The 126,905-nt window shown below is 37.3% G+C and overlaps 3 protein-coding genes across 4 annotated transcripts; 2 read left to right on the forward strand and 1 right to left on the reverse strand.

Moving 5' to 3' along the window:
* The first annotated feature begins 200 nt into the window (after window positions 1-200).
* On the forward strand, window positions 201-15,037 carry PP2D1 (protein phosphatase 2C like domain containing 1). The gene is made up of 3 exons (XM_019726023.2): window positions 201-220; window positions 3,029-4,089; window positions 14,223-15,037. The coding sequence occupies exons 1-3, from the start codon at window positions 201-203 to the stop codon at window positions 15,035-15,037; spliced, it is 1,896 nt and encodes a 631-aa protein (XP_019581582.2).
* Window positions 15,038-15,233: 196 nt separating this feature from the next.
* Window positions 15,234-44,551, reverse strand: RAB5A (RAB5A, member RAS oncogene family). 2 transcript variants are annotated; one of them, XM_019726022.2, is made up of 7 exons: window positions 44,160-44,546; window positions 43,821-44,047; window positions 40,880-41,135; window positions 21,967-22,118; window positions 21,523-21,645; window positions 19,938-20,031; window positions 15,234-16,665 (listed from the first exon to the last, which is right to left on the reverse strand). In XM_019726022.2, exons 3-7 carry the CDS (start codon window positions 41,040-41,042, stop codon window positions 16,550-16,552), a joined length of 648 nt encoding a protein of 215 aa, XP_019581581.1. In that variant the 5' UTR covers window positions 41,043-41,135; window positions 43,821-44,047; window positions 44,160-44,546; the 3' UTR covers window positions 15,234-16,549. The 2 variants fall into 2 exon arrangements, with proteins under 2 accessions (XP_019581581.1, XP_019581580.1); XM_019726021.2 differs by lacking the exon at window positions 43,821-44,047 and having other exon boundaries at window positions 44,160-44,551.
* A 1,935-nt stretch (window positions 44,552-46,486) lies between these two features.
* Window positions 46,487-86,429, forward strand: EFHB (EF-hand domain family member B). The gene is made up of 13 exons (XM_019726019.2): window positions 46,487-49,822; window positions 57,205-57,267; window positions 57,771-57,914; window positions 58,797-58,977; window positions 60,945-61,055; window positions 64,068-64,197; window positions 68,870-68,953; window positions 69,526-69,593; window positions 73,229-73,383; window positions 79,114-79,321; window positions 81,925-82,137; window positions 83,544-83,725; window positions 86,090-86,429. The coding sequence occupies exons 1-13, from the start codon at window positions 48,890-48,892 to the stop codon at window positions 86,261-86,263; spliced, it is 2,646 nt and encodes an 881-aa protein (XP_019581578.2). The 5' UTR covers window positions 46,487-48,889; the 3' UTR covers window positions 86,264-86,429.
* The last annotated feature ends 40,476 nt before the right edge of the window (window positions 86,430-126,905 follow it).

Below are 126,905 nucleotides of genomic sequence, written 5' to 3' on the forward strand. Positions count from 1 at the left end.
CACCAAGCACAGTAACTGGCCTGTTGTAGGTACTGCTGAAGTGAATGGATGCTGATCAACTTTGTTGAAGAAACTGAAGTATTTATGAGTGAAATTGATATAATTTTAGGATTTGCTTTAAAATTCTCCACTAAAAAAGAAACAGAATAAAATAAAGTGACTGAGGACACAGATGAAATAAGAGTGAAAAAATGTTGGTAATGGTTGAAGCTGGTGATGGGTAGGTATATGGGGGCTCAATAGACTCGTCTCTCTATTTTTGTGTAATTTGAAATTTTTCCATTAAAAGAAGAAATGAAAGTTTGTTGATGAGGCAAAAACCAAGAAGCCTCACTAATAGGCTAAAAGTTCTAGAAGCATTTATAAAATGGAAATTTGTAAATAAAATTCTTCTGCAGGGATTAGTAGCTGTAGCCAATACAGTCGTGCACTTCAGGGAATTAAACATTTTACAAAGAAAGAAAGCAGCAAAACACTTCCAACTTGTCAGAGCTTTGCTCGTTTCTTTGATTTTTAATTATATTGCCATGTGTAAACCATATATGAAAGTGGCAAAAGCCCTTCTGCCAACCACAAAGTGCAACATTTTATTTCTCATTCATCATAGAAGTCTTTCCTTCCCAGAAATAAGATTTTCACCTGGTTTATAGGGTGAAAATTCTACTGCCAAGAATCTTAAAGACGTCTGCCTATTTTCTATAGCCATTACATTATTTACGCATTCATTTTAAATTTAAATACACTTCTCAAAATTGTGCTGTTTTATTTGTCCAGTTTATTATTATTGGTTAAACTGTGTAACATCACTGTAACCAAGCAATGATGCATGCAATTTACTACAACATATTCATAGATGTGTATTACATAATTCTGAAACACTCAGATTAAAAAACAAATCCTCTCCCATTGATTTACTGATATTTTCTTAAATTTGTTTTAGATAGAACATATTTCTCTTTAAGCATTACCATTTCATGTCTTTATGTGTATGTTTTCATTTGGTACAGGTCATAGTGTCCTTGCCTTGGCACTTAGGGTAGCGGGAGCAGGCATTCTTTAAGTGTCCCCTATTGCCAATTGTTTCACCATGTGTTTCATTTGATGCTAAGAACAACCCTGTTCGCTTTACAGATAGGAAAGCAGATGCTCAGAGAAACTGAGTTATCTTGACTAAGACCATATTGTTAGTAAGTGAAGACGGTTTTTAAAAAAACATCCAAAGTCTATGGTGTTCACTGTATATTGTCTGTCAAACTTTCAACATTTGGACTTTCAATACTAGGCTTTGGTATAGTATTGAGTGAAAATGGCACATTCTAGGATGGTATGCAAGAGATGACCCCACTTATATTTCAGAAAGACTGTATACATATTATATTACATATATCCATATTTATGTAATTAATATATTAATATAATCTACATTATTATATTATTATATATCAATATATATTAGTAATATTATTTTGTTATATATTAATATATTATAACATGTTATATTAATATATTAATAGCTATTATATATACACGTATATATATATATGTATATATATTTAGAAAGATAGAAAACAAGCTCTTAATTACTATTGGACTGGGAGTTGGGAGTGGGGTGGAGAGACAAGGAGACTATTCATTTCTACTTTGTATCCTTCTGCATTGAACTTAAAAATTGATGATGCATTGATTTTATGCTAAAACATATATTATTATTTTATCATTATTATTAAATGGACTTATTTCTTATCTCAACAACCATCAACATATCTACTGAATACCTGTTATTCTGCCTGGGATGTTTTAAGTCCCGATGGGCTCCAGGCCCCATCCCGCATTACATCTAATACATTAAATATACCTATATCAAATACAATTTATGTATGAGTTAAGTTGAAGTTAACTCGTTTTAAAAATGTCACATTTCATTAGCACGTACAGCTACTAACTTTCATTGTTCAGGTTTAAAAATATTTTATAATCAAAGCAAAGATCCCATGACCTAGGAATTGTGCGTAAAATGAATAAAAATGTCCCCATGGGCTGAGTACTGTTCTAGATGCTGCTGGGAGGAAAGAATATAAGAAAGAGTGCCAGTACTCCAGAAATTTATTACCTAGCTCCCCATCTTTTCTTCCCTTTCCTCAGCCCATACCTCTTGCCCATTGTAGTCCTAAAATATTGTTCTTACTATCAATTCTTTTCATTAATTCTGCTTGGTTTTGGCATCTCCCAATCATTTTCTTGCAAGCCCTTTATTTAGGACAACAGTATTTCAAACAAGACAACATGGAGTACAAAAAAATAATTATGCTGGGCTGGCCCGGTGGCTCACGCAGTTAGAGCTCCATGCTCCTAACTCTGAAGGCTGCCGGTTCGATTCCCACATGGGCCAGCGGGCTCTCAACCACAAGGTTGCCAGTTCAACTCCTCGAGTCCCACAAGGGATGGTGGGCTGCGCCCCCTGCAACTAGAAAATGGCAACTGGACCTGGAGCTGAGCTGCGCCCTCCACAACTAAGACTGAAAGGACAACAACTTGAAGCTGAACGGCACCCTCCACAACTAAGATTGAAAGGACAATAACTTGACTTGGGGAAAAAAAAGGCCTGGGAGTACACACTGTTCCCCAATAAAGTCCTGTTCCCCTTCCCCAATAAAATCTTAAAAAAAAATAATAATAATTATGCTATTTGAAATCAAATTTCTAGGCCTCAAGTAGGTACCTCCACATGCCTGAAATAAAACACTGTACTGATTTCTCTGAGTATTTGTTCTTTAGACATTGAACTGATTTTGTGATTTTGCATAACTTCATCCAGGCATACACAGGTCAATCACCAATTTATTCAGTACTTACCATATGTTGTTTTTTTTTGGGGGGGGGGATCACAGAACGATGCATCAGAATATTCAAATCTTAGGCCTACATAAAATCCTGAGGATCCAAAGCAAATTGCAAAATTAAGGGCCCGCTTGAAGAGATTTTTCATGCATCATTCCTGGCATGTAAATATCTTTCATCCTGTTTGCAGAGCATTTTGGAAATCAAAGGAATGGAATGAGAAAAGACCGACAATTGGGTCAGATGGGGAAATTCCTCTTCCACGTAAAAGAAAGCATTTTAGAAGGAAGGAGGAGGAGAGACCACTAAGAGGTCATGAAGACTATCACCAGCAGAGCTGTGGTCAAGTTATCACATTTCCTTGTTCCATATGCCAGCATGAAATTGACCTGCCTGGCATTTTCCTCCATAAAAAGCAACACGTAGCTCTGGCCACACTGGGTTTTCAATGGATGGGTGAAAAAAAACCAAGGCCTTCCATGATTGCTGCTCAGAGACAGTTTATGATTACTAAACTATTGTCATCTTTCACATTCACTGAAAAAGTCCTACGAAGCCTTAATAATGCTTTTGAGCTACTTTGGAAGAAACAAATACCAGCATACTATAAGATTACTGATAACATTAACAGCAGTTCCGTATATTCTCAAACAATCTGCCATCTATTAATTAAAGGAGTAGCCATTTGTGAAGACAGGAATTCTACATGGAGAGTGGCCATGAATGATAAATTCACTGTAGTGAACAATTTTGGCAATAAACCCAACGTGTGTTTCTTTGGTTTGTTTGATGGGCATCATGGTGCTTCAGCGGCAAACTTGACATCAGTGGAACTACCTGTTTTACTTCTCCATCAGCTTTCCAGATTTGATTGTTCCTACCACATGACCCCTGATGAGAAAAAACTAATCAATTCCTTTCATACAGTGTTTCGGGAAGAATACAGAGCTGTAGAAAACCTCTTCTCTCGAAAGAAAAGAACAAAAGACTTGCAGTGTGAGCACGAGAACATACACAACGCCTTTGCAAAAGCATTTTGGAGAATGGATAGGCTTCTACGTCTTGGAAGGAATGAAGTATCCAGGGTTCGATGGAGTGGCTGTTCTGCGGTTACTTGTATATTGGAAGGCAAGATTAAAAGTCCCTTTGCCAAAGGGAGAAGACTCATTGAGCTTGGTGGCTGGGCGGAGAGGTTCCCTTCGCAGAAGATGCCACAGTTCATTTCTGGAGTCTTACATGTTGCAAATACTGGTATGTACACTGAACAGTACACCTCAGGGAGTGGGGCTTAGTTGCAGAGATGGCTCAGAATAAGAACCAGATAATCACAAAGATCATTACAATGTCAAGGTCCATGGAAGTCAGCCTGTTTCTGATCTAGCTCTGGTTTGGAGCCCCAAATAAGAACTCCAGGTTAAGCAATACCAAGAAAAAAGTGTAATGCCAATTTCCTCGAAGTCTTGGTCATTTCTCAGACTCTACCCTGAGGTTCCAAAGCACTTCTTTGTAGGTCTAGTTGACTGGACAGTTTTCACCATTCAGCCTAATCTGGGAATTAACCCATATTCTTGGACTTGGGTCCGCTATTTGAAAATATCATTAGATATCAGGGTTCTTGCAAAATTAAAGAAGATATTATGAGATTGTCAATAAGTAGATAAGATCATTAGATGTCTAGTTTTCTATGATTCACTATTTCCAGGTTCACTGCTGTTTGGTTGGTTCTTCTCTCCAGGTCAAACACTTGTTGGCTAATTTCCAGGCTTACGTAATTGTGTTAAACCGTTTTATTTAGGCATCCTTAGTCTTAATAGCAACAAAAATATCGGGGGAAAAAATCCAACTTGTGAAAGTGAGGTCATGATTTACACTACAAAAGTGGTCCTAAAAGAAAACAATTAAAATGGGCTATCGAAAAATAAATGTTCACACAAATTTATCAAGAGCATATTCTATATTAAAAAAAAAAAAGACCTATAGTTATAACAAGGGAATTCATTTTTTTTTTTGTTTTAAATTTGTGTCATCACAACTCTGGAATCAAAAACACAAAACAAATCTCACTTTATAATGAAACATGAGGGCAATGATGAAGCCATTGAAAAAATGCTGATTTTGTGCATGTGGAAAAAGAGACTTCCAAACTGACATTCTTGATTTTCTTGTTCTTAGCACTTCTCACTTATATTGCATTTTGTTGTGGTTCTTAATTTTTCTTGATGTTCTTAATTTACTTCAGTGATTCCTCATAGGATTAAAACACTAACAAATGTATTTATTTATACAGAATACATAATTACACTTTTTCCCTAACATCAAATAAACCATAGCTTTTACATTTCTAATTAAACACACATTCCTTATAAACATAAGGGATTCTAATTTGATCCCTGTAATCATTTTCCCCAGTGCTTTTATTTTTAATAGCTTTATTGAGATATAATTCACAAAGCACACAATTCACCCATGTCAAGTGTACAGTTCAATGGTTTTTAGTATATTCACAGATAAGTGCAACAATCACCAGTCAATTTTAGAACATTTTTGTCATCTCAAAAAGAAACCCAGTACTCTTTAGCAATCAGCTCCTCATCCTCTCATTGCTCCAGGTCTGAGCAACCACTAATCTACATTCTGTACCTATACATTTCCTCCTGTGGCCAGTTCAGATACATGGAATCACATAATATGGGTTCTTTTGTGACTGGCTTCTTTCACTTAGCATAATACTTGGAAGGTCAATCCACATTGTAACGTGCATCAGCACTTCTTTTTCATTGCTGAATAATATTCCATAGTACAGACATACCACATTTTGCTTATTTATTATTTGACAGACATTGAGTTATGTCCCTTTTTTGGCTATTATGAATACTACTGTTCATAAACATTTTGTACAAGTTTTTGTGTCAATATTATTTTCACTTCTCTTGGGTATACACCCAGGAGTGGATTTGCCGGGTCATAAGATAACTCTATGTTTAACCATTTGATGATTTGCCGCACTATTTTCCAAAGTGACTGCATCATTTCACTATCCTACCAGTAACGTATGATGGTTCTAATTTTTCCAAATTCTCCCAAGACTATCTTTTTTATTCTAGCCATCTTAGTGGGTATAAAGTGGTATCTCAGTGCAATTTCGATTTGGTGTCAAATATCCCTTCATGGGCTTATTAGTCACTTGAGTATCTCCCTTTGAGACATGTCCACCAAAATCTTTTGTCCATTTTGTAATTGGGTTGTCTATTGTTGAGTTGTAAAGGTTCTTTTTATATTCTGAATACAAGTCCTTTATCAGATATATGATTAGATAATATTTTCTTCAGTTCCATGGGTTGTTTTTACTCTTTCATGATTTGATGTTCTTTGAAGTAAAAAGATTTTAATTTTGATGAAATCCAATTTGTCAATTTTGTTGTGGTTGCTGCTTGTACTTTTGGTGTCAAATCTAAGAGACCATTTTCTAACCCAAGGTCACAAATATTTAGACCAGTGTTTTCTTCTAAGACATTTATAGTTTTATCCCTTACACACAGCTCTATGATTCAGTTTGAATTCATTTCATATATGTCATGGAGTAGGGGTCCAACTTCATTTTTTTGTGTGTACATGGATATATTTGTCCTAGCACTAACTGCTGAAATGATTATTCTTCTCCCATTGAATGGTACTATCAATCTTGTTGAAAATCAATTAACCAGTGTAAAGGTTTATAGCTGAAGTCTTAATTCTGTTCCATTGATCTATATGCCTATCCTTATGCCAATACCATACTGTCGTTAGAGCTTTGTAGTCGGTTTTAAATTGTAAAGTGTGAGTCTCTTTGTTTTCTTTTTCAAGATTGTTTTGCTTATTCCGGATCTCTTGCTTTTCCATTTAAAGATCAACTTGTCAATTTCTCAAAAAAATCTAGCTGGTATTTTGGTAGAGATTGTGTAGACTCTGCGACCAATCTGAAGAGTATTGTCACTGAACAAGATAAAATATATAACATATAATATATAATGTATAATTTTTGTTTGCTTAAGCATTCAATTATTTTAAGTAGTGTTCAGTAAGAAAAATTTATATATTTACCCATGCAGTTATCATTCCTGGTGCTCCTTATTCCTTTTTTGTAGATCTATATTTGGTATTATTTTACTTCTTGATTTGTAACATATGTCTTCTGGTGATGAATTCTTAGACTCTATTTACACTTTTGTTTTTGAAAGGTATGTTCATTTGGAATAGAATTCTAGGTTTACAATTTTCAATGTGTTAAAAATATTGCTCCACTGTCCTCTGACTTGGATTGTTTATGATGAGAAATCTGTCGTCTATTATCTGTTTCCATGTCTATAATACAGTCTCCCCCTACCTCCCCACCCCCCAGCCTAGTTCAAAGGTTTTTTTCATTGGTTTTAAGCAAAACTGATTGTGATATATCTCAATTTTTCCCCCTTCAGTGTCCTCCTCTCCTTAAGGCATTTCAATTATGTACTGTAGGCCAAATGAAATGGTTCCCAAACTCCACAATGCTCTTTTTATTTTTAAAAAATGTTTTCTATGCTGTTTTAGAGTTTCTATTCATGTCTTCAAAATCACTAATCTTTTCTTCTGCGATGTCTAATCCTCCATTAATCACATTCATTGTATTTTTCCCTTCTAACATTTCTTGTTATCAGAAGTTTGATTTAAATTATCTTCCATGTCTGTACCTAACTTTTAATTAAATTATTTCATTTATGTTTTTTTAAGGAGGGCACAGCTCACAGTGGCCCATGCAGGGATCGAACTGGCAACCTTGGTGATACCAGAACCACGCTCTAACTGAGCTAACCGGCCACCCTGTACCTAACTTTTTAAACAGAAGGAATGCAGTTATAGCTTTTACTGTTCTTGCATAATTCCAACATCAGTGTCAGTTTCCATTGATTGCCATTTCATATTATTGTGGGTAGTATTTTCCGGCCTGTTTGTATGCCTGGTATTCTAGTTTCCTATGGCTGCCATCACAAATTATCACAAACTTGGCAGCTTAATATCAAAAATCCATTCTCTCCCAGTTCTGGAGGCCAGCAGCCTGAAATCAAGGTGTTGGCAAGGCCATGCTTCCTCTGAAACATCTAAGAGAAAACACTTGCCTCTTGCAGCTTCTAGTGGCTCCAGGCACTCCTTGGCCTGCAGCTGCAAACTCTCATCTCAACCTCCATCACCACATGGCTTTCTACTCTTTTCCATGTCTCTTCTCTGACTCTTACAAGGATACTGCTCTGTGGATTCAGGACCAACTTGGATAATCCAGGATGATTTCATCTCAAGACTCTGTTACACATGCAAAGACCCTTTTTCAAAATAAGATCATATGCACAGGCGATAGGAGTTAGCATGTGGACTTTTTTTTTGCGGGGGGAAGTATATCTTCTTGAGCTTTGTTTTGGGATGAAGTTACTTAGAACTAGTTCGATCCTTTTAGATATAGCTTTTATGATTTATCAGGCAGGTCCAGAGCAATGCCGAACTTGGGCTGATTCTTTTCCACTACTGAGGCACTGCCTAAGTACACTACCCAAGGACCCATGGACTATGTTTTTCCAGTGTGACTGGTGGGCACATTGTTCCCGGCCCTAAGTGAGCCCTGGGCAGTGTTCTCTCTAATCCTTTTCAAACAGTTCTTTCCCGTGTTGGCGTTTCCTCACATGCACATTCATCAGTACTCTGCTGAACACTTGGGGAGGCTTCTCTGCAGATCGCTGGGATTCTCTCTGTAGTTCTCCTCTCTGGTATTCTAGCCTAGAACTCTAATTGCCTTGGTCTCCCCAGAAGCTCAGATCCGCTACCTCAACACAGAGGAAAGGATAAATTCAGTCACTTAATTTACCCGTAAGTTCCAGAAATTTCCTGGAACTTAGTATTTTGGGAAATTGAGGCCTGTGTCATCCAGAGTATGTATGTATTTACTGCTGCCTGATGTTTGCTTATTAAAACCATCAATCAGAATTAAAGGATCCATTTGAGGTTTTCCAGACTACAAATATAGCTCTACTTTAGAAATATTATGGGTTTGATTCCAAACCACCACAATAAAGCAAGTATCACAATAAAGTGAATCATAATCTTTTTGCTGGTAGAGGGTCTTACCTTCAATTTGTAAAAAAGGCAACATCTGTGAAGCAAAATAAAGCAAAGCGTAATAAGGTAGGCTTTACATGAAGGTGGGTGATTCCAAATTGTTTGTAATTTCCTTTGTTTTCTCCATTCCTCAGTATCAGTTTGAAATAGTCTTTTTTTCTGGCAGTCTGGGTGGTGGTGAGGGGCATGTTTATTTTTGGTTCATTGTTTTCACTGAGGGCCCGGTCCTTAGGGATTCTAGCTCTGTTGGGGAGACTCATTAGTCTTCCCCACCCTGGATAAGCCCCAGGTTTTGTCTCCTTCCATAAACCCTGTGAAAATTAAAAGCTCATTTATTCAGCTCAATAAATACTTTCAGGTAAAAGCTTGCTTTTGCTCTTGGCAAACTCTGGGATTCAGCCATTACTTTTACGACCTGAGAATTCTTTCCTTTCTTATAGCTCATCAATGCACAAGACTTTAAAGTGTGTGACTTAAAAATTATGTATGTATATAACTTCAGGGTATTTTCTGGTTCGCAGTGGTAGTCAATCCAAGACCCAGACTGCCACATTAAGGCTCCTTTGTAATATTTGAGTGTTTTAGTGTATCTGCTATTCCAGTATCTTTCTATCCAGATTGTGTATTTGTTCTTAATAATTCCTTGTAACAGGCCCCAGGAACTTTTGTTTCTTAGTGTCTCAGTTTTCTGTCCCATGAGCTCACTCCAAAGACGAAGATCCAAAGACCAAGCATGGCTTCACCCACTGCTTTTCTGTTATTCAGTTCCTAAATTGTTGTCTACCTCAAACCCCCTTCCTTCTCTTCTTCTCCAAGTTACCAAGCGACTCCTTTATCTCCTTCTCACAAACGTCAAGGTAGGGATAATCACGTTTTAGTAAATGAGAAGACTGAGGAGCACCAAAAAGTAACATAGAAGATTATATCACTATCTAATGAGTGATGAGCCAGGACTCATGTCCTTGACTCCAAGTCCCATTACTTCAAGTGAACACCACCAGCTGTCCTCTGTTATTAGGGTGTATCTTCATTCTTATGGAGCCTTCACCTTCACTCACAACTGATGCTGTATTTGCAGATCTCATTTCATTTTTGTGATTTTTCCTGTCAAGATTTGTTTTTATAGATGTAAATGTTTCTGCTCACTCATAGTGGTTTAGTAAGTTGCTTTTTAACATTATTTCCAGAAACATTCCTTTCCCTTAAAACCTAATTCAGCTCTAGAATCACCTTATTTTATGCAGGAAAGAAACTACATTCTTAAATAACACTGACCTTTTACATATCTTACCTCCCCCCGCCCCCTTTTTGGGGGGGATGTTGGTGGTGGACTCATATACAAACCTGATTCTGAGAACACATTCAATATTTGACAAAAAGTCAAGACTGATGTGTAAAGCATTGTTAGGCTTCAGATGTATGAGGTGTGATAAAAAAATACGGTACATGTTTTTTAAAAAATTGTTACAGGAAAAGACACATTGCCATTAATCCCCCTCAAAATACTCCCTCTCTCTTCGAACACACTCATCCCATCCTTCTTGCCATTTTCTGAAGCAGCTCTGGAAGTCCTCTTTTGTGAGTGTCTTTATTTCATCCTCTATCATGACAATGCTCCACATCACACATTGCTTCTGGTACTGCAACTTCTGTCAAATAAAAACATTACGGTGTGTCCTCATCCACCTATTCACGGGACCTGGCACCATGCGACCTCTGGCTCTTCCCCAAAGTCAAAATGACCATGAAAGGAAAACGTTTTGAATCGATTCAGGACATTGAGGCTGCCACGACAGCGCAACTAAAGACACTCAAGAAAGAGGAGTTCCAGAACTGCTTCAGAAAGTGTCAAGATGGGACTGTGTTTGAAACAAGAGGGAGCATTCTGAGGGGGATTAATGGCAATGTCTTTTCTGTAATACATTTTTTAAAATGTAAACATTCACTGTGTTTTGTGATCACACCTTGTACAATGGGGAACGTGTTTCATGCATACATCTTACAAAATGAACAAACCCATCTTTTGAACACCCATTGAAAACTTGCTCCACAGCAGTACAGATCTCATGCCTTCAGTAGGAAGAGTCATAAACCTGACATCCATGCATACAAAATTCAGTTTTTGCCAAAATGAGACTCTTGAAGATAAACTAGATATAGGTTGTTTCCCTAACATCATTTATTATACATGCATTTCTATTTTAGGTATACTTCTCGCATGTTTAAATTTCCTTAGTTTATATACTCCTTTTCAATTGCTTTTTCTTTACCCAACAACTATGTCTTCATTTCCCAAGTTTCAATTTACTGCTCCCTACTTCCTTAAGCCTATAATCCTACTTCATAAGGATTTTCTTACAATTTTTTACATACCGGTCTGAAATGAAACATAGCTTCCTTTCAACCTCTTTTGGATAGATAGCCTCTTTTCACCTGCTCCCCCCTCCATGGAACACAAAGAAAACTAATCTTTATCAAGTATCTACTTATCTTCTTAAATCCTCAGAATTTTGACAAAAACACAAATTGGTATGGAAGGTCAAGTGTGTCAAGTCTCTCCACTGCCCCGTGCTGCTTCTTCTAAATATACCATCTTTTTATCGTATGGCACTCATGCATCTCAGGTATGTTTCCTTTTCTTACCATCATGTAAAACTCTTCTTCCCCTTTCCTCTAGCTCTTTCTTAAAATTTTCCTGTTATCTTCAACAGTAAGCAGCCTTGCTGGCTTTATCTGAAAAAAATCTTGACTTTGCCCATTCAGATCTAGAATTTGCAGTAGGGAATTCTAAGGTCACTCTGAAGTTTACAGGTATATCTTCCTTTTCACAAGTTGGAAATAATCCAGCAAGTGCAGGAGGCAGTTATATCAGTACCCTCTGCTTATGGAACACTTTGCCTGACTATACATGTCATCCTAAAAAAGCCTAAGTAACATCTCAAAGCAGTTTTTAATTCCTGTGTGATTAATGTCCCTAAAATCTTCCTTCAATTTTCCATCTTCCTTGGGCTGGTTTTTCATTATTCTTTCAGCTTAACAGTCAACTACTTTCAACAACCCTATTTGCACCTGACAGCATATGCAACCTTAGGTCCAGGAAATAAAACTAATTACTCTGCACATCCAATTTTTCTTATCTGTTCCATTAATATTCTTCCGAAGCCCGAATCTTACCTATCCGTCTACTCTGGGCTATGATCGAATAGTTGAGAAATACCAGCTACCTCCCCTCTTTCAGTTTCTCTTTCCTTCATGCATTAGTTACACAGGTAAGGATAAGTTATTCAGAAGGCACTATCTCCCTCTTTATTAGGATGAATAATTGTCAAAAGAAATTAAGTAACTCACCTAGAGTCAGACAGCATGTCAATGGTAGGGCAAAAACTGCAACCAGGTTTTAATGTCCCTTCTTCTAGAAAATAGTATTACAAGAGCAAAATCAACCAAAATGGCATTTCCTACTCTCCAGCACAGCAATTAAAAAACTAAAAAGGCAAACAGCGCATAAGGCTATGTTTACCAAGCTCTCTAAAGAGGCAACAAAAATCAAAATACCAGTTTACCACCCTTGTATTGTTAACTAAATAATTGTATTAAATTCTTTTCAAATCAGAGTAGAGAAACAATGGCTGCTTCGTTTTGCTGAAGGGCTTCGGCTTAACATATACAAGTCAACATTGAGGAAGTCAGTGGATTTGACTATCCTGAGCCACATTTCGTCCCCCGTTTTCAGAGCTATGGTTGCCCTATTTATGTGTATGTACACACATGAGGAAGTTTAAATTTATCATGTGTCCTCCTTATAAAAATCAGTTTACCCAGTTGGCATGTTCAATACCATTCCATGCTGCTTTGCTGATACAGTAAATTACAACTAGCAAAAGTCAAGAATTACTGCTTTACCCTCTGCAGAGCGTAGTAGAATGACCAGCATAAATACAAAATATCAATAACCAAACTACAAAGAAATAAGAGATCTGTAGTTTTTAGGACTGTAATTTACACGGTTCTTAGGTTTCCAAACCATTTTCCACATACATCATCTTTTGGTCCCATCCAATGGCTCGGATATTTGAACAGTTCCCATTATGCGATGAACCAATAGGTTCAATCTATACTGGACACTAATACTTCACTCACTTTTGCTCTTTCAGTCCAATCATACGAGTTGTGCAGACTTCAACTTCCTGAACCCTAAATTCCTTTACCTAAAAAATTACGGGATTAGAATTGAACCCCGTCACAGCAACAAAATTCTGATTCTAGGTACAACACCATGTTTGAAACCAGAATATTATAATGTATATTTTCATTATTCTGGGAATTTTCATTCTCAAAAATATAATATTCAGACACTAACCTCATCTCAGAATAATTTAGATACTCTTATGATTCCGTATCAAGAAACACTACTGCCTATGCTTGACTATACAACTATGTTCCTAAAAAAACTGGGGAAAAGCAATTTTCCTAACAAATGAATCTTTTTATAAACCAAAAAAAGTATTGGTAATACAACCACCCTTCCAATTTATTCAGAGCATTATGTTTAGATTTTCTTAAGATTTCAATGAAGCAGATATAACAGGTTGTGAACCATGAACAAACCCACTTTCAAGATTTCAATTTTCAATCAAAGGGTTTACTCTCATGTTGGCCATTATAAATTTAATACATTAATATACATATTTTTCTTCACAGGGCTAAATGACTGAATTTCCTTTTAGCCACACATATCAGGGATCTAATAATACTGACATAAGTGGCATTCTAATTTTTTTCATCACATATACCTCTATGTTCTTGTTTTAACTTTTACCAGTTACAAAATTATTAAAATCCACTTAAAAAAATCAATTTGTGTTTTTAAATGAAAAGGCATGTATTTAAACATCTAAATATATCTGTTCTATGGAATATGTTGGTTACTAAAAAAAATTCAACTCTTGGCTTTACAAAATAAATTATTTGGAAGCTAGTTCATAAAAAATTTGATTATTTTTCATTATCTGTGATTTTAGTTATTTTAATACTAAATGTAGCATTTTAAACATTAAATTGCTTTAAAAAAAGGGATAAACTGGACTCCCAGTTTGAAATCTGAATCATTGTAAATCATCCAATGATACCAATAATTATAAATATTTAAAAATATTTTTAAATAATCTGTTATGCATTGAAACACAGAATTAATAAAGTTAACAGCATATTTTGATACAATTGGTTATTAAATCTCTGGGATCATTTTTTTCCTAATAATCTTTTAGGTAATGTGCAAGCAGTGTTATGCAGAAATGGAAAAAGCTTTTGCCTAACCAAAGAACACACTACGCAAAACATAAATGAAAAAAGAAGAGTACTTCAGAATGGAGCAATAATTAGTTCAAATGAACCATTCGGCCTCCTAGAACGGCAAATAAAAACCACAAGAGGACTTGGATTTCATGGAAATCCCAAACTGAAAAAATTCCTTATTCCAGCACCTGAAACTATTTCTGTTCCTATAGATGACTTATGTCAATTCCTTATCTTAGCTACTAATGGACTCTGGGAAGTTCTGGATAAAAAGGAAGTCACTTCACTTGCAATGACAATGTTTCAAGTGTATAAAGAAATATACTGTTCTATCATTCTAAACAAATCTTCATCACCCAAAAGGCCTCTCTTTTTCCCAATCAGTGAAACAAGCATTACTAAATCAGAAAGTAATATCCATGTCCTGTTTCAGTATAAATCTGCATCTACAGAATGTGTGTCAAGTGCAAATTCAAAAGACAATTTGTCTGATTCAAAATATTCTAAATATTTCACTTGTGATTCCAAAAATGCACAAACATTTCTACCAGAAATGACTAATCGTGATCCTAACAGTGAGAAAGAAGCTGACAGACCAACCAATGTAGATGGTGTGCCGAAAGAGTCAAGTGAAAAAGAAAAGATATGCACTAAGAGTTTCTATGAAGGTGCAGCTGAATATATCAGCCATGAACTTGTAAATGCTGCTTTAATGGCTGGCTCCAGAGACAACATTACAGTTATGGTAATACTTCTCAACGGAAGTGAGTATCAGTTTCTGATATAAAAGATAAAGTTCTGATTATCCAGAATACAAAAATATAGATAATTCTTCAACGAACCAGATATTAGGATAGTACATCATACCACGCAATTCATTTCTAAGAGGGTAGGAAAGAAAAATACAAAAGCAGATTTGGGTTATAGAATACCATTTATATATGTTCACTGTTCCATGCCAAAAAAAAAAGAAAAACCAGTACTTGCTTTTTATACCACTTTATTCCAACCTGAGCACCTCATTATAAAACTAAACACTGGTGAACTGTTTTCCTTACTAATTCTGAATTACTGTAAATTTACAAGTTCTGCTAGCAGTTCAACACTTAAATAGATTAAATCATCTCTGACACATGGTAGATTTCATAGAATGAAAATACCTAAAACAATTAGTGCAATATACTGAACTGATTGAAATAAAATGAACTTTGGAAAACAAGCCTGCAAGGTTGTTACTAACATATCGAAATACTTATGTTACAAATTACTGGTACATTGTTTATTATGGTTCTAGTCATGTAGGAACTGAAGCTCCTTCCTTTCAAAGGGAGTGAGGAGGAAAAAATTAGCTGTTTTAGTAACTGTACATTTTGTATACTTTTAAGCAACTCTTAAATATTACAGAAAAGTAATAAACATATGGAGACTACAATGCAGTACCCTATTTACAGTACAGCTGAAGATCGAATCTAAAATAATCAAGTTTGAATGTACATAATTGTTAGTGCATTGACTATTTTATGTCCAAGGGAACAAAAGCCCCCTCCCTGCCCCAAACAACAAAACCTATGTAATGGCCAGCAGTGATTACACAGAAATCACAGACACCTGGTTTGTTTCACTTTTGTTGAAGAGCTCACATATTTGAAGGGAACACTACCATTAAGATATGTTCATCTGTTTTCATATTCCTAAAACAAGATGCAGTTACATATTTTTTTTTACCCCATTTAAAAAATGGGGACTGGTACAATTTAGATGACATTAATGTTCATTTTTTTTCCACATGAAGATGTGGGATTACTTTTTCTTGTGGGTAATTTGCTAAAATGTGGAATGTACACTTTAAATATGGATACTAAGAGAAATTACTGGTTGCCTGAATACTGCAGCTAAGCATAAATATCTTTAGAACCTGCTTCTAAAAAAAGAATGTTTTTGAAAAGCTCAATTTATTAAGTTCCAAATCTTTTTCAGAGAACAGGCTGGCTAACCGAGGGTTCAGATAGTCATTTGTCTATATCCCTGGTGATAAGAAATGATTCCCCCTAACCTTCCAAGGAAGCAAGTGTACACACAGCTCTCATTTCCCCCTTCTACTGATGAAACATTAGTCAGAGGGTCACATGCATGTTATTAAAAATTAAGTTCAAAACACTTAAAATAATTCTGTATTAGAAACTTGACTCTGTCATAAGTCTCTTTTTTTTGGAAGTCATACTGAGCTGGTTAAACGCTCCAATTTCATTGTTAACATTTAGGAAGCAGAAGAATATTCCAGCTAGTTCAAACTGGAGGTTTAGTTACTACAACACTGACTCCTGGTTGGCTGCGTGGGTTCAGTAAGGTCTACTCCTCTTCCCCGGGCAGAATTTGCTCCTGGATTCTGTGGTTCATTCTTTGGCAACTTTTTAGCTGAGAGATAAATTATTAAAATAAACACAATTAGAATATTCATATTGGAATTACTTTCATCTGTTTACTTATAATCTTCATTTTCAGTTAGGTTACTCCAAAGTATCACATAACCATATGTTCATTCTTTTCAAATGTTTATTGAGTATCTATTAAATACCAAAACATTGGTCATAGTCCTTAGGGAGTTTCGTGGATTGAAAGAAAGGTAAAATGTGGGACCAGTTGCAGACACAAAATTAAAACTTAACTTGACTAGAGCTGTATTTAATTCTTTATATAGATTCACTTGATACCAGAAAAGTTGTGGTTTATTTAATAAACATGAATACTTCTATTATTTAAAGAAAATCTAAGTTAATAAAGATGATGCCCAGCCAATATGTTTATAAAGAAGCTCAGCTTGAATTAATGTCTTCTGGGCTGAGACAAACACTTTTTGGAACAAGTAGGAATATAAACAAATACCATCACCCCAGGAGAATTTGTCTTCTGTGCAACCTAATTATTACCCGTAATTAAGACAGATCACATCTCCTGTTTTCCTCCTGGCTTGCAGAGACTTTACCCTTCAAACATCTACCACTTCCCTCTCTTATACGGCTGATTAAGAACCCTAGTCTGATTCACCAGCAGCTCTACTTAAGTGCAACTGTTCCTGAGGCTCTCTCAAAAAACTAATTCCCAATTTTGAGTTAGATGAGCATTGCTTGCCACATCTGAACAAACTCCCTCAACCAGCAGCCATGGCTGTAGCTCTGCTAAGCTCTGCAGAACCACTGCTGTTTTTTGGAACACGGCTCCCACTGATGAAAAAATTTACCTGCTAATGTAGTTTGCCTGGATCCTTTAAGTCCTTGATGTGCTGGATTCATTAAACATTAAACATCTTTGAGTCCAGATTGTACGGGTGGTCGGACACACTGGGCTCTGTCAACCTTGGGGACAGACTCTAACTTAACCTTAGCCTTGGCTCCATTTACATAAAAGTTGAACACGCTCTACTTCAAAATCTGAATGCTTAGCTGTGGTTTGGATCTTCTATCGTTTTATTTGTTGTAAAGTTCCACATCAGCATTAATTATCTTTAGAATTCTGGATGCTGGGCAGGACAATGGATTCGGGAGCACTGATGTTTGGGAAGAGAAGTTATCACGTTGGGCTACTTCTCTAGGACTCGCTGGAGGGATGGTAGTGTAAACGTAATGAAATGGTAATTTCCAGTCAGCTGTATTCACAAAGACTCAAAGCACAAAGAGTAGGCTAGCATTGTAAACTTTATCGCAATGAGTACTACGTTAGGTTTTGGATTGAGTGATCATTTCTCCCTTTAGCATACTTCTCCAGGGCTTTCTGTAATTAGATATGAGTGAAATCAGGAGGCTGAAGAAAATAAACTGGAACGGAACTTTAGCTTCTATTGGTTAATTTTTACTATGTGAAGATAAACTAAATCACATTTTCGAGATCTCAAAAAACACCGTCTCCTGTCTCCTATCTTACTGTGATCAAAGTGAAGCTGGTGCTGTTTTGTATATGGATAACTGTAGCTTATCAATTTGTACCTAAATTGATCAGGATTGTGAGAAGCTAAAAATCCTAATCAAGTTAATGAAGATGTATAATGAAAAAAACCACTCAGACCTTATAAAATTAAAAGCATACAATAAATTTATTGTAGAATCTCTCCCACGAACTAAGTGTACTCCTTTTGGGAAGTCATCAAAAGTGAAAATATGAGTACAGTATGATTTATTTAAGTTGTTAATCTGGTAAAAAAAAAAAAAAAAGGAAAGGCCACAATTCAATTTACACTTGGGATTTCTTTCAAGAAACATTCTAATTTCAGAAAAATGACTGAAAGCCTTAATATGTAGGCTACTTTCTGAATGGAAAAATGACCTTACTAGCACATCTGAATAAAAAATACAAATTAAATAAGCCCATTTGGTAGTCTTAATACCATCAGAAAGTTTTAAAGTTCAGCCTGATTTGAGGGACCTATTGCTTTGTTTCCTATTAACTTTCTGGATGTGGTTCTGGGTGTAATCTGTCTCATTTATAAGAAGAGCATATTGTCACACAATCCTTCACAAGTGTACTAGTATTTCCCTACTAACTGTAAGCCTGAGTTTCTCAGGAAAATACCTTACGTAACAAACAGGCAAGTTTTCTCCTAAATGAGCCACCATTAAATTCTCCCACCTAGTTAAAGATATTGCGACAGTACTTGCAGTTTTTCCTGAGTATTCTTTAGCCTCTGAATCAGCTCTTAATTGGTTAATTTCTATGACTTCAATATAAAAGATATTTATTATTTGGGGATAGGAATGTAAACACCCACTTAATAATCACTGCTGTGTAATAAAAGATGTATGGGACAAGACCAGTGTTTACATATGAATAGTATGGAGGCAGAAAATTGAGAGCCACCTACTTGTAAGTAGACCCCTCCCATAGAATCTATACCTTAAAAGTGGAAGGAGGTTAGGGTCAATAGAAATACTTTTATTTTTGTTATAGATAAAACTTCCTTATTAGTATTCCAACTTCATTACCTATAATCAACAATTGTGGAATAATACCCATCATCAGTTAAAATTACCTTCAAGGAAAGGTAAGAGTGCTGCATACTATCAGATGACCACTGAGGTCATATACAGGATGGATACTGTTTTGTTTTCCCTCTTTCTGTGCCTCATGCTTTGAAACTTTCTCCATTACAATTATCTGCATTAAAATAATTTATACATCTGTATACATATATGTATCATGTACTTTTCTATGTTATATTTGTCAATGATTTAAAAAGAGTTTGAAAAACATAAATAGTATTCTGTTCAGAGCAAAGGAAGATGAAAATAATGATCAGTGAGAAAGAAATATTATACCTACATGTTGCACTGAAAAATACTGCTCTGAGTTTACTTTCCTTTTGTATAAAAAGTATAATCTAATAGAAAAACACACATTTATCCAAATTTCTCAGAGAGATCTTTAGAAAATCTGCTTGAACTATCAGCTTAAAGTCAAAGTTTCAACCCACTTAGAAGAAAGTAAACTGCAAGTATTACAACCTAATAGGTAATAATCTTTCAAATTTAAAAATATTATTAAGTAATGCTCGGTGGATGGGATCTAAAATAGTTGTAGAATCATTTTAAAAAAAGAAGGAAAATCCAAAAACTTTTTAAAAAGAAGAGTCAAACCAAATATGCCCCAGTACAACTTGTTTTGCCTGTATTTATTGTTTGAAAAAAAGTTAATCTTACCTATTGCCATGAATATTTCATTTACATTCATTGATGTTTTAGCTGATGTCTCCATGAATAATAAACTGTTGTCATCTGCATAGGACTGTGCTTCCTGTTTATAGAACAAAAAAAGAGACACATCCTTTGCACATACTATACCTGCCTTATTTTTGTTATAGAAAAAAAGAGGCTTTCTTATTACTACTTCAACTTAATCACCCATAACCAACAATTATTACTAAAGGTAAAACAAACGTTTGTGTAAGATATGTTTATAATTTTCTTTTTGCCTTAACTTCTTGCACTATCCCATCCTGATTGATCTGGTTTCACATTAAATCTGTTTTCAAATGATGAGTTCCAGAGGGGGGATAATTTATACTATTCTAAATATAAAACTCTCTTTGATCTCTATGGCAATTTTACTTATGCTCGTTACTTGCAATGACGTCAAAGGGAAACCAAATATCCAACACTGGCTTCAACCACTAAGTGGCACCCTCATAATTTAATTCTAAATGACTTCTACGAGGAACATTTAATTTTGAATGTAATGAATCATTCCTTTGAAAATTATATCACTACATTTTTGTCATGATTTACAGTTTACATGTATTATTGCCTTTGATCCTCACAGCTGTTGTGAAGAGCAACCAATTCTCTTTCCCATTTGACAAAGAAAAAAATGAGGTTCCTTTGAACTGTTATGTGACAAGGCCACTTTTGACTATAATTCAAGTGCTCTATCTACCACTTTATGCTGGGAAGGTAACTATCTTAGAAAGAGTAGTAATAGATGATCCTATACCCCACATGGTTGTCACCAGAATTAAATGAAACCACATGTGCAACATGCTTAGCTTACTACCTAATGGTGCAAAATCTATTAGTTCCCTTGCTCTCAGTCCATGTGCTCTATCGATAGCCACAACATCAGAAAGAAAATTCCTATCACTGATACACACACACACACACACAAAGTGGCTACAACTAAACTTCTCTGGTAAAGAACCTGAAGAATAAGAGAACAGGAGAAGTTTTAAAATGTCTAAAGACATTTGCTTTGTTTTAAATGATTGCACTTACTCTATTTTACAGCAGGCAACATTCCTAATTAGCTGTATTACATAACACACAAACTGGATTGTTTTAGCCTTTATTTTTGAAGGCCATTTTAAGAATAATCATACGCGTATACGTTTATGTGTACTACAAACGTGTAGGTATATATGGATGTGTGTGTTGATATATGCGCACACACACACACACACACACATAAAATTAGGTAAATAGAAAAAGGTTAGGAAAGGTAGGAGGCAATTAGCTTTTACTTATTTCTGCACTATTTGTAAACAATTATTTTGTAATCGGTTAGGTCAACAAAATCTGAATCAATTTGCATATAACTCGTAAAGATATTTAAAAATTTAGGTTCATCATGAGAAGCATTTTATTATACATAGTACATCACATTTGTTTAATAAATTTATTATTTTATATTATTTGCATGGTCTTAAAATTATAACTGCAGTTCAAGTGTGGATACAGAAGAAAAATTTAACAATAAATATGTGCCTCCAAGTGACAGTTAAATTAAACATACCTGGAAATCAACAGCTCTTTTATTTGCAAGGTCAGCTTTGTTTCCTGATAAAGCTATTACAATGTTAGGACTGGCTTGCCTCTGAAGTTCTTTAACCCAATTTTTGGCTCTGGCAAAGGACTCCTGGGAAACAAAGAAACAGCTATTTTGAGGCACAGGCTCAAAAAATGGTTAGGGTGCGTCTTTGTGAGACAAGGCTTTAAAGAGTGTCCAATGTGAACTCTTGGAAAGAAATTCTTAAGACTATTGTATTATTTAAAATACTTTCATCTTATTTTTTTTTTTTTAAGTCAGCTTTTCTAACTCATAAAAGCTTTGGCAGAAATACCATACTTGGGCTATCAAAAAAGATTTAAATTTTTAAAAAATCTTTTCTCTAATAAAAATTCTGAATACAAAACGTATATTCAAACTAGTGTCATTATAGTATGCACTTCTACTTACCTCATTTGTGATATCATATACAACTATGGCTGCTTGTGCTCCTCTGTAGTACATTGGTGCTAGGCTATGGTATCGTTCTTGACCAGCTGTATCCCATATTTCAAACTTTACTGTTGTGTCATCAAGACACACAGTTTGGGTTAGAAAAGCAGCTGAAAAAAGAAAATGTCTGTTTATTATTTCCTCCCTAATATTTTCATAATATAGAAAACACCTGGAAACTTAATATATTATTGCATACCCACAGTTAACAGTGGCTTTAAATACTTGCAACAGCTGTGCTTCAAAGCTGGATGTATTTGCTTACATATAAGACTTTAATTATAAAATCACAAAGTTTCTTATACATTCTTTAAAAGTTTGTTATATTTCTTTAAAACATTATGGCACTTTAATTTTTATAATCGTTATTACCCCAACCTAGACTTAATTTGTTAAACAGATTCAATATGAACTTCTAGCTCTTGCCTTGACATAAGTTTTTGGATTTGTACTTTTTCATCTCTTCTTAAGTGATCTATCTCTGAAGTGATAAAGCATCACTTAATAATGATATTTTTGCTTTTAAAGTTAAGAGGTTGCTGTCACATCTTGCAAAGTACTACTGTATCACTTATTTTCTTAATTGCTTCATGAGAACAGTATAAAGTAAAATCGAATAAATATAGTAACTCTCTTAGCTCAATAGAATAAACATCAGTAAAAACACTGAACTGGATACTTATGAAAAATAAATCGATTTATAAAAGGTAGGTTATAACCAAGTGAATTGAACTTTAAAATATCAAATATTAGAGTAAATGTCTAAGTATACCTAGGTGCACTAAAGATAATTATGAACAAGATCTACACACAGCCATTTTTAGTAGCATGCTTGCCAAAAGTAACCACACCTTAGTTCCTTTCCTTCATTAACTTTAGTAGTTAAACCCCTGATGCTCTATCATTCATCTTAAATTGGTATGTTCCTCTCTTTTACTTTCAGCTCAAGATGTGGTTAATTCAACTCCTCCCAAATTGGCATGGAATTAAGTTACTCTCTTCTACCATGCAAGAAAATTATAATCCACTTTTGTAAATTGTAGCAGTTTGCTATCTGATGGTGTCAATCTTTCATAAAGGATTCACTAGTTAATTTGAAATATGTTGAAAAACCTAAGACTAATTAGATACTACATCTTTTATATTAGGCATAACATTTATTTCTCATACTATTTTTACTAGGTTCACTGGTTGCTGGCTTTAAGATCAGCAACTATAATCTCAATTTTGCAAACATCATTGGAAATGTATTTTGAACTATATTCTAATGAATATTTCTGTGAATTCTCACAAGTGTAGTCGTATTTAAAATACATTCTAATTCATCAAACTTCTTTTACCATACAAAATTAGCAGAAATATCCATTTTCTAAAATCCTGATTAATGGTAAAGGATACCAAGAAAGCACTATGTCACTTTCATGAAACGCTTGCCTGTAGAATCAAAAAAATATTTTTAAACACTTAAAATTAAGCATCCAAGACAGTATTCCTTTTTCAATAAAAAGGAAAAAGGAATGGATTACAAAATATAAGCCTTTTCTCAACTATAGTTTGATGCAACTTGAAAAAATTGGGTTATATTGCAATTCAGACCTTGTTTTATCTTTTCTACCATCACAAAGTACACTGGCAGTACAAACATTCATTTACACTCCCATAAGTCAACTCTAGGCTCAGGGAAATAACTATTAATGTTGCCTTAAAGGAAATGTGATCTGATTCTCAAACCAGTTAAATATATCACAAAAGGTCACCAATCTCTTTTATAAATCATGTGCAAAAGTGACAAATAAAATACAGCCAACAAATACATTAAAAAAACAACAGCCCATGATCAAGTAGAGATTCTTCCTGAAATACAAAGCTATTATACCGGTAAGCTAAAAAAAGAAAAACCATGTATTATTTAAGTAAATTACAAGAGTATTAGGGTCAATATCCATTCCTATATACATATAAAATTTTTCCTTAAAACTTATCAAGTGTCCATTCCATCCTTAAGCCTGAAATCAGCACTTTGCTCAATAGCAAAGGTCTTAGGCAGCCTCTCTACATCTAGAAACCAAACAAGAATGTCCACCATCATCATTATTTAACATTATTTAGGATATCCATATAATAGTAAAAGAAATAAATTACTGGAAAGAGGTATTATTTGGAAGAGACAAGACTGACATGAAAATCCAAAGGCATCAACTAAAATAAAGCAGATAATCATGAGTTCTTTAAATTGGACGAACAGATCCAAGTCAACAGCCTTACCATATACACTGGCAATAACCAGGTTTTCAGTGTTATGCTGTGAGGAGATCCCAATCATATTAACAAAGAACAATCAATTCACTCAACTCTTCTTAGAAACCATCCTTCATCCCACCTTATTAGTAGCTCCTACCTTTGTGCCCCCAGACTTCTCTGCCGCAGTAACATGTTCCACACACTTATTAGTAGCTCTTTTTAAAAAGATTAATCAACAATATCTTTTTCTTCTAGACTACAAGTTCCTTGAAAAATTACAATCAGCTATTCTCCACACCCAATATCTACTGTGTTTCCCCGAAAATAAGACCTAGCTGGACAATCAGCTCTAATGCATCTTTTGGAACAAAAATTAATATAAGACCCAGTCTTATTTTACTATAAGATCGAGTATAATATAATATATAACATAGTATAAGACTGGGTCTTATATTAATTTTTGCTCCAAAAGATGCAGTAGAGCTGAACGTCCAGCTAGGTCTTATTTTCAAGGAAACAGGATAATATAAATCCCAGTTCATGTAAACGTTCAAATGTTTGCTAAATAAAGTTCATCTAAGACATATAGAACTATTTTGGGTCTATTTTAGACAACGTCTGAAGAGCCAGTTCCCAAATGGGGAAAAATAGACATTTCAAAAGGCCTCTAACTCAAGTTATTACATAACTAACACAATTACAAACAAAATACCATCAAAATCTTTTTAACTTGGTAGTATCCTACTGTTGTTCACGTGGTATGATAAAGAGTATAATTTTGAGGAAGAAAAAGACCAACATTAGAGGCCAAGGGAATTAGTTTTAGGGTACATCAAAAACAGATTAAAACAAAAGTGTTGTAGTGCCACAAGGACAAATATTATGGGAATAAGATAACCCAGTCATTATATATCGTAAAACCATCACGATTCCCCAAGTTCTCAAGTTTTCAAATACTACTCCAGCATTTAACTTCCCCGATAAAATTCAGCAAAGTATAGCTGACATCTTTAAATCCGTAGTGCTTCTAAAAATTTATTACTAGTCATTTATTTACAAAGTTATATAAATAATTCTGGCACTCAAAAATATAAACTACTACATAAATACTGTAGTAACATTAACCAACCACAAACTTACCTGAATCTGCAAAACCACTTTAATATATCCAAAACGTCTATTTTCTCGCTAAGAAACATCACTTTCTTAGACCTCTTCATTTTCTCTTCACTTCCATCACCAGCACTAGCAGTTGGTTCTCTTTTCGGGCCCATATTTCACAAAGAAACAGCTTTTATCACTTCGAGAGTTACTGTGTACGCGACGACAAGTAGAGAAAAACAAAGCTGTGTTGAGATGCGGGTGCTGGCCTGTCTAATAGGCTCCCTCTTTGAGCTACTCGATCAGTTTCTATTTGCAAGCCTGGCAGCAAGCAAATAACATTTCAGTTTCAGCAAAACTACAGATTACTGAATCACAGACCTTGAGGTCAGCTGTGAATACCTGAAACTGTAAATGTTAAATCTGCAAATACCAAAGACCTATAATGTATAAGATCTTAATAAATAACAAGCAAGGAGGAAACACTGCAGTACACTGAGCAGAGGAAAGAATATCCAAGTCAATAGCATCAACCAAAGGCTAACAACTCAGAAAAAAAAGTTAAAATTAACAACTAAAGTGATTCTACATGAACTAAACAGAAGGATGAAAAAGAGATAAAACAAGGAACTAATACCACCCCAACCCTCATCTTAATCAAATTTTATAAGAAGAGTTACTTCATTAAAATTGACCAAAAATCCTATGTCTATCAGGTTTGATTACATAAAAATTTGAGACTTAGGTTTGCAAAACATGTATCAAATACGGGGGAGAATATATTTAGGAAAATTTCTATAATGAATATCAAGAGATTAATTTTTAATATAAGGAAAGCTCATATAAATTATGAAAAATTCCAAAAGCATCAAGGATAAATGTGTAAAGAAAATTTACAAAAAGAATGTAACACAGAAAAAAAGGCAGGATCATTAGTCATCAACAAAGTCATCATCATAGCAAAAACAGTTAAATTTTATCTTCTAACTTACAAAATGAATAAAAAAACAGTGTGATTAAAACACCCACTGCTGGTGATACCGTATAATGGTTCTGGAAATAATTTTGTCAACTAGGCAAAGCCATGAAAATGCTGATACTCGTTAACCTACTATATCATGGAATCTTTAAAAGACAGTGTGTGTGTGTGTGTGTGTGTGTGTGTGTGTGTGTGTGGAACAGGAGAGTAGTGAGAATAAACCTTTGTGCTCCAAGAATTTTTATAATCGAGAACTAAATGTATAAATGAAAAGATACTGCTAACTTGGTAAATATGAAGTAGCAAATTAAAAATGGTTATAAAATGACCTATTTAATTGCGAAAAAGTAAAATATATATATAAATTCCTGGTAGAGATAAGGTACATCTATGTAAAAACCTGAGTAGAAAAGCATAGAAGAAATTAAAATAATAGAGAGTGTCCCATAGTTGAATCATGACTGAATATTCTCCCTTATGTAAAACTTTCAAAAGTGGAAGATTTGAAGTCTTGTTAAAACTGAAAGGTAAGAATATAAATTGCTAGAGAGGGGAAGGGCCTTGTTCAAGATCTCAGTAGATCAGTAGTTTGTGGTTATCAAATCCAAGCTCCAGGTTGTTTGGAAGTGATGTGCAGGGGAAGAAAAGGTTTTTATAGCCAAGGAATTCAATAAATGAGTTTAATGGATTTGGTCAAACTTCAAGATGATAATCTGATCAGAAAGAAGGATGGCAGGAATTGATCAAGCAGCATCAAGAACCAATACCAGTTATCAGTGAACGTAAAAGTTGGCTTTCTGGAAAAATCAACAGTGGAGTATCAACACTGGTAACCTAATATAATGAATTTTCTCAAACAGGTGAGCACTGACTTCAGATGATATAATTGTACACAGAGAAGACTGTACAATGATCTAGAGCTGACAACAGACAAAATAAAAACTAAGGCCATTTTTATTTCCCATTAAAAATTAAAATTGTATGTGTATAAAGGGGGGAGTACACAGTAGATTACGGCAGCAAAGAAGGCCACATATTCAGGGAAGTTACATTTCAATAAACATGAGGAAGAGAAGAAACGGTTTAGATTAGGGCAGAGAGAAAGCACACATATATGACTAAACCCAAAAAGAATATACTCCAAAAGCCTGGCAACAAGATAAACAAAAGAAACTACTATATAAATAATATATAAAAAGATGGCTATATTTCCAAAAGTAAATCCATCTTATGAGATGATCTATTAATATTAATCATATAGGATTCATTCTTAAAAATCAACAAGCATCTGATACAGGATTGATAAGAGAACATGTAAGAAACTCTTACAACTCAGCAACACAAAAACCCAAAGGACTTTAGTATACATTTCTCCAAAGATATACCAAATGATCAAGAAACACATGTAAAGACACTCAGCATTACTAAATCATTAGGAAAATGCAAATCAACACCACAATGAGATACCACGTCACACCTATCAGGATAGCTACTATCAAAACAATAGAAAACAAGAGTTGGCAACGATAGAGAAATTGGAACCCTTGTGCATTGATGGTGGGAATGTAAAATGGTGTAGTTCCTGTGCAAAATGGTAGAGATTCTTTAAACATATTAAACAGAATTACAATATAATCCAGCAATTCCATTTTTGGAAATATACCCCAAATATGTGAAAGCAGGGACTTGAACAGATTTTTGTACACCAATGTGCATAGCAGCATCATTCATGAGAGCCAAACAGTGGAAGAAACCTAATAGTCCGACAAAGGATAAGCAGAACGTGGTATATACATACAACAAAATATTATTTTGCCTTGAAAAGGAAATTCTGACACGTTATAATATGGATGAACCCTAGTGACAGGCTAAGTGCAATAGGCCAGCCACAAAAGGACAAATACTGCATAATTTCTATTACATGAGGTCTCCAGAGTAGCCAAATTCAAAGAAAGTAGAATGGTATTTGCCATGGGCAGGGGTGGGTAGAAATTGGGGAGCTATTATTGTTTGGGTAGAGTTTCAGTTGGTGAAGATGAAAAAGTTCTAGACAGTACTGATGGTTGCACAATGTAAATGTACTTAATGCTATAGAACTGTACACTTAAAAAGGTTAAAACCATACATTTCATATTATGCATATTTTATCAAAACAGAAATCATTAGCAACATCTTAAGGTAATTGATGCCAAATGAATGAAACCTTGGGAAATATTAATGATACATAGAAAAGAGTCTGCATGAAGTCAAGCAAAATGAGTTAAAGATTAAGAATCATTTCTTCTGGGAGTGGCCGGATGGCTCAGTTGGGTAGAGTGCGAGCTCTGAACAACAGGGCTGCCAGTTCAATTGCCACATGGGCCAGTGAGCTGTGCCCTCCACAACTAGACTGAAGACAACGAGCTGCCATTGAGCTTCTGGAGGGGTGGCCTGATGGCTCAGCCCACCGGTTCAATTCCCGCATGGGATGATGGGCTGCACCCACTACAACTAAAGATTGAAAACGGCAACTGGACACGGAGCTGAGCTGCACCCTGCACAACTAGATTGAAGGACAATGACTTGGAGCTGATGGGCCCAGGAGAAACACACTGTTCCCCAATAAAATTGATTAAAAAAAAATTTTCTCCAACACTGTAAGACTAATTCATGTAATTTTTAAAGGAAGTCAATGTTTTTTTTTTTTTACTATCAGAGTTTGACAGTTACTACAAAAGGAAACCCAAGGGAATTCACTAACCAGACATAAGTTAGTTACATGTCACCAATTGAACATTACCATACTAGTATTTCTGATAGTACATCAATACACATTGTTTTAAAATTAGTCTTAGAAGTATGGTTTAAAATTGGTCTTGAGTATGGTTAGTGCCCCAAATGTGATCGCCTTAGAATGAACTAATAAAACCGGTATTTGAAACTTCAAGGCTAAGAGCCTGTGTTTACCCCACCAAACGCACAATCCTTATAAAGTTTTTACTTACCAGATTGGATTTATCTAACAAGGATGTAACAAATACTGAATTGGGATGTAGAATGAAAGCACACATTACAAAGAGGAAAGGTGAAGAGAGCAGAGGGTGTTACAAGTTATTAACTAGTATCAGGCAAACACTCTCCAAAAAATATCAATAGAGGAAAAAGTAAATAAAATTAACTTAACTCTAAGGGATATATGTCTAAGAAAGACATTTTATCTATGGACAATAGATACTTTCTCAAGTAGCTTAAATATTATTAAATTCCTGCAATGTGCAAGGAAAATATAACTTCTGGTTTCTGGTTCCGCAAGTAAGTAGTTTAGAAGTCACCACTTCATCCTGATAAGTAAAAAGCTGAAAGAATTGAAAATCAACAACTCTTAAGTCTATCTGTAAGGAAGTGAGGTCACAGGGTAATCTGCTGCCTTTAAAATTGGAGACAGACAGGTGGATACAAAAAATCCTAACATCCCAACGCTGAAATCTGAGGTGCTCAGGTAGGAAAACCCAAATGACAATTGACAAATTGCTGGAGGTTAGGTGTGAACAAATTTGAGTTCAAAATTCCAGGGGAACCCAATCATAGGGGGCCATCATACTTTTCTGAGTTTTACCTCCAGAAACTTGACCAGGTTCTCACAGTAAACATCTGAGAAAAACCCCCTCGTGCTTCTGGCAGAAGGAGGAGGAAAAGGATCCATTTTGAAATAAACCAGACCACTCTGTTCTTCTTAACAGGCCTGCTCTCAAGAGAAACCAGTTAATCTGAGTGTAACCTGCTGTGGTGTTATCAAAGTCTTACTGACCTGGGGGAAATAATACCCAACTCCAGTCAGCTCTAGCCTTCCCTGTGGGAGAAGGGAACTATCTAACTCCAGTCTACTCTAGCTATCCTGTACCATCTAAGTGGGGGGGAGGAAAAAAAACCTGACAAACACTTGTGAAGTTCACTGTCTAGACACATGGGTTCACTAAAAGATAGATTAAAGACTTAATCATAGGACTACAGAATGTTTCTCCTTCCCCCCACAACTCTCGACTGCATTACTAAAGGCCTATTAACAGCAACTGCTTTTACCCACTACATTATATCCAGTTAGCAAGAAAAATTACAAGGCATACTAAAAGGCAAAAAGACAGTTTGAAAGGACAGGCAAGCTTCAGAACCAGACATAGCAGGGGTGTTGAAATTACCAGACTGGAAATTTCAAACAACTAGGATTAATGTAATAAGGGCTCCAATGGCTGAAGAAGACAGTATGCAAGAACAGATGGCAATGTCAGCACAGAGATGGAAATCCAAAGAAAAAAACAAAAAGAAATGTCAGAGTCAAAAACACTGTAGCAGAAATGAAGAATGCTTTTGATGGGCCTATTAGAAGACTGGGCATAGCTGAGGAAAGATTCTCAGACCTCGAGGATGTATCAATAGAAATCTCCAAAACTGAAAGACTGAAAAAAAAAAAAAGAACAGAAAAGCCCGTGGAACAACTACAAAAGGTGTAATATATTCATAACAGGAACACCAGAAAAAAGGAACAGAAGAAATATGTAAAACAGTAATGACTGAGAATTTCCCCAAATGTTTGGCACCAAACTACAGATCCAGGAAGCTCAGAGAACATCAAAGAAAAAAATGCTGAAATATCTACACTTAAGCATATCATTTTCAAGCCATAGAAAATCAAAGATAATGTGCAAAGATAGTGCCCAGGCTATTTTGCAAAGGAAGCTTCTTTCCCCCTTCTCCTTAGTGATACCCCTTCTCCTTCTGGTTCAAGAACCTAGCACTTAATGCTTCCCAGACCTTTAAAACATTACTGGGCTTGAAAGTGACTCTTTAATGCTTAGCAATAAGCTAAGTGAGCTTAACTTTTGAACTCCAATAAATGAGCATAAAAGTCCTAATATCTGAGAATTTTACAACATAGGAATGAAAAAGGGCAAGTTAAAGAAGAGACAGGGAAAACTCTAACCCCAGAGTGACAACAGTGAGAGGAAACCTGTAATCCCAGAATATCATTATCTATGCCAAGCAGTGCCTAAAAAATTGAGAGTAGCTCTAAGGGAGGAAAAAGGTGATGAAAAAACCGAAATCCTTTGATCCCACAATAATTAAATACATTACTTTTGGTTCAGTAACCACACCTAGAAATCGACCTTACAGAAATTAAGTCCGGAGGAAAAAGAATTCCAGGAAAATATCCACTATTAAATGATTACCTAAAACAGCAAACAAAAAACACAAACATTAAATGTCCAATAATAAGCGTACGATTAAAAAATAAGGTAAGGGCCCGCCCAGTGGCTCAGGTGGTTGGAGCTCCGTGCTCCTAACTCCGAAGGCTGCCGATTCAATTCCCACATGGGCCAGTGGGCTCTCAACCACAAGGTTGCCAGTTCAATTCCTCCAGTCCCACAAGGGATGGTGGGCTGCGCCCCCTGCAATTAAGGTTGAACATGGCAGCTTGAGCTGACCTGCCTCCCGGATGGCTCAGTTGGTTTCAGTGCGGGCTCTCAACTACAAGGTTGCCAGTTCGATTCCTCGACTCCCACAAAGGATGGTGGGCATCGCCCCCTGCGACTAAGATTGAACACAGCACCTTGAGCTGAGCTGCCACTGAGATCCCCGATGGCTCAGTTGGTTGGAGCGCGTCCTCTCAACCACAAGGTTGCCGGTTCGACTCCTGCAAGGGATGGTGGGCTGCACCCCCTGCAACTAGCAACGGCAACTGGACTTGGAGCTGAGCTGCACCCTCCACAGCTAAGATTGAAAGGACAACAACTTGACTGGAAAAAAGTCCTGGAAGTACATACTGTTCCCCAATAAAGTCCTGTTCCCCTCCCCCCTCCAAAAAATAAGGTAAGATTACCAGTTACTAAAATATATATGAACACAATCCAGAGATATTGAGAAATATCATTAATAAATGAAATGGAATACAATAGTACTACTACTATAAATGAATCTATATAAAATTTCATGAAGCTATAAATCACTGAGAAAGAAATTACAATGGGCTCTAAATATATGAAAAGATCCTTGACTTCGCTCATAATATGGGAAAAATGTACATAAAAAATGCAGAGACAATGCATATAAAAACAGCAAATATCTACAAGTATGATAATACCTTGAGTTAGTAAAGTAGGGCAATAGGCATTCTATTATTTGCTGGTTGGAGGGCAGTCTGGAAAAATTTATCAGAATTACAAATGTGTATAACCTCTGACAAAGCATCATAAAATGACACGGACAGATCTTTGGTAGATTCTATTTTCACGGATGGCTGCAACAAGATTTTCCCGTTAACACATTCTTCTTACATGACAGTGACATTCCTCCCTCGAATCTGTGGGAGCCTGTGACTAGAACGTAAGTAATGCTGTGACTTCTAGGGCTAGGTCATAAAAGGCCACCCAGCTTCCACCTAGTACTTTTGGGACACTCATTTTTGATCCCAGCCATCATACTGTGAGGAAACCCAAGCCAGGCGGTGAGGCCACCTGTAGGTGTTTTAGCTGACAGGTCCTACTGAGGTCACAACCAAAAGCCACCAGCATCAACAGCAGATATGCTGAGATGATTATAGCCCCAGCACTGACTGCAACCCATGGGAGATCAGAAAACCAGCTACTAAGCCCACTCAACTGCAGGGACCATGAGAGATAATAAATTGATTTTGTTTTAAATCACTAAATTTTGGGGTCATTTATTTCTGAGCAATAAACAACTGTAACTGTACTAAAGTGAAACATATAGGGTATATTATAGTAAGCCTGATATATATCAAATTGTGTAAAAGGAGAATACATAGATTTGAATGTAATAGTAACTTTGCAGAAATATACAACAAAGTAACATTGTCTCTTGGGAAAAGAACTGAGCCGGGTAGGAGTAGATGAGAGGGAGACTTCAATGTAAGCCTTTTAAATCTAAATTTTGACTCAAATTAACAAAATAAAAATTAAAAATATGATGTGGGTAGCATAAAATGAACATACTGGTGGTTAAGTGTGGAATATGTGTTATTTAAATTTTTATTTCAAAATACTTTCACATTATTTTCCTTATAAAGTGATATATAAGAGGGTCAGTATCTGTCAAGTACTATCCATTTCCTAACAGAATGCTTATGTTATCATACCCTAACTCTAACTTGGAACCAGATTTTCTAGTCTGATGGTTTCTTTAGCAATTCGGGAAAACAGAAGGAAAAAAAGATACACACACACTCAAAATCAATTTCAGAATACAGGTGGCACTGAATAAAGATTTGTCTTCAATCCCAGCAGTTCCTTAGCTGTAAAACCTTAGGCAAATCACTGTTGTAGACTAGTTTCCTCATCTATAAAATTAGTACAGTGGTACCTCGGTTTTTGAATGCAATCCAGGAGCTCTGAAACGTTCGAAAACAGCTGACAGCTAGGCCTCAGGATCTTGCACACAGCGGAAGCCGCGTGACATGTTCGACTTCTGAGTCGTGTTCGAAAACCAAGGCACCAATGTATTTCCTCATATAGCAATGGTAAGGTCAAGATGAGACTTGGAAAAATGCTGTGTAAGTTCTATGACTGCATTACATAACATATAAAATCTAAAAATCACCTTATGAACTATCTTGAAATTACTCTTTATTTCACAGAAATCACATTTCTAAAATTTACACATTACTTATGAATGCAACAGATTCGAGAAAGTTAGGATTCTCTAAATTCAAACCCTTTAATATTAAAGTAACTTATGTGTCCAAGACACAATCATGTTACAACTCAAATAAAATTGGTAGAAACTAAGTGGAACACCTTCTGGCTCTAGTTTTATGTAAAGATAACTGTTTTTGACTGAGAAATGGTGAAGGAGTAGAGTGACTAGACTGCCACATCACCCGATTACCCTTTTCTTTTTTAGTCCAGAGTATCTAGCTTCAACTGTGAAAAGACGCTAAAAAAAACCCCATGAATGACTGCTTCCTCACCCTGCTTCCACCCTGCCTCATCAGCTATATTACCTTGAAAAGAGGATGAATGCTGTTCATCAACACTTACTTAAAATACAGAAATAGCTGGGAGACACTGCAAGTTCGCTATACCACAATAAAGCAAGTATCACACACAATAAAGCAAGTCATAATCTGTGTGCTGATGGGGGAGGATCTTGCCTTCCATTTGGGAGACAAAAAAAACACACAACATCTGTGAAGTGCAAAAGCAAAGTGTAATAAAATGAGGTATGCCTGTATTGTTTTGCAACACTTGTAAAACCTAAGAATGATGTCTCATTTTCAAAATTCAATATGCGACTTCAGTAACACACTCATCTTGAGGAATTTAGTCATTTGGTAGCTAGAGTTCACGTGTACATCAAGATAGCCAATAATCAAAAAACCAAAAACCTCTGAAATTACTCCGGTTGTTTTTCTCACTCTTACAAATCCTTATTCTCTCCACTAAGAGGCTCGTTAACAAAAGGCTCCAAATGATGTTATCCTATGATAAAGTAATTCAGCATGCACCATAATCAAGCTTGCTTATAAGTAACATCAAATTATTACCGTGTTAGACCCAAAGGGGAAAAGGAGTATTTTTCAATAAGTTTCTTCCAGGAGCAGGGCTCTCACCAGAACTGATCTCAAACTTCCTGGCCTCCAGAACTGTGAGAAATAAACTTCTGTTCTTTAAGCCACCCCCCAAAAAAATAAAATAAAATAAAATTTCCTATATTTTTATGTCAGAATTCTTATTCTATTAAAAGCAAATTTTAAATAAAGCTTCCCACCCCACCACACCCCGACTATCATTCAAAACCACATGTCTTTCATGGGCCTCTCACTCTGTCTATGAAAAAGGTCAATGATCCAGAAACCTTAAATATTCAGAACAGACTCAAGAATAGAAAGGTAGCAATAGATTGAATGCACCAAAGTTAGATGTCATAAAGTCTATGTACCAAAGCTTATGCGACCTTATAGATTTCTTTAGTATGTAACTGATAATATACTTCCTTTTTATGTATATTCTCTCTGGGGATATACATACATACATATATATATATATATATATATATATATATACATATATATATATATATATATGTATACACACACACACACACAATAAATGAAAAAAGGAAGATCAGTTGGAAATGTAGGCTTAATTTAAAAAGTGGTGTTTCATACCTTATGTGTATTCAGTCTGTCTCCTATATTAAACCATGAGGTCATCTTTAGTTTCTAGGACTTAGCACAATTGTTAGGAGCTTGGTAAATTTGTTGAGTAAATGAATTTTAAAGAAGCTTAATAATCTTATTTCCCAGTACATAGCAGACTAAAAGCAGCAAATCAGTGAACTGACAGAGGCAGTTCACTATAGTTAGAACTAACTGGCAAAACCATTCTACCAAACAGCTTTGAACACTTTAACAGAACCAGAGGACATCAATGAATTAAGTATGACAGGACAAAAATTGATGTTCATGATACCAAAATGTGAAATAAATTTTAAGAGGGGAAAAAAAAAGGTTAAATTGTTATTGACTGTATTGTTTAATGTGGAGGAGAGTACACACTTAAAAAGAAGTTGGACCTAGAAGAATCCTTATTTAGTTCAATGTGCGCATTTTACAAATGTGTAAACAGGGCTAAGTATTTATAAAAGGGGACGAGGATTAGAACCAAGCTTACTGACTCCTAATTCACAGTAATGTTTAAGTGGCCACAAATGTTTTAACCAAGGATACTGGACAATTTAACTGATGTTAAGACTATTAAAAGATAATTTTTTAGGTCATAACTGGTACAAACCGATATGAAATATCAAAACCTATTTCAAATACTGAATATGTACTTTCTAGAAGGAAATAATATTATGCATAAAGATAATATTATTTCACTTGAAACCAAGTGATTAACTTCCACAAATTCTAACTCTTGCTGTATCACAAAGAACAATGAATATTTCAAAAACCATTTTTCTCATGAACCAAAAACCATACACTTGGTGGTCTGTCTCTAGGTCTTCTGTCTTTTCTCAAAAGTACTTTTAATTGAAAAAAAATGTGCAGATGCAAAAAGATAAAGACAAGTAAATAAATGCACAGTTTACACGTACACAAACAAGTCTTTCAGAAGGTTAACAAGGGCAGTAGTAGCAAGCCAACTGCTACAATAAAAACATGAATTATTCAGATTTAAATTTTCTGGCTGGCTTTTAGTTCTCAGTTTAAGAAGCAACTTTAATATATGCATATATGTAGTATTCTATTTAACTGTGTACTTTCTTCCTCTAAGAAAACTTCCACAAATAACTTAGTTGATGTGAATGGCATACATTTAATATAATATACACACGACTTTTGTGAAAACCAATAAATGGGGAGAAAATTAGTAAGAATATAGTACACAGAATTTTAAAAAACTTAGTTGTAAATGTTCATGTTATCTACTTGAATGAATTTACAAAAACTTTAGTTTCAGGAAAGTTCAAATTTAGGAAGTACTTGCTTAAGTTTTTTTTTTTTTTTTTAAATCTTATTCGTTCCTATGATTTTTAATGAAAAATTTTACCTTCTAAGAGAAGAAAATCTGGACATAAAATTTTTGAACATTGCCAAATTCTAAACCAAATGCCATGCACTAGGTAGAATAGTCACGATTCCAAAATAATGCTGTCATGACAATGTAGCAAAAGTATCATCAGTGATAAAAATGACTCAATAAAAAGTAATAGTGGTGATGGTAGTGGTAACAGCTAACATTAATAAGCATTTTACTCTGTGCTAGGCATTGTGCTAAGACATTTATATGCACTTTCATTTAATACTTACAAAAAAAATCTTTCACGTTAGATACTATTATTTCCATTTCTTGTAAAAGGAAAATGAAGCTGCATATGACTTGCCTATGATCATGTAGCTGTTATGCAGTAGAGCTAGAATTTAAAATCAAATAACGTGGATAGAACTCCCACTTTCTAAACTGTAATAGTTGACTTTTAAGGAAGTCCTGGTCATAAAATGTTCAAAGACCGTGTTAATAGTAACTTTGAAACCAGCCTTGTTTCTCTTAATTTTAACAATTTTTCTCCATTAAATGTTTGGGGTATAAACAGAAAAACAAGTCCTTCGAGCCCCTTAAAGGAAACTGGATGGATGTTAAATGCGTTAAATGTAGAAGTAGAATGAACTCTATTCTTCGAGTAAAAACAACCCTGAAATAATTACTTTAGACATTCTACTTAGGGTTAATAATTGCTGAAAATAGCTTTTAAAAAGAAGGCATTTATATCTTTTAAAATTAATTTAGCGCTTAATCAGTCATTGATTACTTGTGGAAACAAAGGGGAGCAGTACTGGTACATATGACTGAAAACTTGGGATACGCTAACTCCCTTAGTATAGACAAGGCAGAGAGAGCATCCTTGAGGGGACAGAGAAGGCCATGCTGTCTTAAAGAGGCCTACCAGGGCAACAGATTGTAGAAAGGGATTCCCATACAAAGAAATACAGGTAATATGTGATGTACCCAGTACAAAATAATTTTAATTTTCAAACTGGAAGTTGGATGAACAGTATTAAAAAAAAAAATCCTATAAAACCAGTTAAAAAAAAAAAAAGGAATTATTCCATTTGTGGCAGAACAACTTTAGTGTAAATGTAACATGACTACTCAGAACACAGAAAGTAGTGGTTCTCAAACTAGCATGCATCAGAATCATCTGGAAGACATGTTAAAACTTAAGATTGCTGACTCCACCCCAGTGTTTTGATTCAATATCAGAGTTTGCATTTTTAACAAGTTCCCAGGTAATGCAGATGCTTCTGGAACAGGTAACACTCTTTGAAAACTATTTCCCTAAACTAAAGCTCAAAAACTACAGTACCAGTGAGAGGAATGTTATCAATACTCTCCTGTATAGTTCTGTAACCTAAACTTTAGAGTATGTAAAACATTTCTTTGATGATTAGTACATACAAAATTAAACGGTGGTATCAAACATCTACCTCTCAAAAAAGAAAAGGGTTGAATGACTGCATGCTATTTCATTGTATATTCTGACTGAGGATTCATTTGTTTATAAGTATCATGTAAATGTCTTTTTAAAAAACAAATACTGTGTTTTTTTTGACACAAGGAGGAACTCACCAGAAATCTTTAAAAGTCTTCAAGTTTTCAAGGTGTTGATGAAAGATGCCACGCCCTACCATCCAACAAGTATTTACTGAAGTGTCATTGCACCTCCAGATGAGATAGCAAGTAAAGACAACCTAATGCTCCTTGCTAACTTGGGCCAGGCATACAATAAGAACATAAACGTCATGCAGACTTTAAACCCCTACAAGTAAAGCAGACATCTGTGAAAATGCTAAACACACCACCTACCTAGCTAATCTCATTCTGAGTGCTTAGGGTCAAGGGGCTGGGGGTTGGCATGTGGTGAGACTACATGGTTTCTTAAATCAAGCTATCATGTTTAGGACGAATCACACAAACTACAGAAAAACCCTGATATTCTTGATGAGTATAAGGTTCTAGAATACCCAAATTCAAAAGTGCAGATATGATTTCCACTTTAAAACAATAAAACAGAGAGGAAAATTTTAGGTGGTTCAGGCCATAATGTTACTAGATATATAAACAGGTAAAAGATCAGTGAAAAAGTGCCCAATAGCCAGTAATTAATAAAACGTAGACAATCTAATTGGTATTAAGCGGAAATTATATATACACACACACATTACCATAAGATATATATATTTATGATGCACTTATATGGGGTTAAATTTTTCTTTTAAATGTCACTGAGATGTAATTAGGAAAAAATACACTTAGAAGATAACTGAAGTATCCAAAACAAAACCAGAAACTATTCTGAAGCTCCTCAGGCTCAAGCAAACTTTCCAGTTTAAGTTCTTTACTACAGTACTTCAGTGTTTTTATTACTTTAATATATACTGTAAAATGGGAGAGGAAGGCATATAGCAAGTCCCAAACCTATTTGGCCCAGGTATTTAGCCTAGAATACAAATGTACTTTGGGAAATGCTGCCATTGACAACCACTTGCCAAGAAAACAGTTATAATAACTTTTTGCACCAGCTTAAGGTGGGTAAACATTACCTAGCAGTCTTTAAAACTCTTCCTACCATGTGGGCCAGCTAGCTTTGGCCCAATGTGCTTTCTGGAAGAAGCTAAACCTTGAGAGGTATTATTTCATCACAAAACCAGATACATACACACACACACACACGGTACCAAAAAAATGTATACACATTTTAAGAGGAAAAAACTATTCAAATTGTAATACTCAATATACACCGATTAACAAAAGATGATCCATGTGTGTACATTTTTTTTTTTGGCACCCCCGGTATATATGTGTATTAACAAAAAAAATCACAAAGTACGTATATTGCTCATTAAACTTTTAAAAAATACCAACATTTTTCTAATTCAAAATAACAGCTCCATGATATGGACTATATTTTTGACGCTCACTCATTATAAAAAACACAAAACACTAAAATGATATATAACACTATAACATGATTATACAAACATTAAGAGGGTGACAAATACTATTATATTTCCTACCTGTAGGGAAAAGCCAGGAGGTGGTAGTTCTGTAATTTATCTGACTGGAAGAGTCTGAGACTATGAATAAAATTTTTAAGTGTACTGACTTGAAAACGTACACTAAAGGCACTAAAAGCATAAACTTATGCTTCTGAAAGATGGATTCTAAGACGCTGCTACATGCCAGTGGATATCTGTCTAACATATTTCAAAAGTTTGACTTTTTTAATGAGGTTAAAATAAATTTATACCCCCCAAAATATGGTACTGCTTACCTGAATTCCCCTTGCAAAACATTCTGAATCTTAAAGCTGTTTTCTATCTCCAAAACTGAACTGTTAGTTGTCTTCTCCTTATCCTGCATCTTACTTTTCCCTCATATTCGTCCTACCACAACCACTGTATGAAGTGCTTACTCTGCTTCTTCCCTGCTCTTCTGTCATCTTTCTCCCCAGGTCCCACTCCCCTTTCATGTCTCTCTCCATTAATCACTTTTTCTCTTCCCTCACTCTAGAAGCACTCTTAAACAAGTTTAATAAAATTTAATTAATTTTATAAAGCAGTGCAATTTAGATAGTCAAATTATTTCAAATTAGACTTTAAGGTTAATTCTTTTACTATTTATTCTTACAAATGTCACCATTCTAATGCTAATATAATTCAGCACACACTTGCATTAATTTGAAGATGCTTCTAATCATTATCAAGAAATAAATACCAGATCAAATCTTATTATTTGGGACATGGATTCTACTCATGTTTGTGCCTGTATTTCAGCTTCCATATAACCATCTTGGGGATAACCAGGAAATCAAAATGTACAAAGATGCTATCTTAACAAAAATCAAGGTAAATTTAAAGTCTGATGTCTGCCGAACAGCTCTTTTCTTCACTTTGTGACCTAGGTAAGTATTCACCATCACAAAACTGGTACTGCAAAATCATTTTTGCCAACGTATGATTCAATTAAATGAAGGGAAAAAAGAAAATCTCACCCCCGATGGTACTCTCTTGAAATTCATGAAATTGGCCTTTCACAAAACGAAGCACTAGGCTTGATTTGCCAACAGCAGACTCTCCCAGAAGTACTAGTTTGAACTGGCATATTTTATTTCCAGTATTTGGTCCATTGGGTCTTGTTGCTCCTCGATTAGCCATGTCCAAATTTGAAAGAAGTCCTTAATTTCAATCTCTTAAATGAACTTCCAGGATGGAAGGTGTCAATTTTTTTCTTTCTGGAGATCAAGAAACCTGTAAAGAAAAAAATACAAAGTAATTAAATATATAAATCAGTAAAACAAAATACATCTAACAGTAATCAGTTTAGTAAATTCTGTCTGTAATATATTATTGTATGACAATTATAACCTCTACTGGACAATATATGTCATTTAGTTCAATTCACGATCTTTGTATGAAATAATGTAAAGGCATACGTACGAGCCTAAAATCATGCTGTTATTTTCAGGGCCTTAAAAAAATTATTTTTTTAAAGTTAACCTTTATTAAACACTCAACTTTGTGCCAGGTAGTTTTAAGTACTTAACATAACCACTCAACAATCTTACCAAGTTAGACTATTACAATCCTTAAAAATGAGGGAACAGGCATATTTTTCCCTCATTCAAGTTAAGCTCAATCAAGAGAGGTTAACTTGATTGAGGTCACATAGTTACTATGACAGAGCTGCGACCTAGCTGAGTTTCAAACTCAGGCAACCTGAGAGGTGACTCAAGAGTTCAGGTTCTGGAATCAGACTGACTGTATTAAAATGGTTTTAAGGAAAATTAAGTTAATAACTGGAAAGCTCTTAGAACATATCCTAGAACATAATAAGAGCTAAATAAATGTTGGCTATTATTATTTAAAGGTCTCTGTTAAATTGTACATGCTTTTTTGTTTAATTAACAGTAATTCTGGAGCAACAAATATTTTAAGGCTCCCAAGTTTGTATGTCTAATAGCTAAAAGACTTAAAACTATTTCCTCGTGCTCAAGTACATCATACATGGAAGTGTTAACAGTCGTTCTTTATGTGGTGAGGTTATTGGTATCTTATTTATACTTTTCTGTAGCTTTTGGGCTATCAATTAAATATGACTATTTTCTATTAAATACATTTAGAAAAAACTAGCCAGAATGGCAACGTTATGTCTTCTCTTATCATCTAATAATGCTAACTTTCAGTCTCAAAGGAATTAGCAAACATTTAAAGAACTCTTTTCCAAGCTAGTCGCAAAGCAATCCTAAGTTTTCTCCCATCTTTAATCAAAATCTGATCATGTGCTCACTAACAATATTAAATCTTTTGATGCCCTCCCTAAAATCAATTATTTTTCATTTAGGTACCTCCTAAGCAAACTGCCTTCCCCATGAAATGAGTTTACATAAGAACCTCTCTTGACAATAAACATATCAGAGACACTGCATTCAAGATAAAATCATCTCTTCCTTATATAACAGAAGCTTTGAAGAATCCTTACTTTTTAATAATACAGAAATATTTACAGATGAAATATGTCTGAACTGCTTCCAAATAATGGGCATGTAAATGAAACAAGATTGGTCATAAAAAATTGAAGCTAGATGATGGGTTCTCTTATACTGTTCTCTAGCACATCTGCCATCCCACCCCTTTTTAAAAAATACCAGATTTGAGGGTCTATTCTAGCTGGCTACACCAATTTCTGCCAGAGCAAGCTCTTCCATTTCCAACTCTCCATTTCCAGAGTACTTAACTTACACAGCTGCTGTGAGAATTAAATGAGAGGATATATAGATATACAGTGAGTAACACATAATAGATATTGAAAATTGGCAAAGAGGCCCTTTGCTGAAATAATGACCAAATATCAATAGAATGCCATGTAGCCTGTAAAATGGACCCACACACCTTCAGATATTATACACAATTGAAACACTTCCCAATTGTCAGATTACCTACAAAACAGCAAATTAAATTATTCATCAAGGACAATATGCTCCAAATTTTCATGGTACTTCCAAAATTTCAGGAAAAACACTGATTCCCCCCACAAAAAAGAGACTATGATTTAGCTTTGCCTTCTAAGTTTCAAAGCTATTGGATTATGGTTTACCATAAGCTCTCAAACAGTAAATAACTAAATTTAATTATAAATACACAACATAACATTAAGATTAAAAATTATGTACAGTCATTGTATTCACCACTGAATCTTTTTGCAAAACAAAGATTTTGTATAAAATGCATTTTAATCTTTTGGCAATAAGTGATATTGTATAGGTAATATGCTTCTGTGCTCTTTGATCAAAATTGTATTACTTACAGCAGCTAACATTTACTGGGCCTTATTTTGTGCCAAGCACTAGTCTATGAGTTTTACTTACAGCAACCCTATAAGCTCACATTATTATCCCCATTTTACATTAAAAATAAAGTTTCTGTCTGAGCTGTCCTGAATTAGCACAGTGGTATACACGTGATTTTCCCCTACTGGTTACATGAAAGGCAACAGATTCAACACTTCGACTCCATTTAACAGAAGACAAAAACCAAATATGTGAATTATGACGTTCAGAGCTTAAAAAGCCTAAAAGCCTCAGTGGTAAGGTAACCAACTTCCAGGGAAGAGAACAGCAGAGCAGGTTTTATGGCCTCTACCCATTGAGCTTGTTCAGCGGCCTAGCTGTTGAATTCTTTAAAGCTGCGGTTCACCACCCTCCTTAGACGAGACAAGAGTCTCCAGACAGCCTATCTGGACGAGCCTCCTCCTCCTCTCTCCATTACCCGTCTTGGGAAGTCGAAGGTAGGCGGAGCTCCCCAAATTCACACCTGCTCTAGGCCCCGGCCTTGGAGAGAACCTGAATAACTGATACCAAACTCTAGATCGCCCAAACCAGCGGGACCCACCAGGCGACTTGCCCACCTTTCCCGTGCTCCTCCCTTGAATCTGACCTGGCTTTGGCCGGGACATCCCCCTTTCCGAAGACTGCAGGACAGGGGCCAGACGGAACGGCGGCCTCCAGTACTCTTTCACGGCGCCATCTTGAGAAGGGAAGAGGGTGACACCCGTCGCTCCCTTAGCTAGTCCCCAAATCCTGGTCTCCAGAGCCTCTAGAAGGATGAGTCACCGGGGCAGGCAGGACGAGACGCCGGGTTCGACAGCTCTCTGATTCCGGGCACTGGCGCGCGTGAGGTAAAAGGGGCGACGGACTCAGTGCCGGACAGACCGGGGACCGCGGATAACCAGGGGTCCCGGACCGCTCCAGGCAGAGGGAGGGACGGTTTAGTTACCTGAGACTGCAGCACGCGGAGCTGCGCGGCTGAAGCTTCCTGGCAGCAGGTCCCAGGCGTAGCCCGACAAAAGGCTGAAGCTGTGGCTTTGGTGGCTGCGCCTCTTTCTCGTGCCGCTCCCCTCAGACTGGACGGTGCGGGGCTCGTGCCGTGGTGCCGCCCCCGTCGGGCTCCGTCTCCGCCTCTTTCCGCTCCGCCTTCCTCTTTTCTTTCCCCTCCTCCCCGGTTGCCGGCGCTCTAGTTCCTACTAATTCTTCCTCTTCCTCCCTCTTCTGCCTCCTCCCCTCAGGCTGGCCGCCGGCTTCTTCGCAAACCAAAACACAAACACTTAAGTCCCAGCGCGAGAGCCACTTCCGCCGCCCGGCGTCGGCCTCGCCGCCACGTCTCTTCACGTAGGAAACTACGCCCCTTCGTCACTTCCGGTAGCCGCCAGTCCGACCGCTCCATCCGCTCACCCGCCCCCTCTCAAAGCCCTGCCAATCTCAGCTGGTCCCGGGGCGGGGCGGGGTATGTCATGTGACCTCCCCAATTGCACTGCCTCCCACCCCCCAGGCGCGCGGGACCCCGCCCTCGCTGGCGCCATTGTTTTCAGGGCGGCGGTCTTGGGTTCCCAGCGGCGGGGAGGAGGAGAAACTCCATTACTGCCTGGTTTTCGGGAACCCGGGGAGAACCTGGGTTTGTGGTGCTCAGTCTTCGTGCAGAGACGAACTTCCCTCTGTGACGATTAGCTCACAGTCTTCTTTATCCTACCGCGCAACATCCCAGTCCTGGCCACCCAGCTGGGGGGCTTTTTTGAGGGACCCCCAGTGTGTCCCTGGGGTGGGGGAGTCGATAAAGACTGTAAGTGGTATTTACTCCAGGGAGGAAGTTAAGACCCTCCCAATCCTAAAAGTTGCCTTTAGGCAGGGAAATGTTAATAACTTTTATTAAGAGTTTACTGTTTTTGGTGGGGAGGGGCAAATCCTAAAATTATAGCGAGCTTTATTCAGTTTCCCTTCAGGAGTTACCTTGCTAAATGCTTTGCAGGAGTTACCTGAAGTGGTCCTCATTGCTGTCTGTCTAGTACAGTGCCTGGCAGCCAGGAGTCTTCAGTCATGTTTGTGGGATTAATGAATGAGGTGTGCCTGTTTTACAGTTAAATAATTTGAGGCACAGAGATTGTGTAACTTGTCCAAAATAACCGCGGAGTTGGTGATGAAAATGCCTTCTAACCTGCAGGCTGGCCCCAGAACCTGAGTTCTTAAGCACAATTCCAGTGAAAGACAATTCAAAACCAATTACCCTCCACTGCAGGTCTACGTAAGACAGGCTGCTTTGGTTACATCTCACCCAACAGACAGTATTTAGCCAGGCATCTGAGACAAAACAAATGTTGTAATTTGGTAGAATGTTAAATTGATTGTCCCTCAGGATAATGGCTACTTTGCAGTAGCTCTGTTGTGAGGACATCAATATTGATTGTTTACGATGTGTGCTTGGGGTAAGATAACCTGTGGATGATCTGTCAGCATTATGCAATGAAGATGATTTGCACCCTGGAACAGCCAGTCTTTCAGATGACTCCCTAGTTATTAACCAGAAGAGCATCATGTGTCATAATGTAAATGGTATCTGTGGCACTTTATCGCCAAGGAATTGTTCCAATATGGCATGTTAGTCATGGTGATACCTCTTGGACAATTCTGGGAAGAATCAGGAAACAGGATATGTCACATCAGTTTTGGCATGTCAACAGTCTGTCCATAACCAGTCCTGTACCAGCACAAACCTGCTTCTGCTTGATGGCTGGTATTAACAGCCTTCCAATCACCTGGGCTTGAAAGAGCAGAATCATCTTCAACCCTTCCTTCTTTCCCCGCATAAACCATTGTCCTTTCTATCACCAAAATTTTCCTACTCCCCAAATCTAAGCTCTAACCCCAATATCTGGGCCATGGTAGTATTTATATAAACTGGAATTAATGTACACGCTTGCCTTTTCAATCCTTTCTTTACACTTGAGTAAGTCACACTCAAAAATGTTCAGTGGTATCTCATTACTTGCTAAAATAGAGTCCAAAATTCTTCAACTTTAGACCCAGCCCACTTTCATTCTATTTCTATAGCCTACCTATCCGCAAACTGGCCCTAATCATACCAGTCTATTCTTTGTTCCTAGAATGTTTCCTGTGTGTTCTTATCTTGGCATCTTTTGAGCACTGTGCTTTCCACCTAGAACACGATTACCACCCATCACTGAAGGTCTTACCTTGGCCAGGATGCCAACTCGTCAGGACAGCAGCTGAGGATACTTCTACAGGTTTTAGTTATCTTTTTTTACTTTTTGCTGCTTTCATGATACTTTGTTTTACTTCTATAAGGGTTCCAATATCTGCCTTATTTTACAGTTAAAGAGTGCCTCAACTTTTCTTCTCAGGCTTTTATGTCTATTAGGATTTTAAAGTTCTTAAGGGCCAGAATCATAATTTTTTCATCATTTCAATTCCTCGCAGGGTACCTCTGATTGATAAAATAGAGACCCCCAAAATATTTGTGAACTTAATTACATTTTGAATGGTGAACATTTGATTTAAGAAGACCTTACAAATAACACATGGATGCTGACATTTACAAATTGCTAGGAACTCCCCATTTCATCAATTTCATTGTTCTAGGATATTGCTTCATTCATTTCTTTCTACCAATTTTGTTTTTTAATTCACCTTCAATAATACATTCCATAATATTTTATAGTTTAGTCATAATGTTTGTGTGGGAGAGTACTACTCCAGTGGCGAGCACTTCTAAGATCCAGTGATAATTTGGGAGAGATTAAAATGCCACAATAAAGCTTTGCTTTTATGTTGCCACTCTCAATATACCATTTTTTTTTTTTTTTTTTTTTGCTAACCCCAGATAACTGAGGAGGACTCATAATTGCATATTTTAGTGTCAATTGTGGAATCCTACTAGTTGATAGAATTTGTTAAAGAAGCTGCAAAATGGATGGGCCCTAAGTAAAGTCATAACGACTTGAACACTGCCCTTAGTGCTACCTTTGCCCTTTGCCCTGAAATCTCTAAACACCCACTTACAAATTCCTGGTATCTCTCTCAATCACCCGCAGTACCCCATGTCTTTTACCTTCTCTTCAACGGGATCTTTCCTCCATTGTGTAGTTGAAGAATAAGTTTTTGCATAGGTGGTAATGAATGGTAACATTTACTTTTAACTTAGACTGTCTGGAGAAAACCAAAAGGTAATTCTAACATACAGAATTGTAGACATGGTGGCAAGGCAGTGAGAAAAAGGCTGTGGAAACTTGAGTTAGTCATTTAAAAGATCTCTGCAGGGCATCATTCCAGCCTCAGCTCAAATGTTACCTACCAATTGCCGGGTTGACTTCAGTCGACTTCTAAGCCCACGGATGCTAAAGTAGCTTCCTTCCATATCAAAACATTCTATTTTCTTGATAACAGTTATCAGTATGTGAAATGATCTTATTTATTGATTTACTTGATACTTAGCTATGCCTACTAGGATATAAATTCTGTGAAATAGGGATTGGCTTATATTCCATGGTATCCCTAGCACTGACACAAAGTAGAGACTCAATAGATATTTGTAAAACAAAAGAACTGAATGAACACTTATACAAATAATACCTTGGTGTACACATTATCAAATCGTTTAAAGTGCTAACAGGGATGAGTATTTGTATTAACTATCTAGAAAATTACAGTACACAGTTTTTAGAAATGTTAAATATTAATAGTATTCCTTAATCACTTAATTTTAAAAAAAATTTTACAAATGTTTCGTAGAGTTCTCACAAAGACTGGCATCTTATAAATTCCATTCAAATTCTAAGCTAGATTTTCTATATCCCCATATGTGTAGAACAGGACAAACATTCACCAAATATGCTTTCATTAAAATCTGACAGTGTAACCCCAATATAAAGAAAATCCCATACTTGAAAACAAAGTTTGAGTTTGCCACAATATTTAAAAAATTCAATATGCACTATTTTGTAACATATCTCAAACTCTGGTATATTTCCTTTAAATGCTGTTTAAAGCCTAGTTATTAAAGTGTAAGTGTTCTCAAAGACTTTAAAATATTTCCATACTACAGCTGACAAATATAACTTTACAGAATTTAAAGTAGTTCTTTAGTGCTAAAAGAATTAAATGCAGTGTACATGTACTAGGAAGGACCTAAAATTAGTGGTCCCCACCAGAAAGAGGGTTACTTACTCCCTGATCACTGGTAAAATTAATAGACCAATGGCCAGGAGCAAATCTTGAAAGATAAAGATCTTTAATCTGGAAATGAAATACAAAAGATAGACTATTTCTAGGACCTTTTATAGAGAGCAGTAATTTAGGAGTCAACAGGGTATCATCCTCACAGGAAACAAAACCTTCTCTGGTAAGCATATGCTCTAGTGTCCGAGACCATTTCCTTTAAGTTTTCTTGCCCTCCAAATCTCGTAAAGAAAGGGGGAAAAGAGTAAGAGACTAAAGAAGGGAGGGAAAGACGAAGAGGGAGAGAGTAAGGATGAGAGAGAGAGAGAAACCGACCCAGGAGAAGGGGAGAGAGTTGGATGGGAATCCGCCAGAGAAAGAATTGCCCTCCGAGCCCCGCCCCTGTTTCCCAGGTAACCGGGTAAACAGACCTCCATCTCCTTTCCCCGTGGGAACTCCGCTAGGTGTTAAGTGGTAGGCTGGAAGCAGTGCAGAGTGGAGATGTGCTCTTTCGTGAGAGAGGTATCCCCCAAAGGGTTGGAGCCCCCCAAGAAATTGGGAACTTCCCTCCAGCCAGGTACAGCTTTCCCCTTAGAGATGAGCACCTGTGGAGGAATGAGGGTGTCTGAGAGAAATTCTCCCCTGAGCATGGAGGTGGGATTCACCCCTGAAGGAAAGGACTTAGGAGAGAGGAGAGTCTTCATGGGAACAAAATCTCCCCCAGAGTTGGGGCTCAGAGTGGGATTAGGAAAAGAAGATTTCCCATGGAGGGAGAGCCTCTTGGTTAGTAATAAACATGAGGAGAGGATGGCATCACCACAAACAAAATCTCCATTAAGCAAAGGGCTGGAAATGAGATTTAAAAGACAGAATATTTCTAGGAACCCTATGGAGAGGAGTAATTTAGGAGTCAACATGGTGTCATCCTCACAGGAAACAAAACCTTCTCTGGGTATGCTGCCAGGAAGAGTGGGTTTAGAAAATGAGTGTCTTCCGGCAGGGTGTTCTCCTGGAAGGATAATGCGGCCTCCCTTGGGCATGGTGTATGAAAGTTCACAGGCTCTAGGGAGCCGGAGAAGTCCTGTGGCTGGTGCCCCTGAAGGGTTAGGGGCTTCCATGGGGAAACAGCCGGTTCTGGGTGTGGAACTTAGGCAGGAACTGGAAAAAGAGTCGACCGGTGTGGTGATGAAGCCCAGTGCAGAGATGAAGCCTCCTGTGGAGGTGGACATTGGGCTCCCCCAACCAGAGGAGCCAGATGAAATGAAGAATGTAGAACCCAAAATGGGCTTGGTGATAGACCCTGAGTGCGAGTTTGCCCAACAACCTGAAGAGAAAAAGGAGGGTGAAAACATTGAGCCAGGACTGGAACCTCCAGATCACATCAGACCCATATATTCTGGGAAATTTTTTGATCGAATGCCTTGCTGGCCAAGTGTAAGTTTTTTTCTAGTACTTTCCCTAGGAGCTACCGTATGTATAGCCGTATCTTTATATAGATGATAAACTGATAAGACTGTTTGGATGTGTGGGGTCAAACTGCAGAGATTTCATTGGGATTCTGATATAGCTTATCTCATTGGACTCTTTCCAGCTGTTACTTTGTCTGATCTCCTCTGATTCTCTGCCTCCCTTCCTAGATGTCAGCTTTGTTTTCTGTGCACGCCAGTGGTTCTTCTTGATTTTTCCTTGTTTACTCCTGTGACCTTCATTTCATTCCTCAATCTGTATTTTCTCAATCCTCTCACGGAGATACATCTTGTATCCGAATATTCATGTTTATTTTTCCATTCATTGTTTATTCTGTGAGTTATTTATTCTTTCAGCAAAGATTTGTGGCCATTGTCTTGGGCACAGAGGAATATAAAGGGAAAAGCACATGATCCCTTTAGCTCTGTCTGAAGCAGATGGGAAAAGCTTTACAGAGCAGGTACCATTTGAGCTAATCTCACCTTACTGAAAGGTGTCAGTACTTGTCAGATGGAAAACAGTTTAGAGCATCTTGATCAAAGGCGTAGAGCATGACCAAAGATTCTTGTGTTTGGGAAATAAACATAAGCAATTCTGTTTAGTCAGCATAGTGTTAAGAGATGAAGATGGAGAAGAAACCTGTGGAATAAACGCAAAAGTCCAGAATGCCGGGGTAAAACATGAATACAGAAGCAATGGTGGATCTTAATAAGGAAAGAGAAATAAAATTTCCTTTCAGAAATATAATTCTGGTATTAGTAGTAATGATGGACCGGAAGGGGGAGATGTTGGGTGATAGGGGAAAAAAAAGGCTATTCCAGAGTAATGACAGCCTGAAATTAATGTAGAGTTGGAAAGAATAGAGACGAGAGTGCAATTTTGAGAGCTTTTGAGGAGATGATGTTGCTATGAATTGCCATTCAGCTGTGAACCTATATAGTGAAAGGGAATGATGTAATGATCACATTTTGGTTGCAAATAGTGTTGGCCATCCTGAGTTTGAGATAGCTACAGGATACCAGATGAAGGAGCCAAGGAGATAGTTGGTAATGTGAGACAGTTGGAACCATGGGTGGGGATGAGAGGAGCAGTCTCGGCAAGAACCTTAGGTAACACGTTTATGAGGTAGTCAGAGAAAGAAATGTCAACTAAGTGAGTTCTTGAGGACAAGGATTTTATCTTATTTATCATGTAGCTTCATGGCATATCGCAATGCCTGGCATATAGTGGTCGTTCAGTAAATATATATATTTGATAAATGGAAGGAAGACTAGGTGATTAAATGGGAGACAGAACAGTCAGAGAAGAAAGGGTCCAAAAGAATAGTATTGAGGAATATAAAGGAAGCATCTTTAAGGTATTCTGGGAATAAGAGATTTCATACACTGAGATTTAAGAATACAATTAAGCTGAAACAGTTACAGGGATTCTGCAGAATTTTGTCTGCATCTACAGACTTTTTTGTTCCTCTTACGACTCAGGGTGTTCTTTTGTCTTTGACCCACTTTGCTTTCTTGTTCCCTTATTGGATTTTTCCAGCCACTCTTCTCACTCGACCACACCTGCTTCTCCTTTCTGGATTGGTTATGCAGTCTATGGCGTCAGACCTGAACTCACACACAAGCAGAGAACAACTTCTGGTTTCCAGCACAGATAATTCTAAAACCTCTGCTTCCTCCTACCTCTCACATCCTCCTGTTAAATGTAATAGCACAGAGAACTGAGTCAAGGAGAAAGTGACTAGCAGTGTTAAAACATCTCTGATAGGATAAATAGGAAAAAGATTAATTAGCTTTGAACAGTAAGAAAATTAGCAACATTGTTAGAATGGGAGAATTCAGATTCCGATATACTGAAAAACAAACGGGAAATTAGAATTGGGGAAAGCTACTGGGAATTTTATTTTTTTCCTTAAGAAGTGTGACAGTGAATAAAAAAGGAGTAAAGATTTCATTTAGGAATCATTTATTTAGTGACTCAGTAGAGGAGTTTGACATACCACAGTGGTAATAATAATGGATGGAACCAGATCCTAGGTAAGCAGGAGGGGGTGGAATTAGGATCATAGGCAAGAAGAGAGATTAGCCTTGACTAGAAATAAGGCTCTTTAAAATATTTTTTTATATTAAAAAATATATTTTTACTCTAAAACAAAGATAATAACACTATAGAAAATTTAGAAAACACCCATAATCTTTTCCTAACACAATGCCTACTAGCACTGTGCTGAATTCACATTAACATCTATTATCAACTTACTATATCAATGTAATTATTTATGGAGCTTTGCAGGTATTACCTCATTTGCTCTTTTTTTTTTTAATTTATTTTTTAAATTTATTGGGGTGACAATTGTTAGTAAAATTACATAGATTTCAGGTGTACAATTCTGTATTACATCATCTATAAATCCCATTGTGTGTTCACCACCCAGAGTCAGTTCTCCTTCCATCACCATATATTTGATCCCCCTTACCCTCTTCTCCCATCCCCCACCCCCCTTATCCTCTGGTTCATTTGCTCTTACAACATGAGTCAGCTACTGTTACTGAATTCTGTTTTACAGGTGAGGAAACTGAGGCAAGCTAGCTAGGAAGTGGTAGCCCCAGGATTTGCAGTCACAACTCCTGACTCGAGTCTGAATTCCTGACTATACTACACTTCTCATAACACTTTTCTCCAAATGCATTTTTATGTAGCTGTTACATCAAGCATAAAAATTTGTCTTGATTTTCACTTATTTAATAAGCATTCAGTGTTATTACAGAGACTTCAAAAGATCTTTTAATGATAAAAACCAATATTTCTTTAAACCAACATATAATTTTTCAATTAACTCATTCCCTCTATTTCTGGGCATTAGATTTTTTTCAGGTTTTTCTATAAAAATAGTCTATGAACATCTATATGTCTTGGAATGTTTCCTTAGGATAGAGTTTCAGACGAAGCCAAAGGATGGATCTTTTTCTAGTTCCTATTGCCAAATCCCTTCCTGAAAGATTGTGCCACTAAATTTTAAAAATTGATAATGATTTGTTAGGCATTGTTTTAATTCACATTTATTTCATCGATAATGAAATTGAAAATTGCTCTAGATGTTCGTTTTCATTGCTTTTCTTATTCTTGCTAAACTCTTAATAGTCTTAATTGCTCATCATTATTTCTTTTGGATTTTCTAGGTAGACAATTATATTACACTTTTGTCTTTCCCTCTTTAGTGTATATACCTCTTATTTCTATTTTCTCATTGCATTGCCTATGATCAGTAATATGATACTGAAAGTAAGGTCACTTTTCTGACTTTAACGGGAATGAGTCCAATGCTTCACTACCGTGTTTCCCCGAAAATAAGACTTAGCTGGACAATCAGCTCTAATGCGTCTTTTGGAGCAAAAATTAATATAAGACCTGGTTTTCCTTTACTATAATATAAAACTGGGTAGAATAGAATAGAATAGTATAATATAATATAGTATAATATAATATAATGTAATGTAATGTAATGTAATATAATATACTACCAGGTCTTATATTAATTTTTGCTCCAAAAGATGCATTGGAGCTGATTGTCCGGCTACGTCTGATTTTCGGGGAAACACGGTGTTAACTATTATTTTTGATGAAAATTTCTGATATATCAAGTTAAGGACACCTGTATCCATTCCCAGTTTGCTAATAATGTTTAAAAATCAGGAATAGACCTTGAGCTATGAAAAGTTTTTCCATTTGTTGAAATATATATTTTCCAGATTAAAATGGTTAATTTTCTAATAGCGAACCACTTTCATATTTTTTGGCTAAGCCCTGTGTGGTTGTGATATTTATTATAATATGAATTGCCAGTATTTTTACTAAAAGTTTTACATTTATGATCCCATGAAAGAACAGACAGTTTTTCCTTTTTGTGCTATCTTCCTCTGAGTTTGGTATTAGGGTAATACTATTAGGTTGGTGCAAAAGTGCTGTTTCAAGGGTTAAAAATAATTGCAAAAACCACAATTACTTTTGCACCAACCTAGTAGCATCTGAAAAGAATTGGTAAGCCTTCCATCTTTTCAATTTTCTTTATGCTTGTAACAGTTTATAGATTATGTGTATTACCTACTACTTGTAGGCTTGATAGAACTCGCATAGCTGAAAGGGGAAGGACAGGAGATCCTCCAACATCCTGACCAACGGATGGGATAGTAAAGTATTTGATGCCATTGAGTTCAATCAATCTCAGAGGAGGAAGTGTGTTTGGATGGGGTCAAAGCCCAGTTTCAAGCATGACTGTGAGGAGAGTCAGATGGAAATTCCTGTTGTGAAGAGCCTGCTAAAATCAATTCATGTGGGCAATTGCTTTGCCTCAGGGTACATTCATAGAGTTGGGGAGCTCAGCTCAATGAGAGGCCTTTTCAGTGTTAGGAGAAAGGGAGCAGACATATCTTACTGTAAGGATACTCATCCTGTTGTTTGAAATCGCTGCCCAAAGTTGGTACTGGGCTGCAAGTGAAGGTCGGCTCTGATGGATTTACAAGTCCTTCTAGTAAAACAGTCATTGATTGGTATAGCAGCAAGGACCAGTATTCAGGAAAAGTTTCCAAGAAATAGTGGCCTGAAGAGAGATTTTTGGAGTGTCGTTCAAGAACAAAAACGATTGTGGCAGAAGATATTCTTTGTGTGTGAAAGCCTGGTATAGCCTTGGAAAGGGTTCTTGGCTCTTGGAAAGCACTCTGATGGAGAGTAAAGCACTCTGGTGGAGATTAAAATCTCTTTAATGGTCATTTCTTCAAGACATCCTAAGACTGTCCCTTGATCACCATTAATGCACTGGCTGTGGCAGAAATGCTGGGTTATTCAGACAACTGAACCTTACAAAGAATGTTGGTAAATGGTATTGAGCGTTGAAGTACAAAGAGGAAGAAGGAAGGAAAGGTTCAAAGATAGGTTACAAAAAATTATGTTTTCTGCAATGACTAGACAGTATGTTAAGCGCTGGGGCTATAAAGATGAAAAATGATAAAACAGTATCTGCTTTCAAGGAACTTAGAGTCTAGAGACTTGAGACCAATAAACAAATGATTTTATAATATGGTAAAAGTCATGCAAAGCGATGCCTTATTATTATTATTTTTCCTGTTCTACACTAAGAGAACCTGATAGCTATTTGGGGACTAGATAGAGCCAAAGGGGTCACTCATTTTCAAGTCTTGTGAGCACTTGTTAGTTATGCAAGCCCTGATATTGAAAAAAAAAAAGGTGCAAAATTTTACTTTGAATTTGCCAATCTCTACAGAATTCTGGGAAGTAAATGGTTTCATTTGTATAATGGGTTCAGGGCCTCCTGGGCAGAAAGAAAATAATGATATCACACCTAACTTTGTCTCTAAGATATTCAGAATTAGGGATATTATGTGTAAAACACAGAGATCTTGGCCAAAGGCCATTGGGAGAGATGGGGCCATTATTGTTGGCTCACACTGAGTTTGGAGATTAGAAAGTGGCATGATTGTGGGTGGGTGGGACTTCAGCAGCTAAAAATGGTGTTGTAAGTCATCTTGAATCCTGAGAACCAGTTGTGTGAGAAGTGAGAGAAGTACTTGGTTACTGAAAGCTCCAATATTGTGGGCTGATGAGGAGGTGGCCAAATGAAGTGGCACTGGTGAGGTTAGGAACTGCTCAAGGAAGTGGTCAGTGCAGTGGGAATTGGGTTACATACGGAGGGCCTGAGCAGATAAGTAAATATATTTAGAAGTCAGGTTTCTTACTGATAGAGAAAGAAGTTACAAATAGGAAAAGAAGGGTAGAAGGAATCCTGTCATGTTGGATTATAATTGAAGGTATTGGTGGAAACTCCCAGTATTAGTTTATTTCTATCTTTGGTTCTACCCTTACCTCTACCTCTACCGTTACCATGTCAGAATCCATGTCAAAATCCATATATATGTATCTACACACATTTAACTAAACAGAATATTTTAGAATTGGTATATGAGGTCTGATGATTAAGTTCGGGAATTTTTTGAAATGATGTTGCTAACCATTTTTGACATCAGTGGGATTATTCATTATGAATTTGTACCAACTGGACAGTTAACCAAGTTTACTATTTGGAAATGCTGAAAAGGCTGCAAGAAAAAGTTAGATGACCTGAACTTTTAACCAACATTTCATGACTCTTGCATCACAAAAATGCATCAGCTCACATGGCACTGTCTATGAGGGAGTTTTTAGCCAGTAAACAAATAACTGTGTTGGAATACCCTCCCTGCTCACCTGATCTGGCCCCCAATGACTTCTTTCTTTACCCGAAGATAAAGGAAATACTGAAAGGAAGACATTTGGATGACATTCAGGACATCAAGGGTAATCTGACGACAGCTCTGATGGCCATTCCAGAAAAAGAGTTCCAAAATTGCTTTGAAGGGTGGAGCAGGTGCAGGCATCAATGCATAGCTTCCCAAGGGGAGTACTTTGAAGGTGACCATAGTGATATTCAGCAATGCGGTATGTAGCACTTTTTCTAGGATGAGTTCACGAACCTAATTGTCTGACCTTGTAGATGCCAGTGTGGGGCCATGTAACTAACTCTTGTCTTCTAAGAGGACCCAGGAACAATGTTTATCTAGTAGCAATGAGAACCCCAAAACACAGGTCTTGATTACTAAATACCAGTGTCTATTAAAAGGAATCAGCACTCTTTGGAGCAATGTTTGACTAAGACTAGTACAGTACAATATGAACTTGGAACACCTTTGAGAGCCAAAAAGGAAATTCTCAAAGAATAATGCAGCTATATCAAAGAGACATAGAAACAAGCTTGAAGGGGCTCGCAGTGGTCCGAACTGTTATACTTGAAGCATTGAATAAAATAGAAATCCATGAGCCCATACTGATATAAATACATGAATGATTGAATAAATAGCAAGTAAAGAAAGTTTCCTCACAGTAATAATGCCAGTAATAATTTAGATGGTTAACATTTTAGCTGGAATTTAGCTTGAATGCAGCCATATTCCCATTGTACTGATAGGACAACCAATAATTAACCTGTGAACTATGACAAGATTATTTCTGAAAGTTGCATCCCTCAGCTTGTCACAGAGGTGGTGTAACTGGATTACAATGGGAGCACTGTGAAAACATGTACTTAGTATATATGCTACTTAGTACTTAATATTTATATTATGTATCAAGATTTTTTAGATTTGCAATTTCTTCTTACTTTTTCCCTTAATTGTGTTAAAGTAGTTGAAAGTAACTTTGTGGCATTAGGAGCTTAGGGGAAATTTGAAATAAAGTATTTTCTTTAAAATGCTCCCTCTCTACCTGACAATGATCAATTTGTGCTTTTTTTCCACCCTTAGGCAGGGAAAGTTATTCCAGTCGGATACAGAGTTGCAACCTGCTTGACTGAAAAACTTCCCAGGGTGAGCATTTTCAACATGCATTTGTGTTTATGTGCATTTGTATTTTTACCTTGCATGTGAACATCAGAAGATAGAAAACGTTCAACATGCCTTATGAGTTGTATAAATTTAATACATTGGATGTGGATTTGGATTCTTTACAATTTGGAGGTCTTCTATTGATTTTGTCCAAGGACGTGAAAATTCCAGATCTGCAATTTTCAGCTCTATAAAATCACTACAGCGGATTCCATTTATTTCAACAGGAAATAGTCATTTGTGGTATGCTTTCTAACCTGGGTACATCCTGCGTGTTTTCTCAGTACGTATAACTTTTAAAATACGTTGTTTATTTCCATTTAAAAAAACCCCAAATTTCAGGAAATTTCATTATTTGGAGCTTTAAGTCCCCATGTGCTTACTACACTCATGCAGTGAAGGGTGTTCATTGATTGGCATAGCTCAGTCCTAATATTTTAAAATCTTTACTTAGTAATTCTACGTTCTTGTCTCACTCTTTGTAGTTAATTACTCCACCTGAGGCAAAAAAGTTTTTCAACTTCAGATATCCACCTCCCGGAGCTGAAAGAGTATTTTATGGCAGAGCAAATGATCCTCAAATCGCACCTTATTGGACACATGGAATAAAATCTAAAACTTCAATACCGGTAACTTCCTTTGTTTTTTTCCCCTTGTACATTACGAACTTACCAAGGTGAAAATGCACAAATGAGATATTAGTGAAACCATTAGTTTCAATCTCCTTCCCACCCTTAATCTTTTTTAACAACATTTTCTTTATTATTATTATTATTATTAATTAATTAATTTATTTTTAAGGAGTGTGCAGCTCTTAGTGGCCCATGCGGGGATTCAACCAGCAACCGTGGTGTTACTATTAGCACCACACTCTAACCAACTGAGTTAACTGGCCAGCCCCCACCCTTAATCTTGAGCTGTGAAAAAAAATAAATCCAAGAAGTGGCAGCCAAAAGAGTGTAGGGAAATTAATATTTTAAGCCACAAACTAGATGTTTTCCCCTCAGATAATAAAAGCCAAATTCACTCCATTTGCCGTCAGTAAGGAGAAATGCTGTCAGGCTTTGTTAGGGAACAGAGCCGACCACAAAGGCTGGGTGATTATTGTTTGTGGGCACTACAGAGTGCTTAGGTCTATACACTGAGTGCAGGCGGGCCTGAATGTTCCCTGCTGTTCATTGAGGGAACAGTCTAGGTTCAGAAGAAAGCTTGTGGAAATCATGTGGTTCTTGCACTTGTCATTCCCACTTTTCTGGAATATTGCAGTCAATAACCTGGGAGCTCCTCTCATATGCCTGTTAGCCCCTTTGAAGCCTTTTAACCTCTTTGAAAGGTCACGTGTAGGCTGGTTTAAGCTTCATAGTCCCAATTCTTACAGTTCATATGAAGATGAGCAAAGCCAACATTTTTCTACAATTATATTTTCTTCTTTCCAGCTGTTGATTAAAGTTTCAGCTTTCAGATGCTTACTTTTTTTGGTCTTATATCTGTGCTTTGAATGATTTCTTTAGGCAAAGGTATTGATAAACCCACAGCCTATCACAGCATTTCAACAGAAAATTAAAGATAAAAAGGAATCAATATATTACAGCAATCAACGAGCACCATTAGGAACATCTCATGACCAAACGCCAGGATTACCTAAAGGCCTGGATGTACTCAGTACGACATTTGGGAGAACAGTCATCAGAGGTAGTAGAACAAATAAGGAGTGGGGAGCGGTGGTAAAATAAGTCTTCTTCGAAAATAGGATTAACTGTCCTGTTGGTATGGTGTTCGGTGGTGGTGCCAATGACAACTGCAGAATGAAGGGTGGGATCATAGCAAAAATGGTACTTTTAGACCCAGAATCCTTGGAGTTCGTATGTTCCAGGCAGTAAAAATTCAGGTTTTGGAGATTCTGTGAGCATAATAGAGATGATGTGAAGACTGGAAAACTCAGGAAAGTTGACACTGGGGCCAGCTGTGGAGGCTGCAATCCCTTCTCCCTGGACATTCGTTGGTGGGTTTTATTTCCACCAATGCTTCTGATGTGTTCATAACTCTTAACTCGTTATGAAACTGTTTCATAAAATAGACCTCAGAACAAATACGTTTGGTAAATGCTGCACACCGCCCTCCATTCATGCAGACCCTGTGTCCACCAAATATTAAACAGACATAGGCAGTGCATAGAGCAGACTTGTACTCTCATTTTGAGAGGAAGTGGAGCACATCTTTCAACAAACGACAACGTGTGATGGAATTGGTTACAGGCCATTGTTTCTTCTGAAGCCCAGCCTCCTGCCATGTTGTCAGGTGCTTTACTTTACACCTTTCTCATTGTCTCCTACTTTCCTTTTCAAGTCTCTACCCCATCTCTCGGGTTTTACAGGAGACCTCAAATTCCGTCTTTGTTTATCCTGGAGAGGAATTTGCTTTTCTATGTCTTTCTGCACCCATTAGTAAGGCTCTGCTCCCGGAACTTTATCTTTTTTTCACCAAAAGTCCATTAGATTATTTTTCTTAACATAGTAACATCCACCCTGGAGATAAATTGTATCTGTCTCTCTCTTGGAATGCAAAATCTGCAGTTGTATTTTATTTTATCAGATCTAAAGTTAAAATTTCAAATATGGAAAAATGTATTTTAGAACAGATAAAATATTTTTTTTATTTTTAATGGGATTAATAAATGTACTTATGTAAACATGGCATTACAGCATTATAGTAATTATATCATAAGTCCTCCTAGGATTAGTTCATTTAAGAAGGAAAATACTGCATAGGTATACTTCACTTAAATATATAATAGAAAGAATGTTCCAAAATGTGTGTCTGTGTATTAATAGGTATATTGGTTCATATACTAAAAAGAAGTACTGCTGTACAGGATTATTTTGAGTAGGACCATCTTCTGGTATCCTGTTTACAGACCTTAATTCTTGGCAGAAAGTCCAAAAGGAAGAAAACATGTTAGGTGGAAAGAGAAGTGTGAAATTATAAATGGAATTATGTTTAAAAATCATTATGTAAAACAGTGAAAACAATAACTCACTGTATACAAAACTGGGGACTACGAGTCCTGAAAAAACAGCTGTTAAACAAACATGTTATAGCTCTTGGTTTGGGACCAGTAGGAAGAAGAACTTCTTCCAGATTCCAGTGATTTTCCTGGCACTTTTGGCTACTTGAAGATGGATATTCAGATTAAAACAGTTCCAGTCTACAGCTGCCAAAATTTGCACCAAAGCTATTCCACAGGACATCAGGGTTTCTGAAACTGACTTGTGATTCAGATTTGCTTAGATCATCTTGAGAAGTCTAGAGCAAACTAAAATCAGAATTGTCTAGAGATTTTTCAGAATCAGGAATTTACCCGGGCTTGGTGTATGGCTCAGGACAACCTAAATGGTTAACTGATTCAGAGTTCTGATACTCTTCATAATTCTATGGAGTGAGCCAGGTCAAATGAAGGTCCTTAGAATAGTGACACCTGGACTATGTCCTCTCTTTCTTGATATATCTTCATTTATATAGGCTTTGTGTTCTCCTTGGGTGCTCGTGTGGCTTATGCGATCAGCTTACCTTGTTTGTCATTTGTTCTAGTCAATTTAAATGTTGTAGATAGATACAGATGAAAAATGCCTTAAAACTGATTTCATTAATTCTTTTTTCAGAAATATCTGCTGGAGATGTGGTGAATCCACCAAAAACCTATGAAGAAGTATTTAAAGAAGGAAAGGAAGGACATGATCTGTATATTGTTTCTCACAATGATTATTATGTGGGTAAGTGTCCTCCAGTGTAAAATAGGCCTGAGGATACGGGACTGTCAGATTTGTAAAGAGGAATAAAAGAGAATGTTCATAAAGTTAAGTGCCTGGCATATAATAGCTGATCAATAAATAACAACGTATTTTTTATAAGGTCATAAACCCTGGTAGCTGAGAACATGTACCCTTACACATTTTTTATAAAATGTAGAAATATATGTATCATTAAAATGAAAAAAAAAAAAAAACAGCTAAGAAAGATTAAATGTTAGTGTTATTTTGTTTTAGTAGTTATAGGCTTAAAAAATACTGTTGTTCAAATGTCAGGATTATTCTAAGTGCTTAGCTTTATATGAAGAATAGTGATTGGTCAAGTGAACAAATTTTGAATCAGGTATATCAAGTTCAAATCCTAGCTCGTTCATCTATCTTTTAGACCTTGGATATTTTACTTATCCTGTCATCATCTATTCTGATCTCTTAAATGGGGGTAATAATATTGTGAGGATTAAGTCAATGCTTGCAAAATGCTTTCCATAGTTCCTGGAATGTAGTAAGGGGTCAAAAACTATTATTATTATCAAGCGATGTTGACTAATAGTAGCCTATTACTAGAGTTTTTCTGTAGCACAACTAAAAGGCATGGGATTTTTATAGTGCTGTAAAATACAACTTAAGTGTTACTATTACATAGAATCTTGAAATAATAGACGATTGAGAATTAGACTCTGATGTATGTACTGAGAAAGCTGGTGAATTGTAAATGATTCATGAACTTAATCTTCATTAGCTGGAAGCAATACTTTCCCTTGACTGCAGCTCAAGGCACCGCTCTCCCTCGCTCCCTCTTTATTTCTTTACTTTTTCTCCTCCACCGCCCTGTCGCACTTTGCACTCTCTCTGTGCTCTTTCTCTTAACTTTTACTCATAGCTGGGGCTTGCTCTTATGCTCATGGCTCCACTGTCTGGAATCTGCCATTCTCTTCTTTCATTACCAGTCTCTGCTGGTTCCCTATGCTCTCTAACATGATCCCAGTACTCAGATTATCTCTACCCTCCCATTCTGCCTGCCACTGCTTCCACCCACTTGGTCTCCACGTTCCTTCTCACAACCTTGACTGCTCTCCATATCTCCACTCCCTCTACTTCCCTGACTCTCTCCCTCCCTTTCTTCTTTTCTTTCTTCTAGTCCTCTCTTGTAAAAATATATTTTTCATTTTTTTTGAAAAATTTTAGCATCTATTGCACAATGTAATCCAATACTTTTTAATTGTTTTAAAAAGAACCATATGAGTAAATATATACATATATGTATACACACACAACCTATATATATTAAGATATCTTATATGCATTTAACAATTGGAGGAAAACGAGTATACATTTTTTTTTTAAATATTTAGAAGAGCTGTAATGGACTATGTAACATGACTGAAATTACCTTCGTTTGCTAATTTTTACAAACATTTCATTAGCCTCTTGAAAAGTCATGGAATGCAATCTTTTAAACATTGTCTCTATTTTTTTCTCATAATGAAAGTACTTTATTTTTTATTATAAAACTATATAATAGTGGACAATTTAAATATGAACAAAATGAAGGAAAGGTAAATGTAACTTGAACTCCTATTCACCAGATATAACTACAGTTTATATATTGAGCACCTTGCTAACCCCCTATCTACTGAGCTATCTATCTTTATTTAAATGTGATGATATTCTCCATGCTTTTGGGTAACCTACTATATACATTTAAAATTTTTTATTTAAAATAATATGTCAAGGACACCATTCAATAACAATAAATATATATCTACAACCTCTCTTAAATGTGCTTAATCATTACTAAGGTAATAGATATTTCTTTTATAAAATGCAAGCTACATACAAATATATAAAATACAAAGAAAATTTCTCACAGTTCCCAGTCTTCCATAGATGATACTTTCATAGATGTTTTTCTTTGGTCATTCATATATGAGTATATATGTATTTTGCTCCCCACTGTATGTTTTTCTATTTGCTTCCCCCCATTGTATGAAATATTTTAGTTGTCTTTTCATGTATCAATATTGTATTTTTCAGTATTACAAAAATATATTGTTTATATATCCTTGTGAATGTGATTTATTTCCTTAGGGTACTTTTCTAGATTTCTGAGCATTTGAAATTTTCACTCTTAGAGTCAAACCGTCCACCTGAAGAGCTGCCCCAATTTGCTCTCACACCCACAGTGTATGAGAATTTCCATTTCCCCACATCCTCCCCAGTATTAAGATGTGCCAATCTTCTTTATTTTTACTTAACCGAGAGACAAATTATGATTTCACATAGTTGTTTTTATTTACATTATTTGGGTTACTAGTAATGCTGAATATATTTTCTCCATTATTCCTTCACCTTTTAGCTGATCTCTAGTTTCAGTCTTACTTTCTTATCTAGAAATAGAAAACTAATACCACATCATGACTTGAAAAGAAAAAATTACACTATTAGATCTTAAACATATAAAGACCTCCCTATTGGGTTCTTAGCACTCAATCAGCCTTTGAATGTTTCTAATGTGAGTTAAATGATTTTAATGAAATGTAAAGGTTACCATGTTCTGATGGTCTCACCAAATCTCAGTGAGAGCAAGTACAAAAGGTCAGTCTCTCAGATCTTAGCATAGCGGAAAAGGCTGCTGTGGTCCCAAAGCATTGCCGTTCCTCCCCATTCGGCAGGATTTCTGTAACATTAATTGGACTTGCATTTTTCATCATTCATACCTGTCTTTCTCCTCCATCATTTCCCTACTCACTTTCCAGGTTTTTAACACAAGAAACTCTTGTCCCACCAGTCTCCCACCTCACATGGGAGAATGCTTCTATCATCTGTAGCCAAATCTGTGCGGTTCCCTGCATTGTTACAGTGTCATTCTTTGTTCCACTCTCATTTTCAGTGTCAATGAGAACATAATGTGCTTCCTTCCAGATAAGGTTATTTGTGTTGCTTAAGTCCGAAGTCTTCACTTTTTTTCCCCCATAGGAGAAGCAAAGAACCGAAAGTATAACCCATCAAGTTTCCATAGGTTTAATCTGTATGGGGTTCCAACACCACATTTTAATGATGGACGCAACATGGCAAAATCTTTATATTGGCTCCATGAACTACAAATGTAAGTTTAATTATATTGTGCCCTGGGGCAAGGGTTAGATGTTTGACATACAGACTTAAAGAAAAATTGATTTTTTTAAATTTATTTTTTGAAGAGGTAATGTATTGACATTGTTCAAATATAAAATGCTTGGAAAAAGATATACAGCAATATGTCTTCCAAATTGTCAAGTTTCCCCAGAGATAATCATAATACTGTTTTATGTGTGTGTCTGTGTGCAGTGCATGTATCATTCTAAAGTTACTTTGTGCCTTTAGAAGCAAATATAAAGACATATATGCATGTTTTTAATCTATGGGATCAACCCTGGTTATGTTTCTTAAAAATGATGGGCTTTCAAGTATCTACAAAGATGTCATATATAATCGAACTGTCATTTATCATTCAGCTTTAACAGTTACTTGGGCACCTGAGTATCTGACTTAACTCTTATAAACTATGACCTTTTTACACCCTCATTCTGTATATGACTGCTTACCTAGGAAACTAAATTAAGATTCCTCAGTTTTTCATTACCTGTGTTATATTTTATATCTAAGCCAACACTTAAACAGTGGGAGATTACTCATAAAAATTCGTATTACCTACTATGCTTAAAAACTCAGAAGATTGGAAATACTGCTTTAGTAGGTTGAATAGTGGCCCTCAAAAGATATGTCCAGATAATTCCCAGAACCTATAAATGTTACCTCATGTGGGAAAAGGGTCTTTGTAAATGTAATTAAATTAAGGGTCTTGAGATGAAGAGATCATTCTGGATGGGCCCTAAATCCAATGACAAGTGTCCTTATAAGGGAAAGGCACAGGAAGATTTGAGACTGAAGGGAAGACACATAGAGTAGAAGGTAAAGTGAAGATGGGGAAGGGGATTGAAATGATGCTGCCTCAAGCTAAGGAAGGCCAAGAATGCTGCAGCCTCCAGTGTTGCAAGAAGCACTGAACACATTCTCCCCTAGAAACTTTGGAGAGAATGTGGCCTTGCTGACACCTTGATTTCAGACTTCTGGACTCCAGAAGGGTAAGAGGATACATTTCTGTTATATTAAGCCACCAATTTGTGGTAATTTGTTACATCAACCACAGGAAACTAATATACTGGGCACACATTTCTACACATCAGTGGTGGGAGGGGATTTGTTTTGTCCTCTGCTGTCTTTGAAGGAGACATTGGGCCTCCAGTTTCCAGGCTCCAGCATGCACACCAAGTTTTCATTCCCACAGGATGCAACCCAACTTGCCTCACTCAGTTGCCTCTCTGGTCTGTGTGATAAGAACAGCTCCCAGTTATAGAGACAAAGGGCTAAATATTTTATATATTATTACTTTAATCCTACCAACAACTCCACGAGGCAGGTGTACTATAATTTTTATCCTTGCCATTTTACAGATGAAGAAACTGAGGCACAGAGTGGTTAAATCATTTGCCCAAGATCGTGTAGCTAAGTAGTATTACGGGTAGGAAAGAAACCCAGGTAGTGTGTGGCTCCAGAGGCTGGCCTGCCACTATACCAGGTTTATAGGCACTACATTCTGTGATTACAGGCCTGAAACAATGATTTCCATCCCTCTTCCACTCCTTTATTATATGAATTTCTGATACTTGAATTATTCAAAACAACTATGGTAAAACACAAACACAAAATAAGTTCTGACAATATTATAGTAAACCCATATGAGATAATTTTCTTTCAGGTATAGAAGAAAAGCTCATATAACAAATATTCATTAATTTATCATTATTGTGGTTATACCACACACAAAAGAAAACATGAAGAAATGACTTAAATATTTATGCACTATTGCTATTTATAATTAAATGTAATATAGAAACTGATACTTAAAGGAAAATGACAAATGTTTAATTATGAAACTTAGAAATATAAACCTGTTATCAGTTTATAAAAGATGTGAAATTAACAGCAGCGTGGACATATTTATCAATGATTTGGGATAGTCATAGATAAATACACTGAGTAAACCTAAAACTAGTACATTGTTATGTGTTAATCATATTTCAATAAAAATCCACTGAATTTATAAAAGCAGGCAATATGCAAGGGTATGTTTCTCTCCAACATGTCTGGACCTCCAAGGAGTCACTTGTGGAAGTGTTTTATTTGATCATACTTTTTGTGTTTTGAAACTTAATTGGGAAATTACTGCTAAAATAATAGAGAGAGCATTTATACCTTGGCTTTGTTGGGTTTTAAAAAGAACTCACTACTTCATTTTTCGGTGTGATTTCTATTACAAACTTGGAGTTAAGCATGTTTGTTTATAGTTTAAAGCACCTCACTTTTATATGCTCTATTTTGACATAAATTTGGTTTACTCTTTTAAGGGGTATTTTCCTGTGTAAAACTCCCTCTGTCTATATTCTGTTTATGACTTTTGGTTTGAAGAAGCAGAATCTTCAAACAGTAGGCATGTGTGCGTCCGCATGCAAGTTTATGTATGAATGAAAAAAATTCACTGCGCCACAAAGGACTTTATTCTGAGTTGGTAAGTGAATGCTGTGCGGTTGTATAATGACTTTACAGTTACCGATATTCTAACATACATGGCCACTCATGTACTTCCTGATTCTCTCAGATACATAATCCAGGCATTATTAGACGGAAAAGAGTAGACTCCATGATTTTTCTTTTTTAACTTTAATTTATTCAAGTGTGTTTTTCCAGGACCCATCAGCTCCAAGTCAAGTAGTTGTTTCAATCTAGTTGTGGAGGGTGCAGCTCACAGTGGCCCATGTGGGGATCGAACGGGCAACCTTGTTGTTAAGAGCACTGCGCTCTAACCAACTGAGCTAACTGGCCACCCTAGGCTCCATGATTTATAATCCTTACCCTTACTTAATCATTCTTCCATGTTCTTAATTATGTCCTTTGGAGCTGGTTTTTAGATTGTTCACTTTGTTCAAATTATGGCCTGCAAACTGCCACTGGTTTATTCTGACCTTACCCATATTGTTCTTTTTATTTCTCCTTTTTGAAAACTAATGGAAAGTAAAAGAAGAAATGAGAGATGAATTACTTTGTATTTCATCTTTTGTTTCTCCACAGAGTGTCACTCTTCTCCAGAAATTTATTCAGCTTGCGATTTCGATAGTACAGGAAATAGTTTTAAAAGCAAATGCAGTTTAAGAATTTTATGTTCATTGTTTTCAGTCTTAGCAAAACAATAGAGAATTTATTAATTTTAGTGTTATTAAATAGTAGTGTTGTAATTTTACAGTTCTCAAAAGAAATCTTATTCATTTAATCACAATGATAGAAGTAACACAATTATATTACAGAAAATTAGCAAAATAAAATCACCCATAATCCTGTCACTTTAATGCAACCATTATTTTCTTTTTAATGTATTTCTTTCTAGTGTGGCTTCCTGTGTAGATTTTTGCATAGCTTTAATCAGAGTGCAATCCTATTTTATATCCTTTTTCACTTAACATAAAATAATTTTATATTGCTGTGTATTTTTAATAACCAACATTTAAAATGCAAGCAGTGTATTGTTGTTAATGTGACATAATATAAGCATCCTTCATGATTGAACATTTAAATTCTTTTCTTTTTTCCATTATAGTCAATGAGGCTACAAACATTTTTATAAATATAATTTTTTCATGTTTTTAATTGTTATGTGCATTATCTTTTTATGATTGGTTCCCAGATATTGATAAAAGGTAATGAACATTCGCATGCTTTTTGGATCATATTACCACATTTTTTCCAAAAGGATTCTAGCAATTTTCACAAGTGTTTTACCATACTTTTTGCCAATGTTAGATATTTTGTCTTGCTCTCTCTGTCTCTCTCTATATATTTGCTTATGTACTATGTTAAAAGTGGCACTTTGTTTTTTTGTTTGATTACTAGAGACATTATAATTTCTCCGTATGTTTGCTTACTAGATGCGAATTATTTGTTTGTATCACTTACTTATTTGATGCTTCATTTTCTTTTAGCAATTTGAAAAGTTAGACTTATAATAATTATATTAGCAATTTGGTTTTGTTTACTGAAAAACATATTTGAGTCCGCTTATCTTATTCTTTAATTAGAATTTTGTATTCTGTTGCAAACTTATCTTTGTAGTAGAATATAAATGATAGTAGAATGAGCACATCAAACTTTCTTTCTGCTGAGGGGAGGAGCGGCAAGAGCAGCACCATGGTAACTCAACAGAAGACCCTTGAAGACTGTGGGATTTGTAAATCTCCCAAATCAAGTCTACAGAAAATCAATGAAGAGAGGGTTTGAATTCATACTTATGGTTGCGGATGAATCTGGGCTGGGAAAATCAATTCATTGTTCCTCACAGATTTGTATTCTCCAGAGTATCTAGGGCCTTGCTATAGAATAATAATAATAATTAAAAAAAACTGTACAGGTGGAACAATCCAAAGTTTTAATCAAAGGAGGTAGTGTTCACTTTCTGCTCTACAACTGCATTTCTGTATTTTAAAAATTTATTTCGTATTGCAAAAATTTCACATAACAAACAATGTGATATTTATAAAAATGATTTCTTTTGATCATAGAATTCGTTTGAAACTGGATTTATTTTTTGATAGCCCAAATGATACTATGACATTTTTTACCATATGTATATTTGGCAGCAAGAATATTTTAGGTAATAGAGATAACCTGACAATTTTCTAATTTTGTAGGAGAAGAGGAGCTAAGGTTGTATCTAAGAGAGTTGATGATTTCAAAGAAAAGTTTCAACATAAACTTGGAAGAGTTTTAGATCCGTAAGTTAATGATTAACTTTGAATTGACAGTCTTTGGACTGAATTTAAAAAGTACTTTTGTGGTAAATGTTGGTTTGCGTTCTATTAGATCCTATTTATTAAATATGAAAGTCATTCTTCTGTGTTTATCAGACAACTGTAGTAATTTCTTTAGACCTTGGGGTTCCAGAAAAGTGCTGAGTCCTTCAAGATGGAGAAGGCATTTGGCGAAGAAGGGGGGAATTTTGTGTAAAGCTTTATTTTTGGGCTATCGGAAATTTAACTTACTGTATTGCATTTTTCTCTTTCCCTTCTCTCTCTGTCTCCCTATATATACCTCTGTAATTCTGCTTTGAACATGTTTTTTTTTTTTCTTTTTAAGTCCAGGCTACTAAAAGCCAATGAAAGCATTCAGCCATTGTTAATTTAAGTAGAAGATTAGACAAAGGTCTGTTGGAGGATTTCTGTTTGATCTTCATAGTTTGGTTATAGGAGAAAATATAGGCTATTAAAAACATATGGCAAGCATATTTTAAATTCCAGGGATGCCATGTGGTGGGTATTTTAACTAAACAATTTGTTTTCTTTGATAGCATTGCAGAAACAATGACTGTTCCCCCAGACCACACATTTGGAGCTTGTCTGCATCCTGAGGATTATGGTAAATATACAAACGTTCTCCTTAAAAAATAACAACAACAAAACCCCCACAAAGTTATACAGTTAAGTTCACTCACAGTCTCCTTCTCTCAAAACTTCTAATTTTAGAGACTTAAAAAATCACATGAACATTAATGAGAAAAATTACATAAATAAAGAAAAAATGTTTTCATATTATGTTTGAAATAGTTACAGTTTAAAGCCCTTGTAATGAATACCTTCAGTGTAGTTAAGGCTCAGAATTTTATTTAGAAAATAAATGTGGCCTGTACTAAACCAGTCAAAGTGAAGTGAAGCAGCCTTTTAATGAATTCAGATGTTGTAGTACTAGGCCCTTGCTATTCAAAATGTGGTCTGCATGCTGGCAGTGTTGGCATCCCCTGCAAGCTTCTTAGAAATGCAGAATCTCAGGCTCGCTCTACTCCAGACCTACTGAATCAGAAACTACATTTTTTTTTTAGAAACTACATTTTAATATTTCCAGATGAATTGTAGGCACATTCAAGTTTGAGAAAGACTTGTGCGCTACAATTATAAAATTAAGAGCCACTCTCTTCCTACCAGCCAATCGATCTATAAAGTAGCAGAAATCAATCTCTAAAAAAATAAATCTATAAAGTAGCAGAAGAAACTTAACAGGGTTTTGTTTTTATTTCTAAGCACTCTATACATCAGCCCTTCAAAGGGAAAGCTATGCTAAAGCTTGTCAAGATTGGGCTGTATATCAGTGGTTTTCAAAAAATACAGTCTGCAGTCGACCTGCATTAAAGTCACCCAGGGAGTTTATTAAACATGCAGGTTTCTGGGATCCATGCCCAGATATTCTGACTCAGTAGGTTTATGTACACTAAAGTTTTAGAACCACAACTGAAAATGTTTTAGCAAAAGTCCACTCACTGACAAAAGTAAATATTTATTTTTATGTGAGCTTATGCAACACAGTGTTTTGGAGCATCATTAATTGCCACATGAGGGAGATTGTATTTTGTTCTGTTTTTAGGCGAACTGTTATATGTTTAATGGACACCTATTTATCTTGGAGACTCTTTATACCTGTAGAAGTGCGTAAGGGATGATTTAGGAAACCAAGCAATCAGCTGAAAAACAAGCAGGTAATCATGGTAAACTCTGCCTACTTGAGGGCAGGCTTCAGGTGGCAGGTGCTTTGTCTTGCTGTCTGTTGGGTCCTCAGGATCTAGAGCACAGCACATTTTCCACGAGTATTTATAGAATGAATCAGTGAATCCAACGCATAGTTTGTAATTTGACAATTGACAACATCGACAAATTTCCTGGTAGTTGATCAATGCTATCCTTATAAATTGAATGATAAGATAGTGTTATAAAATGAAAAGCAGGGACCACTGACATTAATAATTTAAAAATATGTCAGTACCAGCTTTTGTGCTGCATAGTGTAACTGAAAGGGGACTGTATATCTTCTCTGGACTTTTTCTGGAGCTCATGGATAGACACAGATTAACTAGGTTCTAGCCTTTTGTGACTGCTATATTAATGAATAGCATTTATTCCATGCAAAGCTCCAGGGTCTGCCTGCTTCTGGGAACATGCTGGTTTCTTTACTGGGTCTGGATTTCTCCCTTACCCTTACTTAGGGAAACAAAGGCAGCTTTACAAAAAATGCCTCATCTATAGGGCCTGGAGTCATTGGTAAAGATGTCTCCAGGAAGAGTGCAAAGGCTGTGCCCAGCTACCAGAATGCACCAGGGCAAAGGTAGCATGTAAGAGAGTCCAGGGCAGGTGGACAGTGGTTCATGGTGGGAATTGTTTGCAGGCAGAGTACAACTGAGGAAGCTGTTCATCTTTTCTGACTACCATGTTGTGGTAGCTAGGTTATGGGTCTGTCTTAGGCCAGAGCTTGTACTCATGATTTTATCTCTTGGAGATGACTCTCAAGTAACCACAAGTAATTTGACATGAGCTTCATAAACTGGTTCAGGGCCAGGCCCAAAGAAGGTATCAATATATGTCTCACCCACCCGACAGTTAAACCTGCTGGGGTCGTGGTGGGAAATCCAGATAGAGTTGGAAAAACAACTCTCAATGGGTACTTTGGATGTTAACGGAAAGGAAAGGCCTCTGAAGATTAAAAAAAAAAAAAAAAAAAAGCAACCAAGAGGCATCTTATGGAAAAATGAGGACCTCCTTTGCACAGAATAGTTACCCAAAAGGTTTATATCTGGGGAAGGAGTATGGAGGAGGAAAGGCAGCCATGCTTATTTGTCAAAAATCACCCATAACCATCTTGATTTCCTCTCCCAGAGCCTCACTTGTGTTTTGCCCACTTTAGGATGGTCTGATGGTATCTGACCCCATTTCAGGTGGCCTTGGTCTGAGGCACTTGCCCACTTCCTGGAACCAGCATTAGTTGTGGGTTTCTCATCCATACTCAGGGTCTATCCTTAGAACAAGACTTATCAGAGTGTGCATGATTAACTCCTGATTTTATAAGAAATTTAGAGGTGCTATGAATACCTATTAAAAGAGATCCTTGACAGAACCTAATGTAGGGGCTTTTATTGAGTAGATGTAAATATGTTCCCTTGAACTGCAACCAATGTTGTGATTTAAATTAATGCATCCAGAGTATCACAGCCAACCAACAGCATGACCTTGCTCCAAGAAAGCAGGAAGGGAGGGGTATAGGTCAGAGGAAAATGAACAGAAGTACCTATTTTTGTAAATAGTTTTACATGCTCATTTGGTTTAAGTATTGTCTGTGGATGCTTTTGTACTATAAATGCACAGTGGTGCATCAGAGACTGACATGCACCCAGCCACCATATCTGAGGCAGCATGGTCAACTCTCGTCCAATTTCTGTCAACATTAATATCCAAAGGATATTTTCCAAAAGAGACTGGCAAGGGATGGGTTTATAGGCAGTGTATGTGTTTGTATTTTCTTTGTGTCATAATTCAGGGAAGTTCCTTTAAGCCATGAACGGTAAATGAAGGCAATGGCCTGGACTGGGGGGATGTAACAGGTGGATTGGAGAGGGCATTGCTTCCAGATAACTGAGGGGGTTGTGGGTCAGGACTCTGGGTTAATGGAGCTGTGGATGGGATGGTGGTGCCGGTAGTGGTACAATAGGAAGCCGGGCTGAGAAATGGGAACTTATCTACAGACTGAAGGTAGACTGGAAACTCGTACTAGGAAGGAGTAGGGAATTTGAGACCAGTTTTTACAAGGGCTCCCAGAGTTGCGGTCAACTCCGAGGCACATAGAGTAGCTCCCATGTGGAATTGGCCCCAGCTTACCAGGATCCTCGGCATTATAGACAAATGTCTGCTAAGAGGTGGTCAGGCCTTCACTGTCTTAGGAAAGGACTTGACAGCTGAGGGGGACTGATGATTCCCCCACAAATTTATTTTTTCAAAATTTTTCTCCCTGAGCCTGAAGCATCACATAAAACAGAAGTATTGATTTTTATCAATCACTTTATGTACTTTTTTATATACAAGATTTTCTTTCATGCTGCGTAATAATATTGGAGTTAGGTATGAGATTTTTCATTCACAGAAGTTGTTAGATCTCTCACTTTCTCTCTTTTGGGATGAGAATACTATTGACAAACTTTAAGTTCACATAAAAGACTTTTTGCCTCTCTTCATTAGGAGCTGGTGACCTCATCTATAACAGACTTCCGGGTGAATATCTTCGAGGCAAGGATCGGCAGCGAGGCCTGGTTGCAGCAGTTCGGCATCACTTGAAGAAAGTTAACTACGAAAACTTTGACACTTTGCTGGCAGCCTTCAGGCACTATGACAAGGCCAGTATCAGCAGAGCCTTTTGGTCTGTGCATGGGCTTACACATAGTGGCAGGTGGTGTAGATCAGGTGACAGCCAACTATGGCCTGTGAGTCAAATCCAGGTACCACCTATTTTTGTAAATAGTTTTGCATGCCCATTTGGTTTAAGTATTTTCTGTGGATGCTTTTGTACTATAAATGCACAGTGGTGCATCAGAGACTTGAATGGCCTACAAAACCTAAAATATTTACTTTTTGGCCATTGACAGAAAGAAGTGTGCTGTCCCTGGCAGTAGAACAGTGATTGTTAAAGTGTGGTTCTTGTACCACCATCAGTATCACTTGAGAACGTGTTTAGAATGCACGTTGTAATGCCCACCCCAGACCTACTGAATTAGGAACTCAGGGTTGGGTCCTAGCAATTGTGTTTTAACAAACCCTTCAAGTGATTCTGATGCGCATTCAAATGTGAGAACCACTATTGTAGATTATTAAACTGTAGTGTGCTGGGAGCAAGTGGAGGGGAGCACTGTGGATCCCTGGGGACGACTCCTGAGGTAGAGACAATTTATACCTAAATCTGAATATGTACACACAGTACTGTCAGTCTAAGTCCAAGTCAAGCTGAGAATGTTCCTCCCCTGGGGGAGCAGGGAAAATTACTGAGAATTATTTAATGCTGATGCAGTTTTGAGAAGGCAAGATCATTCAATTTTCAAGCTACTCTAAATTTCATCCTTTGATAAAATCAGATCAATCTAGAGCTGCATACTTACCTCGCAGCATTTGAGGCCATCACAGGATTGCTTTTACCAAGCTGCGTCACCTTTAGGTTACACTAAGGAGCACCATTATGCAAACGGCTTGTGCAACATGGCACTTTGTTTTTGTTAGCATGCCCATGAGGCTGTTATTTATTTTTGTCACATGCATACTGTTTATAAGGAAACCTAGTCTTTCTCCAGGAAATCACTGTGCTTCCTCTAAGTATCTGGTTTGTTTTTACATCATTGACAGCGTCAGTTTTATACTGATTGTGCATACTTTTTTGACTTGGCTGCCAGGAAGCTCAGAGTCAGTTCAATGAAACACATCTAGTTTGTGAACATGATCTTATAGCATACATTTTGATTTTTTTATTTAGGATTCATCATAATCTTTTCCATCCTCATATTCTCTTTGCCCTGATTTCCTCACTTTTGGGGATTCTGTTTAATTGTACTTATTTTTCTAGGCAGCCTCAGAACCATTTTAGAATGAGATTAAAATAAATACAGCTTATAAATAAATCTGTGATGATGCGATGCATCATGATCTTGATATGAGAAGAAAAAGAACAGTAATTTTAGTTTATCTCAAAAAGAAAATATAATGTTCTTTCCTCTCCTCCAGTGTTGAGTACAGCTTTGAAAAAGTTATACTTCACATTTTTTATCTTAAAAAAAATCTTGGTCACTCATTGGCTAATTTATTTTATTTGTTTTTAGATTAGGGCTTGTATACCTGTGTTGTACTAATGAGTAAAAGTGGGTTAATATTCTCATTTAAGTTTGTATTAATTATGTAGAGATATATACCAGTAAGTCATCAATTACATTACCCACAAAGTTGTGTTTAAAGAAAATGTAAGTACTCAACTGTTTGTCTGTTTTTAGTAGAGACCAATTGCTATTTATGAGTAATTTAAAAAGTGATTTTTCATTATTAAAATATGTAAGCTAAAAATAAGTACATTTTATACTTTACTCAAATCTAAGTATCTTACAAAGATGATACCCAGGGAAATTTACATAGCAGTGGGATGAATGAGAAAACCTACGTAATATATAATTCTCTGCTTTAAAAAAAATTCATTTTAAATGTAATTACAAGCAAGACGATCGTCTTAATAGCTGTTGATTATCTTAGTGAACCACCAGGCACATTCCTTATTATAAAATTAAATTAAGCAGAGAGAAAATTACTGAGAATTATTTAATGCTGATGTACCTTTTAAATAGTAAACTTTTAGTACGTACAATGTAGTTTCCAGTATCCTTGAGGAACTTTTTTGCTGAGAGGGTAATAACATGTGGGTCTTCCTTGGACAGCTGTAGGATAATTTTTGATTATTTGAATCTTACATTGTTGAATGCCCATTTTTAACTTAATGGAAAAACAATACAAAACAAACTATGATTTACTAAATGAGTCTTCTTGGCCTGAGGATTAAGTCTGTTATTTATTGAACACTCATAATACATGAAACATTATTCCATATAATGTGTAGATTTTCTATTTAGGGAACTTCAAATCTAGAGGCAAAAAAAATATATCATGTGCCAGAATGGTCCCCGCAGAGTCCCAAATTTGCCAAGTAAGTCTACATAATTCCCACTCCTTATATTCTAATTATTATCCAGGAAACAGCTGAGATGGGGTGACTCATTTTGGGGGACAGCTTCATGCACGAACCAAAGTGCTTTACTAAGATGTGAGCAGGAGCTGGTAAGCAAGGTAGACAGTTGTGGAGAAGGCTAATCCAAAGCTCAGTTCTACTGGATGGCCGCGGATGGTTGGGGCAGGAACGGTTCACTGAATACCTTGCCTAACAGCGCATTGTTGAGTAGCTTGTGCTATAAGGCACACCATGGTCAGACTGAAAATGGTCCAGAAAGCAAAACACATGACTCAGGTTACTTTCCTGGGCCATACTGTTGTAACTGGAGCTGGTTGATTGGACTGCAGTAGCAATTCTGTAACTTGCAAATGTGTCCGCAGTGGTGAGGCCCCACCAATAGCTCTGAAAAGGAACAAAGGTTTGATGTAGTCTGTCTGCCAGGAGCAAGGGGGCAATGCCTTGTGTGTGATGTGTCCTCTCCCACCATGAGACAAATGGGCCAATTTTTGGTAGGAGTCACAGTTTGGCACGCAGTGGTAGACTCTGCATCAGAAACATTGAGTGCTTTACTTTGTGCCCTGTCTATAATGGTGGGTGTGTTGCCATGTCCGGTTAAAAGATGGCAGCAGTGGTGGCAATCTGAATGGTTCAGGCCCAATCAGAAGCTTAATTCCAGTTATTCTCATCAGAGAATACACCCTTACCATGGTCATCTATATGAATTATCCAGATGGCTCAGTCAGTAGTCAGGATATGTTTCCGTAGTTTTCATACTCCAAAAGAAGTGTCTGTAATCTTCCAGTCTGCAGCTTTCCAAGTGGCAAACCAAATAGGCAAACCATTGGCAGCAATCCAAGAGTCAATAAAACTATAACAGGTTTATCAAGGGGAGGATTGGCCAGAGCCATGAGAATAACCCTGGGTTCTGCCCACTGTGTAAAGTGACTGTCTATTTTTGGTCCTTCATAGCTCTCTGAGGTTTAAAGCCATAGCAGCCCAGTGAAGGCCATTGGGTTTCAGGTTAGTGTACAAGGCCCAGGCAATTAGGGGAGCCTCTGTGAACTGAGGGTCCCATTGAGCCCAGTGGCTTTGCTTTACGTGGCGAAGGTGAATAAAATTTTCCCCAAAAGTGTTGCTGCCCCTTTTCGTGTAAAACATGTTACTAGTGCCGGGCAGGCTGCCTTCTTGAATATACCATTATAATCTCACAAATGAGGCTTGTTAAGCCCTTTCTACCAGAGTCCAAGTTGGCTCACCTCAAGATGCTTATCAGACTGGATGTCACAAGGCCTCCATGGGTCAATTGTTCAGTTTAAACAAGAGCTCCATAACTGACTAATAGCCACTTTTCAAAAGGTGTCTACCTGGTGATTGAGTTAGGTGGGCAGTGAGTCTTAAACCTCCAGGGGGCACCTGCAAATGGAGGTTGCCTCTGTTTTCCAGAGGTAAAAGTGACAAAATGATTCATCATGGAGACGTCGCTCGAAGGGGTTATTAGGGCTGTGTCTCCTCAAAGCTCCTGGCAGTTCTCTACATATGGCTTTCTTGATCATAAATGTCCCCTGGCACTTAAGGACATTCACAATACAGGCCTGTAAAGTGTCAATACCAATGATTCATTTAGCAGTGGACGCCACAGAAGTACCTTCTCCATTTCAGACAAACCCTATCCAGCTCCACTAGCTGCATCCATACCTCCCCTACCCCTGCAGACTGAGTAGGATGATGAATTTGGCACACATACCCAAAGAAGCCATAAAAAGTTCCAGTCTCCCTTCCTCTGAAGTCCCACAGCACACTTGGACCAATGCATGTGGCCTTTGATCTTCCTCGGGGACGGGGAGACATTAGTCCCACATCTAGTCATCATCTTTGAACCGCTGAGGTTGGGGTATGTGGGAGGGAGACATCAAGGGTGCAGAGGGAGAGAGTGGCTTTGCACCTGGTGAGCTAGAAACATTTACTTTGAATTTTGTCTGGTATGGTGGTGGCGTGCAGCCCAAAGAAATAAACCACAAAAGTTTTCAGTCCACACAAAGCCCTATTTCAGGCAGCAAAGTCATCGTTTATTGACGCCGTCTATTTCAGTTGTGAAGACCTGTTGATTTAACACCCACAGCCCCCATTGCTTTGTAGCTAGGGCTGTGGAGTGTGCATTTGCAGTTGACTTGGGCTTGCAGCAGAGGCTTTTATAAAGGAGTCTACTTTAATCCAGGGTATTTGTAGCTGCCTTGTCAAGATAACATATTTTAAATTCTCAATCTATTTCAATGTGAGGGTTAGGGACATTTTCCAGGCCTACGGATCTGACTGCAGGAATTTATCTAGAATTCATTGGGTCAGCTTTCATTCTCCAGTGATCACTTTTCATCAGCACTGTAGATCCAGTCCTGGGCCTAAGAGCTGAATAGTCAATGAGGCATTTATGGTTTCCTTTGGGAGTCAGTCTGTCTTAGAGCAGTTGCTCTGAGAGGGCCAAAGCTCCCTGATAGCAGCTGGAACCCACTGTAAAAACACTCAGATCTCTTACTATCATCTCATAATGGATTTAAGGTCGGCTTGATAGACTGCAGGAGGGGCTGAGTGGTAAGGCATCCCAAGCTCTTGCCATTCTTAACAAGCATTATGTGCTCTGTCCCCTCATCTCCCAAGTGATCAAACCCGTTTCTGCCCAGAGCCTTCATAAATTTCCGTCCTGTCACACTTAGTGTAGGTGCTCCTGTTTTTAACTGTTGTCTTAAAGGGAGTGGCAACTTACCCTTCTCCCCCTTCCAGGATGAATCTTAGGGCTGATTGTTACAATGGGGGCCAACCGGCAAACTGGTAGCAGGTCCCTCTTGCCCATATGAGTAATGACAACACACAGGCAACTGTCTTTGAACCTACCTCCCTATTCTTGGCCAGCAGCTCCTTCCCCAGTTTCTCCTCCTTACCAGGCAATGAAGTTGAGGACCAGTTACCACGGCCCAGGTGGAACACCAGACCACTTTGAAAGTATGGAACATCGCAGAAGCTGTCAAAGTTACACAACACTGGTCACGTGAAATGTCAACCACGAATCATGGTCACAGCTGCTCTACCACAATATGAATAGCACGATTTAAAGAAAAAAAAAAAAAGGTTCAAATAGAATGAACAAAGATTTTGAACCACACCCTGCTCCAATCAGGGTTGAAATTACTGTGCATGTATCAGGTTGACACCATGAGGACCAATCTCACTTAATAGTTGACTCCTCTGACGTGAAAAATAAGACACATTCTTTGAATTGATGCGACATTATTCTTAAACAAAATAATAGATGTTGCATACCCTGCTTTCCATGACACGACTCACTTTTTTTTTTTTTTTTAAATTTCATGTCTAACAGAAGGGAGATGGGGTGATAGATAAAGCTGAGCTTCGGGAAGCTTGTGACCAGGCCAACCTGCATGTAGATGAGAAGCTCCTGGACCAGCTATTTGACTATTGTGATGTGGATAATGATGGGCTGATTAACTACCTAGAATTTGCCAATTTTCTTAACTGGAAAGATAAAATGCCTCTTAAAGAGTATGAAGAGAGGGTCATCATTAAAGGTATTTAATTTTTGAAAATTTGCAAAATTCTTAAATGGACTTTTATACTATTTTCATTTTTCTAGGAGTACATGTCTTCTTACTTCAATATTATATATTTTAAAATGTGCACATATATGCCTATTTATTTGCTTGTTTATGCATAGACTGTCTGTAGAAAGATAGGAAAGAATTTGGTAACATTTGTTGTTTCTGGGGAGAGGGAACTGAGGGATAGGGTATCAGCAAAACTCCCTTTTCTTTTTCTGTCTTTTTATATCTTCGATTTTGGAACCATGTATTACTCATTCAGGAGAAAAAAAATTAAAAATAACACAATTTACACAGAAATCCAAAATATGAAAGATAGTTCCTCAGAAAGTTGTGTGAAAACCATTGTCTTCGAGTAATTAGCTCCCTTCCTCTAGGGAAATTCACTAGTAAAATAGAATTTTACATAGGAAAATTTGATTTTTAAATTTAGTAAAAAGGAAAAACATAATTGTTACCTTTATTCAAATATTTTTATGTTTACGTATTAGATTCCTGTATCACTAATCATATATAGATATACATACATACCTATCTGTATGTGTGTATGCATATATTTTAAACAGCCTAAATCATAGCAACTGTACCATTTTTATTTGTTTTTTTTTTAAATTTAACTTTCACATTTCTATGGAATGAAGAGATGCTTTTATGTTTTCTTTAAACTTCATTGTTTGTTCCCTCATGCTGATGTATTATGAATTACTAAACCATTTCCTCATTCTTTGAAATTTAGGTTATATCTAGACATTTTTAAAGTAATATGGGTAACGCTATAACGATTATTATCTCTCAAAAAGCTTTCTGTTTCTAATTATATCTCATTTCTTATGAATGTTATTATTATCCCAGAAGTAACTCTCTTTACATATTTTCATTTTGCTTTTCTAAATGATTTTACCAATTTGCAGCTTCATCAGCCAAGGCTGTGATAAGGTTTTACTCCAACTGTGTTACCATTGAGTGTTATTTCAAACATTCTTGTAATTTAGTTGGTATATAATGATGCATCATTTGCTTTAATTTTCAAATCTTGATTATTAGGGAGGATTGACTATTTAAAAAGGTTGTTTGCATTTTTGTTCCTCTTGGAATATCTCTCTTCTAAAAAGTAAAGATACTACTGTTTTTATTTTTATTCGTCGGTCATGCCTTTCTACAAGGCCAAAACCAAATTTGGGGCTTTTATTGATGATGTGACACTTTCCAAGTTTGTGGGACAGCCTTGCTAGTCTATCTACTGGGAAAACGGGAGACTCTTTTGTACTTAATGAAGTTTTTTTTTTTATAGAAAACAACTCTACCCCGATCTTCTCAAAAATAAAGAAGGGGGTGGTTTTTCCTTCTTGGCACAGCTCATGTAGGAGTAGGGTAAATGCAGACGCCTGTTTTTAAACCAGGCAGTTCTTTTTATTGTTCCTGGTTTTGGGGTCCTGACTTCATCAACCATTTTTAATGGAGTTCTTGAGGTTTATCATCTTCTACGATAGTGACCAGTGGGTCAGAAGGGACTCAGGAATTTTTTTTTATATCAAATTCTATCTTACTGTTGACTTCTGGAGGAAAGGGTGTGTCCTCTAAGACAGTGGCTTTCAAACCGTTTTCTGAGGAACTGTTTTTCATACTTTGAATAGATTTCTGCTTTTTGGGGGGAGGGGGCACGAGGAGGGGATTAGAGGATCTGAAACACTGGGCCTGTATGCTTTCAAGGTAACAGTTGGCATGTGCTGAATGGAGGTGGTGCAGACTTCAGAGAGGCATGGCATGCCTTTCTGATTTGCCGGGATTCCCACCCCACTCTAATACTGGGGCACCATTTGCCTTTACAACCCTTACTTGGGGTTTCCCAGAAGGTAAGACTTCTAGAGCTTGAAAGACCACTGCGCCCCCTGATGTTATCTGTGGAATTACCAGCTCTGTGAAAAAGAATGTGTCAGGAATTGAGTGAAATTTCAGAATTATCTCAGCAAAGTGAATCTGCAAAAGCGCTCAGAGTCATGCAATTTCAGTTCTACCTCAGGGTTTTCTTTTAAGCACTGATTTGAAGGGAGTTATTTATATTCCTGAGCTCACAGTTGATTTCTCATCCTTTCTCAAAATGTTACAATAAATGGGGCTCCCTGCCATGGTCAGGTATGTGTGGAATTTACAACTCTAAATGTATGTTTTCCTGTATCTCTCTAGGGCGCAGTACTGGGGATAACTCTGGTAATCCTGTAGTTCAAGTTCAATATGAAAATAAGCTCTAATTTAAAAACGAGGAAAGAAAAAAAAAAAGGTTTTATGTTTTCATTTGGTCTTTCAGATTTAAAAGTTTTAATCTAAAGAGAGTAGTGTAGCGAAAAGAAATATTCGACAGGATTCCAGTTTCTTGCTATGTGACATTGGCCTGAACTTGCTCTTCCACAGTAGGGTGCTGGTATCTGTGGAGGGTTTACACTAGTTCAGTCTCAGTTCCCACCAGCAAGAAGGGAGAAGGGACTAAATGGGAAACTGATTTTGTTGCAAAGCTGCAAGTACCAGGTAATAACTTCTTCCTGTACTTTTTCCTCCTTTCCCTCTTTGCCTTAAAGGTAGAAAACCAGATTGTGCAAACACTGCTGAGGCTACTGCTGAAGAATCTGAACCAACTCTCCTAATAAAGCCTGAAGATATTGTCTTAAAAGAACCAGGGAGGTCAGAAAAGACTCTCCGGACACTTTTGAGGCCAAGCGATAAAGTTTCTAATCACTATAAGACAACGTCTTCTGAGATCAGTGCGGTTGTAGGAGCTGTTCCTTCTATGTGTGAGTATGTCACATTATTTGTTGAATTTTAAAAGGATCAGCAAATGTGGAAGCGAAGTGTCCTTTTTGTCCTTGCATTATCCCCAGCCTCTGTCTTTATTAGGCTGTAAGTTTCTCAAACCCTAGGACCTTTTATTTAATTCTGTATCTAAGCACTCAAGGTGGGGTCTCAGTAACTGTAGGCTGAACTGAACTATCGTTCATGATGACCAAGTAAAGTGATTTTCTCTATATTAAGAAAATCGAAAGCATCATGGATCAGAACAGTGGATAGTGTACATGGTAGTAATTCAGACTTCACCAAGCTTTAGGAGACTTTTAAACCACATGATGCTTCACTACAAACAGATTTGCCTTCAGATTTTTGAAGAGCTCTTACAAAACAATTTTCAATATCTTCATTCTCCATCTATTATTAGTTTGTGAGGGCTGCCGTAACAAGTACCACCAATTGGTTGGCTTACGCAGAAATCTATTGTCTCCCAGTTCTGGAGGTTAGAAGTCTGAGATCAAACTGCTGGCAGGGTCGGTTCCTTCTGAGGACCGTGAAGGAGCGTCTGTTCCAGGCTCCTCTCTTAGCTTCTGGTGGTTTCCTGCTAATCTCTGTGCTCCTTGGCCTTTGCTGCATCACCCTGATCTCTGCCTTCATCTTTACAGGATGTTCTCCTGGGTGAGTGTCTCCTGTGTGGCCAAATGTCCCCTTTTTATAAGGACTCCAGTCATATTGGTTAGCGGCTGACTCCAGTAAGATCTTAACTTAATTATGTATATCTGCAATGACCCTATTTCCTAGTACATTCTAGGTACTAGGGGTTAGGATTTTAACATGAATCTGGGGATGATGCAGTTCAACCAATAACACCCCATCTTGATATCAAGCATGATGAATACTGGTTATTTAGGAAGACAATTTTATGTATGTCAAGGTCATTTCCTTGAATTAAGGACATGATTAAGGATTTACATATTTTTCATAACTGGATTTTATAGACATGCTGTATACATTCTAGTGGAATGCGATCTTGCTACTCTTTAGTGCTGTCCAATAGAAATATACTTGGAGTCATACGTGTGTATATTTAAAAAATTTTAGTAGCCACATTAAGAAAAAGAAACAAGTGAAATTAATTTTAATAGTATATATATATATATATATATACTTTATATATAATATGCATCTCTAAAATATTATCATTTCAACAAATAATCAATATAAAGTGATTAATTAAATATTTCACTTTTGGGGGGTACAAAAAATCTCTGAAATTCAGTGTGTGTTTTACACTCGCAGTTCATCTCAATTTCGGCTGGCCACATTTCAAGTGCTCAATAGCCACACATGGCTGGTGGATACTTTGTACAGCTAGTTATAGAATGTCTGTTTTCCTCCCTCACTGATATCCTAGGTTATCCCATCTGTGGTGTTCCAACCATTCGGTCTGATATTCCTGCCCCCAGAATTCGCCGCATCAGTGATAGAACTAATTATGGTGAAGAGGGCAATGCCTATTCATTACTACATCCTACCATCTTTGGCCAGAAAGGAGTGTATGAAAGAGACTTCTTCAAGACCAGATCAAAAAAAGAGGTACAACGTATTGTTTCAAAAGGATTGGAAGAAATCTCAGCTTTACATAAACATGGGAATGTTTACTTACCAGTAACTACTTAATTTTAGACATTTTAAAACTTGAGCTTTCATTTTAGTCATCAAAAGTCATCAGAATCCACCAATATAGGATTCTTGAGTACAAAGTTCAATTCGATTGTGACATTTTGGTACAATTCTTAAAGTAGAATTTACTCTGTGATAGGAAGCATTACTTTCATGTCATATATTGTCTATGACCTCAGTATAAAAATAAAAACGTTTTCCTAAGACACTCAACACTATTCTGACTTGAGAAAAAGCAAAAAGGATCAATCTCTTCCTTGGGTAAGTATCTTTAGGGTCTTGGGTCCCCAGAACCAAAGAATAAGCATGAATAGGGTCACTCTGCCACCCTCCTTATGTACTGCTGTCGTAAGTCTCAGATTATGTGCAACAAGCAGTGATTTAAAACATTCTGTCCTATACCATGTGTCAGCCCATGTATCTTGATACTTTTTTCCCCCCCTAAGAAAACATGGTCCTCACATCCCAGGTGATTTTCTTCCTAGATGGGTTATCAAGCACGTGCAGCCAGTTAGCCCCTGCTGTTCTGAGAGCCAAGCATTAATAACAGCGCTGGGTCAGAACAGTCTGTCTAGGTCTAGGGAGCAACTGCTTCTTCAGAACTTTCATATCTGGAGCTGGAAATGCTATGAATAGACAGATGATGCTTTCTGGGATTTCAAATGAAGGGTTGATAGCTTGAAACTTACTAAATACAAATTTAATTAATAACAGATTCCTTCCAACGATTCATTCTGCTGGGGGGGGGGGAGGGGGCGGAGAGGGGAAGAAAGAAACTCAGAGGATGATGCCTGTTGGCTGGTCCCAAAGAAGGAACGCAGGATACCCCCAGGGGGTCAGAGAAGAGACAGTCCCAGACAGAGTTTTCACTTCCCTCAGTCACTCCCAAGGGCCTGTGAAATAGAAGCTCAGGGTTGCCCCGCCTCGCCAAAAAAAACCCCCAAATTTCCTGCTTGTTTCATGATGCCTAAAATTCTTTTACTAGGAAGTCATCCTTTATCTTACAATTCTAGATAAATAGTAAGAACCCAAAGGCCTAGTTGGAGTAATAATGCTAACTTGAGATGGATATGGGTTTCTGTAAAAATATTATATTAGCTAATCAAGACATGACTCTGGATGCTGCTGGACCAGGGGAGGAATGCCTCCTGAGGAGTGGGAAAGGAAGCAAAGGAGGAGCAGCTCTGGGGTGCCCAAGACGGACTCGGACCACTTCCTGAGTCCGCTCCACAGGGACATTCTTTACCTGCCACTGAGTGGGGGAATAGCAGCTATGCACAGGGACGTTAGGTGTTTTTGCTGTAAACCACAGCTGCTGGCAGTGCTGTTCTTCTGAATTTCAAGTGTATTTGATTATACTAATTTCCCACAAGGGCACATCATTTCTAGGGGATCTTTTAATTGTTAAGATTCTGTTTCCTAGATGTATTCTACAACTGTTCTGTTTCTTTGGCTTTTCTATTCACTGTCTAACCTTTCTTTCATTTCCTCTTTTCTTCTTCTATATGCTTCATAGTAAATGTTTTTCCTCTTAGCTTTAGTTTCATTTTTTCCCCCCAAATCTTTTATTCCTTCTGCTCATTCACCACTAGTCCTTATCTTTCCTTTCTTATACTTTTCCTGGGACAGGAGAAGCATATTTCCCCTCATCTCTTTTAATAATTATCACTGCAGAGAGATTATTAGTAACCAAAATTTGCTGGTTTTCAATATGCTCAGATTTTCGCCTGCACAATCTCTCTGGCAGTTGCACACCTACAACTGTAGTTAAAGTTTACATCATTTTATAACTAGAGACTTTTTTCAAGTGTCCCTATTTTAAAGAAGAGAAACCAACATGGAAAGGGTTTATGTGACATTCGTAGGTCATAGTAATAAGAAGTAACTGAGATGGAACTCAAATGCAGCAAGAATTCTATCTTCAACTCTCTGTTTGAATTTGGTTGCCTCCCTTTAAAATAACCAGAAACACTTACAGTTGAAAGTAATTTTATATATTGGCTAGTACAGTTGAACACCCTCATATTCGCATTAACAAAATTATGCCTGAAATGAAAGTACTGGATTTTGACATTTGCTCATTACATGTAATGAGCACACACACACACACACACACACACACACACACACACACACAGCCCTCCCTCACACACACACCTGTTTTGGGATAAATATCCATAGTCTTAGATGTTCCAAACATATTTTAAAAATTCAAATTTATGAATGTATAAATCTTGGTCTGACTTTCAATGTTTTTTTTTTTTTTTCTTCCCCTAGATTGCAGAGATATTATGTAACATTGGTGTCAAGCTTTCTGAGGAAGAATTTGAAAACGTGTGGAAACTTGCATCAGAAAAGCATCACAGAGGAGAAGTTTGTGTTGAGAACATTAGAAATGTTCTAGATGAGCTACAACATGCAGACCGGATCAAGTGTAAAACAACCGCGTGATGTTTTTGGAGTTCATTTATTCAAATAAAAGAATTGTTAAATCTGTGTTCGTCTAAAATATTCAATCCATTCTGATTTTAGCTATTACGTTATAATTCAGCAGTCACTGTGGTAGGACTCATATGCCTGTATATGTTGATAATAAATTAGATTTTGGATCTAAAAATGTATTGTTTTTTATAAAGCACCAAAGAACTTGATGGGCTCTTGGAGAGTTAACCTTTAATCTCATCAAAGGCATAGTTTGGAATGATATTAGAAGTTTGTAATGTTTAGTATGCCTAAGAAGTCATTCTAAATTGTTGGTTGTCTGAAATTCAAAGTCTGGTTTGTGATGCCAGGTTCACAGAATTTTGTCTTCCACATTTTGTTAATTTTCTCTTTAGGCATCACTATGACAACTTAAGCTTAGCGGGCTTTTAGTCTCTATGAGCATCTGAGGAAAACAAACTTAATCACAAGGTGCAGGATTTAGAGAGCAAAAACTTGAGTTCCAACAATGACATAATGGCCATTCACTTTTCATCTCTTTCTGTGGACAGAAAAGCATATGTAGAATATGCTGAAGAATCTGCAGAGGACACAGCTGACCCACCATTCGATGTAGTTTTAGAGAGTTATTAGTAGCAAATTGTACTGAATCATTCCTTCCCTCATGCCTTGTATATTTGGTATACAAATACGATGCCGGCATGGATGAGGTATGGATGGTGGGAGTGTGTGATCTCAGCACAGCGGGAGCTTTGTCTAAAGCTTAAAAGAGTACTGGTGTGGGTTACATTTGAAACTGAAGCTTTATCAGAAATATAACTTGATTGATTGCATGAGAAATAATGTGTCCTCTACAAATATTTCTCTGTGATAGACCTTGACTATTTGTTGTCTATTAGTGTGAGAAATTATTGTTTCACTTTGATATTGTGGTTACATTGTAGTCTATCATTACTTTACAAAAAAGAGAGACCTAACGTTTAAAAAGTTGCTTTCCCCAATCTCTAGAAAAATTAATTTTATAATACACTTATTTATAGGTAATTTATGTTAAAAATTTAGCTTTCCATTTTGAAATAATTTCAGACCTACAGAAGATTTGCAAAGGTAGTTCGGGCAGTTCTACAGTGGTGTGCCGGAGCCTGCTCTTAACAGTTCACTCCAGTCAATTGTGAGCATTTTTTTCCATTCCTATTTACAGTGAACCTAGTGAAACCAACTGTAGTGAGAGTATTTACACTAAGGAAACCAACAAATACTATAGATCAGGGATTCTCTCTCCCCCCACCAAAAAGAGCCAGTTGTTAAAAATTTATGTCTATATCCATCTATCTACCTACCTACCTATGGTACCTACGTATTATCCATCTATTTATCTATTGACAAAGACAGACACTTGACCAAACTTTAATTAAGCTCCTTTGAGCCCTTTTCTCAACTAGGAATTGACCTTGGGCTTCTATGTCCATCCTCACTGAGTCTGCATTGCCCAGTTTTAGCAAAAATACTCCTAAGTCAAGAGAGAATCCTCCCACCCTTGATATCTGACTACCCTCCATATCTGATCAAATCGCTCATCCCTCATATTTGATGTATAAAAGTTTGGCCTGCCTTTAGCAAGAACTCCTGTTAAGTCAGTTTATCAAGAATTCCCCCTATTCTCGAAGTCTCCTTTTAATAATTTTCCATGCTTTGACCTTCCCTAACCTGATCATTGGCTATAAATCCCCACTATACCTTGTTGTATTCAGAATTAAGTCCAGTTCTATAGTAGGTCTCTTCCCCTATTCAAGAACTATTCTTGAATAAAATATGTTTTACTTCTTTAACTACTGTCCAGCTCTGTATTCTTTAACTCCATCCATCCATCCATCCATCCATCCATCCATCCATCCATCCACCCACCCTACCCACCCACCCATGCACACACATACACTTTACTTCTAAATACTTCTGTGTGTATTTCCTGGAAACAAGGACATTCTATTACCAACCACAGTGCAATTCTCAACATCAGGAAATTATCATTGCTATGGCATTATCATCTAATCTATAGACCTAATTCAAATTTCTTCAATAATCCTTTATCATCTCCAATGTCCTTTATAGCAAACCAGTTTTTTCATAGTCTAGGTTGGATCCAATCTACCATCACATGCTGCATTTAGTTGTCATGTCTCTTTAGTTTCTATCTATCTTTAAGCTTCCTGACCCTTGATGTTACCCAGCCCCTAGAGACTGAATTGAATGTAGGTGTGACATCACAGCCTATTGTTAATATTCTCCTGTGAGGGGGCCCCTTCAGTTCTGTACCCAGGAGCTGTTTCCATTGCTTCTTGCTTCAGAATTGATTAGGATTAAGAAACCAACCTCTTGTGAAGATGTGTTGCTCCTATGAATGAATGAAATCCAGAGTCAAAGTGGGGCATGTGATGGAGGTGATCTTTGAGCCCCAAGAATCCAAGTTAAGTTGATTGATGGTTTGTTCCATGCCTTGAATTCAGGAAGACTTTGGGGTGATGGACCTACTGATACCTATCTGGGTAAGCCCTACTTAAAAGCTAGAGCCTCATGACCAAGCTCTGTAGCATAAACGCATCAGCATTGACTTACCATTTAAAAATTTCACCTCCTAATATTCAAAAGGGTTTGTGTACATGGAAAAACTCTCTTTTCTATATTTGAATCCTTGCCTTAGCTGCCTCTTACTGGGCCTTGGCAATCTGCTATCAGCTAAGATCACTGCCACTCACAAGTACATAGTGTGTTTTAAGTGAAATGTACATCAAATTGCAGCAAAGCTGTACTCTGAGGTTCCCTCTCCTCTTATAGGCCTGCTGGCTGGTGTTGGTTTGCCAGATTTCTGGCTGAGAATATCTCCGCAGCTTGTGATATCACCAAGACCTCTTTCTGGCTTTATACATGTTTTCCTTAATGTCTGAGCTGTTGGAAACTTTCCAGTTTATCTTTGGTTAAAGCCAGCATCTCCTGTTTGCTTGATGTCATTTGCGTACAGTCTTGTCACTAAAGAAGCAGACTTTAACCTGTGGACCAAGATGTCATAAGCAGCAGTTATCTCTTACCAAGGCCCAGCAAAAAACAGATGGCCCAACTATAAAATCAGCTGTGTTGTACCACATACACTCCTGAAATCAAACACTTGTATGGCTGTTTCATGGTGCTCAGATGCTATAAGGTATGTGATTTTCTTTTTATGTAGAATATGAATATCTAGTGATTTACATTTCTTTGGCTATATTAGTAACATATGAAAAAACCATAATCTCAACTTTTATTCCTTCGATCATTTCTAATTCATTATTTAGATTTTTTTTCTGCCTTTTGCTGCAGTGACACCCTTTGTCCCACATTGTATTGCATCAGATATTTAGTGCTGGTTTCTTGATTCCCATTTGCAAGTATCATAGTCCCTGGAATTGACAATCTTCAATCCCTCATGCTCCACTGAGTCTGACTGCAAAGTGTTATAAATCTTAGCAATTTTGATTCACCAATCAGATCCTTCCCGAGAAGCAATCTGGGAATATTAGGTATGAATAAAAAAATCTGTCATTCACTAGATTTGTGACCTTGGGAAAGACACCTATCTTAAAAAGCTGTAGCTTTCTTAGTCACAAAATGGAAGTAATATTGGCTTCCTTCTCAACTTGTAAGGTAGTTTTGATGGTTATGGAGATAATGGTTGTTCAGGTCGTAGATCATCCCACACATGTAAGTACCATTCTGTTCTCTATCTCTCAGTCACAATGCTGATTTTTCCTTGGTTTTGCCCTCATCTGCATGATTCTTATTTTTCTTAATTAGGTGACAATTGTTGATTTTGGCAGACTTGACAGTTCCCACTGGCTCACTGGTCTAGGTAATCCAGAATACCTATCACGGCATGTCTATCACTTTTCTATGCTTTCAGTAGAGCTCCTCATTCTATTTTTTTTTTTTTAACATACACACACATAATCTTTTGGGATTTTCATTGTGATTATGTTGACTCTAAAGACCTTGTGGGAGAATTGACATTTTAATACTATTTTGACTCCCAAACAATAAATATGGTACATCCATACATTTATTCAGCTTTTCTCTATCTCATTAATCTATTGCAACTCTTCTGTTAGATTTACTCCTAGGTATTAGTTGTTTTTGATGTTCTGATAAATTGTATCAATTTTTAAAATAGGTTTATTGAGATATTTACATACAGTAAATTCCACACTTTTTGGTGTGCAATTCTATGATTGTTGACAAATGCATACAGGTTGTGTAACCACCATCACACTCAAAATATGAGGGCAGACAACTAAGTTCGCGAACTAATCCTAGAAAAAGTGCTACATACCTCATTGCTGAATATCACTACAGTCACCTTCGAAGTACTCCCCTTGGGAAGCTATGCACTAATGCCAGTGCCTAGTCCACCTTCAAAGCAATTTGGGAACTCTTTTTCTGGAATGGCCACCAGAGCTATTCTTGTATTACCCTTGATGTCCTGAATGTCATCAAAATGTCTCCCTCTCAGTATTTCCTTTATCTTAAGGTAAAGAAAGAAGTCACGGGGGGGGGGGGGGGGGGGCAAGTCAGGTGAGTAGGGAGGGTGTTCCAATGAAGTTATTTGTTTACTAGATAAAAACTCCCTCACAGACAGTGCCAGGTGAGCTGGCGCATTGTCGAGATGCAAAAGCCATGAATTGTTGGCGAAAAGTTCAGGTCATCTAACTTTTTCACACAGTCTTTTCAGCACTTTCAAATAGCAAACTTTTTTAACTGTTTGTCCAGTTGGTACCAATTCATAATGAATAATCCCTCTGATATCAAAAAAGGTGAGCAACATCGTTGCAGCAACTTCGCGAACTTCATATATATGTGAAAAATAGGAGTTGGTGATCAGAGAGTGGAATGCTTGTAAGTGAGTTTCTGAAGGTGGAAGAGTTGTTGGTAATGACAATGTTTAGGATTTGACAATGTGCCTGAGTGACTAAAGTAAGTGGAGAACAGGATCATTGAAGGAGAGGAGTTCAAAAAGTGAGAAGTCTGGTGTAAAATAGTTGATATCACCAAGAGAGATGACAGGGAAAGTAACAGAGAGAGTGACCCTGGTTACATATCCCTTTGATATCATAATGAACGTTACACACTATCATTTTAGAAAAGTGCATGTACACATAATACTTTTGGTCATTAATATTCAGTCCCCCTCATGGATAAATCTCTAGAGCAGGTAAACATTAAAGTAGCTCCACACTAAAATTTTAAATCTATCCTCAGGTAAGTTTGCTATCTGTCCCTATTATCCATCTATCCGTCCATCCACCCACGCGTCCATCCTTGTGACTAACCACTGCTTACCTGAACTTTGGTTAAGTGTCCTTTGGGGTAGAATCCTGTTCTCTGAATTGAACGTTTTCCCCATTTTCAACGGTAGGGGGCACCCTAGCATTTCCAAACAGCGAAGATTCCTAGTCCAAACGCAAAATAGCTGCAGCCTGCTCATCAATACTTTCAGAATAAAGGAGAATGTTAAGTTGGAGGGAGGAGAGAGTTTACCACTGCACGTTCTGAAATCCAGGATGACCCATGAACTTTCTTCTTTTATTATTTAGTGGCAGTAATTAGGCTGCAAATTTTAAATAGTAAGCGAGAGGGCAGATTTGTTTAGATGACAGTGTCATCTCAGTGAAACAAGAAAAACTGTGTGAAATATTCAGGTGAGATATAAATAAATATCCAAATACATCATCATGTTCTCACGTAACTCATGTTTCTGTGTTCAGGATAGTCTTGTTAATAGTAAAATATATTAAATCCATAAATACTTTAAAAAAAAAACACCTCAGTGTTTCCTAGCTCAGGCAAATAAACGTAATACATTTTCTTCACAACATAGCTAACAAACCGAGAAACTTGTTGGAAATATGTGGACCAATAAAAGGTAATTTTATTATATGTAATAATCACTTATGAAAACTCACTGAGGCTTGATGTGAAGAGCTGGGCTACAGGTTAACACCCCAATTATAAAACAATAATGAGGATAGACTTGAAGGGCATTTCTTCTAGTACAAAACATTTACAATAATAACCTTGTAAAAAATAATGGGATCTATTTAAAGCTCATTTATTTCCCAGCTAAGTGGCAATTTCCCATCACTCAAAATGCTAATACTTCCTCCTGAAACCCTAGGGATAATCCAATTCATGTGTGTTTGTTAAAAAAAAAAAAAAATCTGGTTAAAATAAGCAGGTGATTCTGTTTTAACAATATCTGTCCTGCCAGCAATAAGACAGTCTCAGGTGCAAATAAATATATCAACAAACAGATTTTCTTTAAAGCACACGGGGTCTCATATCATTTCCAAATTAGCCTATTAGTACGATGCTATTGGAAGAGCTAATTAAAAAGTGCATTTAGACTCAGAAATGTTTCCTGAGAGTAATCTGCAGCTTATAGTCCTTATTCCACCTGTAATTACTCTGCCTGCTTTTCCATTCTGTAGACAGAGGTGAACACACCTTCACCTGAGCGGAGGAAAAGCCTTTTTCTTTCTCTCTTGGGGTGAGCTCATGTATATCAATACCTTGAACTGATCCATACACACGCACATCTTTTAAAAAAAATGCTCTCCATCCCAACTCTCTTAAGCTGTTAGAGGGATGGTTAACTAGTACAGAATTAAGTCTGAGAATGTCTTTATCCGGAGATGCAGCTTGTAGTTTGAGTTTGTCCTGTTAGAAATATTTTCACAATTAAAATCCTTGGTAAGTTTATCAACTTGTATTGTAAATATATACTAAAATCTTGAGTTTACAGATAAAAGAATTTTGCTGGGGGGGTGGTTTGGGGAGATGAGATGAAAAACCAATTTATGTTTGATAGCCACTAAGCTAGTGCCTTTTAAACTTTAACGTGCACATAAACCACCCGCAGATCTTGTTAAAATGCAGGTTGTTATTCAGTAGGTTGGGGTGGGGCCTGAGATTCGGCATTTCTAAAGCATCCGGTGATACAGTGCTGCTGGGTAGGGATCACATCTGAGTGACAAAGCTTTATGCTTTCTGGCCATTGTGTGCACGTACCTAATGCAGATCAGCTCTCAATTATTCACCCTCCTGGGTTATATGGAGCTTTCACTATTTACACTCCTGCTCACTGCACATTCTCTCTCTTTCGGTAACATTCACTTTATTTTTAAAAGTAAACTTTCAATTTTAGAACAGCTTCAGATTTATAGAACAATTATGAAGCTTGTTTCCCATACCCAGTTTTCCCTATTAACTTCTTATGTTAGTAAGATGCACTGGTTACAATAAATGAATCAATACTCATAAATAACTACTAATGAAAGTCCGTACTCTATTCAGATTTCCTTAGCTTTTACGTAATGCCCTTTTTCTGTCCCAGGTTCCCATGTAGGACACCACATTACATTTAGCTGTCATGGCTCCTTAGGCTCCTCTTGGCTGTGACAGTTTCTCAGACATTATTTGTTTTCCATGACCTTGACAGTTTTGAGAAGTGCTGATAGGGTCTTCTGTAGAATGTCCTTCAATTGAAATTTGTCTGATTTTTTCCCTCAGGATTAGAGACTCCAGTTATGTGTGTTTTGGGGAAGACCGCCAAGGTAAAGTGCCATTCTTATCATATCTAAGGAACATACTATCAACGTCATTTATCACGGTGGACTTAACCTTGATCACCTGGCTGAGGTAGTGTTTGTCAAGTTGCTCTGCTGTCAGGTTGTTCTTTTCTCCCCCTCTCCACACTGTGCTCCATGGAAGGAAGTCGCAATGTGTGGCCCACACTTAAGAAGTGGGAAGTTAGTTTCCACCGTTGAGGGTAGAGTATCTACACAAATTATTTGTAATTCTTCCGCTTTGGAGATTTATCTATTTCCCCCATTTGTATGCTTATTTCATCATTTATTTATATTATAGATATTTATTTTATACTTTGGGTTATAACCCCTATTACTTTATTTTGTTGCTGAATTTTTTTCAGTGTTTTTTTGTTGTTTGTTTGCTTGCTTTTTAGCACTTTTTAACTTTCTGGCACTACAAGATGCTCCAGGCTACCTTTGTATATTTTCTGCTCCAGGCATAGAATTAGCCATTCCTCCAACGTACCCTAAGCAGTAGAGAATAGTATTGGAAACTGAGTTCTGGCACTAAGTGAGCTGGTTGCTACCAGGGTGTCTTTGTTTCTGCCCTTCTAGCTGATAGAGCAAGCAAATATACATATGTATATAGTAACCTGTGCATCTACACATGTTTGCAAATACTTCTACGTGCAAACATCTGTATGTACATTAAACTAAACATGAATTTATATTGATGTGCTCCCTTCTTTCCTCCCTTCCTTCCTCCTCTTTCTTTCCTCCCTTCCTCCCTCCCTCCCTCCCTCCCTCTCTCCCTCTTTCCTTCCTTCTTCCCTCCCTCCCTCACTCCCTCCCTCTCTCCCCCCAAAAGTTTCCTACTCTTAGGCCAGTCCATTCTCAGCCACCAGCAATTCCTTAAAATTCTCATTTTGATGTTCCTACCAGTTTAGTGTTAGCAGCTTCTGTTCCAGGAAGCAGATCATGTCTGTGTATCTCCAGATTTTGGAGTGGCAGTTTGCCCTGCATACTCAGTTGCCCAGGAAAAGTTGTTTTTCAGTTTGTTCAGCTTTTTCTTGTGAGGACGAGAGCCTTCCAAGCTTTCTATTTGGTTGGTGCAAAAGTGATCATGGTTTAAAAGGTTAAAAAGAATTGCAAAAACCACAATTACTTTTGCACCAACCTAATACACGTTGGAGTGAAACCAGCAGTGCTGTATTCACTTTTGGCTTACACCTCTATCTTGGTGGAGGGAAAGACAAGGGAAAACCAAAAGCAATATATTTTATAAGTTAGGAATTGTAGTAAACAATTAAACGGATGACTAAAATGAGTTTGAGTTTAGTTTGCATATTAACTATTTGTCTTTATCTCATAATTAATAGAGATGTCTAACGATGCACAGTTATAGGACCTTGTGGTCCTTCTGCAAGGGTCAGCACTTACATGAGCTAATAGATCAGACAAAATGCCAGGAAGTATACGTCAGGGATGTGTTTGGGTCATTTTTCTTTTTAATTTGTATTTTAGTGACTTAAAAGAACTTCTAAATGAACTGATTTATGCCCAATATGTTTACAATTTCTATGCTTACCATTGCTTTTTACAACTCACTTCTTCTTTCTGAATTTAGTTTCCTTCCTACTGAAGTATATCCTTTAGTCTTTCTTTCTGCAATGGCTTGTGATTGCTAATTCAATCTGTCTGTAATTATCTGGAGTTTTCATTTTCAATTGCATGTTTTATCTGAGTATGGAATTTTGATTGATAATTATTGTTGCTCAACATGTTGGCAGTATTCATTGCACGTTAGTTCATATTGTAACTTTTGAAATAACTGCTTTCTGACTCATTGTTCTTTCTTTGTAAGTCATATGTCTTTTCTCTCTGCTTGCTTTCAAGACTTTCTCATATTTTTGTCCCACCTTGTTCTGCCCCCCCTCCCCCCCACTCCGGTTCAAGCCGTTGTTTCTCAGTTGAGTTGTGTAGGACACAGCTCCCTGGCCCATGCTGGTATTATGAGCCTTGCGCTTCCCCGCCCTGCTCCTGGGCTGTTGCAGCCAGTTGCCAGTCAGCGGTCCGCTGCTCACAGCAGCCACGGCAGCACACGATGGTTGCCAGCCACTCATGCTGTCTGCTGCCCACTCACGCTGGCCGCCAGTCACTCATGGCAGCACACGGTAGCCTGCGGCGACCTCGACATTAGGAGCTCGGTGCTCCAACCATCTGAGCCACCAGGCCGGCCCTCATATTTTTTTATGTTCTGTAGTTTAACTGTGATATAGGTGTGATTCTATTTTGTTTGTTTTGCTCAAGACTCATTGCACTCATAAGTTAGTTCAGTTTGGGTGAGAGAACTGAAAAGCAAAGCTAACAAGTTCCATGTGCTTTATTCTCTTAAGTTAAAACTTGAGTTAAAAGTTTGAGCTGATTTAACTTTGTTGAAGATTTTTGCCAAATGGCACTGGAGTTTCCGAGATAAGAAACAGAGTTTTAGGCATGTGGACTGGGCTAACACTGTTTCTCCTCCAAGTACTGACACATGGGCCTGAGGGATAAAAATACAAGAATAGCAATAAAACATATATTTTTCTTTTTTTGTTGTTAGTTTCAGTTGTACGAAACAATGTAATAGTTAGACATTTACACACCTCGGAAAGTGATAACCCCCCCTCCCCCAGTCTCCTACCCCTCTGACATCGTATGTAGCTGTTAAAATTCCCTTGACTCTATTCTCTATGCTGTACTCCACATCCCATGGCTATATATACATACATACATATATATATATATTATATATATATATAATATATATATAAAATATATATATATTTATATATATATATATAATTATAGTTGACATTCAGTATTATTCAGCTTCAGTTTAAGGTGTACAGCGCTGTGGTCAGGAAATTTTTATTTTTTAAAAATAAAACATTTTTGAAAAGAAAGATGGAAATCCTTGGGTGCTTGAAACAAAGACATAATCTGAAGTCAGAGGAACATGCTTGCAGCATGATGTCAGGATAACCTGGGCCTATTCAAGGTTCATATTAGAATGGAGGCTCCTGCACCAAGCCAGAGCCTGGCAAGGGCTGCTGTGGCAGACTGCATTTTCAAAGATGGCCACAAGCATATTTCTCCGTTCATGTGTTCTTGTGGAAACTTGCTCTTCCTTCATCAAAAGGGGGAGTCTAATTCCTCTTTTATTGCATATCTTATGTCTCAGTTGTAACCAGTAGAATGCAGAAGTGACGCTGAGTGACTTCTGGGTGTAGGTCCGAAGATGAAGCATCTGTCACCTCAGTTGTTGGAATACTCAGGCTGGAGGCCTGTGCTGCCATGCAAGCAGTCCAGCTGCCCTGAGGTCACCACGCTATGAGAAAGCCCAAATTATCCCATGCAGGGAGACCATGTGGAAAAGCCCTGAAACTATTCATAGGGAGAGATGCCTGGCCAGCTCCCATCTGCTCCCGCTGACCTCACTCCACCCCATCCCACTTCTAGCTCCAGTCACCATTTCTGCAACCACTTGAGAGAAGCTTGAGCCAGAACTGCCCAACAGAACCAGTCTCAAGTTTCTGACCCACAGAAACCATGAGATAATAAAATGATTTACTTTATTTCATGTTTATTTATGTTATTTTTAAGCCACTTACATTTTTTAGCATTTTGTTGTGCAGCAATAGCAACTGAAACGGCTGTTCCCTTAGTGAAAAAAGGCTATAAGTGTCCTTTCCACTGACCCACTCACGTGGCAAGAAACCTTCCCTCTGTTGACTCTGGACAAAGAGTTTCTTTCGGGAAATCACAGTCATTAGAGGACTCTCTCCTTCTGAGATTGTGAGCTATGAAACAATTTAAATATGGATTGTTGGTGATCTATTTTTTTTCCATCACATTGCCTTCCAGAAAGTAAAGCTAACATGGAATCAAGTAGAGCCCAAAGATGAAAGAAGAGAACACCGAAGACAATATTTGAGTATCTGGATTCAACTATGCCTGCATTTAGAATTACATAAATTAATATGTTTTGGATTCTGCTTTAGCTTGTCTGAGTTGAGTTTTTGTTGCTTCTAACAAAAGGATCCTGACTATTACAATTCTGTTCTTCCAGATCAGTTCATAGTCAAAGAGATAAGTGGAAACAAGATTGCTATGAGCTGGACTCTTACACCAGTGGCTTTAATGAACCATGCCTCCCGGAAGCATGTTCTCTGTGGTCCCCTTCCACACTGAGTCTGGGTTTGACCATATGATTACCTGATAAATGTTTGCATTTTGGGGCTGGCTTTCTTGGAAGGCTCCCTCCTGGAACCCAGGATACTCTGTTGCACAGAGAGGCCATGTGGAGAATACCTAGAGGATGAGATATGGCATGGTGAGATAAACCATGTGGATGAACACTGAGGCACCCAAGCCTATCTCCTAGGTGAAGGCAGACTCATGAGTCATCCAGCCAATACCACGTGGACCAGAAATACTGCCCAGCTAAACTCAGTGAACCTACTGAGTTTATGAGAAGTAATAGATTGTTATTGTTTTAGCCAAATTTTGGGGTAAATTGTTAGGCAGCAAAAGGTACTTGAAATAGCCAAGGATTGAAACACCCAGTCAGAGTATATCTTAAAGAGTTACCTAAGACAGAGTGTAAATGATATTTACTCATTCATTCATTCATTCATCCACTCAATGTAGCATTTAATGAGTGTCTACTGTCTACCAGTCAATAAAAAATTATAAAAAACTTAGGGAAAAAGCTATTAATGGCAAGAAAAGCTGCACAATCACTATGTAAATAAGGGACTTCACTTTAGAATTTGATGTTTATCTCTTTCAGAAGATTTAAAATGGTCTTGACTGAGAAGGAAATGACTTCTGACTAATCAATACTGACAACCAAATTTTCCAGCATATAAATGGAGGTAGGAGCTATGTTTTACGGCCACATACTCTCAAGATGTATCATAATACCTGTATTTATGGACACATGAATTATTTTAAGGTTCAAAGGAAATATATTTTCATTGCTATGAGAAACCAGTCATTTTTCTGCTTTGAAATCCATTCCTTTACTGGAAGCATCTGACTACCTGCATTCAAATTTTTTTTTTAATAGGTAGACATTTATCATTTATATCCCTCACACAACCCCCCTCCCTCCATCCACTGCATCTCTGACATCGCACACAGACATTACATTTCCACTGTCTCTATTCCTAACTGCATTCAAATTTTACATTCATTATTTTATAAATTTCTGACCTTGGGGGCAAGTATTAATCATTGCAAGCTATGAGTTTCCCGTTTGTTAAAAAGCATAATAGTAACATATTTTGTTAAAAAGCATAATAGTAGCATATACCTTATATACTAAGCCCTAAACAGATAGTAATTGTTATCCTAAGTGATTTCTGGATTACCAACTCTGTCTTAGGAAACCCATTTGCTTTTCTTTATTTGAAATAAAATAGTGGTCATCTGTACTTCTCAAGAACCAAAAACCAGTGAATACATCCTTCTTAGTATTAACTACTTCCTTTCTTCTCACTCCATGCTTTAGGAAATTGAAGACTTTTAGTAAAATGTTAACCTGCAAAAATGTATTAATATATTAAATGATTCTATACCCACAAACATTACCGTATTATATAATATCTGAAGGAGTTAGTGAAATATCTGAATATGCTTAGTTTTATAATGCAGGGAAAAAGAACTGGGCTCAGCCTTTCCTTTTTGGAAGAATGCATTAATGTGTGATAGTTCACAAAGGCGATATAGGTTTGCTACCAGGGGATATAGGTTTGAGGAGTGAACAGTAAATTCTAGCCAAGCTGAGAAATTTTGGGAGGTTCTAGTCTGCAGAAAGTGGAAAGGGTTCAAGTGCCAAGACTCGAAAATCATGGCCCCAGTTTGGGTTTTGATTTTGCCACAGCTCTGCTCTGCTTTCACCTCCTGATCAGGTCAATTCACATCCTCACGTGTGAGCATCTACGGAGGACATGGCACATTGTGTCAGGAAGCTCTGTGATACCCTGTGTATTTGAATTGTGCTCTTTTCAAAATGACAGTGATAATTCTAATCTCAGAAATGCATGAAGTAGCACAAAGCAGTGATGAGCTGGAAAAATATTTAGGAGACTTTTAAGATCATTCTTCCTCATTTGCTGGAATATTGAAAACTTGGCACAGGTCAGACATGTGTGGGAGGCCTTAGGAGCTTTGAATTTGGGACCTCATGCTGGCTTCTCTGCAGGGTCTTTCTAAAGATATAGATAAGTGATGAAGACACACACACACACACACACACACACACTATGGCTATGATGACTTCATTCCCTCCTCACAACTCTCTTCAATTTCATTCATATCAGCACTGATGAAAAGCCTCGCTCTCCGCTGAGCGTAAAGCCAGGAAGGTTACTGCAGAACTCTTCTGTGACCTATCCTAAGACATCCATGGACATCCCCATCATAATTTGTGAAGCTTGGCTCTCAGGAGAATCTGTGGGCTTTAGTTGCTTGTGGATAAGACTTGTTGATTTTGTGGACATGCTTCACCCAAAGTGCCTCCTTTTTTTACTCCTCTGGAGATGTAGCACCAAAGGCAATGAGACATGGGCCACTGCTGGTTGGCAAGTGAGTTGTGACAAGAGGTGGTGCTGTAAATATCCTGTGTAAACTAACTGGGCAGATTGGATTTCAGAAGACGCAAACTTCCTTCCTTCCTTCCTTCCTTCCTTCCTTCCTTCCTTCTTTCCTTCCCTCTCTCACTCCCTCCCTCCCTTCTTTATTTCCCACATATTTACTCAGCACCTTCCTGTTTCTGGCACTGTGCTCAGGGCTGGGGATACAGTGGTAAGATGCTCTCATTAGGAAGGTGGATATGAAAACAAGTAATTCCAATAAAGTGTGATTATCGCTATGACAGAGGAGGTAGAAATGCTCCTGCTTCATGTGGTCAGAGCATTTGTGATTTCCACTCGGACAGCATTTTCCACATTGTAGCAGAAGCTTCTGTCTCCCTCACTGGACTGTGCTCACCTAGAGGGTCTCTTTTACTAGTGCACCTCTAGCCCGCAGCCCAAAGCCTGGCATATGGGAGCCTAATAAGAATTTACTGACTGAATACATGCTCTATGAACGATTTTTTTTTTTAAAGATTTTTTTTTAATTGGGGAAGGGGAACAGGACTTTATTGGGGAACAATGGTCAAATTGTTGTCCTTTCAATCTTAGTTGTGGGGGGTTCTGTTCAGCTTCAAGTTGTTGTTCTTTCAGTCTTAGTTGTGGAGGGCGCAGCTCAGCTCCAGGTCCAGTTGCCGTTGCTAGTTGCAGGGGGCACAGCCCACCATCCCTTGCGGGAGTCGAACCAGCAACCTTGTGGTTGAGGACGCTCTCCAACCAACTGAGCCAGCCATCTGGGAGCTCAGCGACCACTCAGCTCAAGGTGCCGTGTTCAATCTTAGTTGCAGGGGGCGCTGCCCACCATTCCTTGCGGGACTTCTGGAATCGAACTGGCAACCTTGTGGTTGAGAGCCCGCGCTCCAACCAACAACTGAGCCATCCGGGAGGCAGCTCAGCTCCAGGTGCCATGTTCAATCTTAGTTTCAGGGGGCAGAGCCCACCATCCCTTGCGGGACTGGAGGAATTGAACTGGCAACCTTGTGGTTGAGAGCCCACTGGCCCATGTGGGAATCGAACCGGCAGCCTTCGGAGTTAGGAGCACGGAGCTCTAACCGCCTGAGCCACCGGGCTGGCCCCTATGAACGATTTTTTTTATTCACCTCTTTATAACCATAATGCTGAGCATATGGTTGGCACACAATAAATATTAGCTTAGGAAATGAATGAATAGCTATGGTATTGTGAACAGCAGTTGTTGTGGAGCAAAAATACTGACCCAGGATGGAAAGGGGAGATAGAGATCAAGACCTACTTCTACCATGTACAAGCTGTAGTTACTGGAGCCAAACAACTTCTCAGGTTCGGATTCCTCATGCGTAAGATGAACTTAATTGTGCCTGGCCTGCCTCCTTAGCAGAGTGGTGGTAGCACCAAACGCCATAATGTAGGTGAAGCTCCTGTAAAGCACTCCTGGTGATTCAACACCTGCTTGGAGCAGAGAGAAAAGGACCTTTCGTACAAACAGGGACCTGGCATCACTTTTCTTGGAGAGAAGCTCCTGAAAGGTGGAGAGTGCTTTTCATCTTAGAAACTCACCAGGCTCCTTGCTAAAATTTCTACTGTTAACAAATCCTTTCTCAAGTTCCTTCTTTCCTAAATAGTAAAAGAAATAATATCATTCTTTTGTTCTTTTTCCTTTGGTGTTTTATATTGGAACATATCCAACCTATAGAAAAGTTGAAAAAAATTGTAAGAAACCCCTTATACCTTTTATCTAGATCACCAATTAATCTTCTGCCACATTCGTATGCACTCTTCTTTATGTCTGTCTCTCTGTGTGTGGGTTTGTGTTTCCATATATGTATATACACACATGAGAGCAAGTTTTGCACAGCCTGGTACTTCACTCCTACATACTTCAGCCTAACATCCCTATATAAACACAATGCAATTATCACACTCAAGGAAAGTTATTTACATAAATAAATTAGACATTATTGTCTAATACATAGTCCATATTCAAATTTCTCCAATTATCCCAATAGGTACTTTATGACTGTTTTTGTTTTTTAAACCAAAGATGAAGCTCTGTATTTAGTAATTGTGTTCCTTAATTCCCCACTCCCCCCCTCTTTTTTTGACATTTTCAAAGAGTCCAGGCTAATATCTCTGAACTTGGATTTATCTGATGATTTCCTTAGGATTATATCCATATTAAACATTTTTTGCAAGAGTAGTTCATAAGTCATGACAAGTTCCTCGTGGGGCATGTTGTCAAGGGACATATCAGTGTGTGCTATTATTGATGATGTTAAGTTTGATCACTTTGGTGAGGTGCTATCTCCCAGATTTCTTCCTTGTAAAGATGACCTTTCTGCGTCGTAATAAATGGGTGATCTGTGGAGTAATACTTTGAGATTAAGATAACCTGCCCACTTTTAATCTTTTACTTAATGGTTTTAGCATCCATATGACCTGTACTGGAATCAATTCTTATAAAGGCTTCTGCTCACTTGGGTGTCAGCATAGGGGCCTTGGCTGTTTGACCCTTCCTACACCGTAAGTAAATAATGGCATCTTGACAGGCAAAACCAGAACATGTGGCTGGTAAGCTGAGTCCAGTCAGGTCATCACGGATGCACATCTGTTGTTCATGGCAGGGCAGAGGGGGCTTTCCAGCCAAAGGGTTAGGGGTGGAGAGCTCGTGAAACAGGAAATACAGGAATAATTCCTAGAGGTAAAAGAGGTCTACAGGAACTGAATAGGCTGGGTGGTGTGTCTTGCTACTCGGGTATCGGTTTCCAGCACTAGATGTGGAAGATCACATGTGTGGTTGAGTTGGAAAAGCAGTGAGTCAGATGGGCCATGACCTTGACAGTTACCTCATTTATTCATCCATTCTTCCAACAGCTCACTCATTCATTAATTCAATTACTATTAAATGAGCATCTAATATTTAATCAAGCTCTATGCAGGGTTCTAATGATAAAAAAAAATTACATCCCATATCTTGGTTTATAGTCTAATAAAAGAGGTAGATTTAATCAAATAATGGAAACAAAAGTGAAATACTGCTGTGACAAGTAAGAAAACTGGAGCTGTACAGGGTACCAGGAAAGCCTCAAAAAGGGGAATTTGAACTTCTACATTTCATCAAAACATAGAGGAGATTTTTATATAATACACGGTTATTCTGGGTACCACAAGACAAAAAAATCATTCATGATGGAAACCTTAAAAAGGAACCACATTAAGCTGGAATACAAAAGGACTGTCCTTCTCAATAATGTGCAAAATGGAAACAAACCATGTCATAGCAAGGGACAGCAAGGAAACCTGGCTTGTCTTAACCTTGGCACTGGATGAAAGGAGGAAAATAAAACTCCCCTGAGAATTCCAGTGTCAAGTAGGTACTTAATGGTTTTCCATCTGAATTTATGTCAACAATTGTATCCAAAAAAACCCCCCAGAGAATTTAAAGTGATTTCAGATTGGTGGTTCCTTGAAATGACTGGCAGAGGTAACTGCAAATCTTGCTGGAAAAATTTGACTTTAACTTAGGCCAACAGTGGTTGTGTGACTGTGTCCTGTTATTTATAGGACACACTGTCATCTCTGAGATGCTCAAGTATAAAGAAACATGCATTATGGACCTGATGAATCATGGCGGTCAGGGAGGAGAGAGGGCCGTCCTGGTACATTGATGCCTGGATTGAAGTTGAGATCTGAAAGATGCACGGACTTTACCTTGGTAAAGAGGGTGGGAAGAGGATTTTAGTCAGAGGCATGAGCACATGCACGGGGCCTGAGGAAGGGGATGCACAGGGGACCGGAGGGGCCTGGTGTGGCTGAGCAGAGGAGGGAGCACGGTGGGCAAGACCGGAGACCTGGGTGAAGGGTGAGACCTCGCAGGACCTTGTGGGCCACTAGAAGGGGTTTTGTCCCTATTTTAAGAGAAATGGGGAGCTGAAAAGGTTTTTTTTGGAGGGAGAGATTACGAGGATTACATGTGAGTTTAGAAAAAGTGATTTTGGCTACAGTGAGAAAAATGGATTGATGGCGGATGAAAGCTTAGTGTATGGTGCCTATAGTCTAACATTTAGGCCTGGCTCTCTTCTTTGCAGGAAGAATACCCCAGAAAGACTAAGGCCTATTTAGGATTTGACTGTCTGAAAGGGACTAGTCCTCAAGAGAGTGTCAAATTCAGAGAGTGTCAATGTGCCAGGAGGTCTGTGAAGAATGGGAGTGTATCTTGGGAAATGACCCTGATAGACTCTAAAGATGGTGGTTTGGCTTTGTCATAGTATATCTTATAATACATTGCTTGCCACTTGTGTGTGTGTGTGTGTCTTCAATGAGCTGCCAAGAAGCTACACGTTGTTTTGAAAGAGATTTTTCAAAGAGTACAGATGCTAACGCTTTCCTTAAATTCTCACCCATCTTATTTTTTCAGTAAGAATCTACTGAAGTTAAACCACTGGGATTGATTCTACATGAGAAGAAAGGCAAGCTGCAGTGCTTGAGCTTACTGTGGTTGGTCCTTTTGTGAATGCCCAGTCTCTGGCGTTTTAGTAGGATTATTTTATATTTAAACTCTAAATATAGTGATAAAAAACTGTGACTTCTGATACCTATGAAAGATTTAAAATTTGCTTTATAAATAAGCATAAAATTATATAAAAATGCATTAATGGGATTATATAGTACATGTTAGGATTTTATTTAGTGAAGTTTTTTCTTCCCTCATTCTTTCTTTAACTTGCTTCTCTCCATCATCCAGCCTTCCCACTCCATGACGCTGCCTTCCTCACTAATCCCTTCAATTTATTTTCATTTGTTTAATTAAAACTTATAGACTGTTAATATGAACTGGGCATGTTCTAAGCACTTGACAAACTTTAGGAATCTGGTGAACCCTATGGATTTCATCTCAGAATAATGGTTATAAATGCATAAAATAAAATACATAGGATTACAAATTAAACCAAATATGTTGAAAGAAAATTATCAAATCTTAAAAATGTTGTGATACATATGCTATTTAATAACACATTAAATAAAAAGATCCAGTGTTAGGACGAATAACTCTCATATTTCAAAGTAATAATGAGCATAAGTGATATTTTGAGATACTTGCAACCTCTCTGCTGTGATATGAAAAAATCTCTTCTATTTGTAGCACAATCATAGGTATTCCAAATAATATTGCAGTTTGTTGTTTACATTCATTATTGACAAACATGCTAAACTCCTGTTAGATGTAAAAATTAAGGGGTAATTATTTTTCTTTTTAAGTTTGTTAACCAGCACTAGGTTAAGATAAAACCTTTTAGAGGAGGAATTCCATTTCTGCTTTAAATGAACAAAGTGTCTTATATTCTGTGTGTTTAAATCTCCTAAGAATGTAGTTTTATATTCAGGGGAATCAAAGTTTATGTTTTCCATGTTGGTGGATGAAGAAATAGGAATTGCAGTGGCTACAGGGAGGATGTGTGTTTCCACAGAAAACATACTATAAAATGTATGTGATGGTGTTGGAAAATAAGCTTTAGTTCTGGAGATTGTCTGGTAACTTTTATTTTTTTAGTGAGATAATTTATCTTTATTGCCTAAACCGTAGAGCAATGATAACTCTTATCTTTAACCTTTTGAGGGCCAAGGTAGTGACCTTTCCAATTTTATGATGCACAGCTTGGGTTCAAGAGAATACTCATTCCAGGCCTGGAGCAGATCCATGAGGCCTTCTGAGAAGAGGCAAGGCATTCTTAGAATTGAGTCTTCACTTCTTCTCAGTCTTCAGTCCTGGCATTTTCCAGCAACATGCATGTCCTCTGATTAGCCACGAACATTAAAAAAAGAAAAACTTCTTTTATTGTGAAAAATTTCAAATACACAAAAATAGAGACAATAGTGTCATGACCCCTGTGTACCAGCTTCACCTTGTTCCAACAATCATCAGCATTGGGTGGTATTGTTCCCTCTATTCCTGCATAATACTGCCCTCATTCCCCTTTGAAAGTTAAAGTATTTTGAAGCAAATCCCAGACAGCAGGTCATTTTACTTGTAACTACTTCAGTCAAGTCATGGCCATCTTAATTTAATCATCATAGATAAAGGAATGAGAATAAAACAGATGATTATAGTTTACATTTATGAAGTTCTGCTGTGTTCAGAACTCTGTGCTAAGCACTTTGCATCGCGTTGTTTTATGTCATTCTTTTCACTATCCAGCCAGCTAGGCACGATTGTTCTCACTTTTCTGATGGACAAACCGAAGCACCGAGAGGTGTAGTAAATTGCCAAAGGTCACACCGTTAGGAAGAGATGCACTTGGGTTTCCCATTTTCTTTGCCTGCTCTGGAGCTTGTGCCCTTGATGGCTGTATGTACATACCTCACCACTACAACCTCGTGTCTTATGAAAACAGACCCACAAGGAACACTCTTGCCTGGGTAAAATAATTGTTTTGCATAAAACTATTTATTTTATCACTTAGTGCCTTTAAATCAATTCCTTGTTGATTGAGAATGTTTGGGCAGAAGGAGTATTGGCTTTGGGGTCATATGGCTTAAGGTTGGGCATATTGTTCGATCACTTTCTGGCTGTAAGACTTTGGCTAAATTGCTCAAACTCTCAGTTTCAGTTTTGTCATCAATTCATGTGAAGATTAAATGACACACTTGAAAGTTCTGCGCAGTTCATTTTGTGGAGACTGGAACCCAGCATGTGTTGGTGCTTTGCCTCTACCTTCTTTTCCTCGCATCTCCCCACTATGAGTGAGCTTTTTCCTCCTCCTACCTCTCCTCAATGCTGTATAGTCAAGGCAATATTCATATCCATATCGCCTAGGTTTCCTCATTTGGCATTTTTGGGGGCTTTAATTTCTAGTCCTTCACCTCCTCCTTTACACGTTTTAAATACCTAAGCTTGGCTATTACCTTGTGTTAATTTTGTGCATTATTCTCACTGCATTTTTAATGTGAGCAGCCTCAAACACTTTCAAAAAGTCGGCAGGGTACAAATGATTTATCCTGTTATTCAGTGTCACATTCTCTAGGAGATTATACAGTAGTATGTGCTACATGAGCTCTGGCGCATTTTTGTCATCGTGTATTGTCAATGTCAATTAAGGCCGAAAACATCTGATAAATAGATGAGGGTGGCCAGGGGAGGGTCAGGTCAGATAGGCTGATGGTCACTTTGACAGCCTGGCATATTCTTCAGACCAATTTACAAGCCTGTTTTAATTACCTTGGCAACTTTCCTTGGAACCCTCTCCAAGTTCCTCATATTAAAAAGTTTTCTCATCAGCACAACCAAAATTATCAATGATTAAAGTGTCATAAATCTCCCAGTTCTCTGCTGGGCTCATCATATGGCTGGACTCTACGATTTTTATAGTCTGAGATGTCAAGCTGATTCTCTGGTTGCCATTGGAAACAGTTTAGATCTCTTAACTGAATAGGCTCTTCAGGTCAATGTAGCCTATTCATATTTTGACTACTGAATGAATCAAATTGGATTGAGGAATCTTTTATAGAAAATTAAAAAGGACTTTTTGTCGGAAATTGCTACATTATTAGTTAGCATTGAGAAACTTACATAAAGAGATTACACCTCTACGTATGTTGTATGACACAACCATATATATAATTAAGTGTAATTTTGACTTTGTTAAAACCTAGGGACTATAAATGAAAACGAATACTTGCATACAAATATGCATAAACACATTTATAGAGCTCCCTTATGCTCAAAAATAGCCATATGTGGGGACAGAGCCAGGAGTGCAGTTTCCAGGCTCTCGGCCTCATGTGGAAAGGTGCTGGCTCAGGTAGTAAATGGCCATCAACTATGATTGGATGGCCATCAGCTGTGGCTACTTGGCCATCAGCTGTAACCAGTGAGCCATTGGCCACTAATATAACTGCCGTGGCTATGCTAGCAGAAAATGGGGGCCATCAAGAAGATGGTAGAGGCATAACTATGTGCTCATATAATTTATTGTCTAAACCAGGGCACTTTTCAGTTTGCAAGGAGGCACTCTTAATACTTACACCAGATAAGAGGCATAAGCCGGGAGTATCCCAAACAAACCAGGTCTCCCTGGTAATTAGGAAATGCTGGATGGGGGCAAGGGCAGGGCAGTAGCTGGTGCCTGCAATGAGAACTTTGCAGAGTCTATTTATATCAAATGTTATTAAATATACTCTAAATTAAAGTCATCATAAAACAGATAAGAAAGCTCATGAAAGGAATTCAGAATAACTATAAGACAATACTGTCTGCCTTCTGTTACCCTGCATATCTTTGTTGGTGAGGCTATATCTTGTGGCAAATTTATCTTCCTTGTGAGGGTTAAAAAAAAAAAAAAGAAAAAAACTTACAAGGGAATTAATCAAATCCACTTGAAAGCACTTACTTTCTGCCCTACTCCCCAACTGTTTCTCTCTATAGATCCCCTTTCAATCTCAGTATTACTAAATGTATAATTCCAGGAAAGAATAATTGAGAATAAGAACAGGGAAATTCATGTTATCAGAATCTGGTACAAAGGCAATTATATTTCTGTACACCTTGAACGGGAATGAAGCAGCAATGCCCCCAAATTCCCACCCCATACAGAATCACTTAAAATAGGGTTGGTAAAGAAAAAAATCAAGATGCATGATGCTAATTGAGAACTGTTTTGCTTTGAGAGATCTGAAGGAGTGGTAGGATCTCGTGAATCCATCTCAGAGATGTAGACATGCAGAGGAATAGAACAAATTCAAAACTGAATACACTCATGCACTACCTAATGACATTTCAGTCAACGATGGATGGCACATACCACTGTGGTTCCATAAGGTTATAACGGAGCTGAAAAATTCCTGCAGCCGAGTGACGTCATAACTGTCGTAAAAGTTGTAAAGTCCGAGTGCAATGCTTTACGGTAGGAAATATCCTAGGCCTTCACGCTCACGGCTCACTCGCTGACTCCCCCCCGGAGCAACTTCCAAATCTGCAAGCTCCATTCATGGTAAGGGCTCTATACAGATGTACCTGTTTTTACTCTGTTTGTACTATACCTTTTCTATGTTTAGGTACACAAATACTTACCATTGTGTTACAATTGCCCATAGTTTTCAGTACAATAACGTGTTATATAGGTTTGTAGCCTAAGAGCAAATAGGCTACAGCATATAGCCTAGGTGTGTAGGAGGCTGTACTATCCAGGTTGGGGTAAGTGCACTCTGTTATATTCGCACAATGGTGAAATCACCTGACCACATGTTTCTCAGAATGCATGTCGGTGCTTAAGTGATGCATTACTCAGTCCCATAAGATTATAATGGATTATAAGCAAAAAGTTTGTGTGTGATGTTGAAGGAGAAGGCTGGACCCAACTCTGATGTTGAATTTACTGCTAGCTCTGGGTGGGTTAAGTAGCCAAGGAGGCTCAGCATGCTGTCCACCCGCCTTGGTGCCAGTTGGTGGACGCTGGTCGACGCTGGGGGCGGAGGTGGGGGGTGGGGGGTAAGGGGTTGGTATCGGGGTTTTAGAGCGAGGGCAGAGGGCTGCAGAGAAGGGAAACCCAGGATTTCACCCACACTTGCCCACACTCGTCCCTGCACACGCGCACACAAACGTGTGCACAAACTCACTTCCCTTCCCTCGGTTTCTCTTCATCTCTCTTTCTTCCCAGCCCCTTCCCCTTCTGGGTCTCTTTTGATTTCTGCGGTCCCTTTCTCTTCCTTCCCTTTCTCCCTTCCTGCCTTCGTCCTCTTGTCCTCCTGACGTCTCCTCTCCTGAGGATGCCTTTGCTCCACGGCCCTCCCCTCCACCCCAGCCCACACTCATGGGCGCACACACACTTTGTCGTTTTACTACTGTAGCTTTTCTGTGTTTAGATATGTTTACATACACAAATACCACTGTGTTACAATGATCTGCAGTATTCAGTACAGTAACATGCTGTACAGGTTTGTAACCTAGAATTACTAGGCTACACCAATACAGCCAAGGTGTGTAATAAGCTGTACCATCTAGGTTTGTGTAAGGGCACTCTATGGTGTTGCATAATGACCAAATCACCTAACGATGCATTTCTCAGAACGTGTTCCCATCGTTAAGCGATACGTGACTGACTGTATATGGAAATACTATTATTTGTAGAAGGTGATAAACTATCAGAACATATTATCCATGAGAGATTATCGGCTGAAAATAAAAATACTTGACAGAATATTTATGGAAATTAATGGAAGTAGGAAAATTGATAATAAAGCTAATATACATTTACATTTCTAGATTCAAGACTAAAATATAGGAATGGTGTGACTGTTGGAAGGGGAAAAAAGGGAAAGGGATCAATATATTAAGTCCTTACTATTTGCAGGTACTTTATATGTTTATTTCATTTAGTCCTCAAAACAATCCTATGAGGTAAAGATTAATTTCCCCATTTTACTAATGCGGAAACTGTGATTTAAAGAAGCAACTCATTTAAGGTCACCGAATCTCTTTAGAGGCGGCTAAGGTCTAAATTAAATTCATTTCATTTTGAACAGTATGTATTGAGTGGAAACTGGGGTACAAGGCTGGAAAAGACAAATCAGGACCCTGACCTTCATAAATGGCGAGATACCCTTTTGGCCTCTTTTGAAGAGTCCGCTTCCCTCAGCCATTGCATATCTCATTCTGTGTGTAATAATCTTTTTAGACTGTCTCCCAATGTGGGCTGTGAATTCCTTGAGGATAGTGACAGAACCATATCCATCTTTGTATTCTTAAATGAATGAACAGACAGCAATTGCTAAATCCAATGTTCAAAGGGAGGTCCATATTATAACAAAAACTGTGCTGTTCCACTTAATCCATGGGGTCATGGAAAGAGGAGAAATTGCTAGGAGAAACTGCTAACAAAATGTGGCAATGACATGTTCTTCAATGCATGGGCTGTATATCAGCAGAAACAGGATAAATCAGTTTTTTAAAGATTTTTATTAAAATATAGCTAATATACAAGGTGATATTTGTTTCAGGTATTTACCATAGTTATTCACATTTATATATCTAAAGAAGTGATCACCATGATAAGTCCAGCAATCATCTGACACTGTACCACACTATTAAAATATTATTGACTATAGTCCCCATGCTATATGTTACATCCCCATGACTTATTTGTTTTATCCCTGGAAATTTGAACCTTTTATTCCCCTTCACCTTTCCCCCCATTTTTAGGTTTTTTTTCAATTACAGTTGACATTCAATACTATTTTATATTAATTTAAGGTGTATAGCATAGTGGTTAGACATTGGTATAATTTAAGAAGTGATCCCCCTGACTAGTCTAGTACTCACCTGGCACTATACATAGTTATTACAATATTATTGACTATATTCCCTATGCTATACCCTATATCCCCATGACTACTTTGTAACAATCAATTTGTACTTCATAATCCCTGCCCCTTTTTCACCTACCCCACACCTCAGCCCATCTGACAACCACCAAAATGTTCTCTGTATCTATGAGTGTATTTCTGTTTTGTTTGTTTTGTTCTTTAGATTTCACATATAAGTAAAATCACATTGCATCTGTCTTTATGTATCAGACATACTCCACTCAGCACAGTACCCTCCAGGTCCATCCATGCTGCCGCAGATGGAAAGAACCCATTCCCTCCATGGCTGAGCAATATTCCACTGTGTATATGTACCAGCTACTCTTTATCCATTCATGCATCGATGGACACCCAGGCTGCCTCCATGTCTTGGCCATTGTAAACAATGATGCAATGGACATATGGATGCACATGTCCACTTAAAGTAGCATTTTGGGTTTCTTCAGATAAATACGCAGAAGGAGGATTACTGGGTCCTTCTTTGTCTCTTGTTTTAAAGTCTATTTTATCTGGTATAAGTATTGCTACCCCACCTTATTTTTTTTTTTCATTTTCATGAAATATTTTTTTCCCATCCCTTTAATTTCAGTCTGTGTGTGTCTTTCCATCTGAAGTGATCTCTTGTAAGCAGCATATGTAGGGCCTTTTTATCTTATCCATTCAGCCACATTATCATTCAATTGGAGCATTTAATCCATTTACATTGAAACTAATTGTTGATAGGTATGTAGTTATTACTATTTTATTATTCATATTTTTGATTTTTTTCCATCTTAAAGAAGTTCCTCTAAGATTCCTTGTGATAATGAACTTCTTTCACTTTTCCTTGTCTGGGAAGCTCTTTATTTGTGCTTTGATTCTAAATGATAGCTTTGCTGGGTAGAGTAGTCTTGGTTGTAGGTCCTTGCTTTTCATCATCTGGTAGAAGTTACATAGCAGCAGGTACAACCCTACCTTTAGAGACTAGCATGATTTCTACTCCCTGTGACACTCTGAAGGTCTTCCCATGATTTAATTAACTTCTTATACCTTATATCCGAGATGATGGCAAAGTACATCTCCTGGGCCAAATTTTATGTTTCTATATGGTCCACGAATTAAGAATAGCTTTGACATTTTTAAATAGTTGACCAAAAAAATACTTTGTGATACATGAAAAATTATGTGAAATTTTAATTTCAGTGTCTATAAGTAAAACTTTATTGGAATATTTTTTAGCATATTGTACACAGTTGCTTTTATGCTACCATGGCAGAGTTGAATAGTCGGCATAGAGACACCATGGCTCACAAGGCCCAAGATATTTATAGTATAACTTTGTACAGAAAATATTTGCTGACTCTGAGACTAGTGTTTCTCTTTGCTCTTGTACCTCCTCGTTCATGTGGGCTGTTTTAAAATTGTTCCAGGATATCTTGTATGTATAGGACCATTCTTTCATTGCTTCCACTGGGAGGAAAAATCATTCCCATCAAGTCTTTATATATTTTTGAGGGCCTTTACTAAGTTTTGGGGTAGGGACATAAGAAGGGATCACAGAACACACTGTGCATCTTACCATCTTGCTTGGTATAGTCCTTTTCTCCTCTTATCTGGCATAACCAAGAATTTCTTCCAGGTCACTTCCATGTATTCTCAGGTTCCTTGCGGTTCTCAGTGTCTACCCTCGGCAGGCTTATTGAGGCATTGTTTCCAAACAAAGCTAGTGCTGTCTTTGAAAAAGAGTTCTGAACACAACTTTCTTCACTTTATTAGCATGGGAGAACTATAATTCTCTAAAGATTTACAGGATCAGAGCCTTCTCTAGGTGCTAATGACTTTGCTGCCCAACACTCTTAAGTCGGATCTCAGTCAGATCATGACGTCTCTTCATGGTGCACTTTCCCCATACATTCTTTCAGACATCAGACCTCTGGATGCTCTTTCAACTTTAATCCTCTTGCCTATCTCAGTGAAAGAAGAGATCAGAGGCTGTTCTTTCAGATGCTTTCAACTACTTAAACCCATAATTATAGCAGTCTGATTTTTATTGTACAATGCTTAGCTGTTTAGTTTTTAATCAAAACATCATACCCAGAATTTTAGTTAGAATGATGTGTCAGTGATCTATTGTTACATGGAACTACGGCCTAGTGAGTAGCTGGGATTATTAAAATTTACAGTGGTGTCAGAAATTCTGGCTGGAGTCCTGATTCAGAGTGGTTAGAAGGTATTTGTCAAGCTCTTCTGAAGACTACTCTTTGTTCTCCTGGTCATGGTTTTGGAAGAGAGTTCTTCTTGAGAGCATAGTTACAGATAGTAAAATATGTATATGAAATATATAACTTTTTTCTTTCAGCACATAGAAGGAGAAATACAGTAAAAATATTTGCATGTCATATATAGAAAGAGGCTGTTATGGTCCTATGACTAATAGGAATCTGGGAGCCCAGGGAGTTGGGATTCAGTCTCACCAACAGCACTCGAACAAACCTCCTATTGGCTCAGTGACTGAACTGAATTTTCTATATTTCCCCAAATCACTCTGGTGTACGGACTTTGATTCATTATTATAAGTCCACTTGGCACGGTGTGGAGTGGAGAGAGAGAATGAGAGTGTGAAAGTTCCCACTCAAACAAATCCTAAATCTTAAAATTGTACCACAAATGAAGAAATTTTAAGCTAAGATTGAAGGTAAGATAAATCAACAATTAGATGAAAACAGTTAGTCCAGATTATAAAAATAGCACAAGAAATCCCAAAGCTGTAAAACAGATTGATAATTTTGACTATATAAAGATATAAAAAAATTTGTATTGCAAAAGTCAAGGGCAGCAGTTAGGATTTGATTGCTAAAGAAGACTCAAAGGATCCCAAATGACAATGCTTTCAAGTCTACAGTTTATTGTAGAAAAATGATATAATTTGGCAACAGTGTTAAAACAGGGATATGCATCGCAACTAAGGGCAGCCTAGTAGCAAGGAGTCTGGAGAGGCCAGGTGCAGACTCCAACTGTACTCTGGAGGCCTGTACCACCTAAAGATGTGCTTTATCTCCCAGATCGGGAACTACTGACATGTGCACAAAATAACTCAGACCCAGGGAGCCCCAGATGAAGTCTCAGGTGGGGCTTCTTTTACATGGCTTATCACTTAGGCATATTACTTCCATGTAATCAGACTCTATGTCAGAGCTCTTAATGAGACCAGGCACAAATCATCAGTCTCAATGTTATCTTTCAACAATGCCAAAAAGCTGATATAAATTACTCCATGAATTACCTGGAATTCATGATTACAAAGTAACACTATAAGTCCATTTTATACCTTGACCAGGGTACTTCAGCAAAACAGTTCAGGTTGTTGAGGCATCAATCCTCATTATACAGCCACTGTAAACAAAGTCAAGACAAGTGACAAACTAGAAAAATGAATTACAACTTACATTGTAGATAAAAGGTCCATTTCCCTAACATACAAACATTTTCTACAAATCAATATTGAAAAGATTAACAGCCCAACTGAAAAAGTCAAAGGATATGAAGAGACATCTTACAGAAATGAAATCATTCTTAAATATATAAAAATAAGCACATGAAAAATATTCAGTCTTATTCATGGTAAGGAAAATGCACATTGAAACTACTGAAACTCCATTTCTCACCCCTCATCTTGGCAAAGGTCAGAAAGTATGAGCACACATTGTGTTGGCAAGGCTATCAGCCAACCACTCTCCTCACAGCTGGGCAGTGCTAGTCCTTTCTTGAACGGGTATTTGAGCATCCCATTCAATTGTCTACTACAGTAAGACACCTTTGATGTAGGATTTTTATATCCATAAACCCTTACATCAAGAGTGATTTTCTTAATACATAAATCAGTCAACGTCATCCCACTGTGCCCAGCCACGGTCTTAATGTTTCTACTCCTTACTCCTGGCATTCCAGGTATCATTGCATATGCTAATCCCTTTCCCTTAGATGAAAAAAAAAAAACAATGCAAATAAAAACTGATACAATAAGTCAGTCCACCGAATTAACTATTGCCTAGTAAGAAAACCTTAATTTTAGAAAGTTAAAAAGATGGAAATAAATGTATACTCTGGATGAAAGTTACAAGACGAGTAGTGTTGAATAAGTACGTGTGTGTGAAATAGTCTAAATTGTCAGTACTGATTGAGATGACAAACGAAATCTTAATACCTGAAATATTTTATTTAAAAACATTCAGCAATAAAGGTTCTTAAAGAAGTATATAGGATTCATTCATTCATTCCCTTCTCACACATTTATTGACTACTTTTTCAATAAGTGTGCTAGACATTGTGGGCGGCGGGTATAAATAAAACGGAGACAGTGATTCTTTCCTCAAGCAGCTGGTGGTGTTGTCTATGAAGGAAGTTTAATGTGTATGTAAATAACCTAAAACAGGCTGGAAAACTTTTGGCCCTGTGAAGGGCCAAATGTTAAATGTTTTAGACTTTGCCAGCCACATGGCCTTTGTTACGACTATTCAGCTCTGCTCTTGTAGTGCAAAAGCAGCCAAAGTCAATATATGGACAATAAAAAATATGTCTGTGTGTATGTTCCAATAAAACTTTATTGGAACTGGATTTGGTGGGCTGGATTTGACATGTATGCCATAGTTTGCTTCTATGTGAAGGTTACAAAGTAATAATCTTATTTGAGAAATTCTAGTACATGGAAGTTCAGTGGAGGGAGAGCTTGCATCTAGCTAACAATCATCTAAGAAGGCTTTATGGGGGTGATGATGCTTAGTCTGGAACCTGAGTGTTGGATGGCATATCAACTTGGGGCAATGGTAGAAAGTGGGTGTGTCGTAGAAACTCAGTTTGGTTTAAGAACAGTGTACATTATGTAAAATAATGAGAACATAGGTGGGAAGGAAGGTTTAGGCAAGACCAAGAAAGGCAAAGAAGAATGAATTTATTATGTAGTCAACTTGAGAGGGTTGATGGTGGGCCACCTAGTCAGACAGTGGCATGGTCAGTTATGCCTTAAGCAAGTTAATCTGGTGTTCTGGGGGCCTGAACCTTAAATAGCCAGGGGATGCTTTTCAAGAAAAATAATACAATGTTGTGAATTTGACATTAGATACAGCCCTGGGATGGGGCTTATGTAAGTGTTGGGCCCTGAGATCTAAGTTTCACTAGCCTCCTGGAAAATCCACCTCTGTGGGAGGTCTCATACGGAGTGGCTAAAACAGTAATTTTGGCAAGAGATAACAAGGACTTGATGTGGAAGTAGCAGAGGGAATTGGGAAGAAGAAACAAGCAACAGACTCTGTAGGGGTAAGTGTGCAGGGCTCGGCAACTGGGCAACTAAAATATACAGATTTCTGTTGTGAGCTGGAGGTAAAGAAGAGGAGACAAAGATGGATCTGAGACTTACAGTTTAGAAGTAACAAGAAGGATCTAACGGCATAAACAGAAAAAGATAACAAAAGAGGAGGTGCAGGGTTCCAATGGAAGAAGATGCAATCAATTTGAACAGAGTGAGTTTGAGATTCTCTAGATAAAACTACCCAGCAGGTAACTGAAAATGTAAAATTAGAGAATGGGAAAAAAGTCTGAATTTGGAGGTCACCTACATCAACATGAGTGTTATGAGAGAATGAGATGATCAAGGGAGAGTATGCATAGAGATTAGAAATCTTTGGATAGAGTTGTCTCCTCATTTGGTAGCAATTAAATTGAAAACTGCAGCCAATAGAATTGATATGATATCTGGATGTTATTATATTATTTGCTTTTTAGCTGTCAACATTTCCTATGACTATCTCTTAACTTTAGCAGATTATTTGGAAGGAAACTACTTTTTATGCTACTTTATTATCCATTAGAAGTTATAAGTATTGCCCTGAAATTTAACGTTTATGTCAATTACTTATATTCATTCTGATTTTAAGCACTTATCTTTTAAGAGGACATTCACAGTGTTTTTTAGTCTCCATTCATGTAGCTACAAAAATTTATGTATCGCCTCCTCCCCCCCGCCCAACAGATAACCTTTAAATCTGTCTTACTTCCCTAGTACTTACTATTTCTCTACCTCAGAAGGGGTCAGACCCCTAGAACTTGAAGGAAAAAAAGAACTCTTGAGAGGCTTGTAATTATAAGTAATAGTTATGCTCGTTTACTGTAATGACTGTTCCATTTTAGAGCTTCTGCCTGCCCCTTCATGATTCCTTCTGACACTAACAGGATCTAAGAAATTTGGTACAAGCTCCTGGAAAAAAAATACATATACTTCTTGACAGTGTTTGTTTATTTGTCTAGTCTCAGATGGCTACTACAAGGAACCAGGATATTCGGGATGTTGATATCTATCCAATTAGTCATCTTCTTTGAGAAACCTAATTATAATACACATCATATTTTCCCCTATTATTGTGCCTCTCTATTTATGGCCCTAATGATTTTTTTTTTCTCATGAGGTCTCCCAGTAATTATTTTCACTGAGTATTTTGAGAAACATATTCCACTTTTCAGCATTATTGGGATTATTGGAAACATGAGAGAAGTACCCTCACCAGAGTTTGTTAGAAAAATGCTACAAAAATTGTAGTTTCCAGCCTAGTTCATTATCAGATTCACCTGGGAGACTAAAATCATATGATCTACATCATCTGCAACCACGAACATCAATGTCAACCATCAGTGTCTTTTCTTGGGTTGGTATGCAATACTTTCCTTCTTTCTCTCCCTATGTTTTACTGATATTTCATCCATTCACATGGCTCAAAATATCATCTATATCCTGATGGTCCCCAGATTTGTGTTTCCAGTCCATTTCTTTTACCTGAATTCAACTACATGCTTGGCTTTTCCACTTGGATGATTCACGTATATCTCAAATTTAGCGTGTCCTGAACTCTTGATTCTCCACCCCACCCAACCTGTTTTTCTTCATATCTTTTCCTTATCAGGGAACAATTACCATACACGCAGATTTGTAGGAACCACCCGTGATTCTTCTTTCTCCCTCACCCCATCTCTGCTTTATACCAATCATTGGCAATTCTTATAGATTCTGTAATATAGCTGGAAGCTGTCCATTTCCACTGCTATCCGCATCATGCAAGCTTTGATGTTCTCTCATATGGTCTAATGCAGCGGTTTCCTAATTGGACTCCTTGCCTCACTCTTGCCTCCCCCATCCAGTGGTCAGTGGGTTTTAACCTGGTTGTATTAATATATTGGTTCACATGAAGAGACACACACAAACTATTGGTACGTGGGTCTCATCCCCAGAGATTTTGATTTAATAGGCATGGGATGTTGCCTAGGTATTAGGGATGTAGATAATTTCCCTAAGTGATTGCAATGTGCAACCAAAGTTGAGAATCACTACTCCATTCTACATGCAGCACAGAGAGCCAAATCTTTAATACCTAAATCAGTCTGCTTAAAACCCTTCAGTAGCCTCCCATTGACCTCAAACACTCATATTAACATTTCTACTCCATGCTGATTATATTCTAGGTACCACTGCATCCTCTGATCCTCTGACTAATGATGCATTTCCATCTCTTCATCAACCTTACTTTGCCTTACTTTTGGGTTCAGCTTTCTCCCTTTTCACGTACACCATTCATTGCAATGAATCTTGGCAGTGGCTAGGTACATATTACTTGTTGGTTATTCTTCTGTAAAGCAATCCCATCCCGTCTTTCAATGATAATTTTGATTCTTCTACCCCACCCCTACTCCTACTTTGTGGTTAGGAATTTGACTCAGAATTTGCGTTTTAGAATACTCATTCAGCTTCTATTTTAGGATTAATCAGCGCCCTTTCTGATAGTTTTTGGAAGGCGATAATCAGAAATTGTGAACTGCTGTAGTGGTGAACCTGCTGCCATCTTCTCTGGCTGCATGCCAGTAGGAGAGAAAGTAGGAGAGAAAGTGACCAATGTGTCAAGAAGAGAGAAGCCTTGAGATGCATGGTGCTCCATTTATATGATCTCCTTCAACCCTCACAATAACCCGTTAGCTTACCTATTGTTACCCTCATCTTGCTGATGAGAAGAGTGAACTCCAGAGAAACCAATATGCTTACACATAATGGTTCCAGTTAGAATTCTATTTTAGAGATGTAAGAAACATTAGCTTATGAAAAGCAACTTCTGAAGTATCTTTACTGTATTAATTCTCTCCACCCAAGAATAAGTTTATTCTGAATATTCCACATAACTATGCAAAAACTGGGTTTTAAGGATGTGCATACTTACTGACATCATTGAACAAACAGGACATGTTTGTGTCAGAGCGTAGTGGTGGTGGTTGGTTCCAAATGCCATTGGTGCTGATGGATTATGTTAATTAAGACAATGCTTCTCAAAATTTAATTGTGTATAGGAATCTCTTGGAATCTTGTTTAAGTGCAGCTGCTGATTCAGTAGGACTGGGATGGGGCCTGAAATTCTGCATTTTCACAAGTTCCTAAGTGATGCTTATGCTGCTGGTTCCTGCACCACTCTTTGTGTAGTAAAGGGTTCGAATATTAGTGATGTAAAGTATATTTATTGCACCAATATTCCTACAGCCTTTTCAACGATTATAGCCTAAAGAGTAATTATACCCAGTTGAATACCGTACAAAATTCATTGATGCTTACAAGAAAAAACCTACATCAGAGTTGGTACTCCTGTGATTGCTTTAAGAGTTAGATACCCACTGTACTGTCAATCTGGGGACAGATTGGGGAAAACTTCTATAACTCTTATGGAATTCTGGGTGAGAAATAAGTGCTTACAGAATAATGAATTGAAGCTCTGATGAGGGGGAGGGCGGTTCCATGAAGACCGCAAAATGATGAAATTGAAGAATCTGTAGGAAGGAGATATTGCTACTGTCATGGGGGGCGGCCTGCGGGGTCTCTGGTCCCGCTCCCCACATAAGAACGCAGTACATGGTGAGGCCATAGGTACGGGAGTCATACCACTATAGTCTCACTGGAGGCTGGATTCACACAATGTGCGACCTGCTATCCGCTTTTCTGCCAACCGACCGACTCCCCTCGACTCCGCCATGTAATCCGCGCTTGCCAGCCACCATCTTCTTGCTAGCCCCAATTTTTCTTCTAGTGTAGCCACAGCAGTTATATTAGTGGCCAATGGCTCACTGGTTACAGCTGACGGCCAACTAGCCACAGCTGATGGCCAGCCAATCACAGTTGATGGCCATTTACTACCTGAGCCAGCACCTTTCCACATGAGGCCGAGAGCATGGAAACTGCACTCCTTGCTCTGTCCCCACAGCTATTTAAGAAGTAATTTCTTTCCAATTGTCAAACACAGCACAAAAAACATCAGAAATACATAACTTTTGCTATTCATGTGTAGAACCACCTGTGGTAGTAGAAATCTTAATACTTCCATTTTTAAACACGGAGAGAGTTTTATTTCTCTCCCTGTCTGTCTTTCAAGCTGGTTTCTTAGGAAAAATAATTCACTGTATCAGTCTGTAAATAAACTACTTCAGGGCTGAGAAGAATTCAGGTTTCTGAAAAGTTGAATACTCGGGAGTCCTTCTGCCAAATATGTCATGAGAAAAAATATTCAGTGCCAGTAGGTACATAATGAAAGTAATGAAGTTTAAATGTTTCAGGAGACTTTACAAAATTGAAGTTTTGGAATTGTTTTACATTGGGAAAAGCCATACTTTTAAAAACAGTAACATTCTCCTTGTAACTAGGCCCATGAGACTGTGATATTTCTTTTGTCATTTGGGCATGAAGCCCAGGGGATGAGGAAGAAGACGGCAATACAGAGTGATTATTTCATTGTCTTTTGTGAAATGTGAAGATAATTTTTTTTTTTTTGGTCTGGATAGGATTGATGGCAATTTTGCAGATTGTAGCAGACACATAAACAAAGGGGATTAATTTAAATTGATCTGAGAGGAGTTTGTAGTCCTGAATTTTTTCCAGTATTTCGAAAAGCCTAAAGGAAATTCTTTGGTGGCTAAGCAATAGAGGCTTGTTATAACATCATGGCTCCTTAATTGTGGCTGGCGTTATTGAGTTTGTTTAGAAATGAGATAAATTATTAATCATTGTATAATGGAATAAGTCTCTCAAAATACTGGATTGATGTGGACTTGGCATAATGAAAAAACTTTTGAAAGTTGAAAATTTGGGGGCTATTATTAAAAATCAAGTATGTTACTTCTAAGGAGACACATCTTGAACCATCTGTGGCCAGTCAGCAAAATATGTAATAAGCATCTTCATGTGCCAGACACAGGGTGGACACTTTGGGGATAAAGTAATGAAAAAGTCATGGTCATTGCCCTTATGAAACTTATGGAAGGAAAGGGAAGCATTAAAGAAACATCAAAGAAATAGTTGCACACAGTGTTAATGTAAGTTATTCTAGAGGCTTTAATGCTAAGTAAAATGTTAATGCACTTTGTTTCCTTATTTATGTATTTAATTTGAAATATAAGATTCTGAAGAGAAACGAACAAATAGTTATCTGTAACTGATACAGGCAGCGAGAGTCCCTTGGTGCCTGTCTGATGCACGTCCCTTGGCTTGGTTCTTGTCCTACTCGCATGTCCCTGTAGTTTTCTCCTTGAGGTGTCTTTCCTGTAAGCAGTTCTCATAAAAGAGTTGGTGTCTCAGACAACTGGTAAAATGAATCGCTCACCAAAAACAGCGTGTGTTATTTTTAGGTTTTGACTTCTTGACCCAGATATTTTCTATTTTGGGGCTCAGAATTCAAGCTCATGCCCTTCTGCAATGAACAGTTGTTGACCATTTGCATTTGGTACTGTGTTTTATGAATCCTATTTTGATTTACTCTTCTCATCATTTGTTCATCTTGGTTGTCAGAGAGAGTCATAAATGATCTCTGTCTATTTACTCTGGATACCTTCTACCATTTTTCAAATCACTCAAGCTATTTTTATATTTCTTTAAATGCTTGAGTATTGATTATGTAATTAAACTTTCAGATATACAGAAATTATCTAAGTAAACTAATGTTCAGAACAATTCACATCTACTAAATTCTTATATATGTATGTAGTATTTTAATTTCAGAATTGGTGACACATGTTTGATGTTATGTATTGTGGAACTTCGAGGGTTAATTGGAAGTGTTCTAATAATTGTTTTTTACTATAGCTGACACACAATATTATATTAGTTTCAGGTGTACAACATAGTGATTCAACATTTATATGACTTACAGTGAAATTAGAGGCTATCTTCTTTAGGAATAAGAACCTGGAGACAACTATGGACTCTAGAGATTTAGAGAACTTTCAAGGTGACAGTCAAGCATTGAACTCTGTGTTTCCATTGACCACAGAAAAAATGGAACATTTCCATAGCATTTACCATAATACTAAAGTCAAATCACATTTATTGTGTTGAATTTATGTCTGTTCCCTAAAATGTTCAGTGATTTCCTCTAAAGTTGAAGATTTTATTGTAATGATTCAAAAACTGGCTTGTAGGCCAAAGTTCAATGTTACGGGAAAATTCATTTGTTAGCATGTTTGTGGCAGAACACTTGTGTTTGTTCTTTTTAATTTGTATCCTTTTTGTCATAACTGGTTTTAAGCATCAACTTTGTGATAATTAACTCATTGATCTTATGTAATAAAATTGCATGAGTTCAATTATTTAAAAAGTCTTTGAAGGATTTTTCTCTACATCAAAAAAAATATATATCAAAAGTCCTCCTACTTTCAGAACTTATTTTACACGTAAATAAGTAACAGTGTAATTTAAAAACATATGTAGAATCTTGATTTTCTGAGAAACTATTAAAATTTATAAGTTAAGGTGATGTTTTTCCTGTGATTATTGAATGCTTAGGTATTTTTTGGCTGAATGTAATTACATAAATGTTACCCCTAGCTGCTTAGATTATTTTTACACACACACACACACACCCCACAAGCGTGATTGATGTTATAGACAAAAATTGAAACATGCAAAAAGATTGTATCACATGGGACTTAATCTAGTTTGAGTACATCAGAATAAATAGTTTTCTTAGAGAGCAGGATGCTAAGACACTAAAACACAAGTTAAAATTTAAGTGGGAAACAGGCTGTTGAAAATAGGCTGAGGCAGAAAACCAGGATGGGAGCACCTGGGTTGTGAAAATCAAAAAGCATAGTGGGGAACATTTTGAGGCTAAATTGGCTTCTTCATAGCCAAGCACATGCTGTGGTCTTTACTGGGAACATTCTTCTTCCTCCTGCTACTCCCCACCCTTTCTTCTTTGTATGGATGACTTCTTTTTAATCCTTTAGGTCTCAGGCCTAATGTCTTCTCATCAGAAATGCTCTTACTTTAAGTAGTCACCTGGCTCCAAGTAATTCTCCGAACCTTGTTTGTTTCTCTTGTAGGACTTATCACAATTTTCAATCATTTATTTGTTTGCTTGTCTGTCTTCCTGCTCCATAGGCCACCTCCATTCTATTTCCGGTCTCTGAACTCCACGAGGAACCGTTGTCTGTTGCAGTGTCCCTCTTATCACTTTCAGGTAGCTGTACGGGTAAGTCATCGCTGACACATGAGAATCAAGCAGACTTTTAAAACATTTCTATATAGAAAGGTCTGTAGATCCTTTTATCCCTTGTCTCACTCACATACTGCTCTCTGTCCAATTTTAGGCTTTTCTATCAATTTAACATAGGAGATACACACACACACACATAGATATATGTGTGTTTTTTTTGGGGGGGGCGCATGTTTACTATTAAAGAGCTTTCACAAGTCACTGCAATTGTGCTTCATAGTTTCAAACAGAGTTCTTTCTCTTTCCCCAGCAATGACATAATAAATGACTAAGTCGTTAGAAGCTTTCTGTCTCCATAGAGTTTTATCAAAGCACGGTGTACCTCTATTCTACCATTCTAGCAAGGCTTGTTTAGCCTGGGGCAGTCTGCTGGCTGCTTTCAATGTCAGTTCAGTGTCCCCTGAGGACTTATAATTCTATAATTAATTTATAATTATCACAAGAGTATATGTTTATTATTCAGAAAGCACTCACTGAGTGTAGATGAGTAGGGAGCTTTGTACAATGGGGTCACTCTTGGGACATAAAGATTGACGGTGACATCATCCTTGTATTTGAGTTGATCAAAAACTAGCTAGGAAGATGACATATTCATATATGGAGTAACGAAAGACAATTACAAATTATTTAAAACAGTGAAAAGTTAGAAACAATGCAAATGTTTAATAATGGGAGAATACTTGAGTAAATTGTGATGTATCTACATGTTGAAATTTGACTAAATTGTTAATAACAATATAATTTATAATTATATTATAAAGTATGAAAAAAAGTCGGGATTAAAAAATTTAAATTCCAGGCTTTTTCATGCTTTGTTTTTCTCTGTAGCAATGAATACCATCTAACATGCTATACAATTTGCTTATTTATTTATTTCTTTCCGTTAGAATGTAAGCACTATGGAGGCAGGGAGTTTTGTCAGTTTTCTGTACTATAATTTTTATTCTATCTAGAATGGTGCCTGATACATGGTAGGTACTCAGCAAACATTGAATGAATTAGTATATGATTAGAATATGGAAGAGAATAATGAAATAATAGAAAAAAATTATCGATAATGGTTATCTTTGGCTGTGAGTTTATGGGGGATGTTAACTTTCAAATTTATGTTTTCTTGTAATGTTTTGTATAATAAATATGCATTACTTTTGTAATGAGATGCACAAACACTCTTTCCATAGCGTATGTTTATATATAGAGACTGGATGGAAATACAGCAAAAAAGTCTCTTTCTTTGAATGGTAGGCTTTTTAGTAAATTTTTAAAAATTGTATGTTTTCCACATAAAATAGAACAAAAATTTATTAGTTTTTAATTTTTTAAAAAGAGCGGGAAAAAGATCTTTCATTTGTGGTGGTGATGGTTTGAATCAGAATATGGAGAACACAAAAAAAATAAACAATTTCCTTCACGTTACTTATACTCAGTGTGAACCTTGATAAAAAAAAGAAAAAGAAAAGAAAAAGAAAAGAAAATTTGACAGTTATGAGGCTTAACCTATATTTTATCTGTTAGAGACAATGTGCACATTGGAGCTATTATACTGAAGAGGCTTAAATAATTTAGATAAAAGGGAAAACAGAAGACATTAGAATTTTTTGAGATTCAAAAATTTGTGCTTTATTCTTTGACACTTTTGTACAGAAAGGCTTTGAAACACCAAATGTCTTTAAAAAGTTTGAAATAAATCCTTGGAAATTCAAGTTTTAACCCCAAATGCCTTACATGGCAAACGGTGATAAAAAAGCGTTCCCCTGATAATAAAATAGGAAGCCACAGGGGAAGGAGTGTCACAATGTGAAGCAAGAAACCTTTTAATCAGGCTATCAAGATGTGTAATTAATAGAATTTCTGGTTAAAATTTCATGCAGAATGTTTTTCTCCATCAGGATCATTTCAAATCTAATGAATTTAGCTGTGTGATTTGCATATTAATTTAGGTTAAAGAAGTAACGTTTGGACATTGATTCTAGTCATTAACTTGGCAGTTGTTCTAACAAATGGTGTTCACTGCACAGTGGGGAAATTTGAAGCTGTTTTGGTTAGGTGACTGGCAAACAGCATTGTGTTTCTTGAGTCTTCAGGAATAATCTCTTTAGATCTCTTAGATAAACCAGAAATATTTTCATCAGGTTGGTTTAGTAATCCATGAACTAAGTCTTCTTAGGAGGCATATAGAAGTTGCCTTCTGGGTAATATAGTTGTTACCATCCATCTAAAGAATAAAACACAGAACATATGTGGAATGGGTACTGGGATATAGTTTGGTAGGGATGTGCAAGGAAGGAGCTTTCATTTGCGCATAGCCAGTGAGAAATTACAGACAGGAACCTTTCTGTTTCTAAGGATAACTTTAAGAGAATTGAAAGCGAAAATCCTAATAGTCTGCAAAAATGAACATCCGTGTACTTTTTTCCATTTAAAATTTAAATTAAAAGTAGCTCCTTTTCTTTTAAGACATTCAGTCCCATAGAGAGGAAGA

Source organism: Rhinolophus sinicus, linkage group LG10 (assembly GCF_036562045.2).
Source record: "Rhinolophus sinicus isolate RSC01 linkage group LG10, ASM3656204v1, whole genome shotgun sequence".
Lineage (NCBI taxonomy): Eukaryota > Metazoa > Chordata > Mammalia > Chiroptera > Rhinolophidae > Rhinolophus > Rhinolophus sinicus.

Bases quoted from the DNA above. Each gene is read 5' to 3' on its own strand.
- EFHB (XM_019726019.2), top strand. From the start codon at position 48,890: ATGTGCTCTTTCGTGAGAGAGGTATCCCCCAAAGGGTTGGAGCCCCCC. The intron at 58,978-60,944 runs GTAGTAGAACAA...TTCTTTTTTCAG, and splicing joins TGGGAGAACAGTCATCAGAG to AAATATCTGCTGGAGATGTG. The intron at 73,384-79,113 runs GCCAGTATCAGC...CATGTCTAACAG, and splicing joins CCTTCAGGCACTATGACAAG to AAGGGAGATGGGGTGATAGA.
- PP2D1 (XM_019726023.2), top strand. From the start codon at position 201: ATGGTTGAAGCTGGTGATGG. The intron at 221-3,028 runs GTAGGTATATGG...TCCTGTTTGCAG, and splicing joins ATGGTTGAAGCTGGTGATGG to AGCATTTTGGAAATCAAAGG. The intron at 4,090-14,222 runs GTATGTACACTG...ATAATCTTTTAG, and splicing joins CTTACATGTTGCAAATACTG to GTAATGTGCAAGCAGTGTTA.
- RAB5A (XM_019726021.2), bottom strand. From the start codon at position 41,042: ATGGCTAATCGAGGAGCAACAAGACCCAATGGACCAAATACTGGAAAT. The intron at 20,032-21,522 runs GTATGTTTAATT...TTCTATAAACAG, and splicing joins AAAGAGCTGTTGATTTCCAG to GAAGCACAGTCCTATGCAGA. The intron at 16,666-19,937 runs GTAAGATTAACT...TTTATCTCTCAG, and splicing joins TGAAATATTCATGGCAATAG to CTAAAAAGTTGCCAAAGAAT.